The sequence below is a fragment of the Podarcis vaucheri genome (assembly GCF_965113315.1).
Source record: "Podarcis vaucheri genome assembly, chromosome: 2".
Taxonomy (NCBI): Eukaryota; Metazoa; Chordata; class Lepidosauria; order Squamata; family Lacertidae; genus Podarcis; species Podarcis vaucheri.
The window spans coordinates 50,254,502-50,395,510 of NC_138760.1; the positions used below are offsets into that span (position 1 = coordinate 50,254,502).

The 141,009-nt window shown below is 45.1% G+C and overlaps 7 protein-coding genes and 2 long non-coding RNA genes across 14 annotated transcripts; 5 read left to right on the top strand and 4 right to left on the bottom strand.

Annotated features, from left to right (window-relative positions):
- Positions 1–9,583: 9,583 nt before the first annotated feature.
- Positions 9,584–19,566, top strand: CCNG1 (cyclin G1). Of its 2 annotated transcripts, none has more exons than XM_082214759.1 (7): positions 9,584–10,499; positions 12,423–12,686; positions 14,392–14,645; positions 15,047–15,125; positions 15,216–15,314; positions 16,823–17,018; positions 17,856–19,566. In XM_082214759.1, the coding sequence occupies exons 2-7, from the start codon at positions 12,423–12,425 to the stop codon at positions 17,864–17,866; spliced, it is 903 nt and encodes a 300-aa protein (XP_082070885.1). In that variant the 5' UTR covers positions 9,584–10,499; the 3' UTR covers positions 17,867–19,566. The 2 variants fall into 2 exon arrangements, with proteins under 2 accessions (XP_082070885.1, XP_082070884.1); XM_082214758.1 differs by having other exon boundaries at positions 9,584–10,367; positions 17,858–19,566.
- A 2,639-nt stretch (positions 19,567–22,205) lies between these two features.
- On the bottom strand, positions 22,206–27,595 carry NUDCD2 (NudC domain containing 2). The gene is made up of 4 exons (XM_082213161.1): positions 27,326–27,595; positions 24,531–24,579; positions 23,105–23,256; positions 22,206–22,549 (listed from the first exon to the last, which is right to left on the bottom strand). The coding sequence occupies exons 1-4, from the start codon at positions 27,512–27,514 to the stop codon at positions 22,466–22,468; spliced, it is 474 nt and encodes a 157-aa protein (XP_082069287.1). The 5' UTR covers positions 27,515–27,595; the 3' UTR covers positions 22,206–22,465.
- A 689-nt stretch (positions 27,596–28,284) lies between these two features.
- Positions 28,285–46,000, top strand: HMMR (hyaluronan mediated motility receptor). Of its 4 annotated transcripts, XM_082212197.1 has the most exons (19): positions 28,372–28,454; positions 29,377–29,435; positions 29,562–29,660; positions 30,592–30,665; positions 31,727–31,816; positions 33,263–33,451; positions 35,054–35,134; positions 35,654–35,754; positions 37,409–37,480; positions 38,777–38,955; positions 39,306–39,424; positions 39,868–40,040; positions 40,416–40,532; positions 41,788–41,946; positions 42,480–42,626; positions 42,831–42,930; positions 43,486–43,662; positions 45,083–45,245; positions 45,839–46,000. In XM_082212197.1, the coding sequence occupies exons 3-19, from the start codon at positions 29,657–29,659 to the stop codon at positions 45,880–45,882; spliced, it is 1,989 nt and encodes a 662-aa protein (XP_082068323.1). In that variant the 5' UTR covers positions 28,372–28,454; positions 29,377–29,435; positions 29,562–29,656; the 3' UTR covers positions 45,883–46,000. The 4 variants fall into 4 exon arrangements, with proteins under 4 accessions (XP_082068321.1, XP_082068320.1, XP_082068322.1 ...); XM_082212195.1 differs by lacking the exon at positions 29,377–29,435 and having other exon boundaries at positions 28,285–28,454; positions 39,892–40,040; XM_082212194.1 differs by lacking the exon at positions 29,377–29,435 and having other exon boundaries at positions 28,288–28,454.
- LOC309526277 lies at positions 30,932–48,856 on the bottom strand. Of its 2 annotated transcripts, XR_014216700.1 has the most exons (5): positions 47,193–47,219; positions 46,904–47,075; positions 40,073–40,141; positions 38,475–38,523; positions 30,932–31,349 (listed from the first exon to the last, which is right to left on the bottom strand). It is a non-coding gene; the product is annotated as an uncharacterized lncRNA (long non-coding RNA). The 2 variants fall into 2 exon arrangements; XR_014216701.1 differs by lacking the exons at positions 30,932–31,349; positions 47,193–47,219 and adding an exon at positions 48,312–48,856 and having other exon boundaries at positions 37,927–38,523.
- A 148-nt stretch (positions 48,857–49,004) lies between these two features.
- Positions 49,005–61,774, top strand: MAT2B (methionine adenosyltransferase 2 non-catalytic beta subunit). Its single transcript, XM_082212198.1, has 7 exons — positions 49,005–49,205; positions 50,655–50,849; positions 51,637–51,751; positions 52,088–52,240; positions 55,335–55,528; positions 58,790–58,903; positions 60,306–61,774. Exons 1-7 carry the CDS (start codon positions 49,035–49,037, stop codon positions 60,474–60,476), a joined length of 1,113 nt encoding a protein of 370 aa, XP_082068324.1. The 5' UTR covers positions 49,005–49,034; the 3' UTR covers positions 60,477–61,774.
- Positions 55,537–58,050, top strand: LOC309526278. Its single transcript, XR_014216702.1, has 2 exons — positions 55,537–57,935; positions 57,966–58,050. It is a non-coding gene; the product is annotated as an uncharacterized lncRNA (long non-coding RNA).
- A 7,738-nt stretch (positions 61,775–69,512) lies between the features above and the next one.
- Positions 69,513–85,574, bottom strand: LOC309526986 (uncharacterized protein). The gene is made up of 11 exons (XM_082213407.1): positions 85,484–85,574; positions 83,963–83,996; positions 80,372–80,549; positions 80,011–80,111; positions 77,836–78,007; positions 77,402–77,508; positions 76,151–76,328; positions 73,863–73,963; positions 73,026–73,197; positions 71,253–71,359; positions 69,513–69,615 (listed from the first exon to the last, which is right to left on the bottom strand). The coding sequence occupies exons 1-11, from the start codon at positions 85,502–85,504 to the stop codon at positions 69,611–69,613; spliced, it is 1,176 nt and encodes a 391-aa protein (XP_082069533.1). The 5' UTR covers positions 85,505–85,574; the 3' UTR covers positions 69,513–69,610.
- Positions 85,575–89,246: 3,672 nt separating this feature from the next.
- LOC309527489 (kelch-like protein 38) lies at positions 89,247–98,137 on the top strand (the record flags this gene model as incomplete). Its single annotated transcript, XM_082214318.1, has 5 exons — positions 89,247–89,341; positions 90,438–90,564; positions 91,977–92,055; positions 93,262–93,489; positions 96,601–98,137. The coding sequence occupies exons 2-5, from the start codon at positions 90,486–90,488 to the stop codon at positions 98,135–98,137; spliced, it is 1,923 nt and encodes a 640-aa protein (XP_082070444.1). The 5' UTR covers positions 89,247–89,341; positions 90,438–90,485.
- Positions 98,138–110,109: 11,972 nt separating this feature from the next.
- Positions 110,110–114,615, bottom strand: LOC309526935 (kelch-like protein 38). Its single transcript, XM_082213315.1, has 4 exons — positions 114,507–114,615; positions 114,332–114,410; positions 113,254–113,481; positions 110,110–111,634 (listed from the first exon to the last, which is right to left on the bottom strand). The coding sequence occupies exons 1-4, from the start codon at positions 114,571–114,573 to the stop codon at positions 110,191–110,193; spliced, it is 1,818 nt and encodes a 605-aa protein (XP_082069441.1). The 5' UTR covers positions 114,574–114,615; the 3' UTR covers positions 110,110–110,190.
- Positions 114,616–141,009: the final 26,394 nt, after the last annotated feature.

Below are 141,009 nucleotides of genomic sequence, written 5' to 3' on the forward strand. Positions count from 1 at the left end.
AGGCTGATTCCTAGTTTTTTCACATACACATCCCTCTCTCGCTCGCTGGCTTGCTCACTCACTCGCTCTCTCTCTCAGTGAAACAACGGAGGCTCCTGTCATATGCAGCTTATGAAACAGCAGAAGTCTGCAACGTCCATTAGAGCAGGCTCTTCTCTTGACAGGAATAAGAAAGAAAGAACATGCTGCCAAAGATTTCCTTTCCAAACAGTGGGTTGGGGGGGGACAGGTAGAGGAGCATAGCTGGTTTTAGACATCCTATGCCCTTTTCAGGAGACAGGATGTGCACTCCTGACAGGAAGACAGGAGTGCCTGGCATGCTCTGGTCCATGGGGTCACGAAGCGTCGGAGACGACTAAACGACTAAACAACAAGAACAACAAATGCCCTTTTCAAATGTGGGGTTTTTTTTGGGGGGGCGGTTTATTGGGTTGTTTTGGTTTTTTTATTATATATTTTGTGGTTTTATATTTTGATTTTGTTCTATGAACCACCCTGGGACCTGCGGGTATAGTGTGGTATATAAAATAAAGAGAGAGAGAGAGAGAGAGAGAGAGAGAGAGAGAGAGAGAAGGAGCACCATTTCAGATTCTAGACCAGGCATAGGCAACCTCGGCCCTCTAGATGTTTTGGGACTACAACTCTCATGATCCCTAGCTAACAGGACAAGTGGTCAGGGATGATGGGAATTGTGGTCCCAAAATATCTGGAGGGCTGAGGTTGCCTATGCCTGTTCCTGACCTTCTGATCCCCTCAAAACCCCAAACAGACACTTGCTTACAAATATTTGGGGGGGGGGGGTAAAGGTAAAGGGAACCCTGACCATTAGGTCCAGTTGTGGCCGACTCTGGGGTTGCGGCACTCATCTCACTTTATTGGCCGAGGGAGTCGGCGTACAGCTTCCGGGTCATGTGGCCAGCATGACTAAGTAGCTTCTGGCAAACCAGAGCAGTGCACAGAAATGCTGTTTACCTTCCCGCCAGAGTGGTACCTATTTATCTACAGTGGTACCATGGGTTAAGTACTTAATTCATTCCGGAGGTCCATTCTTAACCTGAAACTGTTCTTAACCTGAGGTACCACTTTAGCTAATGGGGCCTCCTGCTGCTGCTGCCGTGCCGCCGGAGCACGATTTCTGTTCTCATCCTGAAGCAAAGTTCTTAACCTGAGGTACTATTTCTGGGTTAGCGGAGTCTGTAACCTGAAGTGTATGTAACCTGAAGCATGTGTAACCTGAGGTACCACTGTACTTGCACTTTGACGTGCTTCCGAACTGCTAGGTGGGCAGTAGCTGGGACAGAGCAATGGGAGCTCACCCTGTCGCGGGGATTCGAACTGCCGATCTTCTGATTGGCAAGCCCTAGGCTTTGTGGTTTAACCCACAGTGCCAAGGAAGCATGCTAAGAGCACATTTTTATTGTAAAAAATGTAAGCAATATTAGGGCTGCGTACACATCGGGGTGTTAATGTGCACATGGATGTAACAGGTCTGATTTTTCCATGTGCACTTTTGTACATGTTCATCCACACATGAGCACTTTCAGTTGAACTCTGTCTGAGAGTTTCCCATGCCAACTAGTGGGTGGTACTTGGTGGGATATATTCAAGCTGTGTGTTATTGTCCCCTCTCCTGAGTTAGTGCCAGTGGCGTAGCGTGGGGGGTGCAGGGGGGGCCGGCCGCACCGGGCGCAACATCTGGGGTTTAGGGTTAGGGGGCGCAAATCCACGGGTTAGGGGGCGCAAATTGCTTGCCTTGCCCTGGGTGCTGACAACCCACGCTACGCCACTGGTTAGTGCTTCCCCACCTTCCCTCAGTTCCAGAAGTCTGAGAACCATTGTAGACATGCACAGAGAAAATTGCTTACCTGCCCCCCTTTTCAAAATCATTTTTGAGATACAGGATTTGCAATGTACCAGATTTCACAAATTACTGGGTTAAAAATAATTTTTAAACATATGTGCTTGAATGTGCATGGGCACTTGATGAAATCTGAGGCCAGATGAGTTGCTGGATAAGATTTCAAGTGTCCATCACAACTCCTTCTGCCTTTCCAGAAGCAGACTATTTAAAAAAGAATGAGTTGCACAAAATATGTGAAACTGTACCAATTAGCTTAATTTACATTACTTGCACAGATTGTGGAATTGTTGCATAAATTGTTGGAGGTTTTTTGTTTGTTTGTTCTTTTAGGTACAGAGTACACAGCACCCTTACAGCAGCGTTGGGTCCCTACCCTCCTTCCTAGTGTTCACTTGACCTTTTGTAGGAAATGTCCCCCATGCAGAGTCATTGACTGATATTTATAGGCAAGCATGGAAGAGAAGAAACATATGATCCTGGCCTCATTACCTGCAGTTGACCTGGAAGGAAAGAGAATCACGTCTTCCTCAGTTTTCACTCACAGTGTATATCTGGCAATATAGTTCATCAGTTTCCTGCTAAACATCAGTTTAGGAGACATTAGCAGATGAATAGCAAAGAGCAAGAATTTCCATGGATTTGATTATTAGGATATAATCACCCATTGGTTTATCAAGAAGGCAGATCATTACTGAGAAGCTCAGTCTTGATACCATTTTAAGTACACCCCTATGCACTTTGATGGGACATGGGTGGCGCTGTGGGTTAAACCACCGAGCCTAGGACTTGCCTATCAGAAGGTTGGTGGTTCGAATCCCTGCAACGGGGTGAGCTCCCGTTGCTCGGTCCCTGCTCCTGCCAACCTAGCAGTTCGAAAGCATGTCAAAGTGCAAGTACATAAATAGGTACCACTCTGGTGGGAAGGTAAACGGTGTTTCCGTGTGCTGCTTTCGTTTGCCAGAAGCGGCTTAGTCATGCTGGCCACATGACCCAGAAGCTGTACGCCGGCTCCCTCGGCCAGTAAAGTGAGATGAGCGCCGCAACCCCAGAGTCGGCCACAACTGGACCTAATGGTCAGGGGTCCCTTTACCTTTTATGCACTTTGACTCTGAGAAGCATTGTTCAATAAGGGCTTTTTCTAGAGGAAGTAGTACACTAGTTTCCCCCTTTAACAGGTAGTGTGTTTGCTTACCTCAATGCTATATGTCAACCCCAGTCCACATCTGATTATGGTAGCTGTAACTCCCATTCCAACCTACTGTATTGGTATAGTTAACACTGCCCATCTGAAGCACACGACGTCCTGTTCTGCACATGCAACAATCCTGCCCTAAGTCTTTACCTGGTGTAACAACTGAAAGCCTCTGTTCTCTCACCATTACCCTCCAAGCCTGTCTCTATGGAGGGACCCAGAAAAAGGCATTGGCTGGACACCCAAGTGTCCAGGAAGGTTCATATTAGAAGCAGCATTCCAGAAGATATTGGGATCCCCGAGCCATAAAGAGCTCTTTAAGTCAAAACCAGTACCTTGAACTGGAAACATCCAGGCAGGCAGCAGCCATTAATTAGGTGAATTGCTATCCTGCAGTGTTTTTAATAGACACACACACAGGCACACACATTCAGTTCAGGAAGCGGAACAGATAATGTATGCATAACTTTTAACTTAATTGTGCTCGATTCTAAACTTCTTCGGTGCAAATAGCACTCTCTCCAACGTAAGAAAAGAAAGCCATAAATGGTGTTTAACAGCTGAAAGACAAAATTATATGCAATCAACAGCTGCTCGTTACAGAATTGCTACTTTAGGAGTGCAGCTGTTTCATTGTGTCTACTTTCAGCATTAGTCGACTCTTCTTTCCTGAGGCCTTCTAAGATACTGTCGTTCTCCTACAAAGAAGAGAATGAGGGCTTAACCCTACACAACTGTAGCCTGTAAAAGACTATGCACTGTCAGCAGTCTTCGCAGTCTCAGTCAGATCGTATCATTTTCCACTGCAGGGCCAAATGCCTTCACAGGATACCAGTGATATCCAGAAAAAAGGTGCTATTTGTAGTTATTTCCGTCCTTAACATGTCTCGTTCTGCATCAAGGGGACGTTATCTAACCTCCCTACAAACTTTGTGTAAATGAATCAGGATGAAGGTTCAATAAACTTTTCCTTTTAAAATCTGTGCCAGAGTCGGAGAGTTTTATTCTTCTGGTCCTTTATTCCCCACATAATAAACAGAATAAATAATAATACGCTTTCCCTTCTGTACTGGGGAGACTGTGGGAGCAGATATCCCCCCTCCCATGTGGTGGTCATGTGAGGGAATTGCAACATTTTGGAATACTGTATAATATTTCAAGAAATTAATAAAAATAATCAATTGTTACAATCAGACCCACAACTGGATTTGCTACTTATTTTTTATTATCATACCAAAACTACAATACATAAGGACTTGAGGTAAACTTTTTTATTAATTGCTGTGATATTTAATATTGCCAAAATTTAGATGGTCCCAAAACCTAAACTGCTATGTTATCAGGCCTTGATGGTAAAAATGAACACATAAACATAAAGTATTATGAAAAGGAACAGAGACAGACAACTTTCAAATGATCTAATTTTGTTTTATTATATATGCAAGCAGGATGGAAAACACATGCAGACAACCAGTGACCAATAGTTACCGTATTTTTGACCCTATAAGGAGCACCAGCCCATAGGGCGCACCTATTTTTGGGGGGCGGGGGGGGATAAAGGAAAAAAATATTTTTCCCCATGCATGGGGCTGGGGCGGGGGAAGCCCGAGCTTCCCCCGACCCCAGCCCCCAGAACAGGCTGCTATCCGCAAGCCTTGGGAGCCCGGCGGGAATTCCCGCCGGGCTCTCCAGGCTTGCGGATATCTGCCCGAAGCCTGGAGAGCGAGAGGGGTTGGTGCGCACTGACCCCTCTCGCTCTCCAGGCTTCAGCGAAAGCCTGCATTTGCCCCATAGGACGCACACACATTTCCCCTTCATTTTTGGAGGCGAAAAAGTGCATCCTATAGGGCAAAAAATACGGTAACTCCAGTTGGGAAACTTGGGTTGTTATAAAACATGGACATAGCCAGGATTTATGGGGGGGGGGAGAGGACACCCCCCCCCCCGTCGTCATCATCATCATCTGTCTGTCTCTGTCTCACAGATTTGGAATGAAATGTCTCAACAACAGTTGTTTAAATTACAGTGGTATCTCAGGTTACATAAGCTTCAGGTTACATACGCTTCAGGTTACAGACTCCGCTAACCCAGAAATAGTGCTTCAGGTTAAGAACTTTGCTTCAGGGTGAGAACAGAAATTGTGCTCCGGCAGCGCGGCAGCAGCAGGAGGCCCCATTAGCTAAAGTGGTGCTTCAGGTTAAGAAGAGTTTCAAGTTAAGAACGGACCTCCGGATCGAATTAAGTACTTAACCCGAGGTGCCACTGTACAGTGGTGCCCTGCAAGACGAACGCCTTGCAAGACGAAAAACTCGCAAGATGAAAGAGTTTTTCGTTTTCGAGTTGCTTCGCAAGACGAATTTCCCTATGGGTTTGCTTCGCAAGATGAAAACGTCTTGCAAGTTTGTTTCCTTTTTCGTAAAACCATTAATACCCAGGGTGTTTTGCTTGAAGAGGTGCAGTTGCGACTTGACTTCGAGGAGCAACACATTGCACACGGTGTAGTGGACTTTTTGAGCTTTTTAAAGAGTTTGCTGAATTTTTGAAGCTTTTCCAAAACTTCTTTTGCAGCTGTTTGGTAAGTTAAACTTTTAAAACTTTTGAGGGGGGGTTGGATTTTGGGTTGGGGTGTTTAGAATTCAAGGACTTGGTGTTGGGGAGAGGTTTGCAAGAATTGGGGAGCTTGTGTGGTTTTTTCCTGCATTTTTATGATTTTCTGTGACCATTGGGCCATGTTGGTTTTTTTTGAAAAAATTTCTGGGTTTGAATTTCTGTGTGCTGGGTGGCTGGGGGAACAGCTGAGGAGGGGTTTGCAAGAATCTGGGAGCTTGTGTGGTTTTTTCTGCATTTTTATGGTTTTCTGTAACCATTGGGCCATGTTGTGTTTTTTTTGAAAAAAATTCTGGGTTTGAATTTCTGTGTGCTGGGTGGCTGGGGGAACAGCTGAGGAGGGGTTTGCAAGAATCTGGGAGCTTGTGTGGTTTTTTTCTGCATTTTTATGGTTTTCTGTGACCATTGGGCCATGTTGGTTTTTTTTGAAAAAAATTCTGGGTTTGAATTTCTGTGTGCTGGGCTGGGGGAACAGTTGGGGAGGGGTTTGCAATTTCTGTGTGCTGGGTGGGTGGCTGGGGGAACAGTTGAGGTTTTTGAAGACTTTGGTGATTTTTAAAGCTTTTCCAAAACGTCTTTTGCAGCCATTTCAGGATTTTGAAGACTTTGGTGATTTGCAGCCATTTCGTAAGTTAAACTTTTAAAACTTTTTGGGGGGTTTTTTTGGATTTTGGGTTGGGTGTTTGGAATTCAAGGACTTGGTTCTGGGTTTGAATTGCTGATCCCCCCCCTTTTTTTTCTGAGTTTACGAAGGTAAGAGCTGTGCTGCCATGGGACCCAAGAAGACTGCTGCTGCGGAGGCCGGCGAGAGGAAAAAGGAGAAGGTGACACTGGAAATGAAGAAGGAGATAATCTGGAAGCACGACGGTGGAATGCGTGTGACGGACATCGCCAGGGAGTACTGCAGGAACCCATCGACCATTGGGACCATCCTGAAGATGAGGGAGAAGATCCTTGTGACTGATGCAGCCAAGGGAGTCAGCAGGATCATGAAGAACCACCCAGCTGTTCTGGAGAAGGTCGATAAGTTGCTCCTCATCTGAATAGAAGAGAAGCAGTGTGCAGGGGACACAGTGACTGAGGCCGTCATTTGTGAGAAGGCCAAGGCCTTGCACGCAGACCTCATCCGGGAATAGCCAGGAACCTCAGGCGAGCCAGAAGTCTTCAAGGCAAGCAGAGGCTGGTTTGACCGGTTCAAGGCAAGATCTGGAATCCACAGCATGGTCAGGCATGGAGAGGCTGCCAGTTCTGATGTTCCTGCGGCTGAAGACTTTGCAGCGGAGTTCCTTGAGGTTGTGAAGACGGAGGGCTACATTCCACAGCAGGTCTTCAACTGCGACGAGACTGGGCTGTTTTGGAAGAGGATGCCCAAAAGGACTTTCATCACACAGGAGGAGGCCAAGTTGCCTGGCCACAAGCCCATGAAGGACCGTCTGACCCTGCTCTTCTGTGCCAACGCAAGCGGCGACCTGAAGATCAAGCCCCTGCTGGTGTACCACTCAGAGAACCCACGGGCCTTCAAGAAACACAAGGTCGACAAGGAGCGGCTGAGTGTCGTGTGGCGATCCAACAGCAAGGCTTGGGTCACACGTGTTCTGTTTGTGGACTGGGTCAATCTTGCTTTTGGCCCTGCTGTCAAACAGTACCTGCTGGACAACGACCTGCCGCTGAAGGCTTTGCTTCTGATGGACAATGCTCCTGCCCATCCTAAAGGCCTTGAGGTGGACTTGTTGGAGGAGTTCAGCTTCATCAACATCATGTTCCTGCCGCCTAACACCACGCCACTGCTCCAGCCGATGGATCAGCAGGTCATCGCCAATTTCAAAAAACTCTACACCAAGGAGCTTTTCAGGCGATGCTTCGAGGTGACTGATTGCACCACCATCACCCTGCGGGAATTCTGGAAGGACCACTTCGACATCGTCACCTGCTTGAAGATGATCACCACAGCCTGGAACGGGATCAGCCAGAGAAATTTGAATTGCGCTTGGCGCAGCCTGTGGCCGGACTGTGTGGCACCAAGTGACTCTGATGCACCAGAGTCAACAGTGGTGCAGGACATTGTTGCCTTGGGGAGGACCATGGGCCTGGAGGTCACAGAGGAGGACGTCAGCGAGCTGGTGGAGGAGCACGACCATGAGCTGACCACCCAGGAGCTGGTTGAACTGCAGGCAGAGATTGCGCAGGAGCAGGCCTGGCTGGAAGAGGAGGAAGCAACTGAGGAACAGCTGTCCTCCAAAGAACTGAGGGACATTTGCCAGAAGTGGAAGGAGGTGCAGGCTTTTGCAGAGCGGCACCACCCTAACAAGCACGTGGCACATGACCAAGCGAACACTTTTCATACGACGGTCATGTTGCCTCTCAGGGAGCTGCTGAAAAGGCGGGTGAAGCAGCAGACCATGGACAGGTTCCTCAGCAAGAAGCAAAGAGTGGAAGAGGAACCTTCTTCGAGTGGTCCCCCAGAGTCTTAGAAAATGTATGTACAGTACACTTTGTGGATTTTTAAATGTTTTTCTGTCATGTTTAGAAACTTAATTTATTGTTCCTTCAATTTTTGAAATGCTCTTTAAAGTATGTGTGACTTTAAAGAGCAGTTAGTAAACTATTGTTGTACCAAATTTGGCTTTGTTTGGACTTTTTTTGACCATAGGAATGCATTAATTGAATTTCAATGCATTCCTATGGGAAACCGTGCTTCGCATGACGAAAAATTCGCTAGATGAAAAAACTCGCGGAACGAATTAATTTCGTCTTGCGAGGCACCACTGTACTTTCTTTTGACCCCAAGTGATCAGAACAGTCTGTCAAAAGCTTCAGTTATTTGAAAACTAGGAAGTTAAATTAAAATATTAACATTGGGGAGTATGTTTCATGCAGTTTACATTTTGCAAAATTACAAAATACATGCCTTTTTCATATTATTTTTACAAAATCTAAACTAAAACTTTTTCAGCACTTCCTTCTCAAATTCCTCCTTTTTCCAATGCAATTTTTCCATGCACACTCTGTAAATATAGCCCATTGAGATGCCCCCCCCCCCGTGGACCTTAGCCAAGTCTTTACTCTCTGCAAGGTAGTGAATGGCCACTCTTCTGTACAAGTGGTGCATGGCTGAGCAAGAGAGATAGCCAGTTAGAAACCACTGCTGTAGTATCCTAAATTCTGATGTTCTGCAGAGAATAGCTCACACACTGCAATGAAGGATGAAATGCATGCATAAGTGTAACAAAAGCAGACCCTAGGAAAATGCTCGCTAGGGAGGGAGGTCGTCGTATCTCAGTGAGCATTTCGGTTTCAAATGTTCTGACGATTTCTACTTTTAGCTATGTATTTATTTATTTACTTGATATAATGGGGAGCAGCTGCCCCTTTCCAGCCCCCTGGCTAAACCTATGCTACCAGGAAAGAAGGGGTAAGTCAGGGGTCTGCAACCTGCGGCTCCGGAGCCGCATGTGGCTCTTTTACACCTTTGCCGCGGCTCCGGGGCGGATACTAGCGAGGGGAGGAGGTGCATTGTGCGCCCCGACACTCCCCACTGTGGCGGGCACTGTACTGGCTGTGACGTCACATGGGGGCGGTGCGTGCGTTAGTCACGCACCGTCCCGACGTCACCTTCCCACCCGCCTGCTACATTGTAAGTGGCATGTACGCTGGTCACTGCATTGAAAGGGGGCATGTACGCTGGTCACTGTTTTGAAGGGGAGTGAAGAACACACACACACAAAAAGGTAACTTGTTAATTTAACATTTATTTCTATGAGGAGGAGTAATTCTGAGGGGTCAAACAAAGAAATAATAAAAAAGTGACAAAAAAGTTATTTTTATAATGACAAGTTTTGCGGCTCCCAGGTTTTTTTTCTTCGGAAACGGGTCAAAGTGGCTCTTTTTGTCTTAAAGGTTGCAGACCCCTGGGGTAAGTGAATATCTACATCAGGAACAAGGGGTTGGGCGATAAAGGATCTGTTGTCCTTATGGATCCTGCCTCTAGGGGTGGTTGTCTCACCTGTGCCGGTCCTGTCAATTAGCCTAAAGGCTGAAACGCCCAGCCTTTCCTTGCTGCATTTGCTAGAGACAAACCTCTCTTGCCTAATACGAACTTCCCTACTTTGCAAACCCAAACCTTTTTTCAAACTTCAGTGCGTGCAAACATTACGTTATATATTTAACAATCGTCATATGAGATAGCGACTAGGTTTACAGCCGCTTACAAGTTTCTTCCAGAGGTTTTAATCCTCTGTCCTTAATGCAGAAATCCCTTTAGCAGTCAGGTTTATTGAAGGAATGATTGTGTAGTGGGGTTTTTCTTTTTTGCCTCACTCTCTGTAGCCTGTCTGCAGTCCTGGTTAACCTACGCAAAGCCAGGCCAGCCAACTAAGTTTCGACCAGCGGTAACCGAGGTGAAACGGGATACCGGAGCTCGTGCACAACTCTACCCCTTTCTCTCTATGGGCTTTCTCTCGCTCTGCCAAGGGGGCGGGGCTGAACGAGAAGCTTTGATTCGCCCATCAGGTCAAAGTAGCGACCAATCGAAAGAGAGCGATCATTTTATACATATGCGGAGGGGCGGAGCTTCGTGGAAGGTATTTGCAACAGCAGGAGGAAAAGGCAGGGCTGGAAAAGAAATGGAAGAACTTATTTCTGCATAGACCTGATCTTTGCTCTCTTTTTTTTAATGCTATTTAAAATAAACGGCTGCTTTTAGAAAGAGTAAGTCCTGTAGAATGTTTACAAGTTTATTTGTTTTTAGTGCAAATCTTTTATTTCCGCGTACTTCGTGGGCAAGAGCAGCAGCAGCCGCGCTTCCCAATCGCCTGGTTTTCATTTCTCCTGGGGCACAAGGTAGGTGACAGGCGAGGGGTTTCAATGGGTAGGTGGGTTGTTTCTGACGCATAAGACCAGTTTTTTGGGGGGAGGGAAGAGATTGAGAGGAAAAGGGCAAGCCCGGGCATGCAAAGCCCAGAGCCGGAAGGTGCTGCCGCTGCGCAAGAGGTGGGCGGACCTTAGGCTTTTGCAAGGTTTTCTTTGCTTTTTAACTATGAAGACCTGTAAGGGCCGCAGATGGAACAGAAACGAAAAGAAGGGCGGGGGGGAGGGAGAGAGGAGAGGGAGACCCATGTTTAGATTTCCATATAAAAGTGTAGATTTCACTTTTCATTTCATGGGTCCCCTACTCAGTTCTGAAATTAGGGAGTATAGTCGCAGAAGCAGCAGGTCCCAGGTGGCCCATTGATGGTCATGTTTTACATTCAGGGAGCCCAGAGCCTCATCATAAGGCCAGCCCTTGTAACTTCACTTAAATGTTGTTTGCTTATTTTCAGCTTTGCATACCGCTCTTCACCATGTAGGTTTCAAAGCAGCTTACAGCAATAGAATAGAAATATATGCAACATTTAAAACTTTTAAAAATCTCATAAAAGGGATGTGCAAGCTTATGTCTAAATTCAATGGGTAGAACAAAAGCCATTAGATGTACTGCTGGATAACTGTTTTAGTTCTTGTTTTTGTATTGATGTCACTGTTTAAAAACCAATCAAAAATATTGTTAAAAAAGGAAAATAAGGAAAATATCTGGGAAGCATTCAGAGTGCAAAGTCCCCCGGAAATGAAACAGTTTTGGCCAAGCGTCTGACACTCAGTAAGGGCCAATTCCTGCCCCAAACTACTTATGGGACAGAGTTCCCCAGAGTTGGGCCTATAACACTGAAGGTACTCCTGACTTGATTGATGCTTGTGGCCTTAATAGTACTCATCCAAGGAGCACTACAGGGCAAGGTGGTCCTTAAAGCATCTGGGGCTTAAATGATTAAGGGCTTTGCACACTAGTACAGGGACCTTAAACTTGGCCTGGTAGCATTTTGGAAGCCAGAGCAGGTCTTTCAACACCTGTGCCATGATCCTGTCAACAGTCTTGCTGCAGCATTCTGCACTAGCTGAAGCTTCCCAGACCAGATCCAAGGGCAGCTCCACATGGAGCATGTTGCAATAATCTAATATTGCTAACTCATTGGGGGTTGGCAACATATGCCCATGCATTAAGAGGTTCACCAGTAAATCCTTACGTCTTTGCTAGAAAGGATGCCCTTCATCCAGTTAGCAGCTGTTAGCAACCCCTCCTGGCCGATCTTCAACTCCAACCCAGTTGTGGCCCCTGCTGCCTGTTTAAAAGGGAGTGATGTGGCCTAAAAGCAGTCATGTCTGCACATTGTAGCTGGGAGCATTAGCGTGCCAGTTGTCTTGCTTTTGTTTATATCAAGAGATTGTCAACAATCCCTTGGGCTTTGAGACTCACACAGTACCCTCTAATTTCTGCGGCTCCTATGTGGAGTTGAGTCTGTGGACTTGACAAAGATTGCCTTAACTCTGGGGATTTGATCTTTTTAGGCCTGTTTTGAGAGAGCACCCACAAATTCTGATGTGAATATGCATAGTGTTCGCATATGATGTCTGTAACCTTTTAAACTTCAGCCCATTTTTAGCAGAATGCAACACCTGCCACTTTGACTGTTCCCTTCTGATTTTGTCCACATGGGTTGTTGGCACTACTGTCCACCTGTTCCCTCTCTACCCCTGTATTTTGCAGTATCTCATCAAAAGTGGCTTTTGGAGCTTTATTTTAAGATGAGGCAATACATCATGCTTCTTAGCTGTTCCACTATAGCATCTGATGATCTACCTTGGCAGGATTAAATGTGCTCCTTTTGTGAATTTGCAGACAAATGCTATGCTGTAAGCAGTCGCTCTGACCCAAGTCTTGTATTTCAGATGATTGAAATGTTGGCAGCAAGTGAGACTCTGGAATTGCTGCGGCAGCTGAGTGTGTTACTGGATCAAGAGTTAAGATGTCAGCCAAAGTTATCTGGCCTGAGAATAATTGAATCTGCTCACGATAATGGGCTCCGGATGACGGCAAGGTTGCGAGACTTTGAAGTGAAGGACCTGCTTAGTTTAATTCAGTTCTTTGGCTTTGGTACAGAGACGTTTTCTCTCACAGTGAATTACTTAGACAGGTTTCTGTCAAAAATGAAGGTAAGTCTTGGAACAACAAAGCTGTAGGCTCATTCATCTCTTCGTAACCATATGGACTTTAAAGTCTTTGACTGCAAAGGAGTGCTGCATTCAATTCAACATGCATGCATGCAGTTATGCTATTTAAATCCTCTTGACTGGAATTCAGATTTGGAGGTCTCAGTGGTTCAGAGCATCATAAACTTCTCCTTGTCTCATTGATTCACACAATTCTGAACACATTCAAAGACTAAACACTATCAAAGCACATGCCTGAGAGGCTTCATTTGCTCCTGCCTCTTGAGCCAGGAGTAGAGATTGGGTTTCAACATGAAATGCATAACTGTGTCTTGAACATGCATGCCAAGTTTAATCTCACCTCTCTTTCACCAGTTGTATTGTCTCTTGTATATTTGCTAGCTGCCTTGAAGAGAGATGTGAGGCTGTGACTGTGCTTGCCCTTAAAATGCAGAATGCATATAATTCTGAGGTCTCAGTATTCAAGGCTGATGCTGTGTATCACAAGTGGGGAAACTTACACAATACCTTGTTTTTGAGCAGTTTGAACAATGTTGTGGGTGAAAGTGTATCCCACACAGGACCTTCTGTTTCTGGTGTGTTTGTTGCCTTGTTGGAGCTATGCGGAGTGTCCCAAACTGCTGGTAGTGGTTGCTCCATCCACCGCAAAAAGCAAATGTGTTCATCTAGCACAGGGGTTTTATACCGTTTTTGGGCCAAGCACCAAATTGATCATGACCAACTCATCCTAAACATATGGCAGGGGGGTGGGGGCAAGACCCAATTCTCAAGCTGCCTTCTCCACCCTATTATTAATCACGTCTATCATGTCAATTTTCATTATTAAATTCAGGGTTGTCTTTTTAAATCAATCAATCAATAAATAATTTTCAAAGGACATTTCCAGGTTGGGTGGAGGGTGTTACAAAACTTGTAGAATTGCAGAAAGGGACATTTAGGAGCAGTCAGTCAGTCAGTCAGACAAACAAACAAATAGTACCTTTTTGAAAGAAATAAAAAGTATTTAAGCAATTAACTGCTGTGTGCCAGGCATACACAATCTTTCTTGACTGCCCTTTCTGCAAGAGGGCAGGGGTTATCTGTACTGAACTTGAATAGCCTTAAAACATTTGAGACACGTATATGACAGTGGGTGCTTGGGGAGCAAGAAATAGTTGCCTTGCTTCCCCAAGCGTAGAGCTAACTGAGCATGCATTTCTATTTAAGGGATGGCTGCAGGCTTATGCAAGGATATCTGGAATGAACTTTCCACTCAAGGAAGTTAAGATGATTAATTGCAGGTGGTGGGGGGAGAACTTTTGGAAGTTCTACAGGGAAGCACAGCTTAATGGCAGAGCATCTGCCTTTCATGTGTAAGTTTTCAGCTCAATTCCCAGCTAGATCCTGAAATGCTTCCCATGTGGAACCCCTGGTGGTTGCTACCAGTCAATCCTGAAGTTTAATAGATCTGACCCAGGAGTGCCCAAAGCTGTCCTAAACCATCTAGCTGCCTATTAATCTTACACATATAAAAATATACTGTTGGACTTGTAGCTCATTAATCCTGTGGTGTGAAGTCTTAACTCCCATTGAGTACAGTGGTATTTACTTCCTGGTTTTTTGTTTGTTAGCAGCCTAAGAGTAAAACAAATGAAATTGCACATTAGAAAGAAAAACCCTGAATCTCTGACTGTCTTTCCTCTTCTAGGTACAGCCAAAACACTTGGGCTGTGTAGGGCTAAGCTGCTTCTACCTAGCAGTGAAAGCGACAGAAGACGAGAGGAATGTTCCATTAGCCACCGACTTAATTAGAATAAGCCAGTACCGATTCACAGTTTCCGACTTGATGAGAATGGAGGAGATTATTCTAGAGAAGCTGTGTGGTAAAGTGAAAGCAACGACTGCCTTCCAGTTTTTGCAACTTTATCACTCCGTCCTACATGGCAGCCTAATCTATGAAAGGTAGAGAGTTTTCCTTTTAGAACATGTGTGGAATGGGCAGTTCCGTTTAGGCGGAGTGGAAGTCTTTGCTTGGATGGAATTTGAGAACAGTGGAGAGTGAAATCCGAGGCACCTGCATTTTGATACTTTGTCACCTGCTGAAAATGATTCTGGTTTGAAAACTGGTTTTAGATAATTTGATTCGGTGTTGTTCATTTCTTCTGTATTTTATGGTTTCATAGTTTTATAATGTGTTATATATATATATGAATGAGTTGGTGGTTTAAGAAATAAAAAAATGAATATTACTAAACTGATCTAAAATTTCTGTAGCTGTTCAAAGCTTAGTAAGGTTAGCTTTGCCATGTAAACTTTGTGTGCAAAGACGAGACTCTACTAAACTAGGTCTCACTTTCTTACAGGAAGAAACATCTTAATTTTGAGAGACTTGAAGCCCAGCTCAAGGCGTGTCACTGCAGGATTGTTCTTTCGAAAGCAAAGGTAAGGATCTTGATTGATTGGTGCTTGAAGATATTCTGCAGGACCTGGAGAGGATTGATTGCCATCTTAATTGCTTTGTCTGTTCCTCAGCCATCTGTCTTGGCGCTCGCAATATTGGTCCTGGAAGCTGAAGAAGAAAAACTGCCAGAATTGGAGGGCACCATAGAACACCTTCAAATACATTCCAAGGTAGGCAGTAGATAAATGCTTAGTCCAGAAGATTAGATCTCTTTGTTTCCAGCAGCCTTGAGTTAATGTATAGAGCCTCTTGCCTAATAAGAGACTATGTACAATGAATGATTTTGTCTACTTTGGTTTTCAGCATGATTAGATCCCACAGAATCCTAGAGGTTTTCAGCCTTTTGGGGTCCACGGCTCCCTTGAGCAACTACATTCTTTCTGTAGCTGCTCTGTGGGGTCAGGAGCCCAGTTATGTCACCCCTTGCCTGCAGAGCTGGCAGCCCCTCACCCTTTTTCAAACGCCTTCCCTTGTGGAGTGTTCCCTCAGCCTCCTTTCCTTGGTAGTCCTCCAGGCAGCTGCTGCTGTCCCTGGTCTCTGAGCTGCCCCCTCTGCCCCAAGGAGAGAGGTGCCTCCTCCCACTGCCCCACAGGGGCCTGGAAAGCACCCGCTGGCCAGCCCCAGAGGCACCATTCATCTGGGGAGCTTGTAGTCAGGTCTGCTGCAAGAAACAGCTGTGCAATCCTTTGGGAGGCAGAGACGCAAGAGGGCATCAGAGGAGGGAGAGAAGGAAAGAGCGACAGAGGCCAGTGTTGCCCATGGCACCCCTGACCATCATTCAAGGCACCCCAGGGTGCCACGGCACACTGGTTGAAAACCACTGGGTTAGAGGGGATCTCAAAGATCTGCTAGCCCAACCCCCTATTGATATACAGATCTTTCCCTGGGGAAGCAGGATATGGTACTACCTGGTTTGGACAGTTGTCAGGTGGCAGAGTGTAGACTTAAGTGAATAAGAATGTCAAAACTTGTCAGAGCTTGATACACAGGGTGGTGGTGAAACCTTGCTTAAGGGTATTACTATTGTTAGTACAGACGGTGACCATTTTGCACGCGTCCAGCTGATGTGCAACTGCTGATGAACAGATCCTTTTGGACCCAGAAGAGGCTAGAATGGGTGTGCTGGCAGGTGTAACAGGGCAGAGTATCTTCCACGGACTCTGCCCGTGCATGTGGGGGTCAGGAACGGAACCCCCGCTCAGAATGGTCACCACCTGCAGTAGTGTTGTTTGTTAGCTGCTTTATAACTCCCCCCCAATTCAATTTAGCAAGTTAAACTACAGATAAAATTGATTTAAAGCCTGAAATTTAACAATTTATTATACAGAAATCCTAAAATGAACCAGCAACACAGAAAGAAGATTAAGTCCTACCCTACCCTACTAAAATATGAGCATCACAGTAAAATCTAACTTAACTACCAAAGGCCTAGGTAAATAAAAAATATCTTAGCCTGGCACCTAAAAACTGACGGTGATGGTGTCAGACATGTTGTCCCTATGGAGAGCATTCATCAGGTGGCAGATCAAATTGTATGTTATTTTCTGACAATCGCAACAGCTTACTTGGTTCCTAGTGTTTATCATGAAAGCCAAGTACACACCTGACTTTCAAACAAAGCTTTGCTGCTTTCTCAGTGGCACTGATTAGTTTTTATTTTCCAACTTGCTTCTGGCAGATAAATGACAGAGAGCTGTCTTTTTGGAAAGAGCTTGTGTCCAAGTGCCTTTTGGAATACTCCTCAAGCAAGTGCTCCAAACCAAATGTTCAGAAGCTGAAATGGATTGTGTCCGGCCGTACGGCACGGCAGCTAAAACACAGTTACTACAGAATCGCCCATCTTCCCACGATCCCAGAAAGTGGTTTCCTGAAAGGTGAGTAAATTTGATTCTGTAAAACTGTAACTTAATCACTTTTAAATAAGTTGCCTATATGGCATGTGGGTTTTCTTGTAACTTTTGATTTGTTTAGAAGAAGTTCAAGGCATAATTTTTAAAATACTTTCTGACCCTCTCTCACTCTGTGTCATAGTGTGTGGCTAGGTCAGCGGTGCTAGTTAAATATCAAAGCTTCATACCTGCTCCACCCCTGATCTTTTCAAGGAGGAAGGGAAGAAGGTTCTTTAAATATTGACAGCACTCACAAGTGGCACAAAAAGTGAGCAAATGAGTAGCCAGTAGGAAAGCAGTCTGCCCCTGGAGTACAGTGGTGCATCGGGTTACAGACACTTCAAGTTACAGACGCTTCAGGTTACAGACTCCGCTAACCCAGAAATAGTACCTCAGGTTAAGAACTTTGCTTCAGGATGAGAACAGAAATCGCACAGCGGCAGCGGGAGGCCCCATTAGCTAAAGTGATGCCTCAGGTTAAGAACAGTTTCAGGTTAAGAACGGACCTCCAGAACGAATCAAGTTCTTAACCCGAGGTACCACTGTAACTCTTGTTATGTTACATAAACTTTGGATACAACGGACGACTAAAAAATTAGGAGGATTTATAATATGCAGTTGAAAAGGTTAACCAAATAACCTACGGAGGGGAGAAGTCTAGAGATTCAGAAGAATCTTGTTTATTTGTTATTATTTGTGATTTTGAGTGGGTTTTTTTAAAAAAGAGAGAACTGAATGTTGTACAGTACTGATTAAATCAACTTATACTATTTTACTTCTACCTTGCAATAACATTTTTTTTTATTATTCATTTAACTACAGAGAATCCATAAGAGAAGATGGGAGTGCAAATTTGGCTAGGATCTCCTTTTGTATTGGAGCAGAGAATCAGCTGGATATATCTTGAACCCTACTGAAAACCAGTATCCATGCTTATTTTAAAATGTTGCTACTTGTTATATCAGTAGTGTTTGTTTTTAACCCCTCATGATGAAGAATGAAGATACTGTTACAGAATGATCCCTGGGCCTAAAGCGTACACAAATGGCAGCTATTTGAGTGTTTCATTCTGACTTCTGGAGGAAAGTGAAATTCATACTACCATTAGTGTTTGGTCCTAAACATTTCTACACAAACTTTTTAACATGTTCAGACCATGTTTAAGGAAGTGAAACTTTAATGTCCCAACTGAATCCAGGATTCTGAAACTTCTTGAAATAATGATGCACTTTACAAGTATGGAACTGGATTATATGTCTGTGCCAGGACTGAATCAGATGGGTATTGCAAGTGTTTGAGTTAAACTATGATGTTTTTAATGTGTTTTAAACACCAGGGTATTAGGAGTAAAGCATTTAAATATATAATGTGACTAGCACCACTTCACTGCACATTCTAGCAGAGTGTAAATGCTGCTTAATGTCTGCTTTTTTAAAAACACTGTTTGAAACTTCACAATGTTCACTGACACTTAAGCTGAGGTAAGAATGTAGGTCAAGCATTGGGACATTAGCACTACCTAAAAATAGAAAGGCTGTCTGAGACACTTCGTCCAAAGTCTGTACTGAGTTAAACAGTTTTAAAATGTGTGGAAGTAGAAAGTCTGAAAGGCAGTCCTGGAGTACATCTTGGGGAACACAATAGTGACTGGTCAAAGCATGTGAGGTGGGGATTGCAGTAGAACATTGTGTTAGGTTGGTTTTATAAACCTCATACATAGGCTTGTTTTATTTTAAGCTGGAAAGTGTTTCTAGAGGAAGATTGCATAATGTGGCAATAGTTGGATTTTACCACCAAAGGTCCCCTTGATGCCAGTGTGAGCCAGTTAGGACTAGCTACCATTGATGAGTATTGGAAGGTTGAAATGGACAGCTGAGGTGGGGAAGAAAACATGAGCTAAGTATTTAGCATCATGACCACTTGAATGCGGAAATAGCAGCCTTTGGGAGTGAGGACTTGGGAGCACAACGCCTCCTGAAGTACGAAGCCAAGTAATGCTTAGTGCACTTTTGCTATATGGCTGTGAATGATGTACTGAAGCCCTGTGCCACTGTACATCAAAAGTAGCTTTCCTACCTGGGCTGAATCAGCACCTCTACATTACTTACTCTGAATGGCATCCACTTCTAGTCTAGGTGTCTTCCAGCTGTCATCTGGGTTAGTAACTTATTCTGTAATGAATGTAGCTCCTCGTCTAAATGCATATATTGTCATTTCTACATGTGTTAAAGCTGCTGGCTGAAACTCTCTGTGAGAAAGTATTCTAGAACTTCAGTACCAACTTCTACCTCAATACAAGCTACTCAAAATGAAGTGATAGAATGTTTCCTTGAGCCACTGGTTTCCAAGTGACCATACCATGATACTTACTGATGCATTGATATCTCCTAACATGTGCCTTTTGCCATCTGGATATGTAGAGAGAATTTACAAATCTATTCCATGTGATTCAGGGAATGCTGCAACTAGTTAACAAGTGCCATTATGCCTTGTAAGAAACAGTGTACCTTTCAATAAAGCATACTGAAACGGAGTAGTGTAAGTGAATTTCTTTGCCTTGCATCCCGCAGGTAATTAGCTTTAAGTAAAAGAACAAGATGCCTCTTATACTACGGAACCATGTGCACAATTTGAAGCCGAAGAGTAGAGACTAGGTGAAGAGCTCCCTGTCCTTTTTTTTCTGCAGCAGGGCATATAGAAGTCCTGCAGAGGGCAATGTGTAAATGAGAAATTGCATAAGCCAAAAGCTCTAAGCCTCTTCCCCATACTGTGTTTCAAATTGTAAATGGATTGTGTAAAACAGTAATAATGGAATTACACAATGTGTACTGAGAAGTTAAGCTCTGAAATGTCCCCCCCCCCGGGGGGGGAGGGAGGGGAATAAAAGCATTGATTTAAAAATGCTTAAACAACTATAGGGAGTTAAAATCAAAACTAGTCATTGAGTGGTAAGCATCTGTCTAGGTCAGGGGTCAGCAACCTGCGGCTCCGGAGCTGCATGTGACTCTCTTACACCTTTGACGCGGCTCCGGGGCGGATACTAGCGAGGGGAGGAGGCGCATTGTGTGCCCTGACACTCCCCACTGTTTTAAATGCCGCAATGGTTTTGCGGCTCCCAGTTTTTTTTTCCTTCGGTCCAAGTGGCTCTTTTTGTCTTAAAGGTTACAGACCCCTGGTATACACTAGTTCATGGAAAGGTTTGACTTTCTCAAACATCAAAATTACTACCTCCGCAGGGAACTTAAAGAAAGATGTAAGGCCTACACTATTAAGGAGGTAACCAGACAACTACAATTAAGTGTACAGTCATACCTCTGGTTGCGAACATGATCCGAGCGGGAGGCATGTTCGCAACCTGCAGCGTTCGCAGCCTGAAGCACTGAGTCTGCGCACGCGCGTGACGTGATTTGGCACTTCTGCGCATGATGTAATTTTGTACTTCCGTGCATGAGCTGAAACTCGGAAGTAACCCGTTCCAGTACTTCTAAGTTCGGCATGGTCCGCAACCCGAAAACGCGCAACCCACAGCGTTCGTAACCTGAGGTATGACTGTATTCATTTCACTGTGCATATGCAGTCATAACTTGGTTCTCAAACAATGCATTCCTGAAACCAATCAAAAACCAAGGCGCGGCTTCCAAATGGCTGCAGGAACGTACTGCAGCCAATTGGAAGCCGCGCTGGACATTTGGCTTCCGAAAATCGTTCAAAACCTGGAACACTCACTTCTGGGTTTTGATCATTCGGGAGCCGATTTGTTCGGGAACCAAGGCGTTTGAGAACAAGGTATGACTACAGGAAACAAAAGGACATTGCACTTACTGTCTATTAGGGTGGGGGACCTATGACTCTCCAGTTGATGGTGGACCAGTTCCCATAATCCTTGACAATTAGCAATGTTGGCTGATAGGAGCTAGAGCCCAACAGTATCTTATCTGAAGAACCACAGGTTCTTCACGGCTGTTCTAGAATGGGGTGCAACTGTTCTAACATACCATTTCTTGACTGCATAAGAAGTACACTTTATGTTCTTATTTAAAAAGATGTTTACAAACATTTAAAGCTTTGTGTGCAGTACTGTACAGACAAGAGCTGAAGAGCAACACAATATTGCAGCTACATCTGCATGCCCAATGACATTTTGGGCTGGAGTTTCTCAAATGGCAAGAGGGGAAGCTGCAGGGCAAACCCTATTGAAACTCTTCCTGTGTTCTAAAGCAGTTACAGCACCAGACCCTCATCGAATACTAGAAGTCAAAAACCCAACTGGGAATGCCACAACTCTTGGCTGTATGCGAGGCAGTTCTTTGATTCAAAGCCAGAACCACCACCAGCCTTGTGGAGAGACCATTGGAATGATGACTGGCTTGGTCTGGGTAGAGGCCCAGGAAGAATATTATAAGGTTACTCTGCCCAAGACTGCAGCTGACTGGCTTCCTGCTTTTGGTTCAGGGTTTATCTTACAAATGAACTTGGCACGAAAGTATGGGAGACTCTAATTACAGGTAACTCACATCTTACGCTTATTTCACTTACACAGTTGCAGCTTTGTGTGGGTGGGGTGGGGAAGAAAGACCAGAAGAAAACCGCTCTCCATTTATTTATTTCCCCACAACCACCCACACAAAATTGCAATCATGGGCTGACTTGGCTTTGGGAAGGCGACGCAAGAGCCTTTGCAGCATCCCAGAGCCCTTGCGCTGCCTTCTCAAAGTCAGGTAAGCAGTGCTCCACCTTGCACGGGGGTCGGTTCTGGGGCTTCCTGGCTTTATGCATTTTTGTGCCTATGCATGAAGCCCTGGAACTGAACCCTCACGTAAGATATGAGCTACCTGTACACCACACTTTAGCGTACACAGCTGGGTCTACAGGCACTTCCACATAATCCAAATTGTGCTTGGGTCAACTAAGTGGATGCCACACAGAATCGCAACAGCATGCCACATCTGCTTTTAATTACCCAGCCTTCAAAAGAACGTGCTTTTTTATATCACAACATAGAACATCACTTCAAAATTCATTTTACTAACTTGCCATGTTGGCAGTTTTCTGTCAAAATTAAAGCCAGGAGCACATGGGAAGTAGTATTCTTATTCCAAAGAATGATGCACCCTATAGTTCTTCAACATAACTTTCAGCTGGCAGGGTTTTAATAATAATAATAATAATAGCAGCATTATTATAGGTTTTTTATTGTTGATATACATATAGTACTGACTTGTGAACTATGTATATGCCATAGCATTACCATGTTAGCACAATTTTAATAAAAGCCTATTGTCGTTCAGTGATCTAAAAGCTATCGAGAACAAGCAGTGAACTATTTTTAAGCCTAGTTCTCACAGGTGAGTTCTTTGGCCAATTTATATTTCACAACATTTTTGCTTGAGTTCAAGGGAATACATGTGTGTGTGTGGGGGGGGGGGAGACAACTATCTTCCAAGACTAGAGAAATCTGGCCCTCCTTTGCTGTAGTTTCCAGAAATTTCTGCTCCACTGAAGTCAAATCCAGGGTTCTGGGAAGAGGAAAAAAAACCACATGCAAAAAAGCAGTATTTCATTTATACCCATTCATCAGATTAACTTGCAGCATTTGCTAACTGCTTTGCAAATTAAAAGAAGCATTTAGTCTAAAGGTCTAACCCGGGGTGGCCAACCTGCAGGTCTTGCTGAACTGCAGTTTCCATTATCCCTGAGGACCACGGACCATACTGGCTGTGGATTCATGGGAGTCACACCATCCAAAGGGCCATAGCTTCTCCATCTCTTCCCTAAACTGTGCAGGAAGCACACCCCGCCCCAACATCCCTGCCTCTCTGCCACCTGTTCTGCCCCAGTCCAGAGCATTGCACATTCAGCTCCTATGTCAGGTGTAGAGAGGATAGAGCTGGCACAACTTAGGGACATTGGGAATATGGTCCGTGGGATCACTACCACTAGTTCATTTATTTAGATAGTTTATATACCACTGTGGCTATATTCAGGATCCGTCTCAATAACCTGCTTTCGTAATGTACAAATCTTGGTTCAAATACATAGCCACAAACATTAACTGATGTCCCCGGACTTGCCTCTCTTTGGAACCTTTCTAGCGTCAGCTTCCTCTGCATCTGGTCCTGGATCCAAGGATCAGCAGCATACTCGTTCTCAAGCAAAGAACTCCAACAATTTCCAGCATCCCGGTTGGTTTTCGTCAAGACGATTCGTATCAGTTTCTGGTCCTCTGTTTTTTAAAGAAGTGTGCTTTTTAAGAGAGGAAGATGACACACAACAGCTGGAAACTTGCGTGCATTTAGACCAGCTCCTTTTTTTTGACCAGCAAGCAAAGGCACATGCTCTCTCTAAACTATTACACACAGTGTTTGTGGAGCCAACACCAAATGAATGAGCTTTCCTTTTGTGACTAAGTTTTTTCGTCTTCAGACTGATGGTTAGTGTGCTGCAGGGGTCAGCTACCTTCTGATATCAATGGACATCCTGCTTGGGAGGGGCAGTGGTTCTCCAACCCCCGTGTAGTGCACTTAGATCGATGGAAGATGACCAATTATTAACAGTAGCAATCATAGGACAGACAGCTTGGCTGTGCAAAATTGCTGTCAGAGATTCTGAGATTTATCATCACATTAACACATTCCCAGGTGACTGAAGCTTGTAAGGTGGTACACAAATCGTTTAATAAGAACAAACTTCATGCCTCTGCAGGAATATTGTGGACTGACAAACATTTACTGAACTAGGAGAGGAAGAAGAAAGATAGTTCTATTTCTCTAGCTTCACTACACCTGCCATTCCTCTAAGCATAATTCTTTAGGCATACATAGAAGGAGGTGAGAGTTCTTTCTGTTTTCGTGCTTGTACCAGAGCAAAATAAAAATAAAATGTTCTCCCCAGCAACAAGCTGTCGAGTGCCTTTGTGGACCTCTGCATAAAAGACAAACATCACAGAAACAAACCTTCCACATGCAGATGCAGTAACAGCCCCACATGCTCTCCTTTAGCTCCAATGCATGAGTGACAGGCCTTAATGAGGAATTGGAGGTCTGTGCCTGCCTATCATGACCTCATCCAACTATCTCTATGCTCAGCCAAATGAGGCAGTAACTGGAACTCACATAACATAATAGGGAAGCTGTTTGGGTGTATGGGAAGCATGCACAGTCTTTATTTATTTGTTGAATTTATATCCAGCTCTTCCTCCTGAAGGGCAGCAAACGCAACCACAATTTATAACAAGCATTCTAAAACAGTGGAAAGATTCTGGAAACAGTTTCGGTATGAAACTTCATTTCATCCATTACTTCCACTCCCCAGGCAGTTCAGGAGAGGGGAGGGAGAAACAGGGCTCTGCCAATCCACGTGTGAATCTTCCTGTGTCCTTGCATGGAAGGATGAAAACCCCATGCAAATTCCACAAATAAAACATTAACTTTACCGGGAAGAAAACTCAACAAAGAAACTAAATTGCCTCCCAAAAGTTCACTTAAACAAAGGTTTTACCTAGTGTCCATGTTGCTTCATCCGCTATTGTAGAATCAAAGAGCTTACCCTGAAAGAAATAGTAACTGTTTTAAAAAGCGTGTCGTAACATGTATTTGTAAACCAACAACATTTGTTTAAATCTTCAAACTTCTTAAGCTGATTCCAGAAATACCATTTGTTTTGTGTTGCACGTAAGTAAATGATAATTGTTGGAGTTGGTCTATTTTTTGAGAAAACAACAACTTGTTAATTAGTTTAGTAAATTTGTTTAATTACAGGGACTCAATCTCCTTGTCTGGTATTGCCATTTTAATTATACAGCTGGCAAGGATTCTATTATGTGTGCAACATCCCAATAGTGCAATATAAACTGAATATAAACCCCTTTATTTCTCATGAAATTGTATTCAATTAATCTATAAAGGCAGAATCTTACAACTTTCCACATGTGATGAAGCAGGCAAATGCTTGCTCACACAAAAGGAATGCAGAAATCTAATGAGGTGCATAGGTCTGCAAGTACAAGGCTCAGACCACATTAATGGCTAAGGCTGAAATCCTGACCCCATTTACCTAGGAGAAAGGCCTACTTAATTCAACAGCATTTACTTCTGAGTACATATGGTCAGACCTGTGCTGTTAAGAGAGTGTAGGGGGCAGCAAGGAAAGAGATCAAGGATACTACCAAACTCCCACACTCACTTTCCTCTTGGATAGACAGAAGCTCTTTTTTCAAAGACTCGGGTCTTTAGAGACAGTATATGTTTGTTTCTTTGTTTTGAGGGTGCATTCTGCAACATGTCATTGATGCAATAACAGTGTATTGTTGTGGATTTAAAAATGGATCCTCCATAGATCATTCCAGTTTATTAGGTGTTGTGCAATGTTGTCCCAATGTTATCACATTATTGCTGTCAGCATGTACACTCCTGAATGAGACAAGAGAAGGACTAAAGACAACTTGGGGCATCAGTAGTATGAAAAGTTACAGGATTTCAGAAGGAAGTGGCAGACATGCACTGATTGGAAACAAAGAAGTATATCTGCCCCAAACCATTTTGCAGGTGCAAACAGTACTGAGAGTGGGATCACAAATAACCACTCTGATACCACTGGGAGCACAAATAATCACAAATGCCCAATAAAATGGGCAGAGGCCCTGTTTGACACATGCATATTCATCACCTGAAGACTCTTACCATCAAGTGAGACCCCTGGGTATCAGGCGGCATATAAATTCAATAAATAATAGTAAAATAGTAAGTGATGGCTCACATGCACAACAATGGCATGGAATAGCTTATTTATTTGATTTGATTTCATTTATATACCACCCTTCATCACAAAATCTCAGGGAGGTTCACAATATAACTCCATTACCAGAAACTCTTCTTCCCATCATATCAACTGATCACTTTTCCATTGAGTCAAGGCAGATGGACCTTTTGCCTTGATGCAGAATGTCTCCTCTTACACCAGAGGAACTGAGGCAGTTACATGTTTAGTATGCAGCCAGACTAGCTTTGGGAGGTAGACTATGGAGCTAGAGAAAGAAGAATCATAGAACTGTAGAGTTGGAAAGTACCACAAGGATCATCTAGTCTCATGGTTCCCAACGTGGGGCACACGCCCCATAGGGTGACAATTTGATTTTTAAGGGGGGCAATCCGAGAATGAGTTATTAGCATAATGGCCTTCCAGGCTTCCTCCATGTGAATAGGAGTTCACATTTTCAATAATAATAATATGTCGGGGGGGGGGGAGTGGCACCAGGATTTTAGAGATGCTTAGGTGGGGCATGGCCAAAAAGAAGTTGGGAACCAATAATCTAGTCAGGGCCACATTTAGGTTTGATGAGGCCCTAAGCTAATGAAGGTAATGGGGTCCATTTATTTGTCCAGCTGTCCTTTGTCAACAACAAACTGTGGTTGTTTTTTGTGTTGAATATATGCTATATGGTAATTTATGGACCTAATAGGCATCTAAAGCCATTTGCACACAAAATGTGTATTTTATCAAAGTAATTGATATACAGTGGTACCTCTGGATGTGAACGGGATCTGTTCCGGAGCCCCTTTCGCATCCTGAGCAGAACGCAACCCACGTCTGCACAGGTTGCGATTCGCTGCTTCTGCGCATGACGTCATTTTGAGTGTCTGCGCATGTGTGAGCTGCGAAACCCGGAAGTAACCTGTTCCATTACTTCCGGGTCGCCACAGAATGCAACCTGAAAACGCTCAACCTGAAGCAACTTTAACCTGAGGTATGACTGTAGAAATGAGCAAACCAGTGATATTTTAAGGAGCAGGCTAGCAGGTGGGGCACATAACTTACATCATAGGAGCCTACAGGACACAAAACACTGTTGCTGTATGTAGGTTTTATTTTATTTGTTTTTTATCTTATATTTTGGAAATGTACATCCAGTGTTTTTCCCCTTTAATTTTTTGGGGGCCCCCCAAGATAGCGGGACCCTAAGCTATGGCTTGTTTAGCTTATATGTAAACCCTGCACTGGATCTAGTCCAGACTCATAGTTATGACTCAGCAAGCCTTACTACAAGAGACTAAGAAAGGAAATATGTGCAACCATGCACTGAAAAGCACTCCCAACGCGCATGGCTTCCTCCCAAGAATCCGCAGAGCCACAGGACTGAACGAGTTGGAAGGGGCGCCGAAGGCCATCTCGCCCAACCCACTTGCAGTCACAAAGGGCGCTGGGAACTCTAGCTCTGCTGTTTCCAGATTCCTTTGGGGGAAGCCGTGCGCTTGGGCGCGGAGTCGCCGCCCCTGGTCCCCGCCTCCTCCCCGCACCTTGAGCACTTCCTCGCCGGCCACGGAGAGAGACAGGTGGCGGCTCTTGAGGCTGCACTCGACGCTCCTGGCGCGGGTCCCCTGCGGCACGTCCACCTCGATGAACACCTCTTCCATGGTCTGGTACCAGCGGCCCCAGGGGGTGGCGCACGGCACCAGCCCGCTGCGCTCTTCGAACGGCGCCGACATCCACTCAGCGGGCGCCTCGCCTCATGCCCCCCACCACGACCCCAGCGCTGGGGAAAGGGCGCATGCGCCCTCGTCCCTTCGCCTCGCAACCCGTCCCCGGAAGTGGTCCTCGAAGTGCCCCACTTCCGCCAGCTTTTCACTGCCCATAGAGCTAGAAAAAATAAGAACAGTCTTTTTTAAAAAACAATGTTCTACAAATAAGGAAGAATATAAACTTGTACCTAACCCCAGCCAGCCACTCAGGTTTGGAAAGGCTTCTTGTCGTTGATTTGAAATGCACATTGTGTTCGTTTGTGGAATGCGCTCGCTACTCAGGATGCGTCCCCGGACGATGCGCGGATGCATCCCGCTGGAGGCGCTCAGAAAGAAAGGCGCTTAGGATACCTGCAACTGGATCAGTAAACTACACCTGTCGCCTACAGTTCAAGAGGAGCACGCGCGTTAAAATCAGACTATTACAACGAAAACGGGTGGAATACAGGAAGAGTTTTCCCTGTGCATGGAGACCTTAACACAATGCGATGAATTCGTATGCTGACGCCTCCCAGACCGTATATAGATTTCCACGTCAGAGCCCTTTACGCAGAGCGAAGCCGTTAAATGAGTCTGCGTCGCCCTTGGCCCGCCTTCCTGGGAGGAAGGCCAGGGGACTGGCTTCTGAGCCGTCCCGCTTTGCGACTGCTCTGGTGCTTCTCCTCACCTTTCCAGCTCTGCGTTGCCCCCTCGCCTGCCCCGCCTCCGTCCCGCTAACTCCTCCTCCCAGCGGCAGCCTCTTTGCCGGCGGCGCTCGTTCCTGATTGGCTGCCTTGAGTTCATATGACGCGGGAGGTGGGGCGCCGCGGGTTTTTGAATTCGTTCTGCTCGCTGCAGGCTGGCCGGACGCTGCTTTTCGCCATGTCGTTCCCGAAGGCTCCTCTCAGGCGCTTCAATGAGGCACCAAGTGAGTAAAGGGCCGGGAAGGGGCGCTCGGTTGCGTCTCCTAAGAGCGCAGAGGGTGAATAAGCAGCGGGGAGTATCTACCCAGGGCTTTGCTGAGTCCACCACCCAGTCCTCCCCCCCACACCTCTTTTTGTCCCCGTTTCTCTAAGGCACGCTGCCTCTGAACATGGAAGCTCCACTTAATTCTGTGCCCCTTCCCCACTGAAGGCGGTGTTTGGCCTTCTCTTGTCCAAAGTCCAGTCTCACTTGGGTACCAACCTGTTTGTAGTCTAGTATGACCGGCTCAAGATGCTTTGCTGCCCGAGGCAAAGGGCAAGACACTGCTCCTGCCTCCCATTCCATGTACAGTATAAATGTTCTTAATCTTAAACATTGGTGATGGTAAGTAGGAGAATAGAAGCATAACGACACGACCCCACTTACCATTCCCCTCCCCCTCTTTTCTTCCTAGTTATTTCAATTCAGGTAGGTAGTCATGCTGGTCTGATGCAGTCGAAATATATAAAAAATTGTCCAGTAGCACCTTAGAGACCAACTAAGTTTGTTCTTGGTATAAGCTTTCGTGTGCATACACATGAAAGATAACAATAACAAACTTAGTTGGTCTCTAAGTTGCTACTGGGTTGTTTTTTTTAAGTTATTTAAAGCAATTCATGAACCAGGAATTCTTAAGGCACCAGGAAATGGCTGGAGTTTTTCTTTTCTTTTCAAGTTATAAAAATATTGCAAATGGTTACATTGTATAATATATGTATCATTTCTCAATGTGCCCTGATAACGCATTCACGATCATTGTTATTGACTTAGTTGGTGCAGACTAAAGTTTGAAGTGTCCCTTGAATTGGGTCATTTCTACCCTTTCATCTTGTGACTATTTTATCAGGAATTCAGAGATTATCAAAATATGTCCCCTTCCTCAACAGAAATATGAAAAGGAGGTGAAAGAACCCCAGTGCACAATGTAATGAATGTAAACACTGCAGTAAGGATTAATTCAGCTTTTTCTGCAACAGTTGGCTATCCAAAATGTATTTTTTTAAAAATGGGGGTCTTGTAATTAGGGCTTTGATTTTTGCTGAATGTTCATCCTTCTTCCCACCTTATCTAGCTTGTGCTCCATCACCAGGCGCTTATGATGTCAAAACTTCAGATCCATCAAAAGGACCTGTGTCTTTTGACAAGTCCCAACGATTCAAAGAGCATATGGGTAATGAAATCGTGGAAAAGCTGGACTGGCAAATGCTTGCTTGATGCTTCTTTAACAGGCTTCAGAGCTGCGCTTCATGCATGAAGAGTCTGTTCTCATCTTCCATTCTTACCATGTTCCATGTTTGTCAATGACTTCTAGTAGTGTTATGTGTGTGTACCTGGACTCACATGTGCGCAGTCAGCACTCATGTATGTTCATATACACACTACTAAGAGGTTTGGGAGCTTTTGCTGGAGTTATGACTTGCGCTTGTTATGGATGTGCATTAACACTTACTGTCCTTCTGCTTTAGAGCTCCTGTTTGTTGGATTCCTACTTGTTTAATTATAAATTTGTTCATTTTGGTGTCTATTCTAAACACACAAAGAATAATGGAAGGTGAAATAACGCTGAGGGCGACTTGTGCTTGTGTACACGTTAGTTTCCAACTTTCTCCTTGTAACTTCATGCTGTGGCACTTATCCATGCCCTAAAGTAGATTTGCTTATAGTCAATGTTTGTTTTGTGATGTCTAGACAATGTGGGAATGGTGGTAGAAAGTTTTCTGTGAGACACCTGGGAAATAGAAGTACATCTGCTTAGTCCTTTTTTAAAAATGGCTGAAACATAAACCTTTTTCAGGTGGTTCTGCAAGATGGGAATTTCACATGTGGGGACACAGACAAGTGCAATAGTGCAACCTTGCCACCCTCTTCTAATTCAGGGGTGATTGGTTTATATCTGTGCAAGTGGAACCCTGATTTGCCAGGGTTCTATGTTACATTGAATGGATAATGCACTTGGTTCTCCATTTCATTTTGTCCACCAGCATCATTTCATGGATTGTTCTTGTGTTTCCTATCTATGGATGCCGAACATCTAAGGATGTTGAACAAATAATTTGGAAATGGAATCTGGTGAAAATTCTCTTATTTTTTTCTTTTCGTAGAGGATGCAGGAATCCAGCAGAATGTTACCAGTATGAAACCTTCATCAACTGCTTCGAGAAAACTTGACTCGAAAGTAGGATTCATATTCTATCTTGTGTCTCCCTTGGCATTTTTCTAGTGCTGTGTCATAATCTGCCCTTTAACTTTTCTTTATTATTTTTTCTCCCCGGGGAATGGCTTCTGTTAAGTTGTGGGCGAACATATCAGATGACACAGCGATTCTTCCAAAGCAGCTCTTTATTTGTAAGCTGGAACAGAACTAAGCAGTCAGCCTGCTTATAAAGAGCTCCAGAACAATGTAACTGTTGCCATTTTCTAAAACTATCCAATCACTGAACGTCACTTTTCAATCCTTCATTTGCATACAAACTATCCAATCACTGAACGTCACTTTCGATCCTTCATTTGCATAACTATCTACAGTATCCCCCTGCTGGTCCAGGGTGAGAACTTCAGTACATAACAGCTTCAATGTTTCTGCTTTGTTCTTGGAACTCAGTAGAACTTCTCTATAATTTTTATGGATGTAGGTTTCGAGCTTACCTTATTGTTGCAAGATGGCATAGGGTGGAGCATTATATATGCACACTTTATAGCAAACATTTTCCAGTCCTTTGCAGCCTCCCTGGCTGTCTGAGCTTCCTAACTTGAGAAAGTCCTGTGGGAAGAGTTGCTTCATAACCTCCTCCCCTGGACTTTAATTGAAATATTGGCACCCATGAAGGCTGTAGAGCGCAGACAATTGGTGAGATAATTTCTAGAATGAAAGAAAAGGCACACACCCATAAAAGTAAGGTAAGCACCACAAAACTCTGCACCACACCCAGGATAATTTTGCTAAAGTTTTCTCTTTTCTTTACAAATGCAGTCCTTTTGAAAGCCAGTTATAACTGTCAAACTGAGATAGCCCGAAAGATCACTTGTCTTTAGGAGTTTCTTTGTGCATAGAAATTTGGGAAATTATTTTCCCCCAGCAATTGGGAACATGTATGTGTATATTTCTCAACTGTCTGCTGGATAAGTTGCATTTGTTCTTCTGAAAAGCCGTGCTCATAAAGTGTGGGTGAAATCAAAAGGAAATTGTTTTTAGGTTTCAGCCCTTTTATGAAACAAACTTCTTTTCTTGGCCTCTAGAATTTAAAGCCAAACAGCTTGGGAATGAAAGCAGGAAAGGATTTGGCCAGCAAAAAAGACCTGAAAACATGCAAGGAGTTGGAAAAAGAGGTATGAGCACCGCCATTTCTTTTAGTAGCTTATTTAAATAAATCTATTGCATTTCTGGTGTGAGCATCTATGGTTCTTTTAGAATAGGTTTGCAGAATCTGAAAGCAGCCCTGTATAGGGAAGTTTTTAATGTTTGATGTTTTACTGTGCGTAATGCGTTTAATTTGTTGGAAGCTGCCCAGAGTGGCTGGGGAAACCCAGTCAGATGGGCAGCATATAAATAATAATAAACTATTGTTGTTATTATTATTAGGTCTCAATTAATTCTTAAACCTCTTCAGGCTTGTTGGAGAGCCAAAGATTTGACATGTTATTACATAATTTGACCCAAGACACTGGATATATTGGAGTGCAGCATTTTCCCTCAGTGTCACTACTGTCCCCCCAAATTTCCTAGTGATGATTAAATAAGTGGGTGGCCAAATCAATTTGTGTATTAGTCAGCATAATAGGAAACTCCCCTTGGAAGTACCCAAGGGCCTTTAAGTCACCTGTCTATCATCAAACTCAACAACATAAACCATTTTGACATTAATGTTACAGGTGTCTGGAGTGTTTCAGTGATAGTTCTTTGTTTATATGTGATGTTGGATTTATGGTTGGCTTACTTGTAAACTACTTTGAAATCATTTATAAAAGCTGACATGTGAATTATTGCTCTGGTGGGTGACTTGGGGTTCCATTCAGACAGCTTGCTTTACTGAGAATTCATTCTGATGTATTTCTAGGGAGCTTTGATGACATTGCATCAGTTCCCCTGCATTTCCCCACCACTTCCTTATACCACAAAAAGTCTGATAATTCAGGGAAGTGGGTTTGTGACACAAGCCTTCCCAAACAGCTGTAATTGTGGCAAACTGAATTTGCTGGCATTGCAACTGAATCAGTGTTCAAAACTCCCATTGTTCTAGGGGCATTTTGTGGCCGGGAATTACATTAGTAGTTTCTGGGCTCTGGGCGCAGTACTGTGCCTAAGATTTCAGATCAAAACTGCAGAGTGGAAGGAAAGGAGGACCTTTTTCTGCCTCCTCACTTCTAGCTACTCTCTGAAGACTGGAGAAGAGACCCTCTTAAGAATATTAGGGGCTCGGGGAGGGGAAGGACTAGACCATGTGAAAAATGAACATAACATTTTATCTGCAGTTCATTCATTTTCAGCTTTGTATTCTTGTTATAAAAAAGTGTGCCCAGATGTTGTTGTTGCGCCCACAACCTAGTTTTAAGGTGCCATTTAGGTTACAGCTTTCATTTCTCAGTTTCTAACACTGGACTGAATCCCACCCAAAAATAATGACAGTCTGCAAGTGCCCTAGGACAATTATTCAACTGTGATACTTTTAACGAGAATATTTTGGAATTTCAACTAGTAATGAAACAATATTGTGGGGCAGGGGGGACTTGCTTCCTGGAACTATTTCTCAGCTAATTTCATGCGTATTACTGTAGATTCGGGTGCTGATTGTAGAACGTGGCCAACAGGATAAAAGGCTGCAAGCTCTGGAGGAAGATCTTGCAAAGTCTGAGTCAAAGCTGTCTGCTGCAATTAGGGAGAAAACCTCACTTTTGGCAAATATTGCTTCTCTGGAAAAGCAGCAGCTGGAGTTGATCAGGACCAATGAATTACTGAAATCAAAGGTACATATCATTATGGTTTTTGTAGCTGTTGTCGTGTTTGGCCCCTCTTTAAGAGGCAGGATGAGCACTTATCTTCTGGTGGCAGTTTCCTCCTGCAAAGCTTTGTGCTTGAATGGGTCTGTCCTTAAGGCACAGTGGGTGAACAGTAATTTCACAAACATGTCATAATCTTTGTAGTTAAAAAAAGAGAGATGGTGTCCATCCTTTCACCACCTTTCTAGGTGGCCCTGCTAAGTTGTTTACAATTATGCCTTTATTTTACCAAGTAAATACTAATTTTGGGGTGTATACAGTTAAACCTCTGCTCCCGAATGCCTCAGTTTTGGAACATTTCGGCTCCCGAATGCCAAAAACCTGGAAATAAATGCTTCGGTTTTCGGAAGCTGTCCGACGTGCCATCTGCTCAAGTGCAGGAGGCTCTTGCAGCCAACCGGAAGCTGCACCTCGATTGCTGAACATTTCGGAAGCTGAATGGGCTTCCGGAATGGATTATGTTCAACAACCGAGGTTTGACTATATTGTCTCGCTATCTACTTAATGTGACTTTAGACAGTAACAAACTTAAGCATGGGACATTCTTCCCTTTAACACACTTTAAAATGTGAGGGCTTTGTGCAGCAAGTTCCCTTTCATCAGGACAGTCTACACTGGCATTGAAAAGATGAACACAGAAGTAACTATGTATTGTGTGCATTTCCAAGCACTGATTTCCAATGGATGGGTTTATGCATGTGCTGGAGGCAGTAATGCCCTGCAATAGCCTTCTGCAATTTGATGCTCTCCAGATGTGTTGGACTACAGTTTCCATCGGTCCCAGGCAGCCTAGTCAGTGATCAAGGATGCTGGGAGTATGGAGGGCATCAGGTTGGACAAGGCTGCTGAACACACAAGGCATGAGAATAAGTTTCATTGACTGCAAGGGGGCTTCCTTTTAAATCCTTCTCTTTATTTAAATTAACCTTTTGGGGCATTCTACATTAGATGATCCTGCTAGTTCAGGCCAATGACCCATCTCACGTGCCTGTAGGAAGCCTGCAAGCAGGACATGAGCGCAACTGCACTCTGCTCACCTGCAATTCTCAGCACCTGGTATTCAGAGACAGGGGCAGAGCCACTGTGGCTAGTAGCCATGGATAGCCTTGTCCTCCATGAATTTGTCTAATCCTCTTTTAAAGCCAACTTGGTGGCCTTTTCCCACAGCTGCCACACACTTCGGCAAACTATCCACTATGACCCCAAGGTCTCATTCCTGGGCAGCCACTGCCATTTCAGAACCCAAGAGTAAACATGTGGAATCAAGGATATTTTTGTCCTGGTATGCATCACTTTTTACATCTTTATATAGAATTTCATTTGCTCTTTTGTCACCGATTCAGTTTGGAAAGGTCCTTTCGGAGCACTTCACACACTCCTTTTGTTTTAACAACCTCGAACAATTCTGTAGGCTCACATTCCAATTTGTTCCCACTGGAATCTAAAATGACAAAGGATAATTTTGGCTAGATAGGATTTGTTCTAGCTAGGTTGCTCCTGAAGATTCCTAAAGATCAGAACTAAAATTGAGAAGAAAACTTTCCTTCTCTCCTGCTTTCTCCCCTTAAGTTCCATGAAGATGGAACACGGAAGAATACAAGGCTATGGATAGAGGTAATGAAGCTGCGTAATCTTAGGAATGCAAAGAAGGTGAGTTACAGTACTCAGACTGGGATTAAAGCCATATCTGTCATAGTATAATTTAGACTTTAAATTTCTTGGCTTATGGGGAGAGGGAGGGTGAAATCTAATGTAATGCTAAGTCTCATTCCATTAGTGCAAAGATTTCTCCTTGCACAAAAGGATGTTCTTCCCTTCACCACCACCACATCCCAGAAAAATTGTTCAGGGATTCCTTCAAATTTGGCGTGGGGGGGTAGTATTATTGAGCAAGCAGAAACCCTTGCCCTGATGGGATGCAGTAGTTGAATACCACCCTCAATGTTGATCTGCTAAGACTACAGTTTTTCTTTATAAATCCATCAGTGAGGGAGAGTTCAAAATTGCTAATGTAGAGATTGAACAGTGGGAGAGTTCATATTGCTCAGGTTACGTTCCTTTTATTGGCTGCCTTATTGCTGCTAAACTTAAAAATTTTGAATAAGGGAAGATTTGATGATCTTTTAAGGTTTTAATCTTTTGTGTAATGCCTATGTGTGTGGTTTTTAGACAGGCTCCGTTAAACAGGAAGACACAGAAATGAAACTGCACAAAGTTCAAAAAGACTTGGTGCAATCACAGGAAAAAGTAGCACAGCTGGAAGAGCAACTGTAAGTTACTGCATGAAATGTCAAACAGCAACCCTTTTTGAAAACTTTGTGGTACTTTAGTAGGCTAACCTTTTAAGTGTAAAGGGTCTTGAAAGGTAAGAGTCGGTAACCATCTTCTACGACAAACTGCTTTCTGAAACACCGAAATGCTACTTTTTAAGGCTTTCTCTTTTTTTTAAGAAAAAAAGAGGCATTACTTAACACAAATATTTCAGACTTGGTACAGGTGAGTGGCCAGTGAAATATATTTGCAATCTATAGTATGTTTCCTTCAACTAGTCCATTCAACTTCAGTTACTTTGCTCCTTGTTGTTGTTTAGTCATTTAGTCTTGTCCAACTCTTTGTGACCCCATGGACCAGAGCACGCCAGGCACTCCTGTCTTCCACTGCCTCCCGCAGTTTCGTCAAACTCGTGTTCGTAGCATCAAGAACACTGTCCAACCATCTCGTCATCTCGTCCCCTTCTTGTGCCCTCCATCTTTCCCAACATCAGGGTCTTTTCCAGGGAGTCTTCTCTTCTCATGAGGTGGCCAAAGTATTGGAGCCTCAGCTTCACAATCTGTCCTTCCAGTGAATGTCCTTCCACTTTGCTCCTTAGTTAGCAATAATGCTCTGTTGGAATCTTTTAGAGTGGCCAAGCAATTTGTATCCATGTTGTTGTATCCATAACATTTTTTTTGACTAGCGTGTCCTAGTTGGACATCTTAAGTGACCATCTGCTCACTGGAGAGCCATTTAATCAATAGTAATTAAAATCAGATGTTGGACAGTAAACTTCCCCACTACCCAGATGGATTTCTGTTCAAAACCAGCACCTCTGTTTATAACACTGGCTTAGCTGGGAATGGAGAGAAAGAGGGGTGTTGTCCTTGTATTTAGCGTTGCTTTCTCCTGTGACTCCTGAACTCTTAAGTGCCTTTCCCTTTAAGAGAAACAGCTAAGAAAAGAGCTGGAACGTGATGACTGTAGGGATATCAATGGTCCAGAAGTATCCAACACAGAGCGATTGTTTTCAGGTCTTAACCTGTAGTGGTTGAGGATGGAGTCTCTACCGAGTGGCCTCTATTGCTTGTTGTAAGCATTATGCGATAACATGATCAGCACCACGCTGCTGCTTTCCACAGTTCAGTTGGTTTGTAGGTTTTATTTGCTATGGCTTTGCGTAGCCTTGGATACTGATAAAATAATGCTTAGATAGAAATAGAGATTGTATGTCTAAATTGTCGGTGAACATTTGACAACATGGGCCATTATATTGAACATATATCCATAGAATTTTTTAAATGGAAAAACACATTTCAGAAAGGTGACATTGGTGCCTTATTTTTCTCTTACAATCGGAACACTTATTTGCCTTTATGCACCTGGTCTTCTGCATCTTTTCCCAATGGTTTTCAACTTTGTAATGCTCGGCTGTGACCTGGGCTGTGGTAAGGATTCTAAGTAACTGATCTTCTGTATACCCTAGGAAAGAAACTGCTTATTTCCATTTCTTGGTTATTTTGTACTTCCCGGTTGAAAACTTAACTACATATTTTAGGCCCCTAAAATATGAAACAAACATTCCTTTTGGAAAACTTAACACTCACTTTTTTCTGATCGAGTTTCTAAAGACCCTATGCCGTGCTCCCATACATTTTCATTCTGTTTTAGGACAGCAAGTGAAAGGCAAGCTGAAGAGACATGTGACTTAGAAAATCTCCTGGAATACGTTGCAGAACTTGCGTAAGTCAAGTATACTTACAATCTTACTTTCACAGCTTTGACACAAGCACTGTCTGGTAAAGGAACCTTGGGACTTGGCCTTGTACGTTTTATTTCTACGGAAAGCCTAAGATTTGAATTTGCCTAATTGTGCATTTGTCTGCACTTGTTAAACTGAAGTGTGAAGCTAGTGGTTCCCAAAGCCATAACTTCCACAAGCTACGTTTTTAGAGGTGACAAGTCCATTGCTGGTTCTCAGAGTTGGGGTCTCAAATGCTAACTGAGATAAAAGCTGGGTTTTTGCCTAGGCTGCTGCTGTTCTATGTAAGTGAAGGCAGGGTGTGGAGAAGTGCCCCAGTCTTCAGCTGGCATTTGTGGATGGGATGGACCACAAGTGTCCATGTTGGCTTACTGATGAATCTTGAATCAGCATTGAGAAAAGAAGAGACTACCAGCAGGCAGCATCCATCATTTATAAGGGTAGAGATTAAGGTTAATTAAGCTTGTCTTCTCCAGCCAGGTGTCATCAAGATGTTGCTATACTACAGCATCTGTTTATCTCAGACCAGTGGCATTGCTAGCTAAGTTTGATGGGATTTGGATTCCATCTGGAGGGTACCAGTTTGGGAAAGGCTAGACTAGAAAATGCCGTTTGCTAATATTCCTATATCTTTGGCTAACATACCAGCTTATGTTTATTTGGGAAGGCATTTAGACACTGGAGTGTTTAGGTTGTGGATATCTGCTACTCTTATTCCCCCCTTGAAGGAATAATATACATTGAGGAGTCATCAGCCAGAAGCTTCTAAAACTGCAAGAGAGCCATTACCTCTCCTAAATGCATCTTTGGGCATTTTAGGAACAGCAACGAAATCAGAAGGGCTTATTGGGGTAACTTTTTGGCATATTTCAGTCCCAGCAATTGTTTCAAGCATTGTGACTTCTAAAGGACTTTGGGTGACCTCTGTTTCTGGTTTGGAGAGTTTGAGGATGTTAATGGGATCCAAGTCCTTACCTGAAGATGAAATGAAGACCTAATCAAGGAGCAGCATGCTAAATATAACCTTAAAATAAACAAAACAAAAATAACTAGGGCAGGTTTACCAAGATATCCTTGTGATCTCTTCTTCAGGCAGTAGTAAAATGTGACTACTTCAGAATATTTCTCAGAAGAGACTGCTGGCAGCACAGAGGCCTAAAATAAGACTCGCTACATTGCAAAGCTAGGGGAAGTTGCTGAGCTGAGATCTAACTTTTGCCAGAGTAAACCTACTGTAAACTAAGAACATCATGTGTTTCTTTTTTTCTCCCCAACAGCAATGTTTCAGAACAAGTTGATAAATACAAGCTGGATGTCATCCAGTTAGAGGCAATAATAGAAGCCAAGAATAAGGACATTGACACATTGCAAAATACTCTTGAAACGAAAGAAGCAACGCTGTCTACAGAAATTGAAGCACTGCATGAAAGATGCAAGTTGCTTGAACAGCAAAAAGGTGACCATAAAGTTACGGTGTGTTTTGGCCAAATATGCCTACGTTACTTTCAAAACAGACCTCAGCTGGCTCTCATTTTCTCAATGACAGCTCCAAGTTTAATCTTCACTGACGTGCACCGTATTATGAGGCAATTTATTTTAATTTTATTGGTGGTGGAAATCATTGTGCTAAGCAAACCTCTTCCTGTATGTTACTTTTACTTTGGAGACACAAATGCAGGAATCTAGGAATGAACTGCAAATGGCAGAGCAGAACAGTTAGAATTTAAAAAGCTGTATCTATATCCAAGCAGGTTTTTTTGTGTAACTTTGTATTCTTTCTTTCTTTTTCTTTTTTTTTTTTTTTAGAGAAATGCTTAATTGAATATGGAGAAAAGGAGAAAACGGCAAATGCGGAGATAGATCTTCTGAAAGAAAAACTGATTCAAGAAGAACAGGAGCGCCAAAAGCAGAAGGAAGCCTATGATGTAAATAAAGCTGAGCAGGAGTCTAGAAAGCTGAAGAGTTTTATCCCGCTAGTCACCATTTGCAGACAAAAAACAACTACGGTTGGAGATTTTGTGCTGCTATTTCACATTATCTGAAGCTTCCTATCCTATTTCACTCTTGGCGGTTTTGGAGAATAATGGGCATAGTTTTGGGTTATGTCTCAGATTATTGAATCAGCCACTCCAATTTGCCACGGAGAGATTGAGCTGTGTTATATCTACCCAGAAATTTAATATGTGGTGGGGTAGTGTCTCAAAAATTCATCAAAATAGTTTCAAAAAATAACATTTCTTAAATTAGGAAGCAGTGGCAGAGAACGTTGGGTTGAAGCAGAACATGATCAGAAGGAAGGATAACTTGGCAGATTGTTCTAATTAATGGGTTCACTCGAGCTACATGCTATCTGTTGAATCTACTTCAGGTGGCTTCTGCTAATTTGCGTCAGGGATTGGAAAGAGAATTGAGAGAAACCATGGCTGAGTTGGAGAGACTGCATGCTAAAGAAGACCAAGTTGAGATGGTGGTGAAACACTTGGAAAATGTGAAGGAATCCCAAGCTGAGAAGCTAGCAGCGCTGGAAGCAGAGCTGAGAGGGTGTGTAGAGAAATGGTGATTTGCATACTTACATTTAGACATAGTTCTCACAAATGGCAGGTGATGTGAGCAAACCTGTACCTGAGCTGTAGTCTTTCAAGCTGCAGGTGAAAAAGATCACATGACATATATTGATAAAATTGTGTGTGTGTGTGTGTGTGTGAGAGAGAGAGAGAGAGAGAGAGAGAGCGCACTAAGCCATTTTGTGCACATAGCTTTTAACTCAAAAGGACTAGGTACTTAAATGGAAAGGTTGCACTAGACTCAGAAACAAGCACTTGGAGGTACTGGCTCATACAATTTTGGCAAGCTTTGCGGGGGCTGTTCTTAAAAAATACTGCTGTTCACTTTTTGACTCACCACTCCCCACCCCAGGAAAACTGAAGAGTTGGAGAAATTAGGTTCATTGCGCAGAAGTACCGTTGTGAAGATGCAAGAAGAGCATAGCAATACTCTGCGTAGGCTTGGGGAGACCGTTGCTGAATTTGAAACGTACGTAAGTCTTTGGGTAGTAAGTGGATGCTTTCATTTCTTCTCTGCTCTTGTGTAAATGGTGTGTTTCCCCTCTGTCCTTCTCTCCCCCTTTCACAGTTGACTTATTTTGGTTGATGCTGGCCTTAAGAACTGTAGAATATTGGCCTTTCCCCTTTTCCTTTGACCCATGAAAACATCCAAATCAGGACATGGTGACGGGATGGGCAAAGCAAATTGTGGGTATTTCTGTGCGGCATTGGATAGCTCTCTGTGTCCATTCCCCCCCCCCCCAAATGACTCTTACTTATTTCAGCTTTCATCTCCCATTAACACAAATCTGAACTCAACACTTGCAGAGGGTTCCAGGTCCCCCACTCCAGTTCCAGAGTTTTATCAGGGCAAACTGCTGCAGGCACCTTCATCTTGCATGTGCATTGACTTGCTTCTGCAACAAAGGATTTTGTGTTGTTAAACAGTAGTAGACACACTCACTCTTTGGGATCCTTCCCAAAAGGCAGGTGGTGCTGGGGAGGAAGGAAAGCATCCAGGAGTAGCAGAAGCAGGGCAGTCCCTTTCCCCTGCCCTCTTCTACCCCCTTGTATTGCTGCTGCTTATATGCCATAAAATGAGTATGGACTACCTTGTTGCTGTGTTACAAGGTTCAATATATTTAACGAACTTTGCTGAAATGAGGGTGGGTGGGTAATTAAATAGCTGTCTATGACACCAACCTTGCTAGTCTCCCTTCTGGGAGGGGGCAGGAGTGGATAAACGGTTGCTCACTCCAGATGATGTTGGGACTTCAATGCCCATCATCATATCCCAGTAGCATGCCCAGTGATTGGGTATGATGGCAGTTGGAGTCTGACAACATCTGGAAGGCTATAGGCTTCCCATCCCTGATGTAGGAGGGATAGAAAAATGGAAGGCATTATTTGACTAGCAGCATTATGGGGTTTTGCGTGGCACATGGGGAAATTGGCATTAAGCCCTTGATAAAACCTTAATTCACACAAGTGACTTGAATTCTGCTGTGCAGAGCTCTGAAGCAGCGTGACCCTTGTCCGGATGGTTTGCACCAGTGAAGGAAGTTTATCCCCCCCCCCAACTCTATCTAAGCTGTTGACATGTAGGCAAGGAGGAATGGGAAGAGTGAGTTGACCAGTGCCAGGGGGGGGGGTGCAGCAAGGCATGGTGTGTAAGGCATGGCAAAGGAGAGCTTGAGCGCAGTGTCCAAGTCAAGCAGGAATGTAAATATTGTAACCCTTCTTAGTTACAAAGCTTTTGTGGTCCAAGAAATCACATCCCTCAAACAAGAGAAAACGGCCCTGCAGGACAGATTACTTGAGATGAGCAAAACTGTTCAGCATGTGACCCAAAAGATGGAAGATGCGCAGCTTGCCAAACAAATGGCGCAGGAAGAAAATGCAAGGTAAGGGCGACGATAAGAAATTTCACCTGATAGACCTGATTGTGAAGTGGGATGATATTTACATGTGTTTGCTCAGCCAGATCTCTGACTGTCTAGGCTAAAGAGTTGTTCGTCACTAGCACAGATCATTAATTATAACGTCTCCCCCCCCCCCCCGTCAAAAGGTTTAGACAGAATAAGCTACATATTCATCTCCAAAGGCCTACATAACAGCTGAGGGGAGCAGTCTTGTCTCTTGGTCCTATCAAAGAAAAGCATGCATACAGGATAGGATTTGTATAATAATAATTTTAAAATGCAAATCCTTCGCATTGTACCAGTGTGTAAATTGCAAAACATATTTGATCCTACAAAGTGAGGATCTAGTCAAAGTACTTGACTCCTGACTGACTTTTAGTACTTGACTCTCAAAAAATAAATAAATGGCAATTTGTGCCATTTATCTATATGTTCATTCTATTTTTTTGCCGACCATCCATCAGGTGGAGAATTTAAAAAGATCTCCTCCCTCCCTTTACCCACTCCCCACTTAGGATGATTCTGGATGCCCAGACAAAAGTAGCATTAAAAGATGAAGAAATAAAAAGAATCAAAGAATCGAGTATTGTGGAAATTGCTAATCTGCAAGCAAAACTTGAAGAACAAAGTGAATACTTTAAAAAGCAACTTGAAATAGAAAGGTAAGTTTCACAATTTTGAGTTTATTACTGTGCTGTCTTCTGGCCTATCCTATCATAGCTCCTCTTTTATAAGGACCCCAGGAAGGAGACTAGTAGGTGTAAAAGCAGGCTCCTTGAGGCCCCAAATGCAGGCTCCCCTGGGTCTTGCATCAGGTAATTGGATATCTGAAATTAGAAATGAATTGCACGATTCTGTTTCCTTAGGAGAACTGTTGCTGAAAAGGTAGAAGCTGATTGCAGAGAGAGCCTGGAAACATGGCGTACCCAGTACGAAGACCTGCTTAATAAAGTCAAACCCTTTCAGGTTAGTCGGATTAAAGCCATTAAGAGTCTAGATACTCCAAAAAATACCAAAATAAACTCTGGAATTTTTACTACTCTCCAGGTGCTGCCACTGCCTTAAACCAGGGGTAGTCAACATTTTTATACCTACCGCCCACTAATGCATCTTTCTTGATGGTAAAATTTCCTTACTGCCCACCAGTGCTCAATGGAAGGAGGATTCAGCTTGTGCCGTAGAATCCCCTACCGCCCACCTAGAATCCTGAAACGTCCAGAGAGACCAGGTTGACTACCCCTGCCTTAAACACTATTAGCTGTTGGTAAAATTCAGTGATGACCATACATGTGCAGTTCCCTTTCCCCTCTACGGCCCTCTATGCCTTCCAGAAACTTCTCTGGAGGGTTGGGGACCCCCAAGCAGATGAGGGGTTGATGCTGGATTTCATCCGGGGTGTGTGTGCGGGTAATGGGCAGTTTCGTTATTGAATTGGTTATACAGTAAGGACACAGCATCTGAAAGCAACTCGAGTTTTGCTGATCGCTTGCAGTTCAGCATATATTAAACGTTACATTTCAGAAACAACTTGATGCATACGAGGCGGAGAAGAATGCCCTTTTGAATGAGAATGGTGCCGCCCAAGAAGAACTGAACAAACTGAGTGACGCATATGCCAAGCTGTTGGGCCATCAGAATCAGAAGCAGAAAATCAAGCATGTCGTGAAACTGAAAGAAGAGAATGCACAACTGAAACAGGTTTGTGATATGCAACATTGCTATGAGTTGGAGCAAAACAAACTCAAGAGGCTAAGTACCCATCAGTCTGGATGCAAAATGGGGGCCATGGAAAAAAATCCAGCAATGGCCTAACAGTGTGGGGGGAGGGGAGATGGCATGAGGTACAAAGAAATGCATATGTTTTCAGCACCAGTCGGGCTTTTTAAGGTAGATTGTTGACATATTGAGCCACTGACAATAAGTAAGGAGTAGCTGTTATACTGATGCTTTTAAGGTTTTTAGTGGAATTGCCTGTTTTTCAGATTAATGTACCCTACCATAGGTTTGCTTGTTTGAAGGGGGTGGGTTAAAAATTAGATGAAATAAAAATGTGAATTAAAAGAAAATAGCATTTAAGGGGGGGGGGGACTACTTCACAAGTTCCTGTCAACTGGCAGGATGCAGATGACTATTTTTGCACCTGGCTGGGGGCAGCAGGGAGTGTTGCCGAAAAGGATGTAAAGAAACCACAAGCCAACCAAACTCTGAGTCAACCATTTCAAGGTCTGTGCTGAAAAAAGTTTGAGGTACATGCCTGTCGGAACAAAGACAATGTGATTTATAGAGATGGAGTTTATTTTGCTATTCCTCATTTTTTGGCAATTAGACCCATTGAGTTTAGTCCTTTAAAAGCTGAATATATGCTTTCTGATAGTCATAGCTACAAAAGATTCTGAATGTGTACTAGAGCTTTATTTGATGTAGATATCTTTAAAAGCTGATAAAGCCTAATGGATTTTTACAATTGCCTGGTTCACATGGCACGTTAAACATGATTTAATGTGAATAGGTGCTGGAAAGTTCTCATTCAGCTCCCGTTGTTTTTTATGCCTCAAACCCAGGTCATGGTTTGTTTGCAGAGATGGAAACCAATACTGTAGTAGTAAACAAGGTCTGTTCTTGGCTTCCTGCTCATAGTTTATTTGGAGAGAAACAATTCACAAGGCCAGGCAGCATGACAAACTTGAGCCTGTATCAGCATGCTACCAGAGTTGTGATTTTAATATGGCTTACTGTGATGTGGAAACAGAGCCAACAATAGTGTAAAGTGAGACCAGCCAGGAGCTATTTGCAGGTAAAAGTATGGGAGAATTTCCTGTTGTACTGCCTAATGAAAGGGGGAATTTCAATTTTGGGAGTGTGGGGGAGTCGAAGAGCATTCTTCAAGGACTAATCTTTTCCCAATGATCCTATTATATTAAAACTAGATTTTTTTATGATCAAAATTTTTGCACATACACAATCCATGAGTTGATTTTTAAGCTGTTGTGCATTTTAGGCCTTCAGAATGAGTGGAATTAAGTCGGATCAAGTTTAACTGAACCGGTTTTGAGTCACATCTTTTCATGTTGTCACCAAATTTGTTGTTTAACTTACATTGAAGTCTTCTGTTCTTTAGGAGGTATTAAAACTACGATCTCAAGTAGCAAAGGAAAAGAAAGTTCGGGGAGAGCTTGAGGACCAACTGAATGCGATTCAAGGCATTAAGCGATTTGATCCTTCTAAAGCTTTTCAGCATTCTGCCAAGGAAAATGTCAGTCCAAAAACACCTTTTAAAGAAAGTGAGTCTGCATAAATATACCACAGTTCAAATTTCTCAAGTGTTTTTAAGGATGTTGATAATACTCCAATGACCTTATTTCTTTAATTTGTATTATCTTTTAAATTTATAATTAAGTAATGAACAGTAAAACAAAAATGGAACTGAGGTGCAAGTAATTGCTTACCCAAATAACAAAAACCTGCCCTACACCTGATTATATGTAGGTCAGGCAGAGATATGGTTGCCAGTGCACAATCAGAAGCCTAGAAGGGCATTCCTGATAGTGTGTCGGCAAAACAAAGCAGGTTTAATCTTTACCACCTCGCAGGGAACTCCTTCATGCATCTGTTGCCTAGGTGGTAAGTGTGCTTTTGAAGTCCTGTGAGGCTGGTTCCTGACATTTCTGGCTTGCAGATCCATAAAAGTTCCCCACCCCTTGCTTAGAGACTTACACAGGGCTATTTAGCAGTAGTCCTGTGATTTTTCTTGATCTGTATTTTCATCCTAATATTTCCTGCATTATTTCTGAACTGTTCGTGTCTGTCATGCACAGGCAGGCAGTCACTAAGAAGGCTTTTTCAAGTATCTAACAATGTCTTTTCTATACAATAGGTAACAAACAAAATCCAGCCTTATTTCTGTCGAACAGACCATGAAACAAACCCACATGTTGCTGCTTCATATGTGAACATAATACAAGTCTTGACCTTTAAATTCAACTGGATCGTGTCTTTAAACATGTACTTTTAAAATCTCTTGAAATTAAAGCAACTACAGTATTAAAGATCTCCTTTCACAGTGTCCTTTTTTTCTTTTGCCTAGAGAGAAACTTTCCATAGCACTGACATACTTGAGGTAGCAGCAGGACCCAATTAGACATTTTTATGTGTCATTGCATCTAATATTTGCAGGTGTTTAAATTCTAAAAACACATGTCATGCTTGCTGTGTAAAAATCAATGCTACAAGGCTATGTATCCCAAGTGCCACTTGTTTACTGTAACAGAGGCTATGCAAGTATTGTATCTTTCTGCAATTTAGAAATTGAAACAGTCGTTTCGGTTTTATCATTCTATGTTAGAATAGCTCAGTTATGAATGTGCTACTTTCTAGACACTGGCAATTTAAATTTATGTTTTTTGAAAAAATAAAGTGGTTTGTAATACTTAAGATGTTGGAATTTTTTCTTGAGCTTGAAAGCGTGGAAATAAAATGCTGCTTAATGGAATATTTTCTTCTGCTTTTGCAGGGGAATTTGTACCAACTTCGTTACCCATTAAGCTACTTCTGTTGAGTTCAATATTCAATTCAGCACTATGCCACAATTGAGCTAGAGTTTCTGTGTAGAAAAATAATAGGTAGGGCACTAAAGGAAGGCTCTTCCATAGGCACTTGAAACTCATCTGGTACATCCCAGAGACCAAATGGGCCCAGTGCCTGAAAGGCTTCACTCTTGTGGTGCAGGTTGTGTTTAGACATAGACTTTGTTACCAGTAATCTGACATGAATGGTCTTTCTGAAGGCCCTAGTGATTCTGAAGCTGCATCCAGACTGCATTCTGCAAGCAGAAGGGCTACTTTTATTCACAAAACTGAGATATAGCAGGTGTTCCCATTGGAAAGACAAAGGGAAGCCATTTTTGCTGAGGCCCCTTTACATACGCAACCCTCTATCTTACCTTAACGCTGTTCCAGAAGATTTCCCAACTTTCCGGGGTTGCAGAGAAGAGTATTTAGCAATCCCCTTTTCTTTTCCCCCCTTCCTCCATTTTTTCTAGTTCTCTAATTCTACTCGTGGACACTCAGTCTTGCAAATTTTGTAGGCTTGGTGCTCCTTACTTCACACCCATCCTGGAACAAAATAAAAATGAACAAACATGCTTTTTTCCAAATGAGAAAGGGCTACGGACAGAGGTCTTGGCCATTGGTTAACTTGTTCAGGTCTGTAGAGTATGTTACATTTCTCGCCCTTGGTTCTCTAACTTGCCATGTAAGCAGCGGCGTAGCGTGAGTTGTCAGCACCCGGGGCAACGCAAGTAATTTGCGCCCCCTAACCCGGGGCAAGGCAAGTAATTTGCGCCCCCCCAACCCCTAACCTGCGAGTTGCCACTGGCGCTGCCGCGCAAACAACGCTGCTTGCCCGGAGGAGGATGGAGGCAGAAGCAGCAGCCGCCTGTGGCTGGGCCGAGGGGATGGCGGCGGCGGCAGGGTGCAGAGGCTGCCCGTGCCCGGCCAGGCGTCGGTGGCGGCGTCGGCGCTGCTGCAGCGGCTGCTCCTCCTGCGAGCAGTGAGCGGAGCGCAGCCACAGCGACGGCGGGGGGCGCGCGCGCTAGGGCGCAAGGCTGGCGGTGGCGGCGGGGAGCCCGGCAGAGGAAGGAACTTGTCCCTTCCCTCTGGACTCGCGCCCCCCCCAGATGTTGCGCCCGGTGCGGCCGGCACCCCTGGCACCCCCCACGCTACGCCACTGCATGTAAGGGAGATCAGGCTGTGACATCTGTCACCCCACGGATCACCAGGGTTGATTTGGCTGATCTGGCTGGCTAGGCGGGTGTACCCTTCCTCCCTCACTGCTCCATGTACGTCCTTCCTGAAGCTGCACGCTCGGTGGATGAGGACAACCATCCCAGATAGGAGTGTACTGTTCTTCAGTCAAGGGTATACAATAGCTGCGCTCCCCTGCAAGAACTTCCAAACAAGCAGATGAACTAAAAATTATAGACAAAGTTCTAACATTTATCTTTTCAAAAGTCAAGTTACTATACAGTGGTACCTTGGGTTACATACGCTTCAGGTTACAGACTCAGCTAACCCAGAAATATTACCTCGGGTTAAGAACTTTGCTTCAGGATGAGAACAGAAATTGTGTGGCAGCAGCGGGAGGCCCCATTAGCTGAAGTGGTGCTTCAGGTTAAGAACGGACCTCTAGAACGAATTAAGTACTGTACTGGCTCCCCCCCCCCCCCCAAGGATCACTTCAGAAATGGGTGATTTGTAATAATGAAAAACCCACCCTCATTCCACAAATAGGCTTTTGTTGTGCACTGGCTGCTTTTATTCACTGCGATTTGCAGAGCGCCCCATTCTTACATTGTTTTAAAATCAGGAACTAAGTTTATTTAAACAGACACTGTCATGGTATGCCATGCCACAAATTTTTAAAGTCAATTTCCCCATTTTGATGCAAAGCACAGTTCTTGGCTGGATGCCTCACCCATTTGCCCTACTTTGGTTCCACGACTGCTTCCTGCATTAGCACATCACTGCAGCGCTTGCTCTAGCTGTACAAGAAAACAGTCTCCGGCACCAGGAAAAAACATGTATTTTCATTTTGGCAATGGGTAGGTTTGGCAGCCTGAACCAAGGTGGAAGGGCGACCTGTGCTTAAATTGACAATGTGAAGCTGCGGCATGATGCCCAACACTTTGCACTGCTGGTCTGCGTGATTGCATATTGCAAGCAGATTTTTTTATTAAGAAATAAAATAAACGGCATTCCAAACAGGGCCCCTGACTGAAGGGTAGGCCGAAATACGTGTGCGGTAAATGGAAGCAACAAGACTAGAGTGTTTCCAACTATACGGCCAAGGAGCTCGAGCGCTTAGACATTGCGAATGGGCATTAACGGAGGGGGGAGGGGGGAAGTGAGGGAGCTCGACGTGTTCCGTCGCGCAAGTCTCTGGAGGGGCTCGCGCGCTGCCCCGTTCTAGAGGGACGGGCCAATAATCGGGCTGGCCTTGAACGTGTCCCAACGGCAGCCGCGCGTGCGTCCGCCCGCCCGCCCCTCTGAGGCCCTCCCAACGCGAGGGAGCCAATGGGCTGCGGGGCTATCGAGTGGGCGTGCCCTGTGAATGGCTGCCGCCGCCACCGCGAAAGTGGAGCTGAGCGCGAGCGGCGGGCGCGGACTGAGGCAGGCGGAGGGATGGTCGGGTGGGAGAAAGGGCTCCGGATCCGGTTCGAGCCCGGCAGGTGCTGGCTGGAGGAGGTGAGGCAGAGCTGGCGGCTTTGGGCCTTCTTCCCCGCCTTCCCTCCTTCCCCTCCCTTCCTTCTCTCCGCGGGAGGTAAACAGATACTAGCCGCGCCCCCTGAGCGGGGTGGGGCGAGCCGAGGTGGGGCCGCTGCTGCTCGGGGGTCTGGGCAAAGCTTTGTAATGGCCAGCCCAGCCCTGCAGGGTAGGCCTCCGCTTGGGTGTTAAGAAAAATCCACCCCCCGGGTTGAGTGGCACTAACTTACTCCTGACGATCCCAAACACAACTTACCTGAGAGCAGCCTCCGTCGGGCTAAGATGGGGGAAGCCTCAGGGCGATGGTGATAATACAATAATCCGATTTTAGGTGCCCCACTGTGCGCAACGGGATTTACTTTCAGGCAGTGCTTTTTATCTTGTTTAGGGGTAGTCTCATTTTGACTACAGAAAATCACCATTTGACAGGCCAAATCGGGGAAAATAAATACAGTAAATGGACAAAAGTACAAAGATTCACAAAATGTTTAGGGGTATTCGTACCCCCCCCCCAAAGTACTTCTTTCTGTTGTAATCACCACCCCCAAGGCCTTATTGCTGGGCTGGGGAAGGGAGGGCGAAATGCACGCTTCAGATGTTGCCTGCCTGAGAGGAAGCCTCGCTCATCATAGTAGGATTTTGCTCCGAGATCAGGATCAGTTTGTTAAAATGTTTTCCATGCCCTCTGTCTTAAGTAAAATAAAATAAAAAATCGTGGGATTTCTGACCGTTAAGATGCCCAGTGTGGGTTGCAACAGCAGTGGGATCCTACAGCAATTAAAAGCAAATAAAACAATACAAAACCAAAACTGGAATAACAGTTTGTCACTGGTCTCTCTCTGTAACTAACAGCCCCTTCCCTGTTCTTGTAACTTGGAGTGGGGGAGGTGGAATGGGGAACTAGTCATTCATCCCCCGTCCTCCTTTTAAGTATTTGATTCTGAACCACGCCTGTGATGTACTTCCTCACATAGCTGGAAATTCCACTTCAACCCACATATTTGAAAGAATATTTATTTTGATCATTCCAGTCACCATTTTTGCTATGCAAAGAAGCTTACTAAATTAGCTGCCTGGGAATTAGCCTTTTGCTGGAACAATTGTAAACATTATCTTTATTTATATGATATATTTAAACAGTCCCTTTTAATGCAAGTCAGTTTCCGTAAACAATAGTAAGATATGTCCTTCTGATGCTAGAAATGTAAAGCTTGGAGCTATAAGCAATCTAAGGTTGTTGTCTTCAGTATACTGTGGGCTGTTTGTGCAGTCCTGTGCATGCTTCCTTGGCATAAGTCCCATTGAACTCAGTGGGGCTTGCATTGGAGTAGACTCACACAGAAGGTCCCCTAAAGCCTTCTAAAACAAATATTAAACTATGGATTAAGTTTTGTTAAGAATATAGAAGATAACAATTTTCTTTTTTTACAGGAGGATGTTGATACGCCAAACAGACGTGTTCTGATTACTGGTGCTACTGGGTTGCTTGGCAGATCTGTGTATAAGGAATTTAAAGGAAATAATTGGAATGCTGTCGGTTGTGGGTACAGCAGGGCTCGACCAATGTTTGAGCAAGTTAATCTTCTAGATACTACTGCTGTTCACAATGTCATCCAGGATTTTCAGGTGAGAATGGTGGAAAGAAGGATAAAGCGGCTAACCACCATGTTTCTCTGAAGGTTTCTTCAGTAAATTCATGTTAGTTGGTCACATAAAGTTTTACTGATTATTGATGTCCACTATCTATCACAGCAATATTTAGCTTTGTTTATGTATCCCCCCCCCCCCTGTAATCTCTGATGCAACCCTTAGTGCACCTTCTGTATATGAGGTGCATGATATGAGGAAAACTAGTGTGCAGGAAAGTAGCTATTTACTAGTAGTCTAGTAGAACCTAGAAAGCCTTCTTTAAAATAACACTGCAGAATAAGTTGGGCTTCTCACTTAGAGAGTGATTAGGGAATTCCTTTCTTTTGGTTATGCAAATTGCATGCACAAGAAAAATGGGGAAAAGAGCACCTCCAATGAGCAAAGCAAACAAAGGAGACGGAAGGCTCCTGTATTCACTGATATAAGAACTATTTTATTTTCGCTCACTGTGTTTCAGAGTATAAGGACTCCTTCTAGAGCTTGAGAAATGTTAAAGTTTGCCAAAAAATAAAAAATATTATTCTTCATATCTAAACCGCTGCAGAAACAGCTTGAAGAAATGTCTGAGCAAAAAAAGATGATTTTCTTTCTCCGCATCTGTGTTGAGCCTTACGACTTAGTCAGAGATGATCTAGAGTAAATTTGCACTTTAGATGTGGTTTACTCCATGGGACTATTTTCTGCTAGCTTTCCATGAACAGTGTGGATTTGGTACAACTACTTGCTTGTTCTTTGCTCATTAAAATGGGTGTTTAATTTCCAGCCTCATGTGATAATACATTGTGCGGCTGAGAGAAGGCCAGATGTTGTAGACAGTCAACCAGATGCTGCTTCTCAGCTCAATGTGGCTGCTTCAGGGAACATAGCAAAAGAAGCAGGTAAAAAAGGTTTGGTCTGCATTTCTTCTCAGGATGCATAATTATCTTTTATGTGTCATCATAAGTATGGGTTATACACCTGAACTGAAAGAATTCTTACCACAAGAAATGTATTATTAGCTGTTTGAGTAACATGCACTGATGGAGGAGACGGATAGCGGGAACTGGCTGCCAGCTGTTGGAATCAAATTCTGGGTTAGAAATACTTAGGTCTTTCACAATCACGTAAATATTTGCTGTTTGTGTGTTTTAAATTCTTGGGGAGAATAAAGATAAAGAGAGTAACTGCTTTGTATTTACGTCTCTTCATATTGCTTTAATTTATTCTTTTTATAGCTCAAGTAGGAGCATTTTTGATCTACATTAGTACTGACTATGTATTTGATGGAACAAATCCTCCCTATAAAGAGAATGATGCACCAAATCCCCTAAATCTCTATGGGAAAACTAAACTAGAGGGCGAAAAGGCAGTTTTAACAAACAATGAAGGTAAGTGTCAATTTACAGCTGGTAAGGTTTTCTTTAACAGTTAAGGCTTGAAATCTTTTACTGGATTTCCATAAATAGGAGTAAATGGATTTGGAAGTTCAATTTTATTTTATTTTCAAAATAAGAAACGTATTTTAAAATGGGGAGGAGGTTTAAAAGGAAGCTGTAGAGAATAATTAGAATCAAGTCTCTTTATAAAGTTTTGAGATTATGTAAAACCAATATAACAGAAGGTCAGATAAAATGTATACCACTGAGTTGTAATGGTAAGAGAGAATGGTAGCATTGTTAATTAATTGTTGAGGTTGAGGTTAGGGGTAAGGAGCAGAGGAAGCTGTAAAAGTCTTCCTTTTTAAAAAATAATAATTTGAAAACCTTGTTGAGAGGGGAACAACTAGGCACAAACTCTAGCAAGACAAATGAAATTTGAGAATAAAAAGTGGTTGGAATTCAGGACACCTGTCCTTTCCAATAACTAGAGGTAGTTCTTTAGTGAATTTCTTCTTACCCCTTTCATTTGCACATCAGATTAATCCATCAAAGAGTATACAGTTGTATCTCCACTTATGTATTCCTCCAGTTACATAAACTTTGGGATTCTTAAGCTGCAAACCCAGAAGTATATTTTCAGGTTTTTGCCGTGCATGTGTTCGCAGAAGTGGTCTCTCTGGTTGCAAAAACCTTGGGATCTGGCTGGACCTCCGGTTATAGATCCCATCCGCAACCAGAGGTACCACTGTGCTGAGATTTGAACTTCTGCAAGACTTGCTAAAATAGAGTAGATAATGACAAAAGCAATACTGTTAGTGTGCCAAAGGCAATAATGATGCATGTTCTCGAGTTGCTCTCTGGTAACTTCTGTTGGGTGTCAGAATGGCCACAGCAGCTTTCACCAACCGAGTATCCTCCAGATGTTATTGGACTTGAACTTCCAGTTGTGCTGGTCGGAGCTGGTAGGAACTGTAGTCCAACAACATGCGAAGAGCAAGGCTATATGTTCTGTAGTGGCAAGCTAGATGATCGCCGCAGTTTCCTAAGTGATTTGTATTGGTATTGGTGGCCTAGAAGCTGAGGATTCTATTTGTTTTCTTTACCAAATGTACTGGACACCCAATGGCTATTGTTCTGTGAGTGTTGTACAAAAGGTGGTGGGGAAAATTAAAACAACATACAGAAACATTCATTACCTATTGTACATTAATGAGTATCAGGAAGTCATGCTTGACAAAACTACATAAGAAAGAAAGGAGCCATAAAGTTTGGGGCCATATGAGAATACATCACTGGGAGGTCTAACTAAGGGTTTATTCCATTTCTTATTTATCTTAACTGCTCCTTTTCAGTGTTTAATGTCAAGGCCAAGGAAATTCCCAATCACTGCCACCTGCTGGCAACTCTATGCTATTTATCTTGCTTTTTATTTTGCCTCATTTTATAATTTTAGAGCTTGGTACTGAAAGGGAGATTAAAGGTCTGTGTGCTATTGGGAAGGAGTAAATTGGGTATGGGGAAATTGTTGGGGAGAAAATAAAATGGGATTTTTGGAGGGGCATTGAAGAAAAGAAAGAGCTTGAAAATCATACATCCAGAGTATTATGCACTTTTCTGCTTACTCCATCTGATAAGTCAAAATGTAGTGCTGTAAAAGGAGCAGTAAAAATGTCCAGGGGGTTAGCACACCCTCCCTATACAGAAAAGCTAAACTATTTGGTGGGATTTAGTTTAGCAAAAATGACTACTGTGGTCAGGATGGAGGAACATGACACAGGCTTATTAATTACAAATAATGAGAGAATTTATACAGAGAGATTTTTTTCCTCCTCCCCAAAATCTGTGATCTCTAGATTATCTAGTGAAACTGATTAATAACAGATTCAGGACTAAAACTATTTCCATGCACAGGGAGAAATTCAACATAGCACTGAGCAGCTGCTGGGCAGTAGAGCCAAAGCCTGCTGAATTTCCTGTATGTGGCACTTTGAAGTCTCAATTTTGGGGCTTCAAAGTGCTCAGTCACCTGATAGCATTGTCATGTCAGGTGACTGATGGATGGGTAACCCCACTCATCTGTCAAATTTGGCCTGCGAGGCTAAGATCCCTGATAAAAGTTCTCACCTGGAGAGCTGAAAAGATTCCTAACCCTTTTGATTGTATAGAGCAATAGAGTTCATTGGCTGGGTAATCATTAGAAACAAGCAGATCCCTGTCATCTGTATTGTATAGTGATACTATTAGCTGAATCCAAAGCCTCTGTTTAGACAAGTTGACTTGTCCCAATTGGATCCAACTTCTGTTTTAAAAATGTGGATGTCAGATTTCTCAGTTGTTAGGAATGGTAGGTGGAGGGATACATGATAGCGAGAACTCACTGAATGGCTACCAGATTTAGCTCGCCAGTTTGTGTGCATTCATGTAATGCAGGGCTGACTGAGAACAGGTAACTCGCAACTTACACACATTTTACTTGCACACATTCAGCTTTATGCGCTTGGCAAACAAAGGGCGCAAGCATCCAGGGAAAAAAGACACTGGCAGTCCCACCCGCCATTGACCCCAGGTGTTTTGAAAATATGTGAATTAGGCTTTATGTGATATCCCCAGAATATAATCCCTACAAAACTTGAAAATCACCTGTAATGAGTGTTTGCAGTCATTTTGTTGCTTACTTTGGGTTGGTAGTTAACTGCAGGTTTGTTGTAGAACATTCTCATATACTGGTGACACAGGATTTCAAGGAGAAAAAATGAGTTTTATGATGGGTTAACAGTAGATGTTGACTTATACCATTATTTCTTTCCTACTTATCATGTGGATCCTGGGCATCTTTTCTATTGCATGGTAAGGTGCTTTTGATGTAATTTAGCACTTCTTCCTTGCATAAGTGTACATAATCTGAAGTTTTCATCTGAAATCTTCACACCCACCGAGATTTATTCTCTTTTCCACATAAGTAGACTTGCCTTTTCAAGGGAGTGAAGTGTCTTGTAAATAGTTCAAAGGTGGTTTAATTTTCTTTTCAGAGATGAGCTGAGGAATTTTCATTGTACCTGTTCATAAATACAGCTTTGTATTCATAGCTTTTCTCATCTTCTAGGTGCTGCTGTGCTTAGAATTCCTATTTTATATGGAGAGGTTGAAAGGTTGGAAGAGAGCGCTGTGACAGTTATGTTTGATAAAGTGCAATTCAATAATAAATCAGCCAATATGGACCACTGGCAGCAGAGGTTTCCCACCTATGTCAAGGATGTAGCCAGTGTTTGTCGACAGCTAGCGGAGAAGAAAATGTTGGTGAGATATTCTTAAAATAAATTTCAGCCAGGATTTTTCGGACTACTTCACATATTATCATATGTGTAAGATTGTAGTAGTACTAGCAGTGATTCTGTGTTTTTATGATGTATTCAAGATTTCAAAAATACTGTGGGCTGTATCCAGTGGTGCCTTCACACTAATGGATGACTTCTGTTGCAAGGACATGGTTCCTATTTTCACCAATGCGTCCCGTCCCCCGTCCGTCCCCCTGTTGCAGTCCTCTATGCCATTCCATCTGGACCAGATGATGCTGTGCAAGTGACTGGACACAGTGATGGGCTGGATGATAGCCAGTAATAAACAATTATGATAAGTTGGGGGCTTTGTGGGTAGGTGGTTCCTAGGTTTGGGAATTAAGTAGATAGCCTGTTCTGGTCAGGGTAGTACTCTTAAAGAACAGATGGGTAGTCGGGGTTTTTTCCTGGTTTGCAAACTGTCACTAGAGGTTAGATACCATAGAATTGGAAGGGATCCTGAGGATCATCTAGTCCACCCCCTGCAATGCAGAAATATGCAGCTGCCCCATACAGGGATCAAACCTGCAACCTTGGTGTTATCAGCACCATGCGCTAACCAACTGGTTCGTGTGGCCTCCATGGTAAGGAATGCTTGTGCCCACCTTTGGCTGGTTTGCCAGCTATAACTGTTCTTGAATTGGGATAATCCAGCTACAGTAGCTCCTGCTATAATAACCTCCTGATCTGAGTATTGCAATGTGTTCTACAGAGGCCTTCCTTTGAAGATGGTCTGGAAGCTGCACAAGATGCAGAATGCCTCATACTGTTTCTTTACGGTGGTGAGATGGGGTCATGTTACACTGATCCTGGAAACACTTCTGGCTGCCCGTGAATTGCCTGGCTTAATTCATGGTACTGGTGTACAGAGCACTGAATGGCTGAGGGCCCAAGTACTTGAATGAATGCCTTCCTCAGTACCAGTAAACCAGGCTTTGAGATTTGCAGGGGAAGCTTGCTTGCCATGCCTCTGGTAAATATGGCCTGGGGGAGGGCACAGTATATGAGGAAGGGTCCTCTCAGTGGCAGCAGCCCACCTGTGCAACTCTGTTCCTGTTGAAAGGAGATTGTTCCCCAGGTGCCAGTTTAAGACCTACTTTTTCCAGCAAGCTGTAGTAATCTATTGCTTACCAGCATATTGTATTCTATATTTTATTTTGCATTGAGGTTTCAACTTTTAATGTTGCATTTTGTTGTTGTTGTCATGAGAGGAAGGGAAAGCTACAAGAACTAATAATATTTCCCACTGTTTTTGAGCATCCAGAACCCTACGGGGAAGCTTTTGGAAGGCATGGGGGTGCACTGGGTATATGCCCCGCTTTGCACAAGGGGAAGTCTTTGTGCTATCACCAAGCTACCATTGGGTACAACCCTATGTTAACTGTTACAACTAGTCTTGAATACTGTAAGAGTGGGCAGGGTGGTGGTGCTCAGCTGACCTCCCATTGCCCATGTTGCTGTTGCTTATCTGGAAGTAAAGGAGAAGGGGGCAGCTAGGACAGCCCAGTGGAGATGCACAAGCTTCACCTCCCCCATCCATTTTGCAGGCAAGCAAAAGCAATTCTGGCAACAGGAAATCAGGTGAGCAGCCTCACCCTACCAACCAGTACTTTTTGTAACATTCCCTCTGAATGCAGTAATATAAGAAGCACCATTCTGTTCAGAAGAAGGCTAGATTGTGATGTGGTAGGCATTATAGAAACGATAGATGGGTTGATATTTTGACTGGAATTTTTACCAGGGACTAGAAGAATGGTGGCGGTGGCAAAGGGGGGTTATTTTCTGGGTCAGTAAATGTGCTGGTGGCAAGAAAGCATGATCTAAGGTGGACCTCTGAGGTTAGAGTGCAGGCATTCTCTGAGGACACAGCTACATGCTGTTTGGGTGGGGTTCAGTTTTGCTTTGGCAGCACATTCACTGTGGAAAACATGCTGTCAAAGCATCTGCTCATCAGCTGGTAAGTCGAGAGTTCAATCTTGCTAGGTGCTGGTTCACCCAGAACAGTATGTTCACGGTGGGAGGAGATGGTTCCTTCAGGTAAACAAAACTGTTCACACTGACAGAGCAATCTTCTTAGTGCAGTATTGAATTCCTCTGTAGGAGGAATGCATAAGCTGCTGGTTTAATGCTGACTATACTAGGAAGTTGCATTCAGGTGCATGTAACCTTCAGAACACTTGCCAGGGTTTTTAAACTAAAGGTTGTTCCCCCCCCCCTTCTGTTGACCTTGCATCATGATAGCTTTATCTTGGAATGAGAGGGTGATATTGCAGTAGAAATGCTTGGCAAGCAAGTTCTAGTCATTGCTTATACACAAGAGATTATAATAGCTCTAGATTGTGGCAGTCTTTTCATATAAACATAGAAGAGTAAGATGTGTGAAGTTTTGCTTTCTAAAGGAAGAAAACTGCCGCCCAGATTTTTATTTTATTTTATTTTATTTATTTTTTTACAATACTTGGTTGAACTGATGTAGTTCTAGGGGGGGACCCTGAGTAGTTGAGTGAAATAGAGTGCAATAGAGAAATGGAGAGAGATCTGGTGGATTACTGTTTTTAAAAGAATAATTGGCCTTGGCTTGATCCAGCAACGTAATGATTTTGTTCTTATGTGGACAGAGATTTGCTTGAAATGGAACTCAAATCCTTTTTCATAGCAAAGCTACTACTCAAAGAACTGTGGAATATAGAAAAGAGCCAGGGATATTGAGCTTCTTGTTTAGTATAATATTCCAATAACATGGTTATAAGCAAGGTGGTTCACTGCTGTTGTGTTTTCTACACATTTTCTGAAATAACCGCATGGCTAAACAAATAGTTCTAGAGGGGGGACAAAATATAAGAAGGCATATAGAAAAGAAAAAAAAGATTGCTCTTTGAATAAATCTAAGAGTGAGCTAAAACTGAATGTTTTTACTCTGCAGAAAAACACAAGGCTGGGAATTGCAATTAGGCAGAATATTTATTTATGGAAAAATAAGTTCTCTTTGAGTTAGGGTGGCAGAATTGTCATGATCAGCTTTAGAATGATCATATGTGAAATTCTCTGTTTTGCAAAAACTTATCTGGGTGATCCAGATATGTTAGATTGACTTAAAACTTGCTTTTCAAGTTAGCCTTAAAGGGAATGTTCTCTAGCTTTGTTTATGGTGTTTTCTCTGTATTTATTTAACACCGTAAAATAAACAAGAACATAAACTTTGTATACTTCTCTTTTTCCTTAGGATCCATCAATAAGAGGAACGTTCCACTGGTCTGGTAATGAGCGGATGACTAAATTTGAAATGGCATGTGCTATGGCGGATGCTTTCAATCTTCCCAGTAGCCACTTGAGACCAGTAAGTCATAGTGTATAACCCCTGACACAGAAAGAAAAAGGAACTCTCACAAAGTTTTATCAAAGGCAGAACTTTCTCAGGAGTAATATTGCACAATACAATATAAAATAATTGCAGAATGTTCACCAGCTGTGGTTTGGCTGTTCTCTTACACCGAGGGTCCCAACTGAGGCTCCTTAGAGTCCCACTGTCTCTTATTTCATCAGAGACAGATGGTGAGCTTGTCACCTTGGTAAGCTCAGGGCTCCTTCCATCATCAGGCATGCTTTGTGAACAGTTTGTTCAGATTCAGGGTTCCTGTTGTTCTGTTCTGTATCGCAGCCAATACTACTTCAGTTTCTTTTTTAGGTGGCGGAACAAGCTTCATAATTTTCTGCTTCCTCCCCTAATTGTTCTAGGTAGAGCCTTCTAACCTCTCACACAAGCAGCCCCTTCACTGGTTACAGGTCTCTTACCATACCCTCAGAAGCTTCTTCCATTTCCTTCTCCTCCTCCCTGCTTCTCTCCTCTGCATCAGCACTGTCCACTAAGTTCTGTGGGCCTGTCCCATTCCTCTCCTTGATTCACTCGCACACCTTCCCACAGCCACTCTGCGGTTTCATCTTCCACACTCTCACCCTGCTTCCCTTTCAGTCTCCCCTTCTTGTGTTGCCTTGTCTGCCCATTTTCCTCTCATTGCCTCTCCTTTCTTTTCCTGTCTGGGACTCTCCTGTGCTGCCGGCTGCGGTTTTATGTCTCAGCCAATAGGGTGTTGATACCTCCTTGGTGGTTGCATTTCTCAGGCTGCCAGGTTCCACCTCCTGGGGCTCCCAAATGGGCTGCATCTCCTATCTTCCACCCTTTGAAATAATGCAGATTGATAAACCATATCTGCAGAGCTACTTTCTACAGTTTGGAACTCTCTTGTATTTTCACCTCTGCAGTTGCAAAGGTAACTACATAACTCTGCAAGCTGGAAACTTGAGCTGAGATTCAGGGAACCCAACGCATGCAGCCAAGGGAGATTATTCCCACCTGGCTACAATTTCTGACTCTTCATTATATAATAGCAAAAATAAGTTATTTCTTGTACCCCACTTATCTGACTGGGTTGCCCCAGCCACTCTGGGCAACTTTCAACAGAATCTAAAAGAACACAACAAAACATCAGACATTAAAATATGAGTCTCAGCAGTTCTTTCTACCTTAGCCTTGGAACTGGCCACTCCTTTGGTAGCTGTAAGCGACAGAGAAGTGCATACAGGCAAGTCCATGGAATTACAGGTTTGCTATGGGAAAGCATTTAGGCTATCCTACATTGCAGAATTGTGAGTGTTTTCCTGAGAAGAGATTTCTTTATTTTTATTTGTTGTTCTAGACAGAGTGCATATTTCTCTTTTACTGCCTATTTTTATTTTTAAAGATTACAGATAGCCCAGTTGTGGGAGCTCTCCGTCCCAAGAATGCTCAGCTTGACTGTTCTAGACTACAGATGTTGGGCATTGGACAGCACACTCCATTTCGTGTTGGGATCAAAGAATCACTCTGGCCATTCCTTACCGACAAGAAGTGGAGACAGACGGTCTTCCATTAGTTGGAAATATTTTAGAACATGTATGGTATGAGGCACTTTTTAAAGGGGGGGGGAGAATGGTTTTGTATTGATTGTTCTATGTTACAAGTTTAATTCAATCAGGTAAAAATATGGTCTTGCACTAGTGAACTTATAAGAGGTGTTGGCAAAAAAGAACCTTGTTCGAAGTGATTGCTATTTCTTTCTGTTCCGTCACTTGTTTCTTTAAATATTTAGCAACCTCTGAGTACTACAACCATCAGTAATGGTTGAGATGAGATCCATTTTCCTGAAATACACTGTTGCTTTATGTGTCTTCGATTGCAAAAGAGTATCTCTCTTAACATTATTTCCCTTTTTGCCAAAATAATTAAAATAAAGCACTGGATTTTGGCATTTCATTTTTTAAAAAAGCTATTCTGATGTGATTGAAATGGAAGTGAGAAGTTTGGAGTTTGCTTTAGCTATGATCAAAATATTCTAAAGTAATGCTTTATTTTTGCAATTAAGGTGTAGCTTTAATGCTTGAAAGATGTTCTGTATTTTGAAATCTCAACTGCTTTCTTACATTTGTACAAAATAGTTCATATGTCACATGTGCACTGTTAATGAGCACACTGGTTCATTTTGGGTGTTGGAGGCACAAAATACAAACATTATTGCTGTCTTTTCTCTATTGGTGTTTCTGAGAACCCCATAGAATCCAGAAAATTATTAGATGTTCTCACTAAACAACCAGTTTACACATTGTGTCAGAATTGTCATTGTTTCAATTGGACCAAAAGAGCTATACCAATAGAACTATTCCTGGTTGTTCATTCCTCATTGCATACATGCAGATAGGATGGCTGCATTAGGTATTTGTACTAGCCTATTTCTGAGGAGAAAATTATATGCTTACAGTGAGAAAGTTTAAAACTATTAATACTGTTCAGCATGAATGTCTAGCTTAAATGGCAAAGTGACTTTTGTGTAAATTTTGTGTTCTTACTTCAATAGAGTGTTAGAGTGTACGTATTGAAACCAAGCTTTTTACTTAAAGCAAGAAAACCTAAGGCAGCTTGTGGCAGGCGTATCTTTTCTCTCCTCTACTCTCTCTTCTGTCTCCTGACCAAGGTAAAGCATCCATCAAAAAACCTTCTAAAGGTGAGGAAACAGCATCAGTCAGATTCATAAAATATCTCTAAGCCATTCCTATTGTCATTCCCTTTTCATAAGGACATATCCTGACTTGTTTGTCTTAGTCTGACAGTCTGACATCTTGATATGCACTTGGTAAGTTATAAATGCAAAACAATATTAAATATATATAACTGGCATGGGATCTTGTGTCTTCTTCATTTCTTGTGGAAATTTCTGGCTGTGTTAGGTTTTTGGGAAGGCTGTTGTTACTTAAGTGTGTGAGCATTTACATTTTTTATAAATTTCACCCTCCAAATTAACAAGTCAGCAGTTCATTCTCTCTATTCCAACCAATTTTCCAGTAAGCTAGTTGAGAACATGATCACAGAATATAATAATCTAGTGCTGATGCTGGAATTTTGATGGCCTTTGGGATGGCACTCTCAGTGCTCATGCATTCACCTGAAAAAAGTTAGGGCATAAAAACTGAGCAATTTGTTTCAGGAGATTTGATCATGTTTATACTGCTAACTACAAATGGTAATGCTATTTGACTGGTGGCCCTATAACAGTCAAATGACTAGGAATATCATTTAGCCACCTTAAGAGCATTTGGAGAGCCACTAAAAATTAGTTGCTAAAATTTGGTCATGGTTGTGTTACATGCTTCACCTGTGGCCTAGAATGTACCTCCCATCCTTGGTCATTGGCCACTGCTTTTCAAAGCTATGGATTAAAAACATAGAAGTCATAGCTATACAATGCATGTACACCCTCTGCAATATTTATACATTTGAAATCATCACACATAGCTTGCATGCTAATCCTTATGTGGAAGTGTTTCCATCTAAGGATTTTGTAATGTGCTGTGCTCTTAGGTATTTTCAGTCTTGGAGGATATGTTGCCCCCACTGCTTACACCTTCCTATATTCCTGTGTCTTTTGAAGCCTCCATTTGCTGCTTCTGCCTGTTATAAAGTGCTCCTTTGTAACTTGTTATCGTGAGTTTCAGATGAGGAAATGGAAAAGAAAATTTGTTGGCCGAGTGATGCCGCATGATATTAATATGAGGTTTTCATTATGAACTTTTTGGACAAGTAATAAATGTTGGGTTGGAACAGAAACAAGGAATCGGGGTGTCACATGCCAGCAACTCCAAATTGTATACATCAAGCATGATGCGAGAAAATAAATGGGCACACAGATTCTGATACTTGGGAAACTAGTGGAGGAACATTCTGGTCCCTTAGTGTCTTCTCTGGGAAGAATTCAGTCTTGCACTTTTCTTATTGTTCATCACCGCCATCATTTCTGCTCACCAGAGAGAACAATCCCCCACCTCTCCTCTCCCCACACTGTTCTGGGGGCTCCTCTGACCCCCCCCCCAGTGGATTTGTGGGTGGAGGGCACATAGTGAGTTTCTGCTAGCATGCTGTATTAGTTGAATCCAGCCCTCTGACCTTAAGTTAACCATATGAAAACAAGCTACAGAAGAATACAGAGTCCTGAAGTTGCCATGTTCAAGTTCATAAGGAAAACTCAACACTTTTAAAACAAAGACTGAATGGCTTTCTTGCTACAGCAGGTACTGTATTTTCTGGCATATAAGACTACTTTTTAACCCAGGAAAATCTTCTCAAAAGTCGGGGGTCATCTTATACGCCGGCTACAGCAGCAGCTCCTGCAGCAACTCCCCACCAAAGGACAAAACGACAGCAAATTAAATCAGAGGACACCAAGCTCTCTAGATGAAGCAGAAATAAACTTGAAAATTGGCCCCAGAAGCCCCCCCAATCACCAGCAACAGAACGACCCTAACCGCTCCTGGTAGTAGACCATGTGGTCCAAAATGGCGGCCTCATGTTGCCCCAGCAACTAGACACGTGTTCGCTGCTTCAGCCCAAGTAAAAGGAAAGGAAAGGCTCACAACAAAGGCAGGGAACGGGAACCAACAACAGCATTAAGCACAGCAGAAGGGGCAAGCAAAGGTAGAAAACAGCTGGGGGGGGAGGGAAGCTGATTATCAAGCTGCGAGGGCAACGACGAAGGGAGCAGTTCGGGCAGGGGAAGCTGAGGGGGAGGTGGCTGGGAACGGAGAAACCTGGAAGCTTCTTCGCCACAAGGGTGGCAAAGTTGTAAAGCAAGAGTGGAAATTGAGACAGCACTCCCCTCAAATGCCCTGCTCCCTACGCACAGCGATGGACTCACCCACTGCCAATTGATCGGGGTGTCTGATAAAGGCTTTTTTCCAGCCACCCTGGGTTGAAACAAGTGTTACACGTCCAAGCAAATTCCACGAGAGTGGCTCAACAAAAGCAGTAAAAAATCCCCCCCCCAAATGCTTCAGCAGGTCCGGCAAAAGCAATAACTGAGGCGAAGTTCAGTGACTTCCTAGTGATTGAGGAAGCGAGCCAAAGAGGAAGCCCTCTGGCTTGCTCCTCTGTTTAAACGGACCCGGCCGCGCCCCTGGCCACTGGGAATTGGAGCGGATTTCTGAGCCGGACTGGAGGCTGGTTTTTTAAATTTTTTTTTGGTGTGCGTTGGAAGAGGGGTAGTCTTATACGGCGAGTATATCCCAAACTCTATATTTTAACTGGAAAAGTTGGGGTCGTCTTATACGCCCAGTCGCCTTATACGCCGGAAAATACAGTAATTGTATCCTATAGGTGGTAAAACCTTTCAGTGCAAGTTTTTGTGTCAGCTGTAAAATTCCTCAGTTATTTTTATTCCTTTGAAATTGGGGGTACTTTTAGGTCTGATTGTGTGATGCACTGTAACTCTACATTTTCTCTTGTGCTGTAAAACAGTCTTCCCTCCACTATTCACAATTTTTTTTTTTTTACCCTTCAGCTATCTTTCTTTAAAAACAGCCTTCATGCCTTTCACAAAGTAGTAAAGCTCTCCTTGCTAATTTTGTTCACCTTCAAAACGTCACAGAACAGCGTGTGCGTTACAAGCCTGCTTAGTTTTTCATAATAAATTCTTTGTTGCTAATCTCTTCCTTTGACATTAGTAGTAACGCGAGTGATATTTGAAGCCTTTTAAAAAGAAATTTTATTATCCCAGTGAGTTGCACAGATCCATATATTCCCCTCCCCCTCCCTTAGGCTTCTGCTGTGAATATTTTAAAAGCAGCATGATTTATACATCTTGGTCTCAAAACAAATGCTGAAATAGCTTTCACCTTGAATCTATTCTCTTTCCTGACACATTTGCTTATGAAAATGAAAGCTTCAGTAATTGCATGTTAACTCATCTTCAGTCAGCACTGTTTGCAATAGCTTGGCATTATTGTTTTACATTTATATGCCACCTTTCCTCCAAGGAACACTAGCTGGTGTGCCTTGTTCTTTTCACCATTTGATCATCAGGTTAAGAGGCAGTGACTGGCCCAAGGTCATCCGATAAGCTTCATGGCTGAGCCGATTTGAACTCTGGTCTCTCATGTCCTAGTCCAATACTAACCAGTACATCACACAGTATCCAGTGGCGTAGCGTGGGGGGTGCAGGGGGCCCCGGCCGCACCGGGCACAACATCTGGGGGTTAGGGTTAGGGGGCGCAAATCCACGGGTTAGGGGGCGCAAATCCACGGGTTAGGGGGTGCAAATTACTTGCCTTGCCCCGGGTGCTGACAACCCACGCTACGCCACTGGGAGGGATGGCGGGGTGTGTGTGGAAACAATGTAATTGATTATTTGGACTGATAATTTGTTATGTTGAAATTGTTTATTTTTTTTAATAAAAAGAAAAGAAACATTGTTGATTCTGAATCCGTTTTAGAATGGTGATATTGATCGTGACAACAATCGCGGCACCTGTATGCAACAGAGTTTGCTTGCTGAGGTGCCTGTTTATTTCCCCCGTGGCAATCCTGTTAGACGTTTGACTCCATTTACTTGATAGAGCTCTTTGAAGGCCGCAGGGTTTATCTGCATGTTCCTGCATTGCAGGGGGCTGGACTAGATGACCCTTGGGTCCCTTCCACCTCTACCATTCTGCGATTCTATATGAAAAGCTTGGGCCGTTTGGCTAGTGAATCTGGTTGGAGAGCAGACTCCACCTGTTTCAGTCTCACACACGGAGATGATTGTAGACTAAGAAAAATAACAAAGTAATTTATAGTAAGGAAGTAACTCAGGTAGATTTTTTTCTTTATAGGTCTCTAACCTAACTAGCTCATCTGGAGAAGAAAAAATGCAGCCGTCTTGGCTCCTTTGTTCTCGGAGGATAACGCCAAGGTGAACTTCTCCTCTTGAGGTCCGATAGAGAGAAGTAAGTGTGAGGAGGAGGAAGTTGTAAACAGGACGCAACCTAAGATGTATCAGCCTAGTCAACAAAAACAGAGCTAGAGAGAGATAAGTCAGCATAGAAATAAAGGTTCAAGGATAGTATGGGACTCTAGAAGTTCCTCGTTCTGTCTTAACTCCTTGCAACCTCTCTTCTGCAAGCTGACTTGTACCTGAACTTCAAACAAATCCACTTGGTTACGTACCTTGGTTCCGTTTATATCAGGGGCCTAAAATGTAGCTTTGTTGTTCTTTTTCTCTATTTGTACGGAAGCTGGTTTGGGGGAAATGCATCAAAATGCAGCATTTCCAAGAAAGAATATGATAGATACAGGTTAGAATATGGATCGTAGATATAAACTGTGCATGTAACACCACTTTCTAAACCAGTGGTGGAAGCAGAGTGGATGCAGAGTAAATGGGAAATCTAACATGCAGCAGAAAGCTCTTCTTTCTGTGCCCCCAGGAGTGTTCTGATATATCTTCTTAACCTCCTTCTGTTTACGAGTTTATAGATGAGCTGCAGTTACTCATATCCCCCGCTGTTTATTTTCTATTTGTTCGCTTGATTTGCCCAGTCAATATTTTACACTTCATGCATGTCTGCTTTGTTATCATTATGCTTTGTTGACATTTTATATCAGTAATCAAGGGGAACTTCAGGTGGCGAGAGAAGTCTCTCTTATGGGAGCATTCAGCATTTCTCCTCCTGCGCAACATTTTTCAGGAGCGGTCATCAGCTGAACTTCATTTTCTTAAGAATTATTATTAAGAAAATAAAGAATTTTTTAAAATAAAATAAAAGCGTGGCATTGAAAATAATGGCTTGAAAGCTAACCCTGCTCAAAGTAGACCCATTTAATTAACAGCCATGACTACCATAGGACCATTAATTTCAATGGGTTCAATCTGAGTAGAATGTAGTTGGCCACAACCCAGGGTAATTAAGCAGGGCCACAACTCATCTGTGTTGCATTCAGAAGACCCAAGGCTCAATTCCTAGCATCTCCGGGTAGGACTGGGAATACCCGCCACTTGAAACTCTGGAGAGCCTCTGCCAGTCAGTGTAGACAATACTGAGCAAGATGGTCTGACTCAGTATAAGTCAGTTTTGTATGCTCACCCTTGTTTTGGTTTGAACGCTGAGCAAAGGCCTGGGGCCTGAAGGCACCTAATATCTGATAAGAGTCATTGCTCCATGTAGCTCAGTGTTGTGTACACTGGCAAGCAGTGGTACCTAATGGTTACAGGCAGGAGACTTTCCCTGCATACAAAGTGTCTGTCCGTTCCCGTCAATGTATCTCATGTCAACAAAATGTCTTTGGACAGGTGAACTGAACCTTGTAGTCTTGGCAGGATTTGTTGACACCCTCCTGTTGCTCACTGGTGCAAAACCAAATCCTCTGACGTGATGGAAACTGCACATGTAGAGACACAAGGAGACTCAGTTCATTCATTACGAGCTAATAAAATTTGTGGGTGGGGTGGGGGGGACACTGGAGCAAGGCTGGGCTTTCCCCCCAACCTGAGGGCTGCATTCCTTCCTGGGCAATCTTCCATGGGGTCATGTGCCCATGTTGGTGGGTGGAGCCAGAGACAAAATTGGGCAACACAACGGATGTGACTCTTACACACTTAGTCATCAAAAGTCAGAGCAACATGCTCACAGTCTGTCCGTCCTTCATCCAGGCAAGCAAGAAGCGTTATCACAGTTCAGTGACACATTCAAGCCAGGTAAAAAGCAATCGAGGAGAGTGTGGAGCAGGGCCAGAGATGGGTGTATCTGGCAGGGGTCCTGGAGGGCTTCATTGTACAGAATCAGCCATTGGTCCACCTTGCTTCTGGGACCTTCTCCATGCAAAAGCACCTGCTCCATGCAGAAGCACTGAGGTGTTAAAGATATCAGTTTAATACACATTTAATGTTATGCTTGAGTGCATTGTATTCGAAATGCTACGCTGTAATGTTTGCATTTGCAATGGGAGGCTTCCATTAGGCATGGGAGGTTTCACTCTGGCAAATGCAGCAGAAAAGTCCGGATGTTTCCCTTTCAGTCATTAGGGTAAGTGATGACTCATTTTTGGAAAACCGAGAGATCTTTAACAACAGGAGATGAAACCCGATAAGCCCAGTGTCTTTAGTCACTGGTGGAGCCAGCAGTAACAGCAATAGAAGCTAAGCTCCACAATGATGATACAAGCAAGTTGCTTAGGATCTCTCTCTGGGAGTAGAGAGAAGAAATTTGTATTGAACTGTTGTTGACATCTGTCTGTCTCGGGAGACAATGGAAGAATGCCCCTTTGGGGTTAACCCAAACTGTTGGAGAGCTACAGTGCTTGCTGTGGCTGTACAGACCTATATGGGAGAGACTAGTTTTATTGCAGGTGGAGCAGATACAGGTGTCTAGTTTTGCTGCTACAGTTGCACAATTGTGTTTCTTCTGTTTGTGCTCCTCCTAACAGTCATTTCTCCTCTGGCCACTGCTGTGGATACAGTATTAGGACCTAAAAAAAGACTGGACCACATTGCTTGCTTGTGTAACAACAATGTGTTCCTTTGTATCTTGTAAGATTTAATTGTAACTGTTTTAAAGACTGTTCTCAGTAAAGCTTTGAAATTCTTTCTTGTGGTGGAGCACATTAGTTTCTCAGGTGCATGGACTCAAATGTGGCTGTCCAGGCCTTTCTCTCCATCCCATGGGCCTCTGCCTAGGAAAGGCCCCCTCCCAGTGGGCACACCCCTCACTCCCCCTCCCCTCCTCAAGCGCTTTTGCTTGGGTGAAATGTGCTTTGAACTGTGATAATGCCCCATGCTTGCCTGGATGGTGGATGGAGATGTGTGTGCATGTATAAACTTCTTGGTTTTTGTGAGGCTGGAATGTAGCTACTGTAAAAGGTAAGAATCATACCCACAACTCCACCCAGTTTTACCTCTGTCCCTGCCCATCAGTGGCCTTTGTCCTCAGGTGGCTGAAAGGGGTTCCTAATCTGTGGTCCATACCAGCTGGCAGCAGCTGCCCAGCATTTCAGACAGGTGTACCTGAAGCATCTGCTCGGCCCACTGAACTGGGACCCTTCCCCAGTTTTCTCCGGTAAATAGTCAGGGGGACACCTAGAATATGAGACAGCGGTAACAATTGCACATGACTCCCAAGAATGTGAAGCTTTGCAGATCACTTCCCCATCACAGAAGGAAATAGTTGACTCAGCAAAGACTCAGTTGGGAAGTGCAAATTGACTTTCTCCAGTTCTGCATTTTGGAAAGTTAAATGCAACCTTGTGCAACCATGAATTACAACGCCTATAACACACCTTTAGGAGATCTTCTAAAAAAGAAGAAGGAGAAGGAGATTCAGGTGGAACTTGCTGGCATTGCTGAATGGCCTGTTTATAACATATTGTGAGGGAGAGTTGAGGAAAGGAACAAGAAGCACTGAAGTTAAAGAGGCTGTAAAATGTTGTAGGGCAGAGAGAATTGAGGGTGGAGTAGCCCAGACTAGAGGAGGGAAATTTTTATAGCCTGAGGATCACATTTTTTTTTTCATGTCCGGGGGGGGGGCAAAGGTGCTATTCATTTGCAACCACTGGCTGAAGTAATTAGAAATGACAACAGGAGTCCAAATTAATCACCCACAATGCTGCATAGGAATGTTTGCTGGCGACACACTGATTTTATTGAATTAACAATTAAGAAAAGAAGGCAATGTCTCTCATGGCAAGAATGATGCAGAAGGTCTGGCCTTCAGATTAGCCTAAAGAAATCAGAAATGCTGTGCTTTAATTCAGATCACAAAAATAAACAAAATAGACAACGCAGGTATACCAAGTCATGGCCAAGCCATGAAATATTTGGGTGTGGTAGAAAAACACAATTACAGACCATTTATGAAAAATAATAATTTAAAAGCTTTGCAAATACGGAGCGAAATAAATCCATCCTGGTTTGGGGGGGGGAAACCCACTTCCATGGAAATGAATAGCGTAACACATTTTAACTCACCTTTTCCGTCTGTCGCCTATTCCTATGGCAACTAAAATGCTCAAAAATTGGCAGACTTTTATTTATTTATTTATTTATTCACAATGGTAAAATAGCAAGATTAACCCCCCCACTATAATGTATAAACCATTCCAAGATGTTCACAATGAACACTGCTACAGCAGATGTCTTGTGGTTCAGTTTTATGTTGATGTTTGTTATTTGTATGTTCAGAAAAATCAAATATTTACCACACAAAAAAGCCCACCCGGTCAGGAAGCTGAAACCAATCACTTACTTATAGATATATCATTGTGTGAATAATGCAGAAGTTTATTGTAATTTCGAGGAGATAAGTGATCTGGCATGGTCAACTCTTCCTGTCTCTGGTTATCTCTTCCTGTCTCTGCTTATGTTTTATGTTTATAAAACATAATTTATGTTTATGTTTATAAAACATAATTTATGCTTTTCTCTATCCTTTGTAAAAAGGTCTTTGATGTGTGGACTGTTGGCACTGGTCAGTAAAAGCCTTTGATGTATAGCCTGGCTTTTTGTCTTTGAGCTTGTAGTTGAGCCTGTATTGGCCCTAACAGGACACAGTATCTATAAAATATCTAGTTTTGGGGCATGCCAGTCAGAAGTTCACCACAGGCTGTTGGCCACAGTGCTGTGCATCAAAAGCTACCTGGAGGTCACTTTGCCACTTCTTCAGGGCTTCTCAGCAGATCGAAGTGCTGCCTGGTAATGTACATTTTGCTTGCTGTTTGCAATAAAATCTGTAACCTCACCCACTTGTGTCTATATTGCTTCTGATTCTAATTTTAAAAGAACCATCTCCTACTGGTGATTGGGAGTGGCTGTCGAGACCACATAACACCGGTCTTGAAAGATCTATATTGGCTCCCAGTACATTTCCAAGAACAGTTCAACGTGCTGGTGCTGACCTTTAAAGCCCTAAACGGCCTCAGTCCAGTATACCTGAAGGAGAGTTTCCACCCCCATCGTTCTGCCCGGACACTGAGGTCCAGCACCGAGGGTCTCCTGGTGGTTCCTTCATTGCAAGAAGCCAAGTTACAGGGAACCAGGCACAGGGCCTTCTTGTTAGTGGCACCCGCCCTGTGGAACGCCCTCCCACCAGATGTCAAAGAGAAGAACAACTAGCAGAATTTTAGAAGACATCTGAAGGCAGCCCTGTTTAGGGAATATTTTAATGTTTAACAGACCACTGTATTTTAAAACTTTGTTGGAAGCCGCCCGGAGTGGCTGGGGAAACCCAGTCAGGTGGGCGGGATATAAATAATAAATTATTACTATTATTTGGCAAAACAATCATTAAGGAGGTTTGCCATCCCCACTGCCCACTCCCTCCCAGTAGAGAATATCCTATCAACTCATAGTGGCACTCACCAGAACAGAAGGATCCTGGGCATGTGAACTGGACCCTGTAATCGTGGCAGGACCGACCAGGTTCTTGCTCATCATTGATGCAGGCAAAGCCTTGAGTAGGGTCATACCTGAATAACAGCAGGTTGGGGGGGGGAAGCACTCTGTATGAAATTGCATGTTACAGGTGTTATTTTCCACATCTTAATTTAATAATAATAATAATAATAATAATAATAATAATAATAATAATAATAATAATAATAATTTATTTATACCCCGCCCTTTCCAGCCAGAACTGGGCTCAGGGTGGCTAACACTGATAAAATTACAATAAGATGTAATTGGAAGGGGGGCAGTTAATTAAAATACGGGTTAAAATATGGGTTAAAATAGAATTTAAAATGCAGCCTCATTTTAATAGGAGCCCATAAATAAAAACCATAAGGGGAGGGAAACATAAGGGTCAGACTGAGTCCAAACCAAAGGCCAGGTGGAACAGCTCCGTCTTGCAGGCCCTGCGGAAAGATGTTAAATCCCGCAGGGCCCTAGTCTCTTGTGACAGAGTGTTCCACCAAGTCGGGGCCAGTACTGAAAAAGCCCTGGCCCTAGTTTAATTTAGTAATCATAGAACTGTAGAGTCAGAAGGGACCCCGAGGATCATCTAGTCCAACCCTCTGCAAGGCAGGAATATGCAGCTGTCCCATACGGGGGTCAAACCTGCAACCTTGGCATTATCAACATCATAGTCTAGCCAACTGAGCCATCTATGTTTAATTTAGTTACATTTTGGCTATGTAATAGGAGCCACACTCATCTCTGCACTTTGGAAAACAAAGAAACCATACATCACAACATTTAAAACGCACGCACACACACACACACACACACACACACACACACACACACTATTTAATTAGTAAAGTAAATAAAAACAAATACATTCCCTTATGAACAAAATTCCAGGAGTCATTTGCTATTGGCAGGTGGGGGCCAGAAGTACTGAACAGAGCAACTGAAGTCAATTTTCCCTTTGTTTTTTTACCCGCTGCATCTCCACCCAGACTAGCAAGAGGCATTATTAGAGTGCAAGGATACATCCCAGCCAGCAGAAATATGCAAGGAGGGTGTGAGCCACAAGCCACTGGCTGGCGGAGCGAGAGGTGAAATGAGTAGCACAATAGACAAGACTCTTGCCAACCGTGCAGAAGCCAGAGTCTCCTCTGCACAAACACATTTCTTTAATTGTTGCCGTTCACTAATCACCTTCCACGTATGCCCCAACATGATATGCAAAACACAATGTAAAAAGTGGTAGGAAACAGTTACAAAGCATCAAAAGAAAAAGGAGAAGGTGAGTGTAAATGCAATGCCGAATGGACACTTGTTGCAAGGGACACCTCTTTCCACCCAGTTAAATAAGAGGCATCATTGCAGCTCAAGGAGCCAGGGAAATTGGAAAAAACAACCAAAGAGGGTGTGAAGCAGGGATGGTGGAGGATATGGCTTGAGAGAGTTCCAAGGGCCAGATTGAGGGGCCTGGAGGGTCACATTTGACAGTCTATATCAGGCACCCCCAAACTCAGCCCTCCAGATGTTTCGGGACTACAACTCCCATCATCCCTGACCACTGGTCCTGTTAGCTAGGGATGATGGGAGTTGTAGTCCCAAAACATCTGGAGGGCCGAGTTTGGGAATAGAAAAAGGTTCCCTATTTCTAAGCTAGAGTGCAATACATGAAACCCTATCTGACACCTGTAAAAAAAGTTCACAACCATCACAAAAGTGTCTTCTCACACTGAGAACTTTTGCCCTGTCTTCAGGGCAGGAATCCCATCCAGAGTCTGTACGTTGATGGCAAGGGGCTCAGCACAAATCTTGCCAGGGTATTCGCTCCGCAAATTGGAAAGGAGTTCATAGTCTCCCCTTCCTGATGGATTGTCCCGATCAAACCACTGGGTCATGCATCCTAAAGTGTGAAAAGGCAAGGCAAGACTCAAATGAGTGTTGGTTGCAGGTATGGGAGGACAAGGAAGTTGGAACAGAGGAACACAGGAAGCTGCCTGATACTGAGTCAGACCATCACTCCGTGAAGCCCAATAGTGAACCCCCCAGGCATTGTTAACTGTTGAAGGATAGATATAGCACCCACAGTGCCTATCCTCCATCCCCTAATCTAGCCTGCTGCTACCACTACCCTCCATGCAGTGCAGGATACTATCTTGTCACTAGTGCAGAAGTGGGTTGCAGGAAAGAGGAACACCTGCTCTTTTGCCCTTAGTAAAATGTGGAGCAGATGGATTGCCCAAGACATTTGGGCACTAAATTATGTCATGTGAATGCTCCGATATGACATGCAAATAAACAATTATGGAAAATGGAATAAATTATTGTGTGAACGCAGCCACCTTCTTTTTTTAATACAACCACTGCCATCCAATGAGATGTGGGCATGTTTAAGGGGGTATGTTTAACAAAGGAGTGGGTTCCATGTCAGCAACACCTCATATATAAACTAAAGACTCCTGCTTTTAATTTATGAGCAATTGTTTTGGTGTTATACAGGCATGGCTTATTATGGGGTGGTTGGAGATCATTCCCCCATCTCACCACAAGATGTCCTGGTTGACTCACCTGAGCAGAAGTTTGAGGGACAGGTGAAGCGGACTTTGTAATCCAAGCAGGAATACTTCTGCTCCTTATTTACACAAGCAAATCCTTCTTTAGTATTAAACCTAGTGGGGTGAGAAAGTGAGCGAAAGAAGCAATCTGACTCACCAAACTGTGACCAGGAAAGAGAGAAGAAGTTGTAGAGAGATTATCTGCACTAAACTGGGATCCAACAGAACCTGGGATCCAACAGAACCTTCCTTTGAAATACAAAGAGCAGCTTTGAAGAATCGATTTTTCTTGGGTCCATGGCAAGGAGAGAAAAACTTCCCCTCCCAAGGCTGATCATGCCTCCCCATTCACATAACAATCTATGTAATGTTAACAAGCACACTAATAACATTCATGTCTTCTTCGGCCTTGACAGCATCAAGCCAGGAGTTCTTTCATTCAGTCTCTCCCTGTGTTACTAGGGAAGAAGAGATGCAACAAGAGAACTGATTGCCACATGTATGAATTCTTTCATGTAAAACAATCAGAGCAATTTGAAATCACACCTGTTGTTATTGCTTCACAACTACGTTTTGCAGCAACACTTTCACTGAATCACACATGCAATGGAATATTGCACATGCTAATTTGGGTAGGAGTCATCGATATCTGTATGAATAACGGCTGGGGATCTGCTGGGTGTCTTAATCCATTCTGATATTCAGTCATACATTCCCCTGGTGTTTTCCATTCCACTGCACTTGCTTTCCTTTGATAAAGTGCTTTCTATTTTGTAGTCTGCTGATGTGAAAATGTATGTATACTTAGCCATCAACAAATATTTACAAATCGGTTGCTTTCTTTACATGCTTGTTTTCAAAGTTAATGAATTTCTGCAGGGTAGCTCTGTTAAACTTCTACAGTAAGGTGTCCTTTGGCACCTTGATGACAAAGTCAATCAAGTGACTTATCACAAAGCCAGTGGGGTCCAAACTTTTTTCAAAGGGGGCCAGATTTGATAAAGTGAAGGGCTGTGAGGGCCGACCAAAGTTGTTAAGCTTTTTTTTGAAGTTGTTGAGCTTTTTTACGGTTTTACCCCAAAGTTGTTGAGCTTTAGGATTTTACCCCAGGAAATAAACTGCCACAGAGGCTGGATTAGACCAAGCAGCAGGCTGGATTAGGACTTTGGACATGCCAGCACAAAGCCCTATATGGTTGCAATTATAACCATATCCACTCTTGATTTCAGTAAAGTTTTTCACAAAGTCCCCCATGATATTCTTGCAGAGAAGTTGTGGCAAGATGTGGGCTGGATGAGGTAACTGTGAAGTGGATTTGTAGCTGGTTGACTGACCGAACCCAAAGAGTGCTCATTAATGGTTCTTCATCATCCTGGAAAAAAGTGACAAGTGGGGTGCCACAGGGTTCTGTCCTGGCCCCATTGTTGTCCAATGCCATTATGAATGACTTGGATGAAGGAATTGAGAGGATGCTCATCCAATCTTCAGATGATACCAAACTGGGAGGGGTAGCTATTGCCACAGAATACAGAATCGGGATTCAAGATGACCTTAACAGATTGGAGAACTGGGCCCAAGCTAAGAAAATAAATTTCAATAGGGACAAATGTAAGGTTCTGCATTTAGGCAGGAAGAACCAGCTGTGCAAAAACAAGTCCTTTCTGATTGCAATACATTATTTCATAAATGTGTGTTCTGTTCAGAAAGTGTTCTTGTGTTGAAACATAATGCTCAAGCTAATCTATGGCTGCATACCTACCCCCAAAGTATCCCAAGAACCACAGTTTAATCCTTACAGATTTCCAACACCTCAAATAAACCACACTGGGGTTGGGAAGGGAGTGAGGTAAAACTTTAAGATGAAGATACAGGGGGTGGGTGCAAGTCCAGATGGTTCTTCCCATTTTGGCAAAGCGTCCTGATTTTGGAAATCAGGACCAGCAAGACATAGATGACTTTTCATGGTAAGTGTGACATCACCCATGAGCGAGGGTGGCAAATCCACAATGACTGTATCTCTCTATGGCATGCTCCCCATGACAGCCATGTTGTCTTATGCCACCCACCCATGGTATCCTCAGCACTCTCTCAAATGTGCCACCAGGTCTAAAAAGCTCGGTGACCCCTAGCACACAGCATTCAAAGCAAGAGTCTGTGGGCAGATGGAAGAAAATCCACTGGATAATCTGCTTCCAACAGATTCCTCCCACATTCCTAGTTGGGCCAACTGACACATAACAGAAACATTGGAAGGCTGCTCAGTAACAATTAATTCCCTAATGCTGTCTTGGCACCACTCACGGATGAAAGATTTGCCCAGTGCTGGACGCTGGGATTCCCTCCATGGTCCGAGCTTCAATTCCAATGGGCTCAGGGCAAATGTCCGTGGGATATTCCCTCCTCAGGTCAGCGAGAGTTTCAAAGTCACCCACTCCTGAAGGGTCATCCCGGTCGAACCAACGAGTCGTGCAAGTTGAAGCTGAGATGAGACAGAGAGAAACTATTCATGACGCTTTACTCCGGATACACTTTTGGAGAACAGGAAGTTTTTTGAGTGGAAATAAGGAACAATAATAAAGAGGTCTTTGAATTCACATAATGTGTCTGACAATGCAAGTGTGGTCCCAGGGTATGGTGTGAAGGCACAAAAAGGTGAAGCCAAACAGGACCAGGTCTGGTTAGTTCTTGGATGAGAAACCATTTATGTAGGTGCATTGCAAGCTGATATTGTGTCACCACCCCCTTCTTTCTGAGATGCGCTGGAATGGTCTGCACTCCATTGTACCATCTTTCCACTATATTCAAGATGTACAGCTATGAGCTGCTTGTTTATTGGGCATTATACCGTTATGTGTTTGGTGAGCAGGGGGTCAGACTGGATGAAGCCCTGAGTCCCTTCCAAACCTGCCAGGGAAGAATGTATAAGAGGAAGCCTGCCACGCCAGTTCCTTTGTCAAGGTAATGGCTCTAGCTGGCTAGTTAAGTACAGTGGTACCTCGTGTTACAAACACCTCAGGTTACAAACACTATGGGTTACAGACTCCGCTAACCTGAGTAGTACCTCAGGTTAATAACTTTACCTCAGGATGAGAATGGAAATTGCATGCTGGCAGCGCGGCGGCAGCGGAAGGCCCCATTAGCTAAAGTGGTACATTAGGTTAAGAACGGTTTGAGGTTAAGAACGGACCTCCGGAACAAATTAAGTTCATAACCAGAGGTACCACTGCACCATGATTTAGCATATCCAAAGAAGTTGTTCTGTTGCCATAGAATGAAATGGGTGGGCCTTTTTCCGTGGGGAGAAAAATGGGCCTTAGTGGGGCTGGTTTTGTAAGACTATGGTGTCTTTATGATAGATTGGCACCTGAGGCGAACCACAAAATAGCTCCTCCACCTTTAGGTAAGAACCCCCATCCCCACTGAGAACATCTCATCAATACATAGCAGCCATAGCTGTCAACGTTTTCCTTTTTTTAAGGGAAATTCCCTTATTCTGCATAGGATTCCTCGCAAGAAAAGGGAAAAGTTGACAGCTATGATAGCAGCACTCACCAGAACAGAAGGATTTTGGGCAAGTGAATTGGACCACATAATCTAGGCAGGACTGACCAGGTACTTGCTCAATGTTGACACAGGCAAAGCCTCTAGTAGTGTCATACCTGCATAAGAGAGGGATAAAAAGTTGTGCTGTATGGAATGACAGTTACAGATATAATTGTGCCCATCTTAGTTGAGTATTGTTATGAGCTTGCGAGTGCTAGACATTTCTCAAGTCCTGGAACCAGTAAGTATTAGAATTTAATCAATGCTCCGGGGGCTATAGGATCCCTTCTCAGCTCTGGAATCCATGCCCACCTTTGGAAAGAGAAGAAATTATGTATCACAAGGATTTTAGAAAAATACATCTCTGAGCAAGAGCACAAGTGCATGGTCTGATCTGGCATCTTTAAAAAAAATCACAGCCATCAACAAAAGTGTCTTCTCACACTGAAAATCTTTGCCCTGTCTTCAATGCAGGTCTCCCGTCCACAGTCTGTACGTTGATGGCAAGGGGCTCGTCACAAATCCCACCAGGATATTCGCTCCGCAGATTGGAAAGGAGTTCATAGTCTCCCTTTCCAGAGGGATTATCCCGATCAAACCAGCGAGTTGTGCATCCTAAAGAAGGGGGAAAGGCAAGGCAAGACTTAAACGAGTGTTTGTTGCACGTATGCGAGGACAAGAAAGATGGAACATGGGAATACAGGAAGCTTCCTGATACTGAGTCAGACCATCACTCCATGAAGCCCAGTAGTGCATGCACTGACTGGCAGCTGCTCTCCAAGTCTTTCCCAACCATACCTGGAAATGCGAGGGCCTGAACCTGGGACCTTTTGCAAGCAGTGCAGATGCTGCAGCCCTTTGCCCATGCCCAGCTCTTCCAAAGGCAAGCAGAAACACCATTCTCGGTGCCACCCTGCTCTTTGAGTGGACCCACTTGCTCCACAGTGTCCCAGGTCATTCACTTACCCGTTGAGGGGCCCTTCCAAGCCCCTCTCTGTGCTGCTGGATCCATCCTTATCACCCCTTGCTGGTTCAAGCAGGGCAGGTGGATGGGCAGTGGCAGCACAGAGGGGAATCAGCAGGGAGATGGAGGCCCTTGCAGTGTGGTGGGCTTCAGCAAGCGCCCAACAATGCCATCTTTTGGTATCAGCCTTACAGGAGCTGTGCAAGCATAGCTGAGTGGCAGGGCAACTGCCTTGCATGCGAAAGGTCCCTGGTTCGATCCTCAGCATCTCCAGGTAAGACTGGAGGTGCTCCCTGTCTGAAACCCTGGAGAGCTGCTGGCAGCCAGTGCAAACAATATTGAGTTAGATGGACTAAGGGTCTGCTTACATTCCCTATTGGTTCCAGTCCTCCTTGACTGGGGGATTCAGCAGGGGAATAAAGGGGGTTGTCCTCTGTTACCACAGAGGCATTGTGAGGCCTGTTACACACAGACTGTCACGTTTGCTCTTTTCTTGCCACATTACAAGGGCACGAGGAAAAGGAAAAAGGAACTACGGGAGCAAATGTTTGGTTGTGCAACATGGGCACGCTTGTTCTTCCACAACCACAGGCAATAGTTCCCTAAAATTACAGGGCTGGTATATTTCCCACCCCTGCCCCCATACACTCAGGTTGCAATATTTTATCAGGAGGAAAATGTGACTCCACATACAAACACAGAGGACTGGGGCGCCTTTGGGTGGAGCGAGGCCACTCTTGCTCCAGGCAGAAGCAACAGCAGCAAAATCCAACCATTGCCCTCTGCTGAAGAGTAGAGGTGTGAAGTCCTGCCCTGCCTGCCTTGCACCTGCTGATCAAGGATGCTGCCATTCTCCCTCACCACAAACCGGAGGATGCTATCTTGTCTCCAGTGTCAAAGCAAGCAGTCAACTGACAGCCCTGGGTCAGCTTCCAGATGTGAAATGGATTGTTCCCCAAGAGAAGCACTTTGCAGCACTCTTCAGCTCAGAAGAAGTGGGATGGTGGGTGTCCTGTTTTGAGTGTTGTAGCCAATGTCAGTCCTACTCAGAGTAGACCCACTAAAGGTAATAGTCATGATGACTAACACAGGCCCATTCATTTCAATGGGGTCTGTTTTGAGGACTTAGGCTGCTATCACATGGACGTTTGTTCTGTTTTCCAGACTGTTTCCCTAACTGTTAATTTCCATTTGAGGTTTCATATGATGTAAAAGCCACTTTAGTGCTCATTTCTGTATTATTTGCTTCCAGAAGAAGCCCTTTTTGTGTGTGTGTGTGGGGGGGGGGAATGAGCACTAAACTTGTGCTATATTCTACTATGTTTCTGGTTTTTATGCCTTGTGACAGTTCAAGAACAATGCGGAAATTAATAATGGCAGAAATGTCAGGGAAATGGAATAAACTCTTGTGTAAATGCAGCCAAAGTGAGCAGGCAGAGGAAGCAGCTCTCCTCCACACTGTGGATTTTTGGAGGCATATTTATTAAGACCTTTTCTGAGCACACTGTGAGTTCCATGTCAGCAACCCCTCTTATATAGTATAAAAGTGAAAGACAGTTCACTTTTGAGCAATTGGTTTGGTGTTATACAGACATAGTTTAAGTGGTTGAAGATCATTCCCCCATCTCACCACAAGATGTCCTGGTTGACTCACCTGAGCAGAATTTTGAGGGACAGGTGAAGCGGACTTTGTAATCCAAGCAGGAATACTTCTGCTCCTTATTTACACAAGCAAATCCTTCTTTAGGGTTAAACCTAGTGGGGAGAGAAAGAGAATGAGAGAAGCATTCTGACTCACCAAACTGTGACCAGCAAGAGAGAAGCAGTTGTAGAGAGATAATCTGTACTAAACTGGGATCCAACAGAACCTGGGATCCATCAGAACCTTCCTTTGAAATACAAAGAGCAGCTTCAAAGAATCTATTTTTCTTGGGTCCATGGCAATGAGAAAAAGAGTTAAACTTCTCCTCCCCTCACAAGGATGATCATGGTTCTTCATTTCTGGCATCACTCACGGATGAAAGATCTGCCCAGTGCTGGACGCTGGGGTTCCCTCCACAGTCTGAGCTTCAATTCCAGTGGGTTTAGGGCAAACATCCGTGGGATATTCCCTCCTCAGGTCAGCTAGAGTTTCAAAGTCACCCACTCCTGAAGGGTCGTCCCGGTCAAACCAACGAGTCGTGCAAGTTGAAGCTGAGATGAGACAAAGAGAAACTATTCACTGCCCTTTACTCTGGATACACTTTCGGAGAACGGGAAGTTTTTTGAGTGGAAATAAGGAACAATAATAAAGAGGTCTTTGAATTCACAAAATGTGCCTGACAATGCAAGTGTGGTCCTAGGGTATGGTGTGAAGGCACACAAAGCCACCACTTTGGTGAAGCCAAACAGGTTGAGGTCTGCTCAGTTCCCGGATGACAGACCACCGATGTAGGTGCATAGCAAGTTAATATTTTACCACCCTCCCCTTCTCTCCAAGATGCTCTGGCATGGCCACCCCCCCCCCCCAGCATCTTTTGATTTTATTCACAGATGATCCCCAGCCAAAGGAATGCACACAGTAAATGGTTAACTCTTTCTTGCAAAAGTGGACACTTTTCTGTAGTTTCTACAGCTTTAGTTTTTAATGTAAGGCAGGGGTCACCAAACTTTTTTGGGAGGGGGCTGGTTCACTGTCCCCCAGACCTTGGGGTGGGCTGGACCACGCACTTGGTGGAGGGGGCTTCTCTCTCTCCCCCTCTCCCCTCCTCTTCTCCTGCCTACCTGCGCTGTTGCTGTCGGCGCTGTGCTCTGCCAACCACAGCTCCTGTGCCTGCCCTTGCGAGCGGCAGAGGCTGTTGGCAGTGGCAAAGGAACAAGTGGCCCGAAAGGGCTGGCTGGCTCTGGAGAGGCACTGCCCAAAATCGCACTCAGCCAGCTCAGCCCAGCCCCCTTCCTCCACTACACAAGGCAGGGAGAAGGGCAGGGAGAAGCCAGGTGGAGGGAGGGAGAAGGTGCCGCAGTGTGCAAGAGGGAGGGGGGAAATGGCGCCAAAAAAATTGGTGGCGCTGGGAAAAAAATTATGGGGGAAAATTAACAAACAGAATCACCAATCTATGGAACGTATGTGGGCCAGAGCCTGAGGGCAATTGGGCCAGATCTGTCTCGCGCACCGTAGTTTGCCGACCCAGGCAGCTATTCCCTGTGCTCTATGGAGTGCTTGCAGCTAGCCCCCTCCACCAGCTTATGTATCTTCCCCTGATGGGCTGTACACACATAGCCAGAGACTGTACCTGTGTAGAAGCTGCCTCTACTCTTCCCTCATCAAGCTGCTCTTTGTTCTAGGAGACAGTGGTGCAGGAGAGGGCGAGGATGCACCTGACCCTTCATTTGCCTGACCTGCCTCTTCCTCCTATCCTGACCTATCCTGTGCTTCACCCTCCAGCTCTGAAGCTCCCCCTGCCTCCTGGCTGGTACAAGTCCCCACAAATCACTGCTCCCCTCTCCCGAGTCAGACTCCAGTCCCCTTTCCCCCGGTGTGCACTTGCCAGCATTTCGCCCGACATCTGGGTGTTTACGGGATATTATACTGCTATGAGTTTGGGGAGAAGTCATGGAATCTTGGGTCCCCTCAAAGAATGTATAAGAGGAAGTCTGCCAAACCAGTTTCATTATCCAGATAATGGCTCTGGTCTGGCTAGTTAAGTGCTACGATTCAGCATATCTAAAGAAGTTGCTCTTTTGCGATAGAAGGAAATGAATGGCCCTCTTCCCATGTGAAGAACAATATGCCTAAGAGGGGCTGGTTTTGTGAGCTGTTTGTGAGAAGAGATGCTGGAAGCAGTAGCACAGAGAAATGTGTTGAACCTAAGCTGGACTTGAGGCTCCCCAGGAAACCTAATGGAGAAACGAGATCCCTTGGGGTGTTAATGCTGTGAGCACTTCCGCCCAGTGGCATAGCGTGGGGGGTGCAGGGGGGGCGGCCACACCGGCCGCAACATCTGGGGGGGGGGTGCGCTCGCACTCGCAGCTCTCTGCCCCTACCTGGCTCACTCACTCTCTCTCACTGCAGTGCTGGCTGTGCGAATCCGATCCAAGCCGCTGGGTCGCCACCCACTGTGGAGGGGGTGGGTGCCAGGCGTGCGGTGCGGAGAGAGAGCGAGGGACTATCTGGGGGAGGGACAGTGCAGCAGCCGCCCAGCGCAGCGCTGAGCGTGGGAGAGAACCACACCAGACCAGCCCAGGCAGCAGCAAGAAGAAGTTGGCAGCGGCGACAGGTTAGGGGTTAGGGAGCGCAAATTACTTGCCTTGCCCCGGGTGCTGACAACCCACGCTACGCCGCTGCTTCCGCCCTGTGCTCAGGTTGTTATATATATGTTTAAATAAAACCATATATCTCAAAGACACCACACACTCTGCTGACCTTCATTCCAAGGAAACCAAACACTGGGTAAATGAATGAACCCCTGGAGTCTCTCACCTGTCAGGGACTGGGCAGAGGAGGAATTGTGGAGACCGCCTCCCCAGCCTGAACCTTTCAGAGTAGAGGAAAACAGTATAGATTGACAGCAGTGGGTTGTGGGAGGTCACAGCTCAGAGGTAGATGAGGGGCAAAGCTGGGAAAAAATGGGAGAAGAGGAGCAGGAGGCAGAGCCGGACATGTTATCACTAGAAATAATAATAATAATAATAATAATAATAATAATAATAATAATAATAATAATTTATTATTTATACCCCTCCCATCTGACTGGGTTTCCCCAGCCACTCTGGGCGGCTTCCAACAGAATATTAAAATACAATAACCTATTAAACATGGGGAACCACCAGAAGGCCCTCGGCACTGGACCTCAATGGGGGTGGAGACGCTCTTGCAGGTATAGCGGACAAAGGCCGTTTAGGGCTTTAAAGGCCAGCACCAACATTTTGAATTGTGCTCAGAAATGTATTCCAGACCCCCCCTTCTCCCAAAACCCAGAGAGCATTGAAAGTAGGAGAGCAAAGAGCTCGGAGGCAAATGGCCCTAAGCGGCCACCGTAAGGTGGGTGCTGCTGTTAATGATTGAAGGCGGGGTGGAGATTACTCGGAGCAAGGCCATTACTCCAAGAAGTTGCATTTCTAAGCCTCTCTCTGTGAATAATGAATAAAAGACATTGCTAAGAACTTTCCTGGTCTATCTATTCCTGGCATCCTGCCTTGGGGGGGATTTGATTCCCTGACGCCTGACATCACCATTCAGAGACTGGGGTGTCATGTAACAGTTAAACATACCCATTTTACTTTACTGCAGTTATAACAATGGCTACTATACTACTGTTCCCAGAATGCTGTTATACGCGACACCAGTCTTGAGAGCAGTATGAGATTCTAGGGGTTCCAGGTGCACTTATGGTCTGTGTTTCCCTTTGGAAATGAGGCAAAGTGGAGACAATGGTGTCTTTATGATATACGACTTATTTATACACACCTATACAGCCCAAGGCTACATGGAAGGGTTCAGAGCATCAACATTCCAAGAGGTCCCAGTCTCTCCTAAATCACAAGCTTTGTTGAAGAAAATCCACATGAGTGTTCCAGAAGCTGGTTGTCAGGAGAAGTTCTAAGACAGACAACATTCACTCACTTACCACATGCTGGGAGAACCAGGACAGTCAGGAGAAGCTGAGGGGATGAAAGAGAGAGGATGCATTTAATGAAGAAGAGGGGTAGAATCAACCAGCCACCATTTTGACATATCCACAAAGTAAAAGGTAAAGGGACCCCTGACCATTAGGCCCAGTCGTGGCCAACTCTGGGGTTGCGGCGCTCATCTCACTTTATTGGCTGAGGGAGCTGGTGTACAGCTTCCGGGTCATGTGGCCAGCATGACTAAGCCGCTTCTGGTGAATCAGAGCAGTGCACGGAAACACCGTTTACCTTCCTGCCAGAGCAGTACCTATTTATCTACTTGCACTTTGACGTGCTTTCAAACTGCTAGGTTGGCAGGAGCAGGGACCGAGCAATGGGAGCTCACCCCGTCACGGGGATTCGAACCGCCGACCTTCTGATCGGCAAGTCCTAGGCTCTGTGGTTTAACCCAGAGCACCACCCGCGTCCCTTACCCACACAGTAAGGTGGCAGCAAATTCAGAAGCTCATGGTCCCTTCATTATAGTCAAAGCCATGTCTCCTCCTAAGATTATACAATAACCTTACAATCTCATTGTAATAATAATTAGAGATGCACTACAAAGAACAGTGTAGTTCTCCATGTCTTGCCTTTCAGCTAGATCTATTATCTTCTGCACACATACATGGGCACATGATTTGGGGCGCTCCGAGATCTTCTTTCAAAGAGACTTAAACCATGTTTTCCTTAAAGTCTGTTGTATGTAACATAGCTTGCCCACCTTTCCTGTGAAAATTGTGTTTCCAGTGTTTTTAAATGCCTAATATGGGAGCATACAAAATAATTCCTCCTTGGTGTTCCTCCTGTGCGCCTTCTCCAGAGTGACCTGAGGAGCCAATCCTCAGCAGCTGACTCACCTCCTTTCACTCATACTTGGCTCCAATCAGCACCAAGTACAAGAAGACTTAGGGACATGGGTGGCGCTGTGGGTTAAACCACAGAGCCTAGGACTTGCTGATCAGAAGGTCGGCGGTTCGAATCCCCGTGACGGGGTGAGCTCCCATTGCTCGGTCCCTGCTCCTGCCAACCTAGCAGTTTGAAAGCATGTCAAAATGCAAGTAGATAAATAGGTACCGCTCTGGCAGGAAGGTAAACGGCGTTTCCGTGTGCTGCTCTGGTTCGCCAGAAGCGGCTTAGTCATGCTGGCCACATGACCCGGAAGCTGTACGCTGGCTCCCTCGGCTAATAAAGCAAGATGAGCGCCGCAACCCCAGAGTCGACCAGGACTGGACCTAATGGTCAGGGGTCCCTTTACCTTTACCTTACAAGAAGACTTCAGTGACTAAAAAGTTTCCTTTTCATGCTGATTGGGTGGCTGGAGAGAGAGATTTGGAGGGACCCTGTTGCAGAAATGGTAATGAGTCTTTGATTACACCTTCCCACCCATACCAGTTGGAAAGGGTACAGACTATGGATTTTGTGTTAAAGCACCAGATCGAGAGGATTGTTTTACTCCCTATTACCAAGCAAGCAATGCTCACCAGTCTCGGAAACTTCCCCATACTTCTTGGCTGGCAACGTCCCTATCTGTCGTCCGCCCAAGCTTTCAGTGCTTCAGCTAGAAATGTACAACAAGCTTTTATACACCTCAGGACCACACCTCTAACTGCATTGCTAGGATTCCTCCCTTCGAGTTGGGTAACCAATACTGCTGGCAGTTACAGAGCTGATTCGCAATGCCAGGTGATCTCCACCCTGCATAATCGCTCACATGATGCAGTGCACACGTACCATTTGAATGGGAATGCCCATCAACTATGCAGGGGCTCCGCCCTCGTAGCCCCTAGAAGTTGGCTCCTATGAGGCAGCCTGTTCTGTAGGCTTATGTTCTAAAAGATGCAGTGAAAACGAAGAGCGGATATAGAGAAAGAAACAGGAAAATCTACCCAGGCACATTAGACTTGCTGCTATGGAAATATTTCAGGGGGAGCTCAATGGAGCTGTTCTTTCAGCAGTACTGATGGAAAGGGCCCCTGCTTTCCATCTCTCCCATTAGGACTGTGCTGTTTGGTTTTGTCCCCCCAGATCTGGAGAGCCAGGTGGGTGTGTACAGCCATTTAGTAAGGAGCCTGAGGAACCTATCAGTCTTTGTGGGTGGGCCCTCATGCTACTGACATTTCCATAGGATTGTGGAGTTGGAAGGGACTCCAAGGCTCATCTGGTCCAACCCCTGCATTGCAGGAGTCACAGCTAAAAAAATCCCTGACAGATGGCCATCTAACCTCTGTATAGAAACTTCCAATGAAGGAGAATCCATCACCTTTTACGGGAGTCCATTCCACTGTCACTCAGCTCTACACCGTGTTGCCAGGTCGCATGACTGAGCTGAATGGGCTTAAGATCGAACCTAAATCCCCCCACCTCTGTAAATTTCTTTTTGGAAATTGACAGTGGCTTTGGCTCAGCCAGCTGAGCAAATTATGTACATCAGCATATTGTTGGCTGAGCTAGGGTTGGGGGCTTAGCACCAGTGGAGATTCGCAGCACCTTAAATTCCTGGTCACAGTATTAGCCCCCCCCACCCCCAACCTATTATTTATACTATACCATCAATGGCCAGAGCCGATGACAGGCAGAATGACAGAATCGTAGAGTTAAAAGGAATCCCAAGGGTTATCTATTCCAATCCTGTGCAATGCAGGAATCTTAGCTGAAGCATCCAAGACAGATGGCCACCCAACTTCTGCTTAAAAACCTCCAACAAGTTCTACGAATTCTGACTTTGTCCTCCTCCTCCTCCACCACCTACCTGATGTGTCCTATAAGGAGCAACAACTCCCAAGGAGGCACTGACAGCCATGGTAACTCTCCGGACTGAATATGCAACAACAATACTCTTTATTTCAGTCCAACGACCCACAAACACATTTTCTTTTCTTTTTAGAAATATTTTTTATTAGGGATTTAAAAATAACAATTTAACAAAAACACATCACCCACATTTCCCCCCTCCCCCCTAAAAAAAGAGAAAAACCTGCCTTCACACCCCCACCCCCAGACTTCCCTCAGCTCCTCTCTCTGGTTTCTCAGCACATGTTATTCTCTGCAAGTTGTAAAATTGTAAAGATCCTCAATTTATCTATCTGTATGTTGCCAATAAAGAATTTGGGAGTGTTTATTCAAAACCTGCCAAGGAGTCCAGTTCATTTTGTTTTTCTTTAAATACTTTGTAAAAGGTTCCCATTCTTCTTTAAAGTCACAGTTATCTTTGTCACGTAGTCTATGTGCCAATTCTGCCAATTCCGCCTAGTCCATCAATTTCTCTTGCCACAGTTCTTTAGTGCGGATTTCCTCATTCTTCCATCCTTGTGCTATTAAGACTCTTGCTGCCGTTGTCGCATACATGAAAATGCTTTTTAACTTCCTTGGCAGGTCTACAAAAACATTTTCAAAAGCAAAGATACAGAGATACAGGGCAAGGGTTCCAAGGCGGATCACTGTGTTTTAACCAGAGCATGTATGGTTTCTATTTTTTATTATAAGCAAGAGGGCAGACAGCTGGAGGCTGCTGAGTGCAGACTGAGGTTGGTGGGGCATAGCCCCATTTGCCCTTAAGGAGCAGCCTCCACTGTATGTGATCATATATATCATCTATTGAGCATTAAGCCCTTTTGTGATTGTGTATTTGGACCCAGGGCCATAAGTCTTGGCAGGCCAGGGTGCTTGTTTATTTTGCTGCTCTGCTGACAGTCCTACTTCATTCTGGCCCCAACAGGATTTGACCGCTTGACTGTTTGCTTTCTTGGTTGTCCAAGGCTGGATTCCCCCTTTGCCTCCCCTTGCAGATCTGAATAATCTTTTCTCTACAAGGATGTATCTCTCAGTTTCCCTTAGTTTCCCATAGAAACCCCTGTTTCTATTTTGAGCCTGAGAATGAGGAAATGGATTGGAAGCCGTGAAAGAAGATACACTCTATGTTGTTGTGAAATCCTCCTGCATAACCTTGACACTACAGTAAGGATGAACCTAAGCACTAAATAGCATTAAAATAGCACCATGAACCACGAGAACCTAAGGAGAGCCTTCCTGAACCAGTGGTTGAAACTGGTCCAGCATCCTATTCTCACAGTGGCCAACCAGATATCTGTTTCAAGAAGCTCCCCCAAAAGGTCCTGGGCACAACAGAAACTCTCATCACTTGTGATTCCTAGCAACTGTTTTTCAGACAATGACGGCAGAATGGAGACATAGTGACTAGTAGCCGTGTGGTACAGTGGTACCTCGAGTTAAGAACTTAACTCATTCTGGAGGTCTGTTCTTAACCTGAAACTGTACTTAACTCGAAGCACCACTTTAGCTAATGGGGCCTCCTGCTGCTGCTGCAGCGCCGCCACAGCGTGATTTCTGTTCTCATCCTGAAGCAAAGTTCTTATGCGAGGTACTATTTCTGGGTTAGCGGAGTCTGTAACCTGAAGCGTCTGTAACCTGAAGCATCTGTAACCCGAGGTACCACTGTACTTGTGACCCTTTGGATGTTGCTAGACTACAGCTTGCATGATCCCTCACCACTGGTTGTACTGGGGCTGATGAGTACTGGAGACAAACAACATCCAGAGAGTCACAGGTTTCCCAATGAAAATGTAACAGATCATGAGGCAGGGCCCAACCAATGACACGCCACCCAACATTTCTTCAAAGAAAATAGCGATGTCCTACTCCTTAATATTATTATTATTATTATTATTATTATTATTATTATTATTATTATTATATTCTAGCCACTCTAGGGAGCTTCCAACAAACATAAAAACATAATAAAATATCAAACATTAAAAAACCTACAGGTTGATGTCTTCTGATGTCTTCTAAAGGTTAATTATCTCCTTGGCTCAGGAGGGGGGGGGTCACATAACTCTATAACTTCCGATGAAAATAGGGACATTCTACTATACCCGCCAATATTTCTCTGATGAAAATAGGGACATCCTAAGGAAAAGCAGGACATCCTGGCATCAAATCAGAAACTGGGACTGCTTCTGTAAATCTGGGACTGTCCCTAGAAACTAGGGACACTTGGAGGGTCTGCAATGATGCTCCCCCTTTCTGAAAGAATTCATTCTGAAGCTGTTTGTTCTTGTTCTGTGGTCCATTTAAGCCCCGCCCCTCCATTCCTGAAGCCACACCTCCCCTCTCCTAATCCTTAATGAGGCTCTAGGTGTGCCCCCTCCCCACCCATGCAAGGCACACAATTGGAGAATAATGAATCAGAGCACAATAAGCAAAACAGACTATGACACCTCTGCCAGTTGGACCAATTGGAGGCTGGGTGATGTTCAGGCTGGGAGGGGCAAAGCTTGGGGGAAGGAAGATCAGGATGCACACCGGACCTCTGGACAGAGGTGGGGTTATGGAGATGTGGATTAGCCTTGTGGGTTGATAGGAATAACTGGGATGGGAGGCACATTGCAGGCCCTGTGGGGAGGGCCATGGAGCCAGTAGTTGTGTCTCAATCTGGAAAGACTCAAAGGCTTCACGTGCTGAATCTGAAGCCATGGCCTTCAGGACCCTCTCTAGAAACTTAATGGGGAGCCCAAGATCTGTTGAAGTGTTAACGTTGTGAGTCCCTCCATCCTAAGCTCAGGCTGTATATATATGTAAATAAAACCATACATGCCCTAAAGCAGGGGTCAGCAAACATTTTCAGCAGGGGGCCGGTCCACTGTCCCTCAGACCATGTTGTGGGCTGGACTATATTTTTTAAAAAGAAAATGAACGGATTTCTATGCCCCACAAATAACCCAGAGATGCATTTTAAATAAAAACACACATCCTGCTCATGTAAAAACACACTGATTCCTGGACCGTCCGCGGGCTGGATTTAGAAGGCGATCGGGCCAGATCCAGCCCCTGGACCTTAGTTTGCCTACCCATGCTCTAAAGAATCCACAGTCTTCATGGACTTTCATTCCAAGGAAACCAAAACCTGAAAACAGACCTCTGGCACCCTTGGAGCACCTTTCTCCTTGGAGACTGGGGGACATGCAACCCATAACTAAAATATGTAACAAAACTAACACAACACACACAAATTAAAACAGGGGACTCATGTCAATAGATTGGGGCTGATCAATGTGTGAAGCAAAATGCTAGATGAGTCTTTGCAGGGATCTTCTAATATTCTGAGGAACTTTAGAAGAGCTCACCGGATCAAGCCAATGGCATCCTGTTCTTAACCGAGGTGAACCAAATCACCATGGGAAACCTGAGCACAGCAGTGTTCCTATCGTTTCCAGCAACTGACATTCAGAGGCATTACTGCATTCAACCATGGAAGCAGAGAGTAGTCACCATGACCAGTAGTCATCAATGGCCTTTTTCTGATAAACTTGCGTCTTTGCCTACATCTTGCACTTGACTGGGAGTCTCCGATTCAGATTTCTTGCCAATGACCTCTTCTCATCTTTATTCTGTGTCTTCCCTCCCCCCCACCAGCAGGAATGACTTGCAATACAGCTTTGCTATCTGGGAGCAAGTAGGAGTGCAATGATGAATTCACCTTGGGACAGAGAGGATGATACCATTGGAGAGGAGGACAAGCCTTTGAATCAGTACATACGAGAGGGTAGGTCCCCCGATATCTGAGCCCACCATGGCTGGGCAAGATTTTTTTAACATCTATTTCATGTTCACTCAGAAGCAAGCCTTGTTGTGTTCAGTGGGGTTTATTTCCTAGTACAGTGGTACCTTGGGTTAAGAACTTAATTCATTCTGGAGCTCCGTTCTTAACCTGAAACTGTTCTCAACCCAAGGTACCACTTTAGCTAATGGAGCCTCCCGCTGCTGCTGCGGCGCCGTGGCACGATTTCTGTTCTCATCCTGAAGCAAAGTTCTTAATCTGAGGTACTATTTCTGGGTCTGTAACCTGAAGCATCTGTAACCTGAGGTACCACTGTAGTTGTGTTTTAAGGAATGCAGCCCATAGCAATGGGTACTTTCATTTTCTTCATTTTCTTTTCTCAAAATATTTTTATTGATACTTGTCTGAAGATATACAAAAATTCATATCCATTGCATAGTATACTTTTATAATACACTGAAATATTTCATCTAAAAGAGAACAGAGGTGGGAAGAATATTTTAAAAAGTGTGGGGGAGGGAGAAATAAAGGTAGAAAGAAAAAACGTTGGAAGGGAAAAGAATAGGGAGAATAGAGAAAAATAAAAAGACCTTCAGTTCTTTGTCCTGCAGCTACATATAGTATTCACACATTAACACCCGGCCATTCTATCTTCTATAAACTGGTATTTTTTTCAATCTTCAAATGCAGATATTACAAGTTCATTTTCTCTTTCACGCAAAAAAGTCCATAAGAAGTTTCCAGTCCTGCATAAATGTCAATAATGATTTTTCTTTAATTAAAAACATTGTGGAAACTTTTTAATGGGACGGTAACATCCATTCCATTTTTGGACCACATTACTTAATGCAGAGGTAAGAAGAAAATCAGCTTGGTGCACGTGTTAATGTGAAGCAACCACATTTGCAGCTTCCTGAAACAGTATGTAAAGCAAGGAACAGCTTTCCTTTCATGTTTGCACTTCTCCAAATGTTGGGATTTTTCTGCCAGCAAAAGGGGGGGGGGAAGCATTTAATATATGTATATTATAGCAAAGTGTGCATAGCAAATCATGCATAAGTATTAATAACCAGTGCTTTTCCCCCCTAAAAAAAATGTTTGGGGTACTCTCATTTTGACTCAAGAAAACCACCATTTTATAGTTCGAATTGGGAAAAATAAATACAGTAAATGGACAAAAGTATGAAGCTACTACATACAAAATGTTTAGGGATATGCGTGCCTTTGCTTTCCCCCAGGAAGGAAGCACTGTTAATAACATACCAAAAAATGCATTCTGTTTGGGAGAAATTATTTGCAAAAGTTGGGCAGCCCCCACTGGTCGCACCACTAATAAGGCTTCACTTCTGATGGCTGTCTGCTCTGTCTCATCGCACACATTCCCTCTCTTCCTATAGGGCTGAATCACCTTCGCCAGGAACAGCTCCTCTGCGACACAACCATCGTGGCCAAAGGCGAACGGTTTCCCTGTCACAGGTATTTATTTATACATTTTGGGGTTACTATTTGTCATGCAGGCAAAGGGCCTGCTCTGGGTTTAGAAGGGCCCTGGGCAAGACACTCTCCATGTGGTTCCCTCTCCATGTGACTGGATCTCATCACCACCTGCTCCTCTTCCTTGTAATTACAGTGGTACCTCGGTTTATGAACAGGCCTGTTTACGAACTATTTGGTTTATGAACTCTACAAAACCGAAAGTGGTGTTCTGGTTTGTGAACTTCACCTCGGTATGGAAGCCAAATGATGGAAGGGTACTGGTGGCGGGAGGCCTCATTAGGGAAAGCGCGCCTCGGTTTAAGAACGGATTTGGTTTAAGAACGGACTTCAGGAACGGATTAAGTTCGTAAACCGAGGTACCATTGTACCACCACATGCATGCTTACTTGGACTCCAAATCAATTCAGTCTAGCCAGCATGCCTCATGGTCAGGCATGATAGGAGTTGTAGTTGTAGCAACATTGGAAGGTCCTTGGGACTTGACATCCCTGGTTTAGGGCAACTCACACAGAATGCCCTGTTGACATTCTTTGCTATATAGCTCTTTCCAGCATAATCCTGGAAATTCTTGTGCTAAGCTTCCTAGATCTACTCGCATTGGGTCATTGGGTCATTCTCTACCATGGTTGAAACAGCATCCATGTACTCATGAGGTATGGGGTGGTTTGGGTGCTGGGCTCCTGTTCCCATCAGCCATAATCACTATGAGGTTTTTCCTACAACCAAGTGGGCATATACGTTTTATGAAACATCAAACAAAATAAATTATGGGACCTGTAGTCCACCAACATTTGGAGGTGCTTAGGCCTCCCCATCCCCAGTTTAGGGGAACTCCTATAGAATCAAACAATGGTCAGAAGTGGGGTCATCATTCTTTTTTTTTTTTCAGGCTACAAGAGGCTGCTATAATTAGAAACAAAATATGGGAGCTGGTAGACACAGGAACATTAGAAACTGTCTTATGCTAAGTCAGACCTTTGGTCTATCTAGATCAGGGTTGCCTACACTGTGAGTCAATGCTTTTAAACTCGCTCATAAATGGTTTGGAGTTAGGGCTGAGCAGTGAGGTAGCCCAAGTCTGCTGACAGAGATTCCACATGGTTCAAGGTAGCTAAGGAATGCTGAATTAGAGATTGATACCCTGACCTCCAAATGTTGACACATCCCTCCCTTTCTGTCGTTTAGGATGCTTCTTGCTACCATCAACCCCTACTTCCGAGCCATGTTCTCCAACTCCTTCCGGGAGTCAAAGGATGGAGAGGTTCTGCTGCAAGACATGGAGCCCTCCATTGTCCAAGCTGTGGTGAACTATTTCTACACGGAGGAGATTGCGATCGTGCCGGAGATGGCCCAAGACCTGTTTGTAGCAGCCAGCAGGCTTCAAATCCTTCCACTGCTCGAGAGTTGCTCCAGGTAATCCCTAAATAATGCTGCGTCTTTGAACATTGGAATCCTCTTTACTGCCTTATACCAAGTTAGACCATTGTTCCATCTATCTCAGTATTGTCTCCACTGGCTGGCAGCAGCTCTCGAGCGTTTTCAGAGTGAGGTTTCTTCTGACCTTATCTGGAGATGCTGGGATCAAACCTTGGACTTGATGCTCTGAGCTATGGTCCATCCCTAAATATGAAGCAAGATTCTAGTCCTCCCATTTGTGAACAAAGGGCCGGCTTAATCAGGAAGCAGCTTTACAGTGAGTCAAATCAGTGACTGTCTAGCTTTGTACTGTGAACAGTGGGTGGCAGTGATTGCTCTCCTGGGTTTCAGGCAGCAGTCTCTCCCAGACCTACCTGAAGATGCTGGGCATTGAATCTGGGATCTTTCACTTGCAAAACAAATCCTCCAGCCCTGGGCAATGGCCCCTTAGTGGGAAATGCCCATCTTGTTTTGTATCGCTTGTCCAGGGAGTGACCTGTGCAACTCACTCCGTTTGTTCTCAGGTAGGGAATTTATTAAGTAAAAAGGCAACCAATGTTCAAGCAAAATGATACCCATCTTCATTGATTCTACTGCAATAAAGGACGGTTCCATAAAGGGATGGGAACTGTAATGAACACAGGGTCTTTTCAGCTTTCATGCCACCTCACAATCACCCAATTAATTAGACAAGGCACATCACATTTGCCGTACAATTATTGCCATGTTGTCCATTACATGTCAGCTAAGCCAGTGGCGGGTGGCAGGATGCGGGTGGCGCTGTGGGTTAAACCACAGAACCTAGGGCTTGCTGATCAGAAGGTCAGTGGTTCAAATCCCCGCGACGGGGTGAGCTCCCGTTGCTCGGTCCCTGCTCCTGCCAACCTAGCAGTTCGAAAGCACATCAAGTGCAAGTAGATAAATAGATACCATTCCAGCAGGAAGGTAAACGGTGTTTCCGTGCACTGCTCTGGTTCACTAGAAGTGGCTTAGTCATGCTGGCCACATGACTGTATGCCGGCTCCCTCAGCCAGTAAAGTGAGATGAGCGCCGCAACCCCAGAGTCGTCTGCAACTGGACCTAATGGTCTGGGGTCCCTTTACCTTTACCTAAGCCAGTGACATGACATCTTTATGGATCGGCCAAGTTAACGGCACAGGTTGGACAGTAGTACAAGCCGATCAGAACAGTAAACAGGAGCAGATTGCACAGAAAGTGTATCTCCATCTTCTCTGCCTGTAATTGATGTGAAAGGAGGACCCCTTTGTAATAAGGCCTTTCTGCCTCTTGTGTAACTACAGACAACCCCTGATTTGCGTGGTAGTTGCATTCCCGGTCATTGCGTGTGATGGTGGAGCATGCATAAGCCCACTCCTCCCTGTTATGCCCCTGCCCCACCTCCTTCTGCCTCCTGTTCCACCCTCTTTTCTGGCTGCTTCCGGGTTGCCGCAATACACACTTGCATGGCCGTGCGTCAATTGGACTCACATAAATTGGTTGTTGCCTGTATGTTCAAGCTATTGCAGATTCTGGGGAAGTGGAATATTAGGATACAAAGACATTCCCTTCTCAAATCAAGTGCACTTCCACCACATGCTTAAGCAATAGGGTACATTTTTCTCAGTTTCTTGATTTTCCAACCATCAGTTTGCCCCATTTCCGTATCAAAATTTCTTTTTATAAGCTTGCGGGAAAATTGGCAGAGCTTTTTTTAGTGCCTTTCTCCTAGGTATATGCATTTTGGTACGCAATTCTGTAAGCATTTTTTTCCTTTTCTTTTGCAAGCAATAATGTAGATGCTCCCCTTTTGACTGGAGAACTGCTTCACACAATTGTTGAAAAATGGCTATGTTTTCACATTGCCTTTAGATTCAAGAAGTGTAGATTAGGTAGATTGACTTTAAAGCGTGAACCAAAGTAATTTCTCCCCCATGAGTCAGGAGTGCCATCTGCAGGGCTCATGCACAATTCCAGATAAGATGTAGTGTGCCAAAGAGTTGCATTCATATTATTCAGCCTGAACACTTGGATTTTGCTATTATATTCTGATTACAGGCACAGAGTAGTTTAATAGTCAACCCCTCTTCCCAGGAAACTCTAGGAATTATTGCTCTGGGAGGGGAATAATGCTCTCTTAACAACCCTCTCAGTTTTTAAATAAATTTTATTTATAGATTTTTCAAAAAAACAAAACAAAAATAAAGTGTACAACTTTTTCAAATTAACATTCAATTAGTATTTGAATTCCCTTCCAGCCCTCCATGGTTTCCCCAATTTTTCTAATATTGCTGTATATTATAATTATTCTATATATTACCTCCTCCACAGTATTCTCAGATATGTATTTTACTGTTCTTCTTACTCTAAACCTGCTTGTGTTTCAACATGTTTACAATGATTTTTTTTAGATGACTTTTAAAAAAAATCATTGTAGCTGCTGCTACAATGATTTTTTTTAAAAAAAAAGTCATCTACAAACATTTTCCAATCCTGCTGAGAAACAGTCTCATCTTGATCTCTAATTTTACTAGTTAGATTTGCTAATTCAGCATATTCCATCAGTTGGGTCTCCTAACAACTCTCAGCACCCTTAACAAACTGCACTTCCTAGGTTCTTTTTGGAGAAACTGTTTAAATTCTCCCGATGCTGCTTTAAATAATTTTGTGCAGATGTGGCCATATGCATCTTGTCTAGCTCATCTTCAGCAGCAGTGTGTCCTTTTTTTAGCTGTGGTCTAAACCACTGAGCCTCTTGGGCTTGCCAGTCAGAAGGTTGGTGGTTTGAATCTCCACGACGGAGTGAGCTCCCATTGCTCTGTCCCAGCTCCTGTCAACCTACCAGTTTGAAAGCATACCAGTGCAAGTAGATAAATAGGTACCACTGTGGCAGGAAGGTAAATGGCGTTTCCATATGCTCTGGTTTCTGTCATGGTGTCCCGTTGTGCCAGAAGCGGTTTAGTCATGCTGGTCACATGACCTGGAAGGCTGTCTGTGGATAAATGCTGGCTCCCTCAGCTTGAAAGTGAGATGAACCCCATAGTCACCTTTGACTGGACTTAACCATCCAGGGATCCTTTACCTTTTTACCTTCCCATCTGTCCGCCCCAGATACCTCTTGGAACACATCTCCCCAGAGAACTGCCTTTCGCTCTACCAACTGGGCTTCGCACACAGCGACCCTGAGCTCCTCCAAAAAGCCAAGACCCTGGTCAACCTGCACTTCAAGCGCCTCTCCATTGAGGACAACACCTTCACCGACTTGAACCCCAGTACCCTCATCAGCATCCTCTCCTTGGACAGTCTGGTGGTCTCTTCTGAACTCACCGTCTACCGGGCCATGTGGCGCTGGGTGATGGCCAAGAGCGAGAGTGAGAGCGACAGCCGCCTGCCGTTCCTGGGGCAGCTCCTGACGCATGTGCGCCTCCCGCTCTTGACCCAGGAGGAGCTGAGGGTGGTCCAGTCCGAGCTGATGTGCCACAGGGACGTCCGCCTGCAGTGGAAGCGCTTCAACCGCCAGGAGAGGCTGCAGCTCAGCGGAGGCCTGCGAAGAGGGATGTACTCCACCTGCATCATCTGCGTGGACCTCTTCAACATGGAAGGCCCAGGACTGAAGACCAAGGACTTCCAGGTCGGCTGCTTCGACCCGCAGGCTGAAACGTGGGGAAAAATGCCCCTGTTGAAATGCCTGTATTGCGCCCGCTGTGTGGCCGTCGGGGACAAGCTGTACGTCACCGGAGGGGTCCACACGGATGGCTCTTATTCGGACACGATGCACGAGTACAGCCCCTTAAGGGGTCGCTGGACTCAGCTCCCTTCCATGTCTGTGGCCAGGGCCTCCCACGGCTTCCTCGCCTGCAACCAGCAGCTGTTCGCCATAGGTGGCTGGTGCAAGTACAAGGTCTACCTCGACACAGCGGAGTGCTTCAATTTGGAGAGAAAGTTCTGGGCCCCGATTAAAAGGATGCCTTTTGCGCTCAGCCACTTTGCCTCGGCGGCACTCAGGAACAAGCTCTATCTGGTCGGCGGCGTCACAAACACCGTCGGCTCAGGGTACGCTTCCCGGAAGGTCCTGATCTACGAAGTAAGCTGTGACACGTGGACTCAAGTGTACCTGGACAACGAGTGCTACTGGTCTGGCGCTGTGGCCATGAACAACGGGATCTATGTGATCGGGGGCTACGTCCGGAGCCAGATGAGGCATAACCGGCACTGGTCGGAAAGAGGGAACCTGCGCTGCACCCGGAAGTGCTTCTTTCTGGGGGAAGATGGCCAGTTGGACAGGAGAGTCACTATCCCCAGGCTGCCCATAAAGCTGGCGGGGGCCGGTGTGGTGCGATGGAAGCACCGCATTTACGTGCTGGGTGGGGAGAACAACCTGGAAGGAGAGAACGAAGAGGAATATTATAACACTGTTTACTACTGGGAACTCGGAGCCCCTAAGTGGGTCCAGTGCCAGGAGAGGCTGCCATTCACCAGCTGGGGACTCAGCGGCTTTGGCTGCACCACCATGAAGGTCCCCAAAAAGCCCATCCTAGAGCTTTTCCGAAAGACGTCGGTTGCGCTGACAGCCATAGAGGTGGTGAGGCTCACAGACAGCTTGCAAAGTTGCAGCAATGATCTGCCTGAGAAACCTGAAGGCACTTAACTCCCGAGAGGTGTAGAACAGAAGGACTAGTCATTACCTACTTACTTGTGTTCAGTTTTTTATTTGTAATTTGTATGATTTCCCATCTAAGTGGTGTAAGAGAGGGCCGGGGAACCTCAAACCCAGGGGTAGGGTTGCCACCTTTGCTCAGGCAAAATACAGGATAGGATAGCGGGCTGGTTGTGGGCTGGGTGGGGTGGCAATTGTCCCTGCCCCCTGGTGCTGAAATGACTTTAAAGCAATCAGTTGCATTCTATTGCAGCCAACCCTGATGCCACTCTGGAATTTGTCACACGCAGACACACGTGCTCATGAATTTGCAAACCTGCCTCTGTTTTGCTACCCAGAGCTTTCAAACACATCCAGTACTGTACGTTCAGGCCAGGACAAAAATAAATAAATAGTCAGGCATATTCTGATGAGGAAACAGGCTTTGTTCCACATGTTATGCTTCTGGAAAGAAAAACATTGGGAGTGGAGGGCAAGCCTTATGGGGAGCTACTTCTCCCTCACCCTGCTCTCTCAAATATCCTGTAGATAACTATGTTAATAACTGGGGCTTCTGAGCTACACTGACACAAAACCGCTTGTTTCTAGAATCTCGGAACCTGTTTCTCTCTGAGGAACGCAGTGGTGTAGCATGGGTTGCCAGAGCCCAGGGCTACTTAAAGGGGGGAATGGAAGGGATGGAACTGGGTGGAGTATGCATGTGTATTCAACTGCTTAACAGCACCTGCGTTATCCAGGAGATTGCAGCCACAGAAATAAGAAGAGTCATTCCGTTGTCTGGAGAGGTCATTTCCTGGTTTACATGGAGAAGCACGGAGCCCAGTGATGGATGCATGCAGCTGTATTGAGGTAGCACCAAGTGTTGAAATTTTGCGCCTGTAACAATTTTGCACCCGGGGCAACTGCCCCTATGCCCACCCCCATGCTGCACCACTGGAGGGATGCGGCCCGACACTCCCAGGCTGCAGCTCTTTGGATAGGCACCTTAACCCATGCCAAAGGTGTAGGGGACTGGAAGGGACAACATGAAAGCCTTGCCCTCGTTTGCTCCTCCTTGCAGGTGGGATAAGGAGAGGGGGTGAGGAGGAAAAAAGGAAAGGAAAGAAACAAGAGGCAGGCAGGCAGGGAGAGAGAATGTGTGCACACAGAAATAGGGGAAATACAGGACAAACTGTCCTGTATTGAATCAATGCCTAGCATAGAATTTTATAAGGGACAATCTGGTATTATACAGGATGGGTGGCAACCCTACTAAGAGGCCATGTGTACCCCTCTAGGCCTCTAGAGCCAGTGTGGTGTAGTGGTTAAGAGCGGTAGTCTCGTAATCTGGGGAACCGGGTTCGTGTCTCCGCTCCTCCACATGCAGCTGCTGGGTGACCTTGGGCCAGTCACACTTCTCTGAAGTCTCTCAGCCCCACTCACCTCACAGACTGTTTGTTGTGGGGGAGGAAGGGAAAGGAGAATGTTAGCCGCTTTGAGACTCCTTCGGGTAGTGATAAAGCGGGATATCAAATCCAAATCCTCCTCCTCCTCCTCCTCCTTTGCCTGGCGCTTGTGACTCTCTCCAGACCACAACCCCTCTCCAGCCACCCAAGCTTTCCCCAGGCCACTCCCCTCACCAGTCCTGCTTCACACCCTCCTTGAATGTTTTTCCTAGTAGGAATGTGTCTTAGAACTCATGGTGATGCTGTTCTCATTATCAGGATAGTGAGGGCTGTGTGAGTGTATATAGAAGCCAGCCTACTGTGCAAAGGTATAATTCACTGCCATTGCTCCGTCCACTTTTTCCTATGGCCCTGCCAACTTCTGGCATGTGGCCCCCAGAATGTGGCCTGAAAGGGAATGGGTCCCTCAGGCTGAAAAAATGTCTCCCACCCTACCTATCAGGTATGATTCCAAGAGAGATGAGCAGGAATGCTTGGTCTGGACATAACAGAATCCTGGCGAAATGGAAACAACATGGTTATCTCTGGGAAGGATGGAGAAGGGCTTCCTGGAGATGAGGGTCTCTCTTTACATCCAATAGGGCATTTCTAGTGATTGCAATCCCCAAAAGGTTAGACTCCTTCACAGAATTGTTGTAAATGACAATTCAGTACTGGGGTTGTATGATCCACTCTCCTGACCAAAATGCCCAGGTGATCTTGAGCTGGAGAAGGAGATCAAGGGAGCATCCAAAAGAGGATTTATACTGTAGTAATAGTTTATTTTAATTACTCTCGCTTAGACTGAGTGTGTGTGTGTCACAACAAAGAGGCAAGCTGTTTAAATGTCCTAGAATTTGGGTGAGCAGCAAAGTAGCCAAGTTTGCTCCAAACTCCTCCAAACTGGGTGAATGGGCAAGTAAAATGGCACGTGCGATTCAAAGAAGCAGGTGTAAAGTGATGGACATGTGTGGGTGTCCTGATCTCTCACACTCATGGGGTCTGAACTGGAGCTGACTAACCAGGAACAATGTTGTAACAGATAGGTCAACAAAGATATCAACTGCAGCAGCTGTGGGGGGGGGGAAAGGTAAATTTCACACAAGGGATCACGAGGACAAGGACTGGAAATAAAACTGTTGTCAGGGACAGGGTAGAGGAGGAGGAATGGTGGAGGCTGCCTCCCCATCCTGACACTTCCAGGGAAGAAGAAGAGGAAGACAGTATAGATTTACAACAGTGGTTTGTGGTAAGTAACAACCCAGAGGCAGATGAGGGGGAAAGTTGGGAAAAAATACCACATGGAGTCTAGTCTGGACTACGGGAAAGGGGCTGATTTGTTGAAAAGGGTCAAAAACACTACCAAGCTGGAGTTCCCACGAGTGAAAGGAAAATATGAAGAAGAGCTGCGGAAGGGACATGGAAGAGATTTGAAGGCCTCGGATATAAGATCACCAGGTTAATGTGCCAGACTAATGGGATAAAAAGGACTGACAATCCCGGGACCTGGGGGAGGGGACGCTGGAAGAAGATTGGATTGTTTTTATTTCTGTTTTCTATCATTAGGAATGTTTTATAAAATTGATGAACGTTGGAAAAATGCTGAAATGAAATTACTTGGTGTCAGGGAACTGACATCGGAGCTAGAGGCGGAGGGAAGACTCTCAAATGATGCTGGAGAAGGGCCCAGCAGGGAGAGAGGCAGCTCCACAGATGGGGAAGCAAATCAGTGCAACACCAGGGATATAGAGGGGCTGATGGGGGAATCGGCGAGAGGGCTCCAGGACTCTTCACCGGACACCAGCGGGGAGAGCACGGGTCCTCCGCTACCCACGCCCACCCTGCGCAGAAGACTTCCGCGCAGAGAGAGTAAGAGGAGACTGGGTGTCTGTCAGGGTTACTTCCAGATCCTAGCTCACAGAGGATCACGCTAGCCAGCGATCGTTAAATAAAAGTCTTTATTGAGTTACAGTCTCCATTCTCGAGCTGCTGCGTGCAACCCTACGTCTTATGCTTAGATCGGCGAAGCTCCGTCTGAGTCTCCGCCCCTTGCGCACCAACTTAATATCCTAGCCCTGCTCCACCTTTTCCGCCTGACAGTTCTCCTCTGGGTCCCTCTGCCCCCCTGGGTCTCTTCCTTCCGGGATTCTTCTGACGCTGACCCCCCTGACTCTCCTGTCTCCTTGCGCCGGGCTTTAGGACCTGGCTCCCTTTCCGGGCTGCCTACTGCGCCACCTTCCTGTGCATTTGAACTTGGCGCGCGCGCCCAACCTTCCACTTTCTGTCTAACCGTCACTTCGCTCCCCGATGAAGGTGTGGCCACTCCTGACTCGTGCCCTCCCTCCTGTTGCGAGCTGCCAGCGCTTGCTCCCTGGCGCTCTTCCTCTTTCCTACTCTCTGGCGGTGACGTTGGTCCCGATCTCCAACTGCTGCCCTCTGAGTCCCCTCTGGCTCTTTCTTCCTGGGGTGTCCCCCTAGTCTCCCCCCTTGCCCTGGCCACTGGTGCTCCTTTTTGTGAATCTTCTGATTCACTGGAAAGGCTCGGAGATCTCGGGTCGTCGTCATCACTCATCCTTTCTTCTGCCTCCTCCCCCTCGCTCTCTGTTTCCTCCCTTGCCCTCGCCTCTGCTCCTGAACCCCTGACATCCATCCCCCCTCGAAGCCCCCTCTTCCCCCCTCCCCTCCTTCCGGTGCGGGAACTGGGTGCTGCAGTGTCAAAGGGACGAATGTCGGGTACAGTTCGCTTCCCGTGGCGGGCCTCCATCCGAAGTCTTCTGGTTCTTCCTCCCTGCTCTCGTCGACGACGGTCACCTCTGCTTCCATCTCTGTGCCACCGTGCTCGAGACCCTGGTCGTCCCCGAAAACGTCCATGTCCGTCTCTCCCTCGCTTCCTTCTGGAGGCGTTGCTCGTCCTGGACCCTCCAGCCACTTCCTGCGCCACTGCTCCTCTGGTCGATCATCCCACCAATACGAGGGTTCTGAAGCAGATCCCAAGGGCGACCCCTCCGGGGAACGGGCGTCTCGTGTCGGTTCCTCATCCGAGTCGAACCCCCGGAACGTGCTGGCTGAAAGCGTGGGCGTGAAAAGCCAGTCGTCGAAAAAGTCCGCTGGCATTGGCCTATGGGGGAAGAGGGCATGAAACTTTTCCTTGAGCAGAGGTTCATCTAAAGCGTAGCCCGGCACCCAGCTGTTGGCACTGGCCGGGGTGCCCTCCTTAGCGAGAAGGTATTCTACCCCCTCTTCCCCCCATCTGGAGTCCAAAATCTCCGTGACTTCGTTGATGCGCACCTCCTGTGCCACTCCCCGTTGCCTGGTTCCCTCTCGGAGCGGACTCGGCGCCGTTTCGGGTTCCTGAAACCTGTGCGGTGCCTTGTAGGGAGTGAGCACCGATCTGTGGAACACCGGATGCATTCTGGAACCCTCCGGAAGCGCCAGCCTGAAGGCCACCGGGTTGACCTGCTCTTCGACTTGGTAGGGCCCCAGTTGCTTATGCCCTAGTTTCTTCTTGGCCAACGACCTGGCCGGCACTGCATGGGCTGCTAACCAGACCCAGTCTCCCACATGGATCTCTTCGCCAACCCTTCTGTGTTTGTCTGCCTGCACCTTGTATGCGTGTTTGGCCAGCTCCAGGTGCCGCCGCAGCTGATCGTGGACCTCCTGCAACTCCGACGCGAACGCATCTGCTGTCTGCGGCTCCCCCTCCACCAGTCTTTCCAGTCCCGGGAAGGTTCTGGGGTGCCTCCCGTTGTTGGCGAAGAACGGCGTGACCCCCGTGGACACGTGCTTCGTGTTGTTGTAGGCGAACTCGGCGAGCGGCAGGTAATCCACCCACGTCGCAGGCTGTTGATTCGCATAGCATCTCAGGTACTGCTGCATGATGGCATTGACCCGCTCCGCTTGCCCGTTGGTCTGCGGGTGTCTCGCCGACGCCAGGTTGATCTTGACGTTTAGGAAGCCCATCAGCTTCTGCCAGAAATTCGAGATGAACTGCCGCCCGCGGTCGGACAGAATAGACCGTGGCAGACCGTGAACCTTGAACACGTGGTCTATGAACAGTTTGGCGGTTTGTTCCGCCGTGGCCACCTTCGCACACGGGATGAAATGTGCCATCTTGGAGAACAAGTCCACCACCACCAGCACGGCCGTCTTGCCCCTCGAGCTGGGCAGATCCGTGACGAAGTCCAGGGCGACTCTCTCCCATGGCTCGACTGGAGTTTGCAGCGGTTCCAACAGTCCGGCCGGCGGTCTGTGCACTGGTTTGGCCCTCTGGCAGGTGTCGCACCTCGCCACATAGTCCGCGACCTCCCCTCTCATTCCGGGCCACCAGAAATCCCTGGCGACTAATTCCACCGTCTTCTCCTTGCCAAAGTGCCCGGCAGTGGGCGCGTCGTGCAGCTGATGCAGTACCTTGGCGCGAAGTTCGTCTCCCGGCACGTAGATGGCCCCTTTGCGGATGAGCAATCCATCTCTCAGCTGGAACCCGTCGGTCGCTGCCGTGCCCCTTTGCATCTCTGCCATCTTTGCTTGCGCGAAGGAGTCATTCTGCAACGCTCGTCGCACCGCCTCCAGGTCCACTGTCGCCGCAGCGCACGCCCACACTGTTGGTGCGAAGATGTGCATGGCGGCCGCTGGCGTGGCGTCCTCCAGATACTGTGGCTTACGGGAGAGCGCGTCCGCCATGATGTTGGTGTCCCCCGGGACATACTCTATTCGGAAGTCGAAGTTCGCAAAGAACTCAGCCCAACGTATCTGCCTCTGGTTCAGGAACTGTGCCGTGCGCCAGTGCTCCAGATTCTTGTGGTCCGTGCAGACCTGCACCGTGTGCTTGGCTCCAATCAGGAAGTGCCTCCATGCTTTGAACGCTGCATGAATAGCCAGCAACTCCCTGTCCCAGATGGTGTAGTTCTGTTCGGACTTGCTGAGCTTCCTGGAGTAAAACGCTCCGGGCCTCCAAACCCCCTGCGGGTCCTTCTGCAGCAGGACTGCTCCGACGGCCCTGTCCGAGGCGTCTGTTTCAACTCTCATCGGCCTGCTGGGGTCGACATGAAGCAGCTGTTCCTCCGACGCGAAAAGACGCTTGAGTGCCTGAAAGGACTGCTCCGCCTGCGCTGTCCAGATGAACTTCTTTTTCTTGGAACTGAGCGTGTCCGTGATGGCCGCTGTCTGCATAGCGAAGCCTTTGATGAACTTGCGATAGAAGTTCGCGAAGCCGACAAACCGTTGGACCTCCTTCCGGTTGCGTGGGCTTTTCCAATCCAACACCGCTCGAACCTTGGCGCTGTCCATGGCGAGCCCCTTGTCAGACAACTTGTAGCCCAGGAAATCCACCTCCGTCACGTCGAACTGGCACTTCTCCAGCTTGGCGTAAAGCCTATGTTGCTGTAGCCTGCTCAGCACTTCCCTGACGTGTCTGTCATGCTCCTGCTGCGATTCCGAAAAGATCAGGATGTCATCCAAGAAACAGACGCACGTCTTGTAGAGGAGCCCCGCCAACACGTGATGCATGAAAGCTTGAAAAACGTGGGAGCCATTTTGCAATCCAAAAGGCATAACTCTATATTCGTAGGTGCCCAGGGGCGTGAACATGGCTGTCTTCCACTCATCTCCTTCCCGCATGCGAATGAGGTTGTACGCCCCTCGCAGGTCCAACTTGGTGAACACGCTGCCCTTGCGTACTTTTGCGAGGAGGTCGTCGATTCGGGGCATGGGGAAGTCCGATGGCTTGGTGACACTGTTCAAAATGCGGTAGTCCACTACGAGTCTTTTTTGGGGCGTGTCTCGCTTCTTCACAAAGAAAACAGGACTGCCCCCCGCTGCCTGGGACTCTCGGATGAAACCGCGCTTCAAATTATGATCTATGAACTCTTTGAGTTCCTGCAGTTCGTCTTCAGACATGGAATACAGCTTCCCTTTGGGCAGCGCCGCCCCCGGCAGCAGGTCAATTTTGCAGTCATATGGTCTGTGGGGGGGTAGCTTGTCTGCCTCCTTCTCGCAGAAAACCTCCAAAAATTCTGCGTACTTGTGGGGAATCGCTTGCAGCGTGCCTAGCAGCAGCTGTGACTCCTCTTGCTCCCCTTCCTGCTGGGGCATGATGCAGTGTTCAGCACAAAAGGAAGAGCCAAAGGTCAGCTGCCTCTGGTACCAAGCCAGCGTCGGGCTGTGCTTGTCCAGCCAACTCATGCCCAATACAATAGGCGTGTCCGAGAGTTGAGTGACGTTGAAGCTGATGATTTCCCTGTGATTTCCAAGCCGCAGCACCATAGGTGGCGTCTGCTTCACCACTTGCCCCCCTAACAGCTCCCTGCCATCCACCGTGACAACCTGCAGGGGCAGCGTGGCAGGCAGCAACTGTATAGCGTGCCGGTCGACAAAGTCCTGCCCTATGAAGTCTGCATTGCTTCCCGAGTCGACGGTGATTGGCACGTCCATGGTGATTCCATTGGGTAGCTGGAGCGATGCGGTGAGCCTCACTACTGGCTTGGGCGGGAGGGGGTCCATGGGCGGTAAAATCTCTGGGGACTGCTTCACTGACACGTCTGGCTGGGCCCCAGTGCCTCTTCCTCCAGCCAGACATCGTCGTTTCCCTGCTGTGGTTCTCCGTGCTGCGTTGCTGCAGTCACCATTGCTGAGGCTGCAGTGTGCTTGTGGAGCCTCCGGGGACACTCTTTCGCCATATGCCCTGGATCCTCGCAAATATAACACTTCCTGTTCCCTCTAGGAGGCTTCGCTTTCACTGCTGCCGGTGCTAGGGCTCTGGCTGCTGACTGAGCCCTTGCACTCCCAACCTCCATCGGTTCCACCCCTCCCCCTGTTGGAGGCGTGGATTGCGCACGCGCTGCTTCTCTGGGAAGGAAGGAGGAGCCTCTGGCTGGTTCGCGCCCGCTGCGCCCTTCGTCCCTACTCCACGGACGTTCTTCCAGCCGCACCCCCACCGCCAGCGCCCTCTGAACGATCTCCTGCGTGGTCCGGGGTCTCTCCCCCCTCGCAATCTCATCTTTAACCGAGTTGTGCAAGCCCTCCCAAAAAAGGTCTCTGACAGGAGCCGAATCTCTGTCCCATTCCAGGGCACTGACCAAAGCGAAAAAGCGGGCATGATACTGCCTTACGCTGGCCCTCCCTTGCCTTAGTCCATGCACCTCCTTTCGGGCAAGATCCACGTCAATGCTTGATAAAAAACAGCCATCCATCGCTTTAATAAAGGCGTCCGCATTTTGGAGCGCAGGATCCTTATCTCTCCACAAATTGCGCAGCCATGCTTTTGCGTCTCCATGCAAATGGGACATGATGAACCCCACTTTCTCTTGTTCATCTCTAAAGTCTTTGTGCAGTAGTTGCAGTGCACACATTACGTCTGCTCTAAAGTTGGGGTACTGTTGCAAATTCCCATCGAAGTGCGAGACCAGACCGCCTGTGCGTCTCCCCAACCCAATCCCCTCTGATTTGGGTGTCTGTTGCCCTTGCTTCGTAAGCACATCCAACCTGACCTGGAGATCCCTGTAGGCGGCAGCTGCTTCCTCCTCTCTCTTCCTGGACGCCAGCGCCTCGGCATTCAGTCGTGAAACTGCTTCTCTGAGTTCCGTTATTTGCTGTTCGGCCGTCATATTGTCTGCCGTTCGTGAGCTCTCTTGTAGGCACCCGCTTTCCCTCCTCTCCGCGAGGCCGTGGATGCCCACAATTTGAAGAGACGGAGCTTACTGTCAGGGTTACTTCCAGATCCTAGCTCACAGAGGATCACGCTAGCCAGCGATCGTTAAATAAAAGTCTTTATTGAGTTACAGTCTCCATTCTCGAGCTGCTGCGTGCAACCCTACGTCTTATGCTTAGATCGGCGAAGCTCCGTCTGAGTCTCCGCCCCTTGCGCACCAACTTAATATCCTAGCCCTGCTCCACCTTTTCCGCCTGACAGTTTTCCTCTGGGTCCCTCTGCCCCCCTGGGTCTCTTCCTTCCGGGATTCTTCTGACGCTGACCCCCCTGACTCTCCTGTCTCCTTGCGCCGGGCTTTAGGACCTGGCTCCCTTTCCAGGCTGCCTACTGCGCCACCTTCCTGTGCATTTGAACTTGGCGCGCGCGCCCAACCTTCCACTTTCCGTCTAACCGTCACTTCGCTCCCCGATGAAGGTGTGGCCACTCCTGACTCGTGCCCTCCCTCCTGTTGCGAGCTGCCAGCGCTTGCTCCCTGGCGCTCTTCCTCTTTCCTACTCTCTGGCGGTGACGTTGGTCCCGATCTCCAACTGCTCCCCTCTGAGTCCCCTCTGGCTCTTTCTTCCTGGGGTGTCCCCCTAGTCTCCCCCCTTGCCCTGGCCACTGGTGCTCCTTTTTGTGAATCTTCTGATTCACTGGAAAGGCTCGGAGATCTCGGGTCGTCGTCATCACTCATCCTTTCTTCTGCCTCCTCCCCCTCGCTCTCTGTTTCCTCCCTTGCCCTCGCCTCTGCTCCTGAACCCCTGACAGTGTCAAACAACTTTTATGTTGGAAAAGATTTAAGAAACGCCCACTGACGGATTCTGCTAGCGACTGAGGCAGCCACGAAGTGAAGGGCTGTCCAGACTGAAAGGTTTAGCAAGGCAACAAAGCCTGGAGAGGCGGCAACTTACACACGAGCAACCCATACACATTACACTTGGCTCTTGTAATAATGTTTAAAGAATTAGGTAAAAAGGTAATGTTTATGAGAAGTTGGTAAAAATAAGATTTAAGTCCTAAGTTTTAAGGTTTTTTATAAGATAAGATGAAAATAGAGTAAGGTAATGTAATGACAGAATATTATGAATTATGGAAAGGATTTGCTGTGATAATTATTAATTAAGATACAAGAGATGGGAGGAGGAAGAGGTCATGGAAAGAAGGTAATGAAAGTGGAGAATTTGAAAATGATGGTTTTATTTTTTCTTTTTCTTTTTCTGTTTTTGTCTTTTTTCTTTGTATTTTTTTTAAAAAATCTTTTTTTCAATAAATATCATTTAAAAAAAATGAAATAAAAAAAGGACTGTAAGAAAAGTTTCCTTGTCTTTATGCTTTCCTGGGCAACCAGCCGGGAGCCACTGACAGCATCCTGACAGCTGTCAATGTCATAACACTGCTACACAAATCTATGGTGCAAACACACTAGGAATACGGTGCACACTTCTGATCACCTCACCTTAAAAAGAATATTGGAGAGCTGGAAAAAGAAAAGAAAACTAAGTCTTACTCTGAAAGCAATGGACATGACTAATAGAAAATACCGTATTTTTCGCTCTATAACACGCACCTGACCATAACACGCACATCGTTTTTAGAGGAGGAAAACAAGGGAAAAAATATTCTGAATGGACGTATCATTTTTGTGCTTCATGCTGTGGCCACAGACATGTGATCTGATGGTGAATTTGGGGTGACCCAATGCAAAAATCCTGAGAATCCCTGTGGATCCATGCTTTGTAACCATGTTTTTGCACCATTGCAGCCCCAGGCAACAGTGGGTGCGTGATTTTGGGGGCCAGGCTGTAGCCATGGACATGCTATGTGCTCTGATGGTGAATTTGGGGTGACCCAATGCAAAGATCCTGAGGATCCATGTGGATCCATGCTTTGTAACCACGTTTTTGCACCATTGCAGCCCCAGGCAACAGTGGGTGCGTGATTTGGGGGGGGGCAGGCTGTAGCCATGGACATGCTATGTGCTCTGATGGTGAATTTGGGGTGACCCAATGCAACGATCCTGAGGATCCATGTGGATCCATGCTTTGTAACCACATTTTAAGTGGGGAGGGAAGGAAAAACACAGAAGGCTAAGAATGCAGGAGAGGGCTATAACGTGAGGAAAGGAAGGCAAAAGTTTCCACCCACCCAAGCCAGCCAGCGCTCTCTCTCTCTCTCTCCCTCCCTCCCACCTGCATGTTTTCCAGCTGCCTGATATATATATATTTTAATTGCAGCAAAACCTAAGCTTTGCCATCCCTTAAGAGGTACAGACACTGTAATCTTCCAGATCGCATGAATTTACAGGCAAAACACTGTTTAAGGATTTCATCCTTTTAAATGGAAGAAAGCATATTTGAATGCTGTGTGTCCCCAAAAACAAAAAGCAGGAAGTCAAATCAGAATTTTAAGCTGAACCTGTAATCTCTCTTCCCACAAACATTGTTCGCTCCGGAGCATGGAGAGGAATTAGAAAGACGCTCTGCTTTCCCCTCTTCTTGCCTGGAGGGGAGGGGCTTTCCCTGCTCTTTGTTCCGTTTGAGCAAACACAGCAAGGAAACAGAGAAGGGTGGGCAGTAAGATCCTGAGGCAGAATGCAGGAAAGCAGCCACTTCCTCTTTTCAGGTTTCCCTTCTCCCTGAAGCGCGGTTTGATTTATGCCTGATTTTTCGGCTCCAGGGACCACACATTCGCTCTATAACACGCAGACATTTCCCCTTCCTTTTTAGGAGAAATAATCTGCGTGTTATAGAGAGAAAAATACGGTAATATTAATTATATTGATAACAATAAGAAGCGTTTTGCTATTCACAGCATTGCAGACCAAGTCTCGCAGCAAGTCAGTAGGTGACTATCCATAATTTTGCTATAATTTATTTGCATGTGTCTGCCTGGTTTCTGCTAACTCGAAAGTTCATTCAGGACCACCAGGGGGATGGCTATTTGCTTGCTGCAGACACAATGACAAGGGTGGTGACCTGGAAAAGCTGGCGGATATGTGGCATGGGCCTCATCATGGTCACACATCCAAAACTGCTGATGCCCTCACGGGTGGTAGGGATCTCTGTTGTGCACCGGTGCCAGCGGGGTTCTCCAGGCTCCCAGTAGTAAATCATCTTGTAGCGCCGGGTTAAGTCTTCCCCACCCAACACATAGATCCGTTTCCCGCAGGAGACTACCCCTGCGTTGGCAACCCCACGCGGCAGTTTGGGCATACCAATGTTGCCACTAATTTTGCCAGTCTCGTTGACTAAGAAGCACTTGTGAGAGCTGTGGCGATTCTCGGGGATGAGGAGCCCTTCAACCCTGTCCCGCATTTTCTTCTCGATGTATCCCCCGATCACATAGATCCCCCTGTCCCCAGCCACAGCTCCTGCAGCAAAGAAACCCGTCGACAGAGGCACCTGAGTCCATGTGTTGGAGCTGGTCTCGTAGATCAGGAAGCCTTTGTGGAACAGCCACTGGCCAGAAACTCCCGTGGCGCCGCCAAGGAGGTACAGCTTATTCTGGAAGACGCTTGAGGCCGGGTGGCTCAGGGCAAACGGGAGCTTTGCAATCGTAGCCCACGTCCCTGTCGTGAGGTCAAAAGCCTCAGCCAAGTTGAGGAAGCTTTGGAACTGACACCATCCCCCCATGGCGTAGAGCTTCTGGTTGTGGAACAGGAAGCCATGTGCAGCCCTGGGCACAGTCATGGGTGCGAGCTGCAGCCACTGGCTTCTGAAAGAGCTGAACTCATAGAGGGCGGTGGAGTAAGAGTTCTTACAGATGCCTCCAGAGACATAGATCTTCTCACCAGCTGTGGCGCAACACGCATGCGTCAAGGACTGCAGGCCGGGAAGCTTCTCCCACAGTTCGGTCTGTGGGTCATAGCAGCCCATGTGGGCCTCTTCACTCTCCAGCTCCTGGTACTCACACATCTGGGTGTCGATGCACAGGATGTGCGGCTTGTACATGCCCTGCCGGAGGCCCTTGATGTGACGAAACCTCTCCTCGCCATCCAGCACCTTCCACTCGAGCCTGAGGTCCTTCCACTTCTCCAAGTCCCTCTGTAGTTCGACTTGCTCCTCCGGACTGAAGAGTGGGAAGCGGACATGGCGCATCAGGTCTCCTAGCAAAGGGCCATGCTTGCTGGATTGCCCTTGCACCCAGAGTCGCACAGCCCGATAGACCTTGATCTCTGAAGCCACTTCAAGATTGCTGGAGGATATCAGGGTGATGAGTGTGCTGAGGTCCAGCTGGCGGAAACTCTCATGCTCGCAGACCTGGCTGAATTTTCTGGTGAGGAAGCGTATGACCGCATGGAGGAAGGCAGGACTCTTATGCGTCCTTGCCAAAGAATACATCTCAAAGCAGTTCTGCACAGAGATATTTTTCCCGAGGAACCTGGAAGGCGAAAGAAGGAACAGGAAGGCCTGTGGAGCAGAGGAACCAGCATGACTCCCACCATGAAACCTGGTGGTTAGCCTCAGGACCGCCAAATGGCCACCCAATTGGAAGGCTTTGAAAGAGGATTAGACAAATTCATAAGGCTGCCAATAGCTACCCTCCATGATGGTTCTGTTGTTCTAACTCCCCTGTTGGAGCCAGTATGCCTCTGAATTCCTGCTTCTGGGAATCACAACTGGGATGAATGCTCTTGAACCCATGTCCTGCTTGTGAGTTTCCTATCTAGACATGTGGATGGCCACTCTGAGATCCGGGTGGACTGGATGATCCAGCAGGAATTTGCTTATGGGAAAATGCATGCTAATATGGCAACCCGCTGTTTCATGATTTTACATTACCGTATTTTTCGTCCCATAGGATGCTCCGTCCCATAGGACGCACCTAGTTTTTTTGGGGGGAAATAAAGGAAAAATTTATTTCTGCGGGACCTCCCGCAGGGCTGCCTAGGCTGTGGATGTCTTCCTGAAGCCTGGAGAGCGAGAGGGGTCGGTGTGCACTGACCCCTCTTGCTCTCCAAGCTTCAGCAAAAGCCTGCATTCGCCCCATAGGACGCACCCAGATTTCCCCTTCATTTTTGGAGGGGAAAAAGTGCATCCTATAGGGCGAAAAATATGGTAGTCCTGAAGATCCTTTGGCCATGTAACAAATACTGGGAAGCTGTGTTGAATGAAGCAATCCCATAGTTGTATCCATAGTCCAAGGGCCTTGACAAAGACTCTCTAAATTGCAGCAAAAACTGGTTGGAGACTCCTTTGGATTTCTCTATGGATATAACTCTTATAATCATAAAAAAACACCAGAATTTTGTAGACATTTTTAGATTCTCCATTTGTGTCCATATTCAATGTTCCATGAGACAGCAACAACAGATTTCGAAGCTGTCTCTTTGCAGCAGTTCTTCATTATCCCTCACTCCTCATTCCAAATTTAGCTAAAGCAGGTGTGACTAACTTGTGACCTTACTTTATTTTTCAGCCTTGAGTCCCTAAATGTTTTTTGAACTACAACTTCCATCATCCCCAGCCAGGATAGTCAATGGTAGGGATGTTGGGAGCTGTAGTTCTGAAGCTCCAAGGTTGAAGGACCTTGCTTCAAATGATGCTGAACTCCAGTTCCCATCACCCTTGACCATTGATGGGAGTGATGGGGTCTGGTGGTCCAGTAGCACTACAGGTTCTCCATTCCTGGGCTAAAAGAATCCTGATAAGATATTATGCACTACAAGCATAAGAAGAGTCCTGCTGGATCAGACCAATGGTCCCTCTAGGCCACCCTCCTGTTTTCACAGTGGGCAACCAGATGTCCATGGGCAACAGATAAGCAGGACTTGAAGGGAAGAGCACTCTGGCATGCAGAAGTATGCTGCTTCCAATAGTGGAAGTAGAACATAACCATCAGGATTAGTGGCACTGATAGCCTGATCCTCCACAAATTTATCTCTTTTAAAGCCACCCAAGTTGGAATTTGCATGCTCATGGTGTGATGTACATTGCACCTGTCAAATTGTGGAACTGCATGCACAGTCATAGTGTGAGAAGAAAGATGCAGTGACTTACCTACAGCAGAGGTTCTGCAGCGGTATGACCTGTAAGCGGTTGGCCCCAGCAAAGAGGTGCGGCGCTAGCTCAGTGGTGAGTGTTATGTCCTCTGTGTAGATATATTTCAGAATGTTTTCGACGACGAATGCAGACACCTCCTGAAGCAGAACTTCTTTCCCACCAGATTCTTTCCAGGTATTGATGAAAATGTCCCGAAAGTAGGGGCTAATAGCTGCTAGCAGCGCTCTGCAGGGAAGGAAAGAGAGAACTGCAATTGCTGGAGGCCAAGTTCAAACCCTTGGAAGGTTGCTTGCCATGGACTGGCTGGATGCAGAGGACTGGTAGGAGGCACCAACTGGGGAACCTCAAGGGAAGAAGGCTCAGAGCCCGGGGAGTGGTGGTGGAATGATGATGAGTGGTCAGAGGGAGAAGAGGGAGCAGATTGTGAGGAGGAGGTGCTGGGAGCTGAAGAGGGAATGGTTTAGTGAGTGGGAGGAGACTGTGGAAGACAGCAGTCCAGAAGCAGAGGCAGAATTGGAGGCTGGAGAGGAGAAGGGGCCAAGAGGCAGAGATGAGTCAGGCTGGGGATGAAGCCAGGCTGTCTTTCCCTCTTGCTGTGACCATCTCTCCCTCCCCCCCTCCCCGTCTCTCAGAACCCAAAGGGATATGAAGAGGGTGGAGCAAAGACATGCAAGACCTCAAATTGCTTGAGAAGGAACCAGTGGAGGAGCAGACTTAGAGAGCTGTGGGACAGTGGGGACCTTCAGTCCTGGCAAGTGATTTTCCTTGAGGTAATAGCTACCGGGTAGAGTTGTGTTCACTAGGCTTGAACTGCTTGGTTTCTCTGAATCAAGAGTTAACTTCCTGACACCGTGTGACTTATTACTGACCTACTCCTGACTCCCACCCCTTGACATTGCTGAGAATGGAATATGACCTTAAGGTTGAAAAAATGTTCCCTGCCCTCACCTACTTGATTCCCCCCCCTTTTTTCTTTTTAAAGGCAGATGAACCTGAGATGCTCTTTGTGCAACCTTTACATTCAAACAATGAGTTCTGGGCAGCCTTCATGTTGCTCAGAAAAATCAAGGCCTACCTGTGGCAAGGGAATCTTTGTCCATCAGCTATGAGGGTGGCATCATAGAGCAGCTCTTCCTCATACATCTCTGCTAGACCTGGAGTCAGGGAGAGGGGAAGAAGTCAGGGAGACAACAGCTGGTCATTTGATAAGATGGCCCTAGTTCTTTGGCATAAGAGGTCTTGGGGGTTACCTTGGGTTAAGCCGAGAGGTCTTGGTTTGAAGGTTTCTGGCTGCTCCCTTTTATGACTGGAACTCATGATGAGCAGGATGAAGGAAGTAGATGAGAGAAGAAGGGGAAGCTGTCATGAGAGAGAGAGAGAGAGATCAGTTATACAGTTGTATAGAATCTTAGAATTGTAGAGTTGTAAGGGACCCCAAAGGTCATCTACTCCAACTTCTTGCAATGCAGGAATCACAACAGAAGAATTCCTGACAGGTGGCCATTCAACTTCTGCTTAAAAACTTCCAATGAAGGGGACTCTGCCACTTCCCAGATAGTCTGTTCTGTAGAGACAAATAGGGATGGATAGATCAGTCCCTTTCCATTCCATGGCATTTCTGCATGATTTCAAAAATAAGTGCACTTAATCTCATTCTGTGAAGATCTTCTTAAAAAAATATATTTCAAAATAATGTTTAAATTCTATGTATTGCAATTTTTTATACACATTTCCTCCCTAAAATGCACAGCTGTTAATTTTCCCACTACAATGCATATTTTCATATGCAATACCCCTAAAAATGTGGGATTCTGTTTTGGGGGGGTTACACATCTCCTTATTAAAAAAATACAGTTTTCGATGGATTTTCTTTTTAACTGAACAGCAGTTTGAATGACAGCTGTGTTTAGTTCCATGTACTTGCCTCAGAATGACAAATTTAGCCAGTTTGCCTAAAATGTGTACAGAACAAGAATTTCCTCTATCCCTGATGGCCAGCATTAAAGAGAGTTCAGGATGAAATTAGCTTATAACATGGGGAAAATTTCCCCAAGATTTTTGAGCAAAAATGAGACTTGCTGCAAATGGTGCTAGAGCAGCAAGCAGGCACTATTGACTGAAAGTGATTTCTGGATTCATTTTCAATCTGGATTCCAGCCAAGCTTCCTGTGCTACATCCCTCACGGGCCCCTCTTCTTCAGGTTATCTGCTTGGCCGCAACATTTCATTCAGTTGTGGTAACATGAATGGCTTGCATGAAGGGAGGAGTGTGTGTTTGTGAAGCTCTGGGTAACTGATTCTACCCCAGGGAAGAGTGACCACAGTGTTAAGGAACTTGTGAAGTTTTCACACAAAGGACATCACCATCAATGGCAGAAGATGCTGCCCACCTGCATAGGCCCCTCTCACCTCACCTCCTCAAGAGGGCCTGCTCTTCAAGACACTGTTGCGGCCCCATGCCATCTCTGGGGCCTCTTGCTCAAGGTGAGTGCCTGTTGTTGATGAAGGCCTGCCAGGGACACTCTGAAGTGCAGCTATTGTGACATCAACTGGGCATGTTGTCCTATTGGCTGGTGGGCAATCCAGCCTCAAGTAGACACTGGGTCTAGGGCCATGGTGGTTTGTGCCCATTGGAACCTCTAGGGTGGAAGGCAGGAAGCCAACAGCAGGTGGCGCCAGAGCCGATGATAGACAGAGGCAACTAATTCTAGATTTTTCTCCAGCCTCTTCCCTGCTGAGTTCTACAAAGGCAAATGTTAGACCTGGGAAGAGGAGGAAGCCAACAACCAAGGGTCATCTCTGGTTTTAAGTAAAAGGGAGCGCAGGTAAATGAAAGGTGGGCAAACAGGGGAAGAATAATTCTGGAAGGAAGAAGAAGAAGAGTTTGGATTTGATATCCCGCCTTTCACTCCCTTTAAGGAGTCTCAAAGCGGCTAACATTCTCCTTTCCCTTCCTCCCCCACAACAAACACTCTGTGAGGTGAGCGGGGCTGAGAGACTTCAGAGAAGTGTGACTAGCCCAAGGTCACCCAGCAGCTGCATGTGGAGGAGCGGAGACACGAACCCGGTTCCCCAGATTATGAGACTACCGCTCTTAACCACTACACCACACTGGCTCTCAAGAGTTGTTGGGCATGGGAGTCCACTAACGTTGAGTGAACACCCTGATGGGGAAAAAGCTTCTGCCTTCTCCAGATCTGAGCAACTGGTTATTACATTTCCAGACCACTAGTCTCCTGATAGCCCGGCCTCCACCTTGTCAATCCATCCATCTGGCTCTGAGGTACTATTAGAAGTTGGGCATGTGTCTCTGCCAGGGTCCTACTCGAGTGTAGGACGAGCTCCTGACAGGTACCTCCTACTGTCACCCTAAATGCTTCCCTCCCTCAGCCCATAAAGACTGTTTTTACCCAGAGCCAGAATAACTAGTGTAAACATTTTAAGAGTGATTGCAGGAGGTTCGCCACTCCCCACATGAGAATGATATTAGTTCAGCCTTTCCCAACTCGATCCATTAAGTCAGGGACGGTATATTGGGATGTTGCAGGAAATCATTGCTGTTTTGAGGTGCACAGCAATGTTCCTTTCATGTCTAGAAAGGCTTTGAGGGTTACTTCTGTTCCTATCCTGTTATTCCATAAAATAGTGGTTTCTCACAGATTTTATGTCACCATGTGGGAATCTTAATATTTAAGATAGGCTTCTGCTGAACCCAAACTTAGAATTTGACTGTTTTGGCTGCCTGCCCAGGTGTCTTCCAGTTTGGTGGGTAGCTGATGAGTTATCCCAGAAACTATGTTATACACAAAAGTGTACAAGCCCCGAGAACACCTCTTCTGGTGGAATGTCTATGAAATGCTATCCACCGAGAGTGCTGTGTACCAGCCAAGCTCCACCTTCAGGACTCATGACCATTGCTGATAAGGTTCACAGCAATCTGAGGGATGTAAACTAATTGCAGTGCTTTGTGGTTTTCTTTGGGCTGTGCAATAACATCTTTAGCCTACACCCCATTTGTGTGTTCATTGGGTTCTGAACCACCAAAAAACCTCTGTCCCATTGCAGAATGGGTGGTGAACTTTCAGCCTTCCATATATTGCTGGGCATTTTAAGAGGGGTCACGTACCACGTTCAACTGATGTCAGTCCAACCTTCCCTAACCTGATCTGTTAAATCAGGGATGGGGATCTTGCAGCCCTCCAAATATCATTGGACTTCTGTCAACCACAGCCAGCATGGCTAATGGTCAGGGATAATGAGAGTTAGAGAGTCTGAGAACACCTAGAGAGCTCTAGGTTAGGGAAGGTTGTATTAGTCCACAACCTTCCTTTAAGCTGAATGCTTCAAGTGTGTTGCCTACCACCAGCGCTGTGGGTTAAATTTGCTGATCAGAAGGTCGGCGGTTCGAATCCCCATGACAGGGTGAGCTCCCATTGCTCAATCCCTGCTCCTGCCAACCTAGCAGTTTGAAAGCACGTCAAAGTGCAAGTAGATAAATAGGTACCACTCCGGTGGGAAGGTAAACGGCGTTTCCATGCACTGCTCTGGTTTGCCAGAAGCAGCTTAGTCATGCTGGCCACATGACCCGGAAGTTGTACACTGGCTCCCTCGGCCAATAAAGCGAGACGAGCGCCGCAACTCCAGAGTCGGTCACGACTGGACCTAATGGTCAGGGGTCCCTTTACCTTTTACTTTGAGTAGGACTTAGTTGGATACAACTTATTTAAAAGCGCTGCGATACCACTTCTTCGCTGAAGGGTTTTAAACAGAGGTTGGTCAGACATCTGTCGGGGATTCTCGAACCGTGATGCAGCGGGTTGGACTAGATGACCCCTTGGGATCCCTTCCAACTCGACAGTTCTATGATTCTACAACAGCACTCTGCCCACCTGCAGCTGCCAGCAACTGGCACCCAGAGGCCTAATTCAGGAGAGATCCTGCACGACTACAGTTGTGGCGGTGCCTAAGAACTCTTTTTGGACACTTTGGGTGTTGCAAAGAAACCTATAAGCTTCCCAAAGATTTTTGTGTGTGTGAAGTTTAGCATTTCTTTGCCTGAGCAGCACAGAAGTTTTACTGGCTCTTTGCCACGCTCCAAATCTCTCCCTGCATTATCGGCCACTGCCCTTTCCCGTCCCTGTGTAAACTTCCCCTTCCTGCCAGTGAACTTTGCACAACAACAAAACCTCCTACAACATGCAGGTCAGAGATTGCGCTCCTTCGTGTTCCCAGCCTGCTCTGGCTCGGCTTCCTTGGCTTCCTGGCGCCTCATTCCTACCTGACTTGCTACCTGCCTCTCTCTGTATCTGCCTTGATTGCCTTTCAGGAATTGAGCTATGGAAGAGCCATAGCTCAGGGGCAGAGATATGCTTTGCATGCAGAAGGTCCCAGGTTCAGTTTTACAGAAAGAAGGTCAGGAGGTTTTAGGTCATGTGGGTACAGCAACAGAGTTTACCCCCTGATATATTTCATGCAGGGATGGGGAAGCCTATGCCCTTTGAGAAGTTGCTGGCCTATTATCCCCATCATTTAGTTATGTATAAACATAATTCAAATATCATTGTATCAAATACACACACACACACACACACACACAAATATACACATATACATACATATATATATATATATATATATACACACACACACACAAAATCACAGCAGTTTACAACAATATAAAAAAACCATAAACCATACAACCAACCCCCCAAAAAACCATAAAATCATAAAAATTTAAAAGCAAAAAGATTTTTTTTAAAACAAACAACAGTAGACTGTTGCACTGGGGAATGTCCTCTTAATTGCCTGGATAGGTGTGGCAAAATAAAAGTTTGCAGGCATTTGGCCCAGAAGGCACTTGCTGAATCTCTAGTGGCAGGGTATTCCACAGGACCGGGAAAACGACACTTAAAGGCATTTTCTCAATGCCATCAAATGAGTCTCACCAACTCTGGGAACAACCAGAAGCGCTGGCCATTGGCCATGCTGGTTGGGGCTGGCGGCAGATGTAGTCCCCAAAGACCATCAATTTCCTATCTCGAGTCACACCAAAGCCAGAAGTTCACACACATGCCTCCCCATTCTCCATCCAGGTAAAAGTGTTGGACTGCAACCTGGGAGACCAGGGTTCAAATCCACGCCCAGCCATGAAGCTTGCTGGGTGGACGTGGCCCCAGTGTCTTAGACTAACCAATCTCACAGAGCTGTTGTGATGATAAATTGGAGGACCACATGCACCAATAATACTGATAGGGACAGATTCCAGCCAGGCAAAAGCCCTTGAGGAGGGTGCAGAGCAGGGCTGGTGAGGGACGTGGCCCAAGGAGGGTTTTGAAGGCCATTTTGAGAGGTCTAGGGGGCTGCACTCTGCCTGCTGGCCTGAGGTCCCCCACCTGCTGCTTTGACCCAGAAGACCCTTGTTTTTGTGTCTCTACCATCACCATTTGTCCCCTAGGGGAGAGAAAGAAAAGATTTACCTTGTTTTGCAACTCCAAAGCCTTTTTGGCATTGCTGGTATAACTTGCACCATATGCAGGTGCCTGAATAGGCCAGGTGGCAGAAGTGATGAGGAGAACACTGGCACGATCTGTCTTGCATCCGAGTGCACTCCTTTGTTTGAACGAATCCTAATTTCAGGGGGGAAATATAAGACATTAGGGGGCTGTAGAATGGCAGAAGCCCAAGTCCTTGCTGTAAGAAGCCAATACTCAAATGCCTGGAGACTAGGGAGGAGGTGGTGGGCGAGGGGGACCATCCTCTTGTAGGGATTACAGGTTTTGACTTAATTTGGTGGGTGTCAGGAAGTGGTGTTTTATATGGGCTCTATGGAGGCCCTCGTACCTTTCCCTAGCTCAGTGATGGAGTCTCTGTTTTGCATGCAGAAGGTCACACATTTGATTCCTGGTATCTCCAAATAGGGCTGAGAGAGACCCCTGTCTGATATCCTGGCAAGCCACTTTCAGTCAGTGGAGGCAATGTCAAGATAGATGGACCACTGGGCTGACTTGGTATAAGGCAGTTTGCTATACTGACTATATCCTTGCTGAAATATGAGAGGCCTCATCAGTATTGGCATTCCACCGGCTCTTGAAGAGACATCTGTTCAGACAAGCATTCCCTGAACTTTTCAATCAAATTGATGTAACTGTTGGAATTGTTTTCTTTTTTTAAAAAACAGGTTTGTTTCATTTTATACTTTAGTAGTGGGCAATATTGGGTAATATGTGTTTTCATTATGTGCAGATATTTTAAAATTGCAGCTCCTAGAAGCTCTCAGCATGCGACAGCAGCCACACCCTGTGAACGGCTTCAATTGGCTAGCTAAACCAGGGGAGGGCAGCTGATGGGTCTTAAACCCTCAGTGAGTTAGGGATTTCCCCTGCATGTGAAGACAGGCTCCGACAGATTGAGCAGACGCAACCAATACTGGGTCCAATGGTCAAGAAGGTGGTTTCTGGACATGCTATAGAGGGACGTGAGGAGCAAATGGGGCTTATCAACCTGGGAAGGTAGCCCATCTAGGAGGAGGAAAACTCTGACCCTAAACCTCTGTTACCTTGAAGGATATCTTCGTAAGAAGTAAAGGCTAAGGAGTAAACCCAGAGTAGATTCCCTAAGATGGCTGGATGGTACCAAAAGCATTGCTCTGCTTTCCTTTGGACCACATTGGTGAGGCCGAGACAGGGGTCTTGTCATCTGGGCAGCCCAGGATCTCCACAGCACTGCCCAGGCTTGTCTTCTGGGGAGGTCACGTCGGTGCTGCTAACACAGCAATTTGACTTCACCCTCAGAAGCACACTCCATTGTCTCTTGAGGCAGACAGATGTCAACAACAATCCACTTAGAAGTTGATTTGGCATGAAAGTGGTACAGTGGTACCTCAGGTTAAGTACTTAATTCATTCTGGAGGTCCGTTCTTAATCTGAAACTGTTCTTAACCTGAAGCACCACGTTCGCTAATGGGCCTCCTGCTGCTGCTGTGCCGCCAGAGCACGATTTCTGTTCTCATCCTGAGGCAAAGTTCTTAACCCGAGGTAATATTTCTGGGTTAGCGGAGTCTGTAACCTGAAGTGTATGTAACCTGAAGCGTATGCTACCCGAGGTACCACTGTATATGAATTTAATAACAGCAATAATCGTTCAATTGAGGACCATGAGGGCTGGAATCTTACTTGATATTTAAGTGAAGGGACTGTAGCTCAGTAGTAGAGCACATGCTTTGTGTGCAAAAGCTTGCAGGTTCGACCCACAGCCTCTCCAGTTTGGGCTGGGAATACCCCCTGCCTGAAACCCTGAGCTGCTGGTGCCACTCAGTATAGAGAATTCTGAGCTAGAAGGACCATTAGTCTGACTCTTTATAAGGTAGCTTCCTATTCTCCTAATCAGAGAAATGGCTTTTATGGTATGAAAAGTTACAGGACTTCAAGCAGGAAGTTACAGGACGTGTGCCAATTGGAAATCAAGCAGTACAGTGGTACCTCGGATTACAGACACTTCAGGTTACAGCAGTGGCGTAGCGTGGGGGTGCAGGGGGGGGGCCGGCCGCACCAGGCGCAACATCTGGGGGTTAGGGTTAGGGGGCGCAAATCCACGGGTTAGGGGGCGCAAATCCACGGGTTAGGGGGTGCAAATTACTTGCCTTGCCCCGGGTGCTGACAACCCACGCTACGCCACTGACAGTATCTACTTTACATATCCTCTGCTTTTACACAATTAGTGCTCAAATAGTTCCTGAAAACATACAAGGATCAGGAAATTAATAGTTTGGTAGCAATTTTTTTTTTTAAAAAAATGAAATACTATATGGCAAGAGTTTAAACATTTTTACTCTTAATCAGCCAAAGTCACAGCATTTGAACAGAGGCTCAGAAATTTTCATGTGGGTGCCAACCAGACATTCCCAAGGGAATGTTCTACTATTGGAGTGGTAGATTAACCTAGTGGCATTTGTAATATCCTGAATTTAAAATTCCTTCAAAGTAGCACTTTTCATACTAATAGACATAGAGCACAGGTGGCCTTGGGTTTTGCCCTTCAAAGTTCATTGCATGCTGTCTCTGCTTTAATGCTTAGCTCGAAAAAGTACTCGGAATGAGCCACACTGCAGTGAACATTTTGGCTTAAGCCAAGTAATATGGATCTGTTCCAAGAACTTCACAACTGAGAGTTGATAAACTGCAGAAAGAAAGAAAATGTGCACACATGCACAAGAAAAGGACAGAAGCTGCTTGAACTTTCACGCTCCAAGCCATGAAGGAATAACTCCTACCAATTTCCCAGAAAGTTGGATTCCTGCGAGTTCAATAAGAAAAAACCACTTTTCAGAAGCAAATCACTTGAGGAAATTTCTTGGCCGTTTTAGAAAGCACTGAAGCATAAAAGCACTTTACCATCCAGTAGGAGTTTTGCAGGGTTGCTGTGCTAGTGATAGAATCTCTACTTGAAGGTTTAGTTCGAATCTCGGGCATGAGATAGCATGTCGTTGAAACTTCAAATTTAAACCTCCAAATTTAATGAATACTAATATCGTTCATAGGTCCCTGCTAGGTCCAGGAGTTCAGAGCACAAGAAATATTTAGCACCGCATGCCAAATGCTGTAACTTACTTCATAGGGGACTACTTTTGAAGGTGGGTCGAAAGCTTCAGTTGTTGCAGAATATGATCACCAGAAATGAGAGTGGGTTTAAAATATTGCACTGGTTCCCTGTGTGCCACCAGACACAACTCAAAGAGGTGACCAATGTAGAAAGCCCCAAACGACTTGGGACCCAAATACCTAAAGGAGGACCTCTATACACATCAGCTTGCCTGAGTTTTTTCTTTGTGGTTCCACTGATGTGGCAAGCTTACGGTGTGGTGGCCCAGGATATGAGCATCCCGGTGGTGGTCCCTTGGCTGTGCAATCCCCTCTCCCCTGAAATGCAGCTAGCATTGTCATTGTTGACCTTTTGGCACTGGCTGAAAACTTTCCTATTCACCCAGGCCTTTGTAGGGTCCTCATAAGATAACATGACATATATACTTAGATGAGGATTGCTGCTACCTGTTTAATGTGTCATTGTTATATTTTACTTTTAGTTTTTATTGGAGGCTATTCCTATGTAAAGCTGATGCTCCAATACTCTGGCCACCTCATGAGAAGAGAAGACTCCCTGGAAAATGCCCTGCTGTTGGGAAAGATTGAGGGCACAAGGAGAAGGGGATGACAGAGGTTGAGATGGTTGGACAGTGTTCTCGAAGCTACAAACATGAGTCTGACCAAACTGCGGGAGGCAGTGGAAGACAGGAGTGCCTGGCATGCTCTGGTCCATGGGGTCACGAAGAGTCGGACATGACTAAACGACTAAACAACAACATATCTATGTGCAACCCACCCAGGATCAAGAAATGAAGGGTTAGGAGAGGAATGACTATAATAAATAATATTTTAGAAGAGATGTTAACAGCTGTCCCTGGAGATTCTTGAGAAGCAGAATTCATTATGAATTTCATACTGCTGCCGCTGCTTTCTCCCTGCTTGCAGAGAAGCCTGTGACTAAGGGACCTTCATGACCAACATGGGGCTTGGGTGGGGAATAAGAGAAGATGGATGATAAGCCCAAGGGATAAGTGTATTTATTCATGTAAGCATCTAAGCTGCGAAAAGCCAGTGGGAAGTCAGTGGAGAAAGATGAAGATGAATGGTGCTGATCTGGCTAAAATCCTGAACAGTAGCATATTATTCATTAGTATGACTGAAGGAGGTCACATTCTGGAAACAAGAAGAAGTGAGATGTTAAAAGCCTTTGTCATTATACTAAAGTCAACAGGCAATTAAAACTATTAAAGGCTGACAAGGGAAAAGGTCAAGATGGATTATCTCCTCACCCCAGCTCTCTTAATTGTCTCAGGTAACATTGCCTAACAAATAGCCAAGGCAAAGCTTTGGTGGAGGGAAAATTATGATTTTTGAAAAAAGGTCTTTAGTTAACTACTGTGACTGTGTCCAGGAAACACCCCAAGTGGCGGTCTTGTTTGCTCCCTTCCTGAATCCTTAAAGCCTAGTGGAACTCCTAAGAGAGTCATTTAAACAATGCATTGACTATCCTCACAATGCAATATTCAACTAGTGTTTAACATGTTTCAGAATAGTGGACAGTCAGCATGTTCATGGAGTGGTCTGTAATTGCTGAGCTGTATTTCTGTCATTTTTTAAATGGAGCTGAATAAAGGACTTGAAAGCCACTCTGTCTTATAATTTCCAGAAAACAGAGCTACCTTAGTCCACTGTGGAAAACAACAACAATGTGATACCTTAAAGACAAATAAACTTCTTCTTGCATAATAAGTTTGTAAGCTGCTATAAGATTTCTTGTTGATCCTCTTTGGATATTTGTTGAATCAAGGAAACAGATGGCTAGAAAGTCCTAGGAGACTATCAAGAGAAACCCTCTTGCCCTTAAACGTTATAGAAATTTGTGGAAATAGCTTTGTTTCTTATTTTAGCATGATTAAATATACTCATTGGGGGCGGATCTATACCCGTGATTTATAATGCTTTATTAAAACGTGACACCAGAAGGCGCTGCAGAACAACCAGCCACCGCAATACTTTTAACTACATGTTAAAGGTAAGGAAACCCCTCTGACGTTTTAAAGGTCAACGCTTTAAAGATCAATGTAGATCCAGCCTGTCTGGGTTTTCTTTAAAATGTCCTTGCTAGGTCTACTAGTACACACTTACCTGGGGGGGGGGCAAGCATCTAGACTATTGATTTCTCAAAGTTACATGGCTTTACAGACAATTTTTACTGTTTCCTATTTTTTTCTACAATGAGCTCCCCAGCTTTAACCCTCCACACTTATTGATTCATAAAGCTTAACTACTATGTCCGCCGGTGTACATAATATACACTCACTGAATATAATATGTGAATATCCTTTCTGTTATCAACTTACATTGTTAGACCACAACTCCCATCAGCTCAGATCACTGGCTGGGACTGAAGGAAGTCCAGGGATATGGGGGTGGGGGCACAGTTTCCACAGGTGTGACTAAGGCAGCATTTTGTTTCTTGAAATTGTCCCTCCTGTGATTCGAGCTCTTCATCTGTATTCCCATGCCTCTTGCTGTTCAACTCATTGAACTACAGGCAAACGATGACAAGAAGATCAATTAGCTGAACTGGCTGCACCAGAGCCTGAAAAATAAGTCAATGCAGGGCAAATAAATAAAACACTCAATTTTAAAACGCTTTCTAAATCATGGATGGAGAACCTGTGGGGCTCCAGATGTTGCTGGACTACAGCTCCCATCATTCCTAACCATTGACTATGTTGGCAGGGGCTGATGGGAGTTGGAGTCCAACAACACCTTGAGGGCCAAAGGTTCTGTAATGGGTATGGGGTTGCTCGTGCGTAAGTTGCCGCTTCTCCTGGTTATGTTGCCTTGTTAAACCTTTCTGTCTGGACAGCCCTTCAATTCGTGGCTGCCTCAGTTGCTAGCAGAATCCGTCAGTGGGCGTTTCTTAAATCTTTTCCAACATAAAAGTTGTTTGACACCCAGTCTCCTCTTACTCTCTCTGCGCGGAAGTCTTCTGCGCAGGGTGGGCGTGGGTAGCGGAGGACCCGTGCTCTCCCCGCTGGTGTCCGGTGAAGAGTCCTGGAGCCCTCTCGCCGATTCCCCCATCAGCCCCTCTATATCCCTGGTGTTGCGCTGATTTGCTTCCCCATCTGCGGAGCTGCCTCTCTCCCTGCTGGGCCCTTCTCCAGCATCATTTGAGAGCCTTCCCTCCACCTCTAGCTCCAATGTCAGTTCCCTGACAGGTTCCTGCCCCCATTTAGAAGAAGCCAAAGGCTGCAGAGGGAGGCAAGATGCTGCAGGGAAGGGGTGAAGTCAATCAAGACCTAGAGCAGGCTAGAAAGATTTGCTATTGCTCTGGGACAGGGGTCAGTAAATTTTTTTAGCTGTGGGCCAGTCTGGAGTCCCTCAGACCTTGTGGTGGGCTGGAGAAATGGCACTGGAGGGTGGGGGTGGAAGAAGAGAGCAGGGGGGGCAAGTAGTCCTCCCCACCCCCACCCCCCAGGCCCAGCCACTGTGATTACCTTCCTAGGGGCTGCAGCCACCACCACCACTGCTTCTTGTGGGTAGGCAAAGGGAGCTTGTCTGCTCCACTCTCTGGCCCACATGAGCACCAGGGCTGCAGCGACGGAGGGAAGTTAAGTGTACAAAAGGGCTGGCTCCGGAGAGGGGCTGCTTAAAATGGGGCTTAGCCAGCTCAGCCCAGCCCCCTTCCTCCTCTAGGCATGGCGGGGAGAAGCCAGGAGGAGGGAGGGAGGAGGCGCCACCATGGTGTGTGTGAGAGAGGGAGGGGGGAAATGGAATGGAGCAGGAGGGGAAATGGCGCAGTCCGAACAAACAGAATCCCCATGCCAATCCACGGACTGTCTGCAGGTCAGATCCTGATGGCAATTGGGCCTGATCCAGTCAACGGACCTTAGTTTGCCGACCCCTGCTCTGCAACATTGCTGAAAGTCTGTAGCCTCAGCTACAGAACCACTATCTGTTGTCCTGAAACTTCTGCTTATGTCCCTCTCCAAGGTACTGATCCTGTTTTGGCTGTTTCTTTGCTTCCGAAATGCAGTTTAGTGCTGGGGTGGAGGAAAGGAAAAACTGTTTGCTGATCTAGGCTAAGTTTGCTGCATTTAAGTCCCAGTGAAATTAACAGGAGAAACTTAGTTATGATTTAAATCCCCTTTGATTTTAGTTCGACTAAATTAGAGTCCAACCCATTATCCATTTTCCTGATGTGCTTCAAATTAAGCCCTTGTTCATGGGAAATTGCCTTTACAAGTGTAATGCGAGTAATTGCTGTCAATATTAATGGCCTGGGAAAATATTTTATTGACAGCCTCAGTCTGTTCCAATAAGTCATTGTTGTTGAAGTCGGTCTGAGGAGGTCTACAGCTTTTAACTTAGACATAATATTTAGACATTTGTCAGTTGTTGGAATTGAGAGGCCAAGGAGACCCAGGTGCCTTATTTGTGAAGATGGTTGTCCCTGAAAAAAATATTTTGCTTGAAATACAAGATGAATAAAGGATGCTATATTGTCCTGCAGATGTGAACCTGTTGCCAAGAGATGTGTTTCTTTTTAAGCATCTGAATGCTGAGCTTATCTGAATGTGAGCTTATCTCTGCTGTGGACATGGCATCTGTAGGAATGCAGAAAATGTCTGGGTAAATAGTCATCCACTATGCATGAAGAGTTGTTGTTGAGTTTCTTGGTATAGCTATGATCTCTTCTCTAACTGATGAGACGCTTCAGGAGTACAGTGGTACCTCGGGTTACATACGCTTTAGGTTACAGACGCTTCAAGTTACAGACTCCACTAACCCAGAAATAATGCTTCAGGTTAAGAACTTTGCTTCAGGATGAGAACAGAAAACGTGCTCTGGCAGCGCAGCAGCAGTGGGAGGCCCCATTAGCTAAAGTGGTGCTTCAGGTTAAGAACAGTTTCAGGTTAAGTATGGACCTCCGGAACGAATTAAGTCCTTAACCCGAGGTACCACTGTACAGAGCTTCCTTTGGAAGGAAGGCACTAAAATCTTATAATCATTTTGCCATATTTGAACTTACTACTAAAACTACTACCACTACTAATAGTAATGTTATTATTTGTACCTGCCCCAGCCACTCTGCATGGCTTGCAACAAATATAAAAGCATAATAAAATACACACCTTGGACAAGGGTGGAGGAAGGAGCAGCTGGCCTGGTGGGATGGTACCGTGTCACTGTCAGTGCGAGGGCAGAGCACCAGGGAGTTCAGGGCTGTGTGTATTCACTAGTGGAGCTAATCTGACACACCTGCCGGGGGACCTGCACAACCCCCAACCTTGCTGCTGTCTTGCCTCACATGCATCCAAGGAAGTAGCTGCAATAATGGTGTCAGGAGGGAGCAGCTGTGGCCTCATGGACCTGCTTCTGTGTACAGGCACACTTTAAGCACAGACAGCCAAAGCTCCTGGCCACCATATCAGATCTTTGAGGGGGGTGTTAGCTGACAGAGCTCCCTGTGCTTCTGTGTCTCACTCAAAGTGCGGTCTTTTGTTCTGTTCATGCACAACACCTCCGGATTATGACATCCTTTGCTAAAGGGGTAGGAGAGATCTGCTTTTGACCCCGTTCATGTCTTACTTCCTCATTCAAAAGACGTAAGGAAAATTGCATGGCAATTAGCTGCCATGGAAACACATCTTGCTTTTCATATCGTTTTGTCACGTCCAAGGCTCTGGCCAGGTATTGCCTCAAGGCAACCCATAAAGAGAGGCCAGTTCACACAAGTTGCAGTGTTATGTTTTCATGAACAGTAAAGGCATAGTTCCAGATTCAGACATTTGCAGGTTTTAAAGTAATGGAAACTCCAGGATAGTGACACTTTGGAAATAAAAGAATGGAGTAGTTGAGGGATTTTGTGAGAACCCCAGAGAAGACAGTGCTAAGGGTTCAGAATCTAGACATGATACAACATTACTACCATCCTTAGGGTGGTATTCCACTCAGTTTCACTCAGAGCAGACACAAATAAATATATGAAATTAAGTTTTCAACATGTCTACTCTGAGTAAATCTTACTTGAATACCACCATTCATTTTTCCAGACGTTATAAGTTCCTTGTTCCTCAACAAAGATGTTATCATACTGTTTTAGAAGACCAGGAATCCCTCAGTTAGTTTGCATTTTGTCACACAATTCCTGGGGAAGTTGTTCAGACTTGAATTAGGCTGACTGCTGATGGACATCTGCACACCAGAAAACAGTAGTGTTTGCTTGTTTGATTATTATTTACCAAAACAATTTATACTTCTCAAAGGTCAAAAGGTCAATTTATACTAATCAAAGGTCAAAAGTCATCTCCGCAGTAAAATAAAATAAAATAAAATAATACAATACATATTTGCCAAATCAGACACAAAAAGAGTATCAGAACAGCTACTAAAGAAATCCCCTTGGGCTGTGCTTTTACTTTTATTTTTCATCCCTTAGCTATATGGTATATACATACAGTATTGGAAAGTAAATGTTAATGAATGCTGGCCCTGGAATCAATGAGTTGCAACTATCAGGAAACCTGCAGCTGTGAATTTCAGTGTTGCTACTTCTCTTTGCCACAAGGTGTCAGCCTTGCCCCACCAAAGTGTTCCTTTCTTGGCTGGCGCATGGCAGAACAGACGAGTTGTTTGATTTTGCTTGGCTGTGTAGAGTGTGTATCTTATTTGAAACACAAGATAATTTCATATTTTCAGGTAGAATGAGACAGGTAGTTAAATTTATACCGTGCATTATTTGTGGGGTTTATATCACTGGAAATAGCACAACGAACGATTCATCTTCGTTTGCCAGCTTGATTGACGCATGCTAACAATCTGAATAGGTGGTTCAGTTCTGCTCTGATAGAGCAATTACAGAAGAGGGGGTAGAAAGCTCGAAATGTCACTGGGATAATACATGGGCAGAAATGAGTGGAAGCAATGCTGGACAATGTTTAGCAGGCCCTGTCATTCATTTCTCAGGGACTTGCACATATATTGTGTAATTCAATCGACAGCAGGAAACATCAAAGGCTTTGGGGTGATCTATTTATTTCTCATTTAAAAACATCGGCATTTGCCCTCTGCAGCTCATGCACTCTAGCAAGCGAGCGTCAGGAAATAGGAATCGGTGATCTTTAGAGCACCAGTTTCCCAAACAATTTATTAAGGGGCAGGCCCACACCAGAACTTTGTGCTCTGTTATTGCAGACCATTAGTTGACTCCTGCCCTGCTCTGGAATTGAGGTCACATGAGATGTGATGTTCAACGTGTCTCTGAATCCTATGTTTGGGATGATACCCCTCCCTTTTGAAACAAAAATAAACATCTGATCCAGATTGTGTCCATGGTGTGGCAAAGGGGTTTTATCCCTTTCCCTCTGCTCCAGCTCTTGATGCTGTAAAACATGCATACTTTCCTTACTCATTGTTTTTACAAGTTATGTTGGTAGAATCTGTATTAGGCTATGTTGAAATCAAATTTTAAAATATTTTGGGGTGGGGGGAATTGCCTCCCCAGCTGCCATTTGCTTAAATGCACTGAAAAGAACAGCTTTGCAGGAGGTGAGTGTTGAATTTTCACCAGGAAGGTGAAAAGGAATGTGGTCCTAAGGCTGGAAAAGTTTCCGTTCCCATTTCTTTTTAAAATCAGATTTGCTTGTTACATGGACCTAACAAACAATGAAAGAATATAGAAAGTAGAACCTCATCACAACAAATTGAAAATATCCATTGCTCTGCTCCTGTGTTTCTTCAAATACCCCCCCCCCCCAGATTACGTGTTACGATTTTAGGCACCATGTCATGGCATGGGGCTAGAAAAAAAATTGTAGAAAAATGTTTTAAAATGCCACCAGCGTGTTCTTCTGATTTCATAAATTAGACACACCCCACAGTCATTCATGTGAATACTACCAGCTTCTTCTCTCGTATATTTTCTACTGTATTCTACCAATTGTTCCTCGAGTTGAAAATCTCACCTAAACTATAATGGCGGAGGGGTATATGTGTGTGAAGAAAGCATTGTTGGAAGGGCTTTTTGCTCAGTGACGAATAGCTGCTTTGTCTTACAAATCCACTTGATGGCACTGGAACCTTACAGATATTCTCAAGTCCCATCTTTTGGGTACCAAATCCTATTATCTAGGTTAGCTCATCTGTATTCAAAAGATCAATGTTGCATTATTACAAAGATCCTTTCAAGTGTAAAAAGGATGGCACTTCATTACAGAAAGTAAAAGAAACTAATCAAACTTTCTTGGGGAAATCATTGACTTTTTTCAGTAAAGGGCAAATTTAAGAATTTGAAAGTCCGAGATGTGAGCGAGCCACACTGGGTGCTTCTTGCTTTGACTCAAATCTTGTGTAACACATTTCTTGGATTTTCATGTAACCTGAAGAAGAAAGTGGCACAGTACTGCGCTCTAAATGGATTCCAATTACATAAATGTTGCCACTCACTCTCCCTGAATGCTCAGCACTCTGTCTCTGGCAGCCTGCCCGGTTTGTAAGAGGTTTCTGAGAACGGGGAAAAGAGCAAGCTGCCACGAGCAAGAAGTGTGTGTATGTATATATCAGAGAAGGGGAAGAAGGATTTCTTAAATCTGAAATCACATGTGCTTAACTTTAGAATTCAGGGCAGGTACTGGCAAGGGATTAGCAAATATCTCGCAAGCAATAATTTATTCATGGGATTGCTTTCTTTCTCCTCCTCCTGCATTTGTGTTTGTGTGCTACCCTCAAATAAATTGCAAGGAAATCAGGTCCATTCACTGCTTCCAGTCCAAAGGTCTGCAGATATGAACAATTTACATTCCTACTTGATTTCTCTTCTCTATCTGTGTGGTTTTGGTAGCACAGAAATTCAAGCGCTGTTGTTGTTTGTAAGGGCTTTCTTTTTCTATAAAAAAGGAAAACTTTTTTCTGGAGTTGTTGGGCAGGAGGGAAGCATGTGAACTCAAATGTCTACAGAAACTGAGTAAAGGAAAGGCTGTGTATATTACTTTGTTCATATCAGGGTGATCTTCCATGCTTTGAAAGTAAATGCAGCTTGGCAATGAAGGTTAAATGGTTGGCTGGATGATTGACAGACTGACTGGGACATTTATTGACCACCCAATCAACAAGATCCTCTGGGCAGTTCACAGAGTTCAAATAGTCAATACAAAAGTTAAAACATTAAAATCAATTCAATTTCTCACATAAAAGTCAGCAAAAACATTATATTCCAAGGACTAAAATGTAATTCTAAAAGGCCTTGCAAATTACAAAGCCTTCTCCTGACACCTTAAATATCTTTATGACATATCTTTATTGGCATGACTTTTAATTTCATGCCAAGCAACCTGGGAAGGTTATGTCGGGATCTACTGCCTCCATCTCACCCCTAGTCCTCTCCTCTTAAGTTAAGAGGATAAGACACACCACTGACTTCTACCAAGACATTTTAGCTTTGAGTTTGAGAAAAATGTGAATCAGTGCGGAAGCTGGCCTTCAAGTCCAAGCAGAGAGATGTTAGGTGTTCTCTCCTTCCCACAACATGTAGTACCCATTCAGGTTCTGACACAGTGACATATGAAAGGGAAACAGGGTGGTTGGCAAGCCCTGGGCACCTTTCTCTATGCCCGGAATGAGCCTATTGAATTGCTATGGATTATTTATTTATTTATTTATTCTGTATTAATTTCAGTAGACAAAGCCCAGGCAACGAGAAATGGCATCTTGTAAGAATGCACGCTTAACCAAGGAAAAGTAAAGAGAAGACAGTAGCTGACATTTTGGATGAGAAGCAAAAAATCAAATGGTTGGTGGCATCAGCAGCTGTAGATGGGTCTATTGGAGAACTGCCCAGATAACTTACGTTATCAGGTGGCAGATAAATATGGTCAGATAACAGCCTCATACCTGGCATCCCTTGGGAATGCTAAGAGAGAGAGAGAGAGAGAGAGAGAGAGAGAGGAAACCAAGCACAGTTTTGAATTCAGTGGTTAAAATCATGCAGTTTTGAAATGTTCAGTCTGCCATCTTGAGTCAAGAGAAGATGCCACACAAATCCCCTGCCACATTTTATTTGATGCATTTCCGACTCAATCTCTGTGCCAGAAAATAAGTACTAGTATGATGATGATGATGTTTGATTCCTTGAAAAAACACCGACACTCATCTCAGAATGGAAAATGTAACATGTGAAGTGGTTTCCGTGACACAAACGGCACCAGTCTTTGGGCAAACGTAACGCTTGCATAGTAAGAAACTGAAGTGAAAATGTCCACCTTCTTATTCAGAAATAGTACATAACAATCTATGGAACATGGCTTTAAAAGCGAAGAGGCCATCAGACTTCTATAATATTCTTTTGAGCTAAGAAAAGCAATCTGACTAAGCGGAGGACCAAGCCTGCTCTGACCACCAGACAAATTGTGCAGCCTGGGCTCAATGCTCTGGGTGCAACTTAGTGCCATCAGCTCAGTGGCACTTAGTTTCACTATTTGAGTCCATTGAGACCGAATTTGTGTGAGGTTACTAGCTGACCCCAGTGAGAACAACCGGACGCCTCTGTCGGGAGTCTCTCCCCAATATGTCAAGAAGGTGACAATCTCCTAAACAATCTGTGGACTCTTGAAAAACACGCACAGACAATCAGCCCTGGTGTTGCTATAGTTACGATTGTTTTATCTTCTCTGTTCAACTGCCAATGGGCAGAGCTGGACTGTGTAGCTCCACAGCGAGTGGAAGATGGAGCAGGCAGTAGCAGCATGGGATGGCGAGGAGTGGAATCGGCAGTTTTCAGTTTAAAGGTCTGGCCTGTCTGTAGCCTGGCAGGATTGAGTTTACCTTTGCAATCTTGGGATAAGTCAGCAACGATGGTGACATTTCTCTACAGTGCCCAGATCTCACATTCATTTTGCCTGTTTTTCCTTCTGTCACCAATTAGTTATCGGCTAATGGTGCTGTGTGCTGCAAAGTGCTCTCTTACAGGAACGAAAGGGCAGCGATGAGGATAAATGCAACAGTTATCATGCTCTGCCTAAGGTTCTCGTCGTACGCATTTCTCATTTGTATTGCTCAAGGATAAGACTTACGTTGCCTGATATCAGGACCAGGCTGCCTAGATCTGTTGTGCTTTATTGTATTTGTATTCATTAAGACAGATTAAACACCTACAAAACAACCAATACTTGATGCTACTTGTTCAGTGACATTGCGAGACACGTTAGAAGCACTCTAAATGAGATGAATTAAGCTTCTGTTGTGTTAAAGGAACAAGGTCATCAGGCTGAAATTAATCATTTTTTCTTTCAAATCAGTGAAAAGCCTTATTTTATAGTCTTGGTTTGCAAATTGAAGCTTTCAGGAACACCTCTGAAATTTATTCAGCCTTTTCTTTCTAAAATGCACCCATATTTTACACCCTGCACACTTCACCTTAGTTGTTTATAGTGTTATGGTAATTGCATCCATAAATTACCAATCTGACACCAAATGTATTTGTACAGAATATCGGAGCTGAGCACTGCAGATATTTTTTAAATGTCACCAGCCTTGAAAAGGGCTAAAAAAGATGATGCTGTTTGACTTTTCCAGCACTAAACATCTGAGTTATGTCTGCACTGACCAATTCTTACATGATTTGTTCTAATATTTGCTCCTTCATTTCTCCTTCCATGATTTCTCCAGTTGCTTGCACAGCCCAACCCAATTTTTTAAAAATCCTCTTTAAAATTAATTACTGCTCTCTTTCCACAACATAATGAATGTGAAAGCTGGAAGCTGACAAAATAGTATTTTATTTATTTCATAAGAAAGATGCACCACCTAACTGTTAAAAACAACAACAACCCTCAAAAACTAAAACAATGAAATTACCAGAAAAATAAACAGACAACAGCTCAGTCCCTAGTGAACCCCAGGGGTGAGGCAAACCACCAGAAGTGTCCCATCAGAGGATTTTAGTAACTGAGGTGGAACATAATGAGGTACTTTGGCACCAAGTTGTTTAGGGCTTTGTGAATTAACACAAGTATCGTGAACCTGACTTGGTAGCAAATCAGCAACCACAGCAGCGCCCTCAGCAGCAGAGTACAGTGGTACCTCGGGTTACATACGCTTCAGGTTACATACGCTTCAGGTTACAGATTCTGCTAACCCAGAAATAGTGCTTCAGGTTAAGAACTTTGCTTCAGGATGAGAACAGAAATTGTGCTTTGGCGGCGCGGTGGTAGTGGAAAGCCCTATTAGCTAAAGTGGTGCTTCAGGTTAAGAACAGTTTCAGGTTAAGTACGGACCTCCAGAACGAATTAAGTACTTAACCTGAAGTACCACTGTAACATGTTGTCAATAATTTGACGGGCAGAAATTGAGAGGCACATAATCAGATACATCTTTGCAAGCAACCTGTCCATAGCGTAACCAAAACTGATCCCACAAAGTCAGAAAAGAGGGAGTACTGGACATCTCAGCTGAGACTGTAAGCAGAGGCAGATTTAGGGCAGCCCGAATGGTTTTCCCTGAGCTGAGGGGGTTGCTGCAGGATGTCACAACTATGACACAGTGAATGTGCAGAATGAAAGGCAAGAGTTGGGGAGGGGTACCAAATTTTGGCCTTTGCACAGGATGCTGCTGCAATTTTTAAAAACCAAAGTCTGCCCTTGTGGTAACTGAAACAGTGGCATCTAAACTGCTGTAGAGTCGAGCAACGCTGTCCTAAAAATGATAGGCCAAATGGTCTCCATAGCTTGCAGAGACCGTGCCCACCAGTAGGTGAGACCAGATTCTAGACAACTTGGAAGAGCTCTGCAAGACAATTACTAGAGGATGCAGCAGAAGCTGTGAAGTAAGACATCTTGGCTGCCCTAATTGCCTCGTGGTAGGAGCAATAGACCCTTCTCGAACATCTGTCGCTTATTTTGCATATTCAAAACCCAGAAAAGATGGCGCTTCATTTTACGGGCACTATTTTGCTTTGCTAAGACTGTCAGAATTGTCAGCTACAAACAAAGATTATCATGTACTAAATAAATAAAAAATGCATTAAAAATGGTCATTGCCCCTCCCAGTTGTTTTCCCAGAAGATGCTGCTGTCCACAGATTCCCTCCTCTCTGTGAAGGACTATTGACACATCAGTCTGATTTCCCTTGTTCCTTATAATCACTCTCTCGCAATTCCTCATGCCATTTCTAGCCCACGGCAGAAAAAAAGTACTTTGGAAAGAAGTAGAAGCAGCCAGGCTTTAACACGTTTTTTGTCACTGGGATATCACAGCTTAAGTGACACAGGGCTGAAATCCTCTGCCATTTCGTTGTGATTTATGGAAGCTAAGAGTGGAGCACACTAAGATATCAAGCAAGATTGCCAGTCGCTTTCAAGGGCTGTTGTCTTCACATTTTTGACATTTGTTTGCTCAAGAAATATTTGAGCTGCCTCCATTTCTCCTTCTACTAAGTGTCGCTTTGATGATTCTCTTGGCAAAGAGATGGATACAACTGAAGACAGACCTTCGCCAAAAGCTTGATTTCCTTTTAAACCTGAAGTGTTTTTACAGAATCCCCAAAGAACAGATATTGTAACAACTGGAAAGACTATCACTGCTTTCCGTTATAATGCAGAACATGTTTCATAGAGACTGTAGAATGCATAGGATGTGTCAGGGAATCTATTTATTCAACATTTGTACACCGTCTCTTCCCCACAAGCAAGTGGTACTATATCTGGGGCTAACTCCCATTTCATTGTCACTATGACTCTATGAGGGAGGTGAGGCTGACAGCTCTGCTGCTTGCTACCAACAGAGCTGCAAGAGTAAGCAAAGGTTTGAGCTCTGGTCACCTTGTGCCAAGGAGTGTGGTTAACCTTACCTTTGACCCTTCAGGTGTTGCTGGCTGATGGGAGCTGGAGTTGAACAATATATGGAGGGCCATATATTTATAGTCCACTGTCCAGCTAAGATGGTCCACTCACACCAAGGACAACACCAATAGACAGCATAAGACAGCAGGCGGCATGAAAGACTGTTTGTGACCCTAAGAGCTGCTGCCAGCCAGAGTAGAGGACAATACTGGGCTAGATGAACAAAAATATCTCAGACATATGCCCAGGCATAACTCTTGTCTTGTTTTATGTGTGTCCACCTTGCTATGACGTGTGAAACCACTGTCATGTGTGACTACAGCATGGACGGACGACGTAGAAAATGGTTCTTTCTGCCTCTGTGTGTGTGTGTGTGTGTGTGTGTGTGAGTGTGTGTGTATACTCTGATTTCTTTACTAGCTGTGGAATGTGAAAGACAGGCATTACATATCTTTAGTTCTGCCAAAGAAGATTTAGGAAGAGCTTATTTATTTATTTAAGAAGTCTACAGCTTATTTCTTCCTCTTTATTTTCTTTCCTGCCTTCCATATGCGGCTCAATTTCTTGCTTGCTTTCGCCTTCTTTTCCAAGTGCTTTATGGAAGGTTTAGCCTGTGATTGAGCCACAATAATTCTATTAAGTCTGTCTTCCCACTATTTTATCTCATTAATTGCTTGATCACTTGGAATAAAAATAATCTGCCATTAGCTCACAACTTCAAAGGGCTCAGTCTGAAGATCAAGCAGCTCTTCAACAGCTCTTTAAGCAACTCTTGATATCCAATAGGTTAACTTCAAAGTGCACCTAGTGGGTGTTCTGATGTCAGCTGACAGGTAAACAGTAATTTATGGCCAACAATAGGGAGGTAATGAAGTGCTTGCTTAACCATAGATGTTGTCCTCTCCCGTCCTTAAAAAGAAAAAGAAAGGGTTTCAAAGCTATCAAGAGGCTCAGTTTTGACAACACTGGGAACAAATGACTCCCGCAGACTGTGGTATGGCAACAGTTGTTCATCAAGCTCAGCTTTCAGCCCTTGCCATTTCCCCTCTCCCCATGCAATAAATCTACACCTCTAGTGGTGTTCTCGCACGTGAAGTTTAAAGCAATTCTCCCTTCAATGATTTGGTAATGTGATTTAAAACAAAAAGCATACATTGGCTGGAATGATAATTTGCACCACCACTGCCCCCCTTTCCACTTTCTCTTTGACAACCAAATGTTTACATGGATTGCAAGAGAGAGATGAGTGATTTACGCCTCACAGCCTTGGTGTTTATTGTGATTGTGAATGCTTCGAAGCATGTGGTTGTGGATGTAATGATTGCAGAGAGCAAACACCCCAGTTCTCATGGATCTCCCCTCCAATTTGGTGTGCGTTGGTTGTGCTTGGAGGTGCTCTTGAAAGCTCATGTCCAGGTCAGAAACTGGCAGCTTACTTAGTGTAGCCCTCCTTCGGATCCCATCTCTGCTCAGCTCTGTAACTTTGCCTACGTAGCTCATCCTGTCCTGTGTTTTCCCCAGCCCAGCTAACCTTTCGCTTTGCTCACAGAACCTGACCTGTTTGCCAACAGGATGTCGACATTTTTATTCCCCCCAGCAGTTAAAATGTTGATGAATGTTCACATGAGCAGCTCATTCTACAGCTGGCATCCCAATACAGGCTGATTCAGTCATCTGACAATGACTTTTAGTCATAACAGATGCAGAGAACTTCCATGTTCAAAGGCCATGTTTGTCGGAACCTGTGTTCAACCAAGCGACTCCTCTGGTCGAGTCCTTCGGAATTGCCTCCGACGATGATTAACAACCTGAGTCTTTGATGAGGCTCCAGGCACATTTCCCCATTACGCAGAATATCCAGCATGCAGGCAAGGACAAGAAGTTTGAGCTACATTGCAAAGAGTTTATTTCTAACTACGCAGACAGAAAAGAAATATACATGCTCTCTCTGTGAAAGCAGAGAGCAACTGGAAAACAAAGGAACAGGAAACCAGTAACATCACATCCGTCTCCTGTCTTCCGTGAGACTTCCAACAGCCTGGAATCTCTGGAATGCAAAACAGAGTCTTGTGTCTCCAAGCACTGCACAGTGGCATAAACAGAAACCAACAATGTGCCACTGAATACCAGCAGGGGCAACTGCCTTTGTGTCTTTCTGGTAGATTTCCTGGAAGCATCTGGTTGGCCTCTCTGAACTAGTTTGGCTTTTATTTTATTTACCCTTTGAAGTAAAAGCTTCCTTTGCCTCCAAAGCAACTGTGGAGGGAGAGGGGGGGCAGGAAGGAAAGCCCTCGAAAGGTCCCATAATTTAGCCACCCAGCAGTTCTAGAGATTCAGTGAGTGAGAACTTTTGTCATGGGGGGATGCATCTCATTGTGGCCCAGGGCGTCTTAGTATGGATCAATGGCATCTCCAGAGGTGTCCCAGCACAATTCACTCTTCCATTGTGGGCCCAATGCTAGTGCCTCTGACCTTAGAGATCTATCTGAATGGTACAGGGGTGTTGTTCAAGTGTAAGCCTTTTACACACACACACACACACACACACACACACACACACACTTATTTCAACATTCCATTTTTCTCTCAAGGCTAGGGGTCTCTGTGGTTCACATACCATCTTTTGCCCAGCCCTCCTCCACATTTAGACACCTTGGTTGGTTGCCCATAGACACCCCACTTCACAAATACATAGATTCATCTTCTCAAAACATTTTATAGGGGTTTTTTTGGGGGTGGCGATGGGATATTGACCTTCATAACATCTCAGGGAAATGAAATGTCCTTAACAAGTGCAATGAAGTTTAATATTAATCTCTCCCTCTGTCTGTCTCTTAATCCTAACTGTGGGTTTCTTGATGTTTGGCATGAGAAGAAATACTATAATTATGATCTGGATTGTGGCTACAAAACCCTTTAAATAGAAGTAAACAGTCTAATTATATATCACCAAAGTAACATAGATACCATATTTTATACGAACCATTTAAGAATCATAATATATCTTCTGTAAATAATACTTACTAAACATGCTTTCTGATTAAATACCTCTGCTGACATTTTCAAATACAGGCCTCTAGCATTAGACACATTACTAAGTGCTGATTATTAGTGGATATCCCACTGACTTGAGATGATTCATTTGGCCTGGATTTGAACTGGTGACCTAGCGATTAAAACCTCCTCTCTCATTAGCCATCCTCTGAGCCATTGAATATTCCATTCTCTTAGTGTTTTAATTATATTTCTAGCAATACTGCCTCAGGGTTGGTGCATCTCAGAAGATGACATTTCAGTAGTAGCAAATCAGAATCTTGGTATTTTAAATGTCAGACTTGGATGGTGCAGCTTCTGAAGAGTTTTTGCTGGAAATGAAAATGGCTCTGGGTGCAACCAGATTGTTCAGTAGTGCTGGTCTTATTAGAATATGGTAGCAGGAGAGAATCATTCTGCAAGATGATATGATCATGGCAGGTAAAGGAATGGAAATGGCAACACAGAGTCAAGCTATGTCACCTTCACCATCACATTTGCTTATGTTGCAAGAGGCTAACATGGCTGCCACTCTGAAATGTGCAAGGATTGCTGTCAGATGATTCAAAACTTGAGCAAAGGCATCCATTTAACTTGTAAACGCCATAGATGCAAATGAGTATTTAGAGCAAGAGTAGGTAATTGTTTCCCATTAAGATGGCTGAGAGAGACACAATGAACCGTGTGTGGTGGTCATAAGAGAGAGAAAAACATGGCTGAAATTAGGTTGAGAGCCTAATTCTGGGACTGCAGGTTGTCTACTCCTGATGCAGAGGAATTAGCAGGACTGATTTAGCGGCTCAGTAAAACGAATTTCTGATAGAGGCCAGCAACCCAAATTTGGTTGGTCTTCTTGAATATTCAGCTGTTCCCCTGTATTAGGGGAAATTTGCACTAAAATGAGGTGAACTTTCATGAGGACTTTTCTAATCTTGTTTCCAACCATCTAAAGCATGGCTTTATAATAATCTGAACTTGGCCATCATGGGTTGTATCCAATGTTAGTCATACACAGAGTAGACCCATTGAAATTAATGAACCTGAGTAACTAAGGCTGGAGTGGCTCATTCAGTGGAGCTGAGCTGCAGTTACAGCCTCTTTGCAGAAGAGCTGCTTCCACTTATCAGGAGGGGGCAGGGAGGTGAGACAGCAGTGGGGCTGGGGCTACACAGGTGTACTGATGGTAGTAGTGCCAGCTTGACTCCATGCATGTTAATCAGGTCTGTTAATTTTAGTGGGTCTACTGTGCTATATCCAGCTAAGTTTTAGGTGCAGGCACATGTCTCTGTGTTTTTGTCC

Bases quoted from the DNA above. Each gene is read 5' to 3' on its own strand.
- CCNG1 (XM_082214758.1), top strand. From the start codon at position 12,423: ATGATTGAAATGTTGGCAGCAAGTGAGACTCTGGAATTGCTGCGGCAG. The intron at 15,126-15,215 runs GTAAGGATCTTG...TCTGTTCCTCAG, and splicing joins TTGTTCTTTCGAAAGCAAAG to CCATCTGTCTTGGCGCTCGC. The intron at 15,315-16,822 runs GTAGGCAGTAGA...TGCTTCTGGCAG, and splicing joins ACCTTCAAATACATTCCAAG to ATAAATGACAGAGAGCTGTC.
- MAT2B (XM_082212198.1), top strand. From the start codon at position 49,035: ATGGGCTGCGGGGCTATCGAGTGGGCGTGCCCTGTGAATGGCTGCCGC. The intron at 49,206-50,654 runs GTGAGGCAGAGC...CTTTTTTTACAG, and splicing joins GCAGGTGCTGGCTGGAGGAG to GAGGATGTTGATACGCCAAA. The intron at 50,850-51,636 runs GTGAGAATGGTG...TTTAATTTCCAG, and splicing joins ATGTCATCCAGGATTTTCAG to CCTCATGTGATAATACATTG.
- LOC309526986 (XM_082213407.1), bottom strand. From the start codon at position 85,504: ATGGGGAAGTTTCCGAGACTG. The intron at 83,997-85,483 runs GTGAGCATTGCT...TCATCCCCTCAG, and splicing joins TGGGGAAGTTTCCGAGACTG to CTTCTCCTGACTGTCCTGGT. The intron at 71,360-73,025 runs GTGAGAAGACAC...GCTGTTATTCAG, and splicing joins ACAGGGCAAAAGTTCTCAGT to GTATGACCCTACTCAAGGCT.
- HMMR (XM_082212194.1), top strand. From the start codon at position 28,331: ATGACGCGGGAGGTGGGGCGCCGCGGGTTTTTGAATTCGTTCTGCTCG. The intron at 41,947-42,479 runs GTAAGGGCGACG...CTCCCCACTTAG, and splicing joins GCGCAGGAAGAAAATGCAAG to GATGATTCTGGATGCCCAGA. The intron at 42,931-43,485 runs GTTAGTCGGATT...GTTACATTTCAG, and splicing joins ATAAAGTCAAACCCTTTCAG to AAACAACTTGATGCATACGA.
- LOC309526935 (XM_082213315.1), bottom strand. From the start codon at position 114,573: ATGAGTTCCAGTCATAAAAGGGAGCAGCCAGAAACCTTCAAACCAAGA. The intron at 114,411-114,506 runs GTAACCCCCAAG...CCCTGACTCCAG, and splicing joins ACCTCTCGGCTTAACCCAAG to GTCTAGCAGAGATGTATGAG. The intron at 113,482-114,331 runs GTAGGCCTTGAT...CCTTCCCTGCAG, and splicing joins CAAAGATTCCCTTGCCACAG to AGCGCTGCTAGCAGCTATTA.
- NUDCD2 (XM_082213161.1), bottom strand. From the start codon at position 27,514: ATGTCGGCGCCGTTCGAAGAGCGCAGCGGGCTGGTGCCGTGCGCCACC. The intron at 23,257-24,530 runs GTAAAACCTTTG...TTTAAAAAACAG, and splicing joins TGAAGCAACATGGACACTAG to AGGACCAGAAACTGATACGA. The intron at 22,550-23,104 runs GCAAGTCCGGGG...TCCTCTTCCCAG, and splicing joins TAGAAAGGTTCCAAAGAGAG to AACCCTGGATTTGACTTCAG.